Source organism: Bos indicus x Bos taurus, chromosome 8 (genome assembly GCF_003369695.1).
Source record: "Bos indicus x Bos taurus breed Angus x Brahman F1 hybrid chromosome 8, Bos_hybrid_MaternalHap_v2.0, whole genome shotgun sequence".
NCBI lineage: Eukaryota > Metazoa > Chordata > Mammalia > Artiodactyla > Bovidae > Bos > Bos indicus x Bos taurus.
The window spans coordinates 21,128,970-21,273,148 of NC_040083.1; positions in this window are offsets into that span (position 1 = coordinate 21,128,970).

The window sequence follows — 144,179 nt, forward strand, 5'->3', positions numbered from 1 at the left end:
GTTGAGCTATTTCAAATCCTGAAAGATGATACTGTGAAAGTGCTTCACTCAATATGCCAACAAATTTGGAAAACTCAGCAGTGGCCACAGGACAGGAAAAAGTCAGTTTTCATTCCAATCCCAAAGAAAGGCAATGCCAAAGAATGCTCAAACTACTGCACAATTGCACTCATCTCATACGCCAGTAAAGTAATGCTCAAAATTCTCCAAGCTAGGCTTCAGCAATACGTGAACCGTGAACTTCCATATGTTCAAGCTGACTTTAGAAAAGGGAGAGGAACCAGACATCACATTGCCAACATCCACTGGATCATCGAAAAAGCAAGAGAGTTCCAGAAAAATGTCTATTTCTGCTTTATTGACTATGTCAAAGCTTTTGACTGTGTAGATCACAATAAATTGTGGAAAATTCTGAAAGAGATGGGAATACCAGACCACCTGACCTGCCTCTTGAGAAATTTGTATGCAGGTCAGGAAGCAACAGTTAGAACTGGACATGGAACAACAGACTGGTTCCAAATAGGAAAAGGAGTCTGTCAAGGCTGTATGTTGTCACCTTGCTTATTTAATTTATATGCAGAGTACATCATGAGACACACTGGGCTGGAAGAAGCACAAGCTGGAATCAAGATTGCTGGGAGAAATCTCAGTAACCCCAGATGTGCAGATGACACCACCCTTATGGCAGAAAGTGAAGAGGAACTCAAAAGTCTCTTGATGAAAGTGAAAGAGGAGAGTGAAAACGTTGGCTTAAAACTCAACATTCCAAAACTGAAGATCATGGATCTGGTCTCATCATGTGAAATAGATGGGGAAACAGTGGAAACAGTGTCAGACTTTATTTTTCTGGGCTCCAAAATCACTGCAGATGGTGATTGCAGCCATGAAAATAAAAGACGCTTACTCCTTGGAAGGAAAGTTATGACCAACCTAGATAGCGTATTGAAAAGCAGAGACATCACTTTGCCAACAAAGGTCCGTCTAGACAAGGCTATGGTTTTTCCAGTGGTCATGTATGGATGTGAGAGTTGAACTGTGAAGAAAGCTGGGCACCGAAGAAGTGATGCTTTTGAACTGTAGTGTTGGAGAAGACTCTTGAGAGTCCCTGGGACTGCAAGAAGATCCAGTCAGTCCATTCTAAAGGAGATCAGTCCTGGATGGTCATTGGAAGGACTGACGCTGAAGCTGAAACTCCAGTACTTTGGCCACCTCATGTGAAGAGTTGACTCATTGGAAGACTCTGATGCTGGGAGGGATTGAGGGCAGGAGGAGAAAGGGATGACAGAGGATGAGATGGCTGGAAGGCATCGTCAATTTGATGGACATGAGTTTGAGTGAACTCCGGGAGTTGGTGATGGACAGGGAGGCCTGGGCTTTTGCAATTCATGGGGTCGGAAAGAGTCGGACAGGACTGAGCAGCTGAACTGAACTGAACTGAACTGAACTGAAGGGCAGTAGAGTATAGAGACTATGAGTGCAAATTTAGGGCCAGATTTTTCTGGTTCCATTTCTAACAATTCTGCTAATTACTAGCTGTGTGACCTTGAGACAATTATTTAATCTGTTTGTCTCATGCTTCTTGTCTTAAAAGAACTATGTTAATTGTATCTACTTTAGGATTGTGATGATTATATTGTAATTTATAAAAACCAGCACCTAATAATAACTATATATCTGTCACTTTTCATTCCTCTTCAAATGGCCTGGTAGATTTTACATACAAATTGCTGGTAGATTTTATTTATTTACAAATAGCATCTATGAAAAAAGCAAAATCTTTAGACAATGATAAAGGAAAGAAGGAAAAATCTGAAGTGGAGCCTGACTCCCTAGGCTCAAGAGTTAATTCCATTCAGCTTTGTACTGTGCCAATCTCCTCTGCAATACTGTTTAATTTGCCAGATCACAAAAAATATTAATTACTGTTTTTAAAAATATAGATCCATTTAGGGATTGCTTTTTTCTTAGGAAAAAAGAAGTGAAAATTTTACATAAAAGTTGTATTTCAATTTTAAATACAGTATTACTATGCACACATGTACATCAGAGTTCAGTGAGGTGTTATTTTGCAACTAAACTGGAATTTGACATTGGTGCTAATCTTTGTCCAAAAATGTTACAGGAACCTGGATGAGTATAGATAAGCAGCAAGTATAGTAATATTTGTTTACACCAGAAATCTATTTTTTTTTGCAGAAAATAACTTGAGATTTTGAAAATATCTCTCAAGTTACACTTATTTCAGAATTCCTTTTAAAATTCAATGTTAGAAGTAGATGACCTAGAACCATAACAAATTAGTTTTTCAACCAAAGGAGCATGAGTAGAAATACAGGATCTTTAGAGAAAATAACATGGAATAATTGTAAGAAATAAGATAACCAGTCAAAGCAACTGACCATTTGCTGTTGTATCTGCTAATGCTTATGGTGGAAACTGACTTAAAAATATACAGAGATAGAATAACTAAGATGGTTAGAAGTAGATTTCTGGGACATGGAAAAGAAAACATAAGGAAATAAAAGAAAAAACGAATAACTAAGACACTCATAATAATCCATGATCACTGCTAATACTTTAATTAGTAGGGGAATAATTCAAGCTTATTAGATATCCCAAGGTGCTGCTGTTATTGATGTTTAGTTGCTCAGTTGTGTCCAACTCTTTGTAACTCAATGGCCTATAGCCTGCCAGGCTCCTTTGTCCATGGAATTTCCCAGAAAGCATATTGGAGTGGGTTTCCATTTCCTTTTTGTCTGAGCCACCAGGGCCATTTCCTTCTTCATGAGATCTTCCTGATCCAGGGATCAAACTCAAGTCTCCTGTATCTCCTGCATTGCCGGTGGGTTTTTACCACTGAGCCACCAGGGAAGCCAGCAGTGGTAAGGGATCTGCCTACCAATGCAGAGAGGCAAAAGACTCCTGTTCAGTCCTCAGGTGCACACACACACACATACACACACACACACACTAAAAGGTGTGCAAGCAAAATAAAACATTAAGCTTGTTCATCACTACCTTGCCAGTTAAGGCTCATAAAATGGTGAGATATTGAATAATTGCAAGAAGATCTTGAATTATCCTTAGGAATCATTAACTTTTTCCTGTTTCCCTTTCTCTTTCTTTCCTTTCCTTCCTTCTCTCCCTTCCTTTCTGCCTTTCTTATCTTCTCCCTTCTTCCCTTCCTCCTTCCATCCCTTCCTCCTTCCTTCCTTACTCCTTTCCTTCATCCCTTACCCTCCCCTTTGCTTTTCCCAAAGAGTAAAGGGAAACATCTTGAGATAATAGGACGTTACTGACTTCACTTTTTTCACTTTCATGCATTGGAGAAGGAAATGGCAACCCACTCCAGTGTTCTTGCCTAGAGAATCCCATTGATGGAGGAGCCTGGTAGGCTGCAGTCCATGGGGTCTCGAGGAGTCGGACACAACTGAGCGACTTCACTTTCACTTTTCACTTTCATGCACTGGAGAAGGAAATGGCAACCCACTCCAGTGTTCTTGCCTGGAGAATCCCAGGGACGAGGGAGCCTGGTGGGCTGCTGTCTCTGGGGTCGCACAGAGTTGGACACGTTAGCAGCAGCAGCAGCAGCAAATACACTATAGATTTCCAGAACCTACAATCATTGAAAGTTTCACAAGTTTTTGTAGATACTGTCTGCTAAAGACATTTTATCCATGTAAAAGTTGTTAGGAATCTGATGAGACTAGAAAGTTTTTATTTGGAATCATACAGAAAGAAGTGGTCTTTTTTAAACACTGAAAAATAAATATGAAAAAGTGGGAGGAAATCTCAAGGGGGTTTTCTGATTTATAAAGAGGGATGTTGAACTTCAAATGCTTAAAATAATATACAATTCTGCAAGTGTCTCTTAAGTCATTTAAAATTTTTGTTTTAGATATTTTGTACTGTAATTCTCTTCAATCTCAGGCCTTCATAAGGCTGCTTATTCATTTCATTCACATTTAAATCAAATATCATTTCTTCCTATAATCTTTTCTGGCCTTACGACCTCAGGGTGTATAACCCATCTATTTCAAACTCAAAAATAGAGAAATTCTGATTTGCCCTTGATTTTTCTTGTTACTATAACCTCTCAAATAATAGAACTACAAATTTTAAATCAAATTAAAATTAGATTGAACAGGATAATCTGTGTGTTATCTTTCCATATGTTTAAAAAGTGGGCCAATTTTATTTTTTAACTGGTATAAATATTTCAGAAAGAAAAAGGTAAGAGAAAATGAAATAATACTATTAATTTCACATATCCCTAGCTTAAAAATGAGAAATATTCCAATGGGTTTAACCCCATAGTATACTGAAAAGCTGCCCCTTCCTAATTTCACATCAATTGAATATAAAAATGAAAGCAGAAACAATGACACTTTTTAAACTTGGGAAGATAACACAATGTCACTTAATTTGGGGTTGGTAGCTGAAATTATTTGTTTTACATTGCATAATAAATGAGAAAAATCACAATAATCCTTATACACGTATGTTTTATAAACATATATATATATATATATATATATATATTCTATTCATCTTACACAAGCAATTCTGTTTTAGTTGTAAAAAGTCTGTTATATGATTTGAAGATATCGGAGATAATGGTCAGCTTGGAATATAAATTTTGTTATGCTTCTATGCCAAGAGAAAAGAAATGAGGTTTTTAGTTGAGGTTACAATATACTGAAGTCATTTTTTAGTTAAGTGCCAGGAAGCAGTAGAGTTTCCTCTTACGTTTTGAATGTTTTCTTTAACAGGCTGTCCATAATATTAAATCCTGGGTTTGAGGGACCACAATGTTAAGTGCCTAGAATATGCTCAATGATGGAATGAGTTTCCTGCGTGGAATAAATAATGTTTGATTAAATCCATTTTTTTGCTTACAGAATAAAATATTGTGTCTGACAAAATTAAATTTCCTCCATAGCCCATGCATTAGCATAATGTGGATTTTCCAAGCTGCCTTTATACATGATATAATGTAAGCTGTAATGAATGAAAGTAAGTTCAGCTTATTTCAATAGCAATTCTCCAGTGCTTTCCAGAAGTTTTGATGGCAGATCAATTCTATGCAGCTGAAAAAAAAATGTTGATGATGACCAAGTTGACTGTTATGATATATTCTATAAGATGAAAAAGTGGCCACAGAAAACTGAAAGATATTCAGAAGATTTTTACTTTACTCCAATTTATCATATCTGTAAGGACACTAAGATATTACGTTAGGTTATTTCCTCTAAGATAGGACCCATGGAGAAAGATGTTATTAATGCAAATCAATCAAGGTCTACATTTTTAGTAAAAAAAAAAAAAAAAGGACAGGTGGATGGATCTCTAGGTAATGTGGGAAATAATCTCATCACAAATTTAGTTTCATAGTAAATTGTAAAGTCAGTGTCACAGAAAACAAAGTGAAATGTCTATGTTTTCACCATATTTTAATCACACTCACTAGTGTATCTATTTCTTGAGAATTTATATTTTAAAATTAGGTTTATTGAAGTTTAATACATAGGGAGTAAAATTCATTGTTGTGTGTTAATTTTGACAAACGATCACAGTAGTGTTATGACTACAGCATTAAAGATGAAGAACATTCTTATCATTCCCAAAATATCGCTTTGAAGTCAATGCCTTCCAGAATGCCACAGAAACATAATTACAGAGTGTTCAGCTTTCTGAGTTTAGCTTCTTACACTTATTACAATGCAGTTGATAGACATCATGTAGTTGCCTGTATCAGTAGTTCATAGCCTTTGGTGCTGAGGTGAGTTGTAGTCCATTGTATGGATACACCACAATTTGTTAATCCACTCACCAGTCAGTAGACAACCATAGTGCTTCAAATTGGGGACAATTATGAAGCTGCTTTGCATGGAGGACTTTTTTTTGACACAATTTTATTTCTCTTGCATAAATACCTAGATATTGAGCTTTGGGGTTGCATAGTGAAAGTGAAAGTCACTCAGTTGTGTTCAACTCTTTGTGACCTCATGGACTATAGCCTGCCAGGCTCCTCTGTCCATGGAATTCTCCAGGCAAGACTACTGGGGTGGGTTGCCGTTCCCTTCTCCAGGAGATCTTCCAGACCCAGGGATCAAACGTGAGTTTCCCACATTGAGGCAAACTGCTTATCATCTGAGCCACCAGGGTTGTATAGTAAGCATATCTTTTACTTTTTAAAATCCATCAAACTATTTTCCAAATTGGCTATATATACCATTTTGTACTCCCACTAACAATGCATATGAATTCCAGTTGCTCTATTTTCTCATCACTGATATTTGCAGATTTTATTATTATTATATTAGCCATTCAATAATATCTCATTGTGATTTTAGTTTTCACTTTCCTAATGACAAGTATCTTTTTATATGTTTAGTTATTTTTGTTTATGTTTATTTGAAGCATCTGTTAACATTTTCAAATCTGTTTCTGTTTTGTCGTATGTCTTCTTGTTGAGATGTAGCAATTCTTTATGGAGAGGAAACAGCAATTCACTTCAGTTTTCTTGCCTAGAGAATCATGTGGACAGAGGAGCCTGGTGGGCTGTTGTCCATAGGGTCTCACAGAGTCGGACATGACTGAAGCGACTTAGCATGCATGCATTGGAGAAGGAAATGGCAACCCACTCCAGTATTCTTGCCTGAAGAATCCCAGGGACAGTGGAGCCTAGTGGGCTGCCGTTTCTGGGGTCACACAGAGTTGGACACGACTGCAGTGACTTAGCAGCAGCAGCAATTCTTTATGCATTGTTGGATATCAATTACATGTTTTGCAAACATTTTTTTTTCCTGGTCTGGGATTTGTCTCTTCATTTTTTAGCAGTTATCTTTCAAAGATCATAACTATTTATTTTGATGAAGTCCAATTTATCACTCTTTTTTCATAATGTTTCCTGCTTTTTTTCTTACACCTAAGCAATTTTTGTCTAAATGCAGGTGACAAAGATTTTCTATGCTTTCTTCTAGAACTTTTACAGCCAGTTTTACACTTAGGTCTATAATTCATCTAATTTTTTGCATATGGTACAAGGTATAGATTATGATTCATATGGCCGTAAGTGTTCCAAGATTCTGCCCAGGGATTGTCAATGCCTCAACAAATGAAGAAATCAAAGTATTTTTAAAAGGTGCAAAAATGTTACATGATGTATAAAATTCTCATCAAATGGCTACAAAATGACAAAATTCAGATAGTTGTATAAATGATGCATGAGGAATTAGACATATTCTGTTAACTTAATACTTTATGTTTCTTTTTTTGTTAATTTTATTTTGATTCCTAGTTATATTCACTTGGCAGAAATACTTCAGGTCAAAATTTCAGAACTGAATGTCAAGGAACTGAGTTCACAATTTGCACTGTTATTGACACAAACTGCCAGAGTGGCGATAGAAACTTCAAATCATGGTTCTGCCTGTTGGATTTTCAGTCAAGACATCTCTGAAACACCAAGTGGGCCTAGTATGAAATTTACCTCACTGGATTGTTTGGCTGCTTCAATGAGAGCATGTAAATGAAAGTGCTTGTAAGTTCTTTTAAGGACAATATACATGATACTTATTTTATATAATTTCTTATGTTGTTTTCCTAATTTCAAAGGTAATTCATGTTAATTTTAGAATTAAAAAAAGAAGTACCTTAATGTTTCTTACCCAGAGGTAATTTGTGTTTACTTTTTATGTATATGCTTGCAGTATTTTCCTAAGTATTTACATGAATATTCATTTGTTTATGTATGTTCTACAAGTATTTACCAGTGTCTGCATCTGGACCATACATAGGGATGTGTTTAGTGCTAGAAATTCAGAAATAAGTAAAACCCAGGCCAAGACTTCAAGTCTCACAATGTAGTTTGGGATACAATGAGTGCAGCGATAAAAATAAGACAGCTATTATGGTAGCTGCAGGTGTGAATCTCCATTCATTTGTTCTAAATATCAGACTTCCTAGTTCGAATAGAAAATTACACATATGCATTTGTGTCTATTCTTATAATATGCATGTGTCATTATTACCTATAGCAGAATACTTATTCCTTTAACTATCATATGTTTTTGAATTTTGAGAACGCAAAATTCCAGCTATTTCATTCCATTTGCTTGTAGTTAGACAGAGCCATTCAGGGACAAGGACTCAAGATGGCAAGATTTCACTGGAAAGCCAGTGAAAGAAGGCTTAATAAAAGGTCTTAAATCCAGATTGTATTTAGTAGAAATCATATTATTCTCAATATGGCTTTAACATTAAAGAAAGGAGAAGGTTGTGGTTTTTTATTACCATAATGGTCATGACATTGAAAAAATTAGGAAGAAGTATGAAAGTATAATCTTAACCCTAAAACTATTTCACTTTACCTTTCACCCACTCTTCACACAAACATAATTACCCAAATTGTTCTAAATGTATGAAAAAGTATGAGAGAAAAATACCATTCAGAAATTAATAAATTTAAAATTGAGGTATAGCATAATTTGAGCAAATGTTATTTATGGGGAAAACAATTATGGGAATTCAGAGATATCCAGGGAACAAAAGGAGAAAAAAAGAAGCCTTGGTCAGCCCAGTCCTTAGAGGACGTTTAGTGCAATAAACATATATTTAGTACCTACTCTGAATCTGTCATTTCTTTTTTTTAGATATGAGAGACATAAACATATGTATATAAATCTAGAAACCATAAGGAGATGTCAAAGGAACAGAGAAAATGAGAAGACAGGTATATATATTTGTGAAAAAGTAAAAGGGATAGATGAGATTAAGGATCATAGATCAAGGGAATGGAAAGGGAAATTTATAATTAGTATATAATAATTCAGACAAGGACTAGATAATTTTGCAAAGTTTTATACAGCTTGTTAAGAATAATAGCTATACTGCTTCTAAAATGACACGTCAACTATAAAGACTTTGTGAAAGTGAAAGTCACTCAGTTGTGTCTGAATCTTTGTGATCCCATGGACTATACAGTCCATAGAGTTCTCTAGGCCAGAATACTGGAGTGGTTAGCCTTTCCCTTCTCCAGAGGATCTTCCCAACCCAGGGATCAAACCCAGGTCTCCCACATTGCAGGCGGATTCTTTACCAGCTGAGCCACAAGGGAAGCCGTAAAGGCTTTAAGTAATACTAAAATAAATTTCCAAAATCCCACAACCAATCAAATGTAATATTTAATAATAATCTTCCCAGAAAATTGAGTATTTGTGTGGAAAAATAGTTACAGTTTTAGAAAATAAAATTACACTATTACTGACATTTTTCAAATAAAAATAGATTTCTTTTTTTAGTATTTCAACAAGGAAAAGGAAAAAGTTTACTGGAAAAAAATACTGTACTGTGGATTTATTTTCATGAATATAAATACTAAGTACTACCAAATTAGAGAAATTTAAAAGAAAATAGTTTCTTCTCTAAAATGAAGAAAATAATATTTTAAAAATTAATAAATTTCCTCTAAAATTTAAGTATATCTTTCCATACTAGATAGTTTCTATTTTCTGTTCTACATGATTAGGGCATTAGTACACTTAGTTTCTAAATTCCACTTTTTCTAGAATTTCAACATTTATGTTACTGATTTTATAATGCCTGAAATCCCAACATTTGTATTCATGTCTTTTGCCATAATTTGTCTAGTTTTTTTCCTTGTTTTATATTTGAAGAAACCAATACTCACCACAACATTGCTTGTTCATTCTTGAGTTTTTCATTTTTATTAATTATTAACTTGGTTTTTAAGAGTCAGACATGACTGAGAGACTTCACTTTCATGTGTACTTTATATGGTGAATCATTACATGTTTAAGAACATTATCTACCATCTTTGAATATCTTCAATAGGTATAAAATCACAGGATCACTAGCTACATCAAAACACTGCATATTATTTTCTACTAACATTTACTAATGAATGCTATTGCAAAGAAATTTAGAACAATTTTTCTTCTTTTTTATAATTAACATTTTTTAAAATCTGCTTTTTCCCCATTAATGAAGTTTATTTATTATATTAAGATACGCTTTATCATAAGCTTTAGTGTTTATTTTCCTTTCTTTATGCCTAGAAGACTTTCTTTCTAAGTGTTAATTTACCATTATTTTTTTAAATTCTGTTTCATATTTTCTATTCAGGCACAATTATGTAAATATTGGATTTCCTATTTTTTGTTTCCCGTATTTATCATCTCCTCTATAATATATTACTTTAATTTACTTTTCTATTTGTTTTGCATAATTTTCTTCAACATATTCATCTTTATCTTGGTTTGCATGTGTGTGTATATGTGTCTGTGCTTGTTTATGTGTGGTATTTGGGAAAAATAGTAATGGGTAGAGTGTATTTGAAATACTTGGCTATAAAAGAGGATATTTTAAATTCTTACCCTAAGGATACATCTTTCCTCAGTTGGGATATATTACCAAAAAAAAAATCGACAAATTTTTTATATTACGACCTTGTCAATGCTTCACATTATCTGTCTTTCACCCTCTTCACCTCTACATTTCTTCTGGCTGAGAGGCTGGGACAGAAACAATAGAAATGACTTAGTGGCATGACTATTTCCTTACCTTCTTCTTTGCCATTCTGCTGTTAATCTGCCTCTAAAGTCAATCTTTACCTCTCTCAAGGTAAACCTTATCACCTCAACTCACCTCCATTTTTTCCCTCAGTTCAAAGCAATCTGACTTCTCACCCTTCCATTGAAAGCTTTTTCACTGAATTATAATTCTAATTCAAAATCTAGTGGGCAGTTTTTAATCTGACACTTATTTGACCTGGTATACCTCTAAATAAAATAAAAACAGAAGGAAAAAAAAAACTCTATCCTATATTTATGATCTTTTTTTGGAGTGGGAGAGGGCAAGGAATAATGATTTTATTCAGAAAACTAGCGAACTGAAAGATGGTGGGCTCAAGCTCCAAAGGATCATCGTGCCTGACTTAGAATTCAGACTCCTTTTCTACTAAAAGTGTAAAGTCAAACACTTCCTGGTCCCCATCAGCCTTTGGAGGGAAATGTGTCAATTTCTTCCTCCCTGCAGTCATTCAGAGGTAGACCAAGTCAGTATGTCACTTTTGTTAGCTCATAGGAATTTTAGCTTAAAATTTTAACTTAAAATTCTGGAAAGAAAAGTTCCCAGAGATGGGCCATTATGTATAATTTAAGTTTACAGGCAGCATCCCTTTAGTGATTAATTTGTAATAGAATACAAAAGCTTCTTCCCTACTGCAGTTCCCCACTTTCAATGTCCATTCCACATTCTTGTGGAAAAAGGAATGAAGACCATTCTGCTGAATCAGTTCAGTTCAGTTCAGTCGCTCAGTCATGTCCGACTCTTTGCGACCCCATGAACCACAGCACAAAAGGCCTCCCTGTTCATCACCAACTCCCAGAGTTTACCCAAACTCATGTCCATTGAGTCAGTGATGCCATCCAACTATCTCATCCTCTGTCATCCCCTTCTCCTCCCACCCTCAATCTTTCCCAGCATCAGGGTCTTTTCAAATGAGTCAGCTCTTCACATGAGGTGGCCAAAGTATTGGAGTTTCAGCTTCAACATCAGTCCTTCCAATGAACACCCAGGACTGATCTCCTTTCGGATGGACTGGTTGGATCTCCTTGCAGTCCAAGGGACTCTCAAGAGTCTGCTGAATAGAGGTGATGAATATTTCTTAGGCACTTTAGTCAGTCTTTTTATGTACAACTATTTGAACCTAATGAAATATCTTAGCACTCTGTTGTTTAATTTATAATTGACCTTGGGGTTTTGGTTCCAGTTATCAATAGGTATACTGAATTCTTGTGTTATATATTTGGACAAAATTAAACAAATTGGTTGCCCTTTCTCCAGCTACAATGGAATCATCTACTTCAGTTGGACTTCCCTGGTGGCTCAGACGGTAAAGCGCCTGCCTACAGCGCGGGAGACCTGGGTTCAATCCCTGGGTCGGGAAGATGCCCTGGAGAAAGAAATGATAGCCCACTCCAGTACTCTTGCCTGGAAAATCCCATAGACGGAGGAGCCTGGTAGGCTACAGTCACAACTGAGCGACTTCACTTTCTCCAGCTACAATGGAATCATCTACTTCAGTTGGATAGCAGACCTGTTGGCAAACTCATGAATGGTATAGTGCCCAAAGTTTTAATATAATTGGCAACTGCTAGGTCTTTTAGCATTTATAGATTTTCCTACCTGGGCAGATACCTGGAATGGCCTACAATACAGTAATTTAAAGCTACTTAATTTAAACCTGCTTCTGGAAGCCACTGATCCATGGCAGGGCAAGTGGCAAAGCCTTGGGATATTTAATTTATCCCAAATTAAATATCTCAACATATTTCAACTGGCGTTCCTTTTTAATGTATGGTTCGTTTTCTTGGTTTTTCCTGTTGGTTATGGCCTCCAGGACAAAAGTTGCTTTAATGCCTTAATTCAAAATCTGGGGATAATTTCTCTAAAGAAGGCTTTAACCACTTCAGAGATATTCTGTGTTTGGGATATGCTTCCACCCATCCTAAAAAAGTGTCCACACAAACGAGAGCATGTTATCTGATTTTTTTTGTAGTTCGAGGCATTTGAGTAAAGTATGTATCAGTCCGCAGTGGGCAGATTCCTCCGTGTTGAGTCCCCATCTGGGGAGGTCTGAGAGCAGTCTGAGTTGCTTTTTAAGACCTTGGGGGAAAGACCTCTGTCTCCTTTTCTGGGATTTTCAGGAGCTCTATCAGTAGGACTGAAGCACTCTGGTGGGCTGTTAAACTATTCTGGTGAAAAACTTCAGGGTAAAATCTATCAGAAAATTAATCTGCTCATTCCCTACTGTCAATTTTACCTGGGGCTTCTGTGGGGAATTAGGTGGCACAATCCAAGGACGCTTCTGGGCCTCTTCCTTTAGAGTGTTCCTTTCTGTCTACCACAGGAGAGGCTCTCAGCTTTTATTGTTTTTCTGATTTAGCGTAGGGCAATTGCTTTCCACTGTTCTCCTCCTTACAGTAGCACATTGTTCCTTCCCCAGCAGGGGCTTTTCTCTTCTGGAAATCAAATGCCCCTCCAACAAAAAGTGGAGTTTTGTTTTGCATCTGCATTCTTCTATTGTTTTACTTTGCTGAATACTTTAAAGGCAACATCTACCAACTGAGGAGGGTCCATTCCAAATGTAGGAGGCTTTCCAGGTAGTACTAGTGGTAAATAACCCACCTGCCAATGCAGTAAACAGAGAAACATGGGTTCCATCCCTGGATTGGGAAGATCCCCTGGAGGAGGGCATGACAGCCCACTCCAGTGTTCTTGCTGGAGGATCCCGTGGGCAGAGAAACCTAGTGGCTACTGTCCAGTTCTGCAAAGAGTAGGACATGACTGAATGACTTTTTACACATTCACACATTCCAAATATACCACCTAATTTTTGCAACTTTCTCTTGATATCTGAGGCACTTTGCCCTAAAACATAAAGTTTACCATTCTAATATTTTCACGGGTCTTGGGATCTACATTCGTGTGACACAGGTAGGTCTGAAATTCTTTCCAAAAATTCAGAAAGGTCTTTGTTTTGCTGAGTTTCTTGAATATTTTTCAAACTCCTTTGCTTTGGTTTCCCTTTTCAAAGCCTGCCAAGAGGCTCTACTGTAGTAAGTAGTGCTCTAATAAAGGCCTTCTTCTCTTACTGGGGTACCAGTTCATCTGGGGGTACTGCCAAGTAGGCTTCAGGTGTAGAGGATCCTCCACATAGGAGGGTTGTAATTTTATAAGAGTTGTCATCTTGCCAGTTAAACAAGTCTGAAAAACTTGTTTCTGTTTGTCTGCATTTAGGGCCCCTACAAGATAATAGCATAAGGGAACTTGCCCTGCTCTGGCAGTGGCTCCTAGCCCAAATTGGGCACCCTGTCAGGTCTCAGATGGTGATGCCAGGCCAAGTACCTGTGTCCCAGAATTAACACAGGATTTTCTAATTGATCCCTATAAGGAAGGAAGTCATGATCCTCAGTGGCAGGAATCAGGGCTGGATAGGAATGGGAGGTAGTGGAAGGGGTGGGATATATTGACATAATCATTGAAATGGCTGGGACAGCTGGCTCAGCCAGAGGTGTTAAGGTTTGAAGCAACATATCCTCACTCTCATTCCCTTACTTTCCTTTTCTTATTTTCCCTGATAATAGTACAAATGCTTGCACATGAAGGATTTCATCGTTCTTCCCTGCTTTTTCACAAAAATAGCTATAGAGTCATTCAAAAATCACTGTGAAACCATAGATAGGAATTGACAATCTAACCGTAAAAAGGATGCCTTTTTGCTTTGGCATCAACCAACTGGGATTAAAATGTTATTGAAGAAAAACTTGATGACTGTTGTGACAAACAACTGAAGATAATTACTAGAATAATGACTGATATCATTTGCCTGAAACTCAGGAGACCCAGGTTCAATCCCTGGGTTGGGAAGATCCCCTGGAGAAGAGAACAGATACCCACTCCAGTATTCTTGCCTGGAGAATTCCATGGACAGAGGAGCCTGGTGAGCTATAGTCCATGGGGTCACAAAGAGCTGAACAGCACTGAGCGACAATCACCACAACACCAGAATTTTAGGAGTTCAATGTAATTTCTAGAATGTGTATATTAATAATGTTTACCCATGTGATACAATCTAAGAAGTCTTGTCATCACTTATTTGACAATGCCTCCCATGCAATTCAACACACCAAATAAGCCCAATTAGCTTAATATTCCTCTCACTGAGATGGAAAGAAAACAAATAATTTGAGATGTTCTAGGGACCTCTGAAAAACCCTAAAGTTAGCCAGAGGTCAAATGAACTCCACTTACCACTTGATCTTTTGGAAGTTTGCCAAAAATATTTAAAAAATTTGCCACTGTCTTTTATTGTCATATTTGCCATTATGATCTTTTATTGTCACTGTGACATCACAATGGCAAATACAGATCACTTAAAGAAACAATTACCAAAAGCAGTTCAATATTTTAAGAAAACTTTGTACTCTTAGAGTACTGAATTCAAGTTTTGCACCACTTTACCTTTAAGATTTATTAAGTTCGACCTTATCTTAGAACTTAGTTCTAAGATGAAAACCTGGAGAAACTATTCTAGATAGACATTCCCAAAACGTTATTCCCAAAATGTTTACCCCCAAAACTCTTTACTTCATTTACCTCTATTTTATATACTTAAAAGTTTTTGTCACATTGTTATTTTTCTTGCAGACAAACTTTGAAACAGGAATAAAAGATATTATTTGATTTCTAGTAAACCTACTTACAATAAAAGTATTATACTTGATGCTGATGCCTCTAAAGATATATCTGTGTCAAAATAAGCTTAAGCTAACTTCAGCATCAGATATTAATTCAATACTGAGTATTTCCTAAATCATGTGAATCTGAAACTCATTCTCTCGTTTCTTTTGTATTTGAGTCTGCTGCTGCTGCTGCTAAGTCACTTCAGTTGTGTCCGACTCTGTGCGACCCCATAGACGGCAGCCCACCGGGCTCCCCCGACCCTGGGATTCTCCAGGCAAGAACACCGGACTGGGTTGCCATTTCCTTCTCCAATGCATGAAAGTGAAAAGTGAAAGCGAAGCCGCTCAGTCTATAAGAATTTAATTTCCCTTTAAGCCAATTAAATAGAGCTATTTCACAAATTAATTGTGTCAGTGCCACACATGTATAACACATGCACAAACACACAAACACAAGGACCTTAGAGTTCCCATTCCAAAATTTTAGCCATAAATCAGCTATTACAATGTAAAACCCATCAATTATAGAAGAGATTGGATTCAAATTTGGCTTCTGGCACATGAGACAAATCAAAGTCACCTGTCTACAAAGCTAAGCCCTTTTTACTAATATTTATGGAAATGACACTTCTATTTGTAGCTTCTGGTGATTTTAGGAACCAAGAGAGCTATTCTTCCTTGAAATGTCCCACTCTTGGACAAAAATAGATTTTTTTTTTTCCCTGTTCATTTCCCCCATTTGATAGCAGTAAGCATTTTAAATATTACAGAATTGATTTGGCTGTAAATGGAGAAATTGATTTTGGCCACACAAAATGAAACAAAAATCTAAATAACAAACAGGAAATCCTAAATAAGACTGTCAAATTCAGTCTTGGGGTTTTATATATACCAATGATACAGGAGACCATAAACACTTAACACAGCAGGAGTTGAAGTACATGGTGCACAGGGTCCCAAGGTAACCCTTCCTAAACTCCCTAACATGTACTGTTGGCCTCACACTGTTACAGTATCATTTTCCTCTCACACATGGGTTCATAGCTGTAATCAGATCCTTTATCCAAAACGTGCCTCAGAGGACTTTCTTTAGGGATAGTTGAAACATTCCTCCCTTTTCAAGATACCCAAAATACAAACAAATGCTAGCATCCAAAAAAACCAACAAACGTGTTTAAAAATCAGGTAGAAGTCCAACAACTCTTTCCTCTCTCCAACAGGGTATTCCACAAAACAAATTGGCTTATTCCAGAGAGAAAAAAAAAAAAAAACGAAATGGAAAGGAAGTAAACTTCCTGGCTGACCACACCAGAGAGACTTACCCTACCATGTAGAGTGTTGAGGGCTCCCAGTTGTCAAATTCCTTGCTCCAACTGCCAAGTGTTGGGCAGCTGATGGTGCTTTGGGAAATTTTGGAGGGCAGATCCTCAGGACAAATGGCTACCCTAATATTCCCCAATCAGGGCCAGCTGGATCCCAAGGATCCCAAACAGCAAGGATCCTGGCTGGAGTCACCAAAATTTGCTACCTAGACTAAACCAATACTGCTCGCCCCATGACAGGCCAATAATCGAGAAGTAAGCTGTTAGGGCAAGGAAAACAATTTTATTCAGAAAGCCAACAAACCAATAAGATGGAGGGCTAATGCTCCAAAGAATCACCTTATATTTATTATCTTAATAGCACAAATATCCTCTAATCACTTAAAACTTTAACCTAAAATTTATTTTTGATTCCTAGCTTTCCATTAGTTCTTCACAATCCAAACCTGTTTTCCCAACTCTGACAATTCTAAATATTTCCTGCTACTTCTTGTCCAATAGGCAGACTATCTTTAAAGCAATGGTTAAAAGCAAATGTATATACACGTCAAGCATGCATGCCTATATGTGTGAGTATCCGTGCACATACATACACACAGAGTAAAGTTCACGGTTGACCAATGTGCCCAAAACTTCACAACTAGAAAACCTAGAAAGTTAAAATTCAGCATAAAACTAAGTATTGTATTTTATAACTGAGAACAGGTGGCTTTGTTTTTATGTGTATGGAGAAGGCTGGTGCATCATAATCTTCCCAGATTACACCTGGGAAGGTGTAAATGTAACCTGCTTCTCTCAACCTTCTTGAAGGATGTCTTAGATCCTCTACATTTTTCACTTGGAAAGTTCCAGCAGAATTTAATCTATTTCAGTCATTGCCCAGATGACTTCCAGAGTCCATGATTACAGCACTATGATCCTGTTGTGCTGATGTTTAAAATATTTCAATTCCATCCATTTCTTGATAAAATAAAAGAAAAATGTGTAACACATTATTTACATCTTTCTTAAATTGACCTACGTATATACTTTTCCCACCTTATTTGCATGCATACCATGCTACTGCTAATTAAATTATTTCCAATTCTCCAAAAAGAGCCTGGCTTGCTCTCACCATCCTTTTGACTCTATAGATGGCAGCCCACCAAGCTCCTCTGTCCATGGGGATTCTCCAGGCAAGAGTACTGGAGTGGATTGCCATGCCCTCCTCAAGGGGATCGACTTAACCCAGGGATCAAAGCCAGGTCTTGCATTGTGAGTGGATTCTTTACCATCTGAGCCACCAGGGAAGCCCAAGAATACTGGAGTGGTTAGCCTATCTCTTCTCCACGGGAATTTCCTGATCCAGGAATTGAACTGGGGCCTCCTGCATTGCTGGCAGATTCTTTACCAGTGGAGCTACCAAGGAAGCCCCTCAGACTGACCTGGGACCCTTCTGACAGGCAGTATTCTTGGGAGTTCTCCATTGGTTTGGCTGAGACTTTGCCAGATCTGAATTGCAGTGCGAGGCTCTTCTTTGCTCAACTTTTGTTTTTTTTCTCTTTCCTTCCACAGGTGTCTAATCTTCATAATCTGAGGAGTTTTCCTGCTCAATCCTGTTTTACCACACTTTATTTTTCACAGGGATTATCTTTGCCCCATCTTTTCTCCCTCAGCCCCCGAAATCTCACATGCACTTAACTTTGTCTCAGTGTTTGTTTCCTGAAAGATCCAGACTGACATGGTTTCCTACCTGAAATATCCCATTCTATTTTCTACTCTAGCTAATCAAGAACAATCTTAATTTCTGAAGGCTGTGGGATGCTGGGCCTGCTTTGTGTGTGAAATGTACAGTTGGATAGGACCCTGTACTCTGAAGTGCCATGACTGGCTTAATACTTTTTTATTGTGATCTTGAAATTCTGAATATTTCTGAACATGGGATTCCAAATTTCCATTTTGTTTTGGTACCCCAAATGTATGTAGCCAGTCCTGCATCACTTTCTGCATTAAAAACTTATTTTTTAAATAAGATTAAAACCTAGTATATACTATTTTCTCATGAATACCTCAGTTCTTTTGAGTCATTTGCTTCACACTGGTTTCTGATGTTGATGCCTCTTTTGTATTAAAGTTATATCATTCTTTCCTTTTATACTTTACTTTGGTTGGGAAAATGTGTGTTTGTCTTTTTCTCTAACTAGAATGCAACTTCTGAGGTCACATTTGAGTTCACTTGATATTTTGCATAGAATTGTCAAGTAAACATACAGAAATGTCTGTAAATATTTTCTAAATAAATGACACAAAATCCCCTTTATGTGAAAGGAGTGAACATAGATTTAAACAGTGACAAGCTTAGTGTGTGTAATCACACTATAGCCCACCAGGCTCCTCTGTTCATGGGATTATCCCAGGAAGAACACCCAGGTGAATTGCCATTTCCTACTCCAGAGGATCTTCCTGACCCAGGGACTGAACCCTCATCTCTGGCATCTCCTACTTAGGCAGGCAGATTCTTTACCACTGAGCCACCTGGAAAACACAAGCTTAGATGTGCTAACAAAATAAAACTTGATGCTCTATAACGCATCTGGGCTTCCCTGGTGACTCAGATGGTAAAGAATCTGCCTGAAATGCAGGAGACCCAGGTTCAGTCCCTGCTTCAGGAAGATCCCCTGGAGAAGGGAATGGCTATCCACTCCAATATTCTTGCCTGGAGATTTCCACGGACAGAGGGGCCTGGCGGACTACGGTCCATGAGGTCACAAAGAGTCGGACACGATTGAGGGAGTAACACACACACATAACTCATTTATTCTTCTCAGCATGGAGTAGTATGAAAACCTAATGAAAACTTGTACAACTAACTAAAACTGTTTCCTTTCATTTAAACACTCATTTCAGTTTAAAATAACTAATTTGAGATAAATTCTCAATCACTGAAAGTTCTGTTTAATCTTTAATGTCTCTGTCTCTCTGGGAGAATTCATTTTGTCCTTCTGGAAGTAAGATAACAGCCCTGATAAACCTAAATAACAACAACAATACAAATTTCTATGGATCAGGTACATCATTTTAGAGTTATAATCTCATTTATTCTTCATAAAATTTCTATGAAGGTGTTACTATTGCTAAGTCTCTCAAGGGAATGAATTACAATTCAGAGTTTAAACAATTAGCAAAAAGAATTAGGAAACTGCAAACCAGGTCTGATCACCCCAAGTCTGCAGTCTAAACTCACATAGTTTTATCGCAGAGATAAATATTTACCTGACACTTGTCTAGCAAAAGGTACCAGTTTCTCCACAGATGTGTTTCTTTTCAAACACAAGTGGGAAAAATATTTTGAATTGCCCATTGGAGTCCACATGTGTGAGAACATGAGACAAATCTCAAATAGGAAATTTAAAAGAAAAGCATTAATTAATTGGGCAAGAGATATTTTGTACTCTCAGACCAACACAAGCACTACATTTTCCCCTTATACTTCAGATTACCTGAGAGACTTATCTACTGAAGACAGCTCTAATCTAAACAAATGGCCATAGCCTTGAGAGCTTCCAAAGTTGATATGCAAAGATGGCTGGGATTCAAGGCAATGCAAAATGTGCTACAGGAAGCTTTCAAAGCACAAATTAACCCATTTATTATGTCTGTGGTAAAGTAGCATGTTTTGCCTTGTATAACATTTCTCATGTTTCCATAAACCATAGTTTAATATCCTTTTGGAAGATTAAAACTAGAAGTCATTCCTAGTGCTAACAAATACTTTGATTGAGAGGTATAACTGTTCTATTGGGCCTCACAACTTGGCAGCTGGTTTCTTCAATTACACTTTTTAAGTAGAACAAAACTCTGAAAGCAAGCAAACCCTTGACCCTGAGTCCTGCAGTGGGATTGGACATGCTGTGCTATCTCCCCAAGGCACATTTCCTTAAGCAAAAGTGTGTCTTTGTAGATGGTTACGTCTGGTTACTTACAACATCATGAACAATTACATTCTCTTTTCTGGTTCCTATAGGCCAGCTATCTAAAATTAAGTTAAAATATACACATTTTTGTAAAGAAAACAGACTTGATTTAAATAGATCACGACAAGTAATCATTCTTTCTGAAAAACATGCTGCAGTCGGCATAGTTTCAGTGAAACCTCAGCAAGGGTGTTTCAAGTGTCATGATTTTAGTTTTACTGAATTTGAATTGAATTTATATATATATATATATATATATATATAAATGAATATATATATATATGAATATATATAATATATATATATATATGAATATATAATAGGGGCAAATAGCATCTTACCTCTTCTTGGATTATATATCTTCTCTTCTATTTCAAGCAGGTGTTGGCTGTTTTTGTCTCTGCCCTCCCACCCTCTCCAAGCTAGAATCAAAGATAATTTCTATGTGCAGGCTTAACTCTATCTCATATGTGGAAAATGGACCTGACTATTGTGCAGGTCAAAATCTGTCAAGTATTGGCAATGTCACATGGTACAACCTACTGGTATTCAAGACATTCCTAAACAATGCAGGCTGCAGCCAAGTATACTCTTGAATTGGTCGACATGTCAAAGATGCAAATCTGATGTTTCTGGGATGAACTATGTACAGATGTATATCCAACAAGTCAGTTTTAGACACCTGGGTGTCATGTTCTTGAGGAATTTTGAATTTCAGTTTTTCCCAAATTCTTTATATATGCCTTTTAGTTCCTTTCTTGGTTATAGCTCTTAAATTTTAAATTATACTTAATACCAGATCTCATGCATTTGCTAGTGATCCAGAGGTGTCCTAGAACATTTTTTTTTTTTAACCAAAATTTCCCTGGTGACTCAGACAGTAAAGAATCTGCCTGCAATGCGGGAGACCTGGGTTCTATCTGGGGGTTGAGAAGATCCTCTGGAGAAGGGAATGGCAACCCAGTCCAGTATTCTGGCCTGGAGAATTCCATAGACAGAGACTGGCAGGTTACAGTCCATGGTGTTGCAAAGAGTCGGACAACTGAGAGACTAACACACAATGAATACGAGTATTTTTATAAAGTGGGTGGCCATTTTTATGGCAATCCCTGAAACTACAAATTGGATCCAAAATGTAGCTTGGTATTTTTCACTGATTTATAAAGTTCTAATAAAAACTTTAAAAAAATAAAAACTTAAAAATATTTTTAAAAGTTCAATTAAGAAGCAACATTTAGGTTGAAACACTCACTGTATCAATACCTTTGAAAGAATCAATTGATTCTATTTTTCTATAATGTCACACATTTTTTTTTCATATGCAGTCATCATCCTCATATATTATTGGAAGTATGAGTCCCTGAGCAAGAAATCCACTCTTTAAACTTTCATCAAGTTATCAAAACTTCTTAACAATGAGAAATAAAGGGAAAATGAGTCTTACATACACTTGTCCCTATTCTTACAACTTCCACAGTCAGACAGTTTTAAAGACTAAAAGAATTATAATCTTCTGAAAAAAAATCAAAAGAAAAGTAACTTTTTTGCCCCAGCTTCAACTGTTTTGTTCATTTACTTATTTTCTCTTTTTTATTCTTTCATGCATGGTGCATGCTTGGTGGTATCTGACTCTTTGCGACTCCATGGACTGTAGCCTGTCAGGTCCCTCTGTTCATGGAATTTTCCAGGCAAGAATACTGGAGTGGGTTGCCATTTCCTACTACAGGGGATCTTGCTGACCTAGGGACTGAACCTGCTTCTCTTGCATCTCCTGCATTAGCAGGCAGATTCTTAACTGCTGCGCCGTCTGGGAAACACCTATTTTTCTTTACATTTCATCTAATTTTTTTTTTTTCCTTTTCATTCTTACTCTATTCTCTCTACCTCTTCTTCCTGCTGGATGTGCTTCCTTTTAAGTGTCAAACAAAATGACGTAAATGCTGTGAAGTGCTGAGAAACTAAGTCCAAAGAATTTCTGGGTTAGAAGCATACTGACAATTTATAAAATGTTTTAACAAATACATTTTTCTCTTTGAATTTCATTTTGTTTTATTGTTGCTTATGATGTAAAATGAGCAATATCCAACTCCACTAAAAATTGTTTTAGGAAAAAATAGTCAATCCAACTTTAATGGACAAAATTTTGAAAAAATAGTCAATCCAACTTTAATGGGCAAAATTTTGTTTCAGTTTCTTCTTGAAAGCTTTTCCCAAAGTTAGGTTCAACACCATGCTCTTTTCCTAAGTCTGCCCTAGAACTGTGATAGGTTGTAAAAAGAGCATAAATCTTCTCCCTTCCTAGTTAATTAACTTTAGCAAATGATCTTGTCTAGATAAATGGTATAGACCCAGCAACATTCTTATGAGCATCAAGTGATATAACACAAATACAGTTCCACAAATCTAGATGCTAAATACATGTTCATTTCCCTCCCCCTTATTTAGTCATCATGTTTGTTTATTACTGATAAGATGACAACAATTAAGGAGGGAAAGAAGGCTTTTTTTTTTAATTTACTTACTTATTATCTGAGTTATATAACTGATTTCATGGTTGCAGATACAAAATCCATTATTTGGGTATTGCTTCAAAATTCACAAAATCATTTTACATATCATCTTTCTCATTTTATTTAAATAGAATTATGAGGTTAATTAGGTAAATTGTATTATGTATAAATGAAAAAAGTGGGTCAGAGTGGTTACATTGGCATAGTTAGTAGTTCACAAACTGAATCCAAAAGCTAGAATTTTTAAAATTATTTTTTATTGGACTATAGTTGCCTTACAATTTTGTGTTAGTTTCTGCTGTATAGCAAATGAATCAACTATGTGTGTGTGTGTGTGTATATATATATATATATATATATAGAGAGAGAGAGAGAGAGAGAGAGAGAGATCTCCCCTCTTTTTTGGATTTCCTTCCCATTTAGGTCACCACAGAGCACTGGGTAGAGTTCCTTGTCCTATTCAGTAGGTTCTTATTAGTTATCCATTTTATACATAGTAGTGCATATATGTCACTCCCGATCTCCCAAGTCATCTGACCCCCTCTTTTCCCCTGGTATCCATATATCCATTCTCTACATTTGTCTCTATTTCTGAAAAAGCTAGGTCTCAACATCTATTCAAACCCTATTTCTAATATAAAGTGTATTATTAAAGTTAAAAGCAATGTTTATCATAATATTTGGTAGATAGCACTGTTTCATGGTTGCTCACATAACATAGTAATTAAGTGCATGGATGCTGGATCCACATTTTGAGTGTGCAAGTCACACCTCTGCCAATTAACTCATTTTTTTTTTTTTGCTCCTGGTTTTCTCATTTGCAAAGTGGGTATAGTAATACTTCTTGATTGGGTTGTTATGACGGTTAAGTGACTTAATGTATGTAAATTGATTAGCATAGGACTTGGCACATAATAATTGCTTTATGTGTTTGCTGTTATCATCATTGCATAAGCTAGAAAGAATTATAAGAGCACATCTGATGAAGAATAATAGAAATCCATCAGATATGAGATATAAACAGATATTTCATTCTTATTTATATCTCTCAATGAAAGAGGCATATTAACTAAATTTTACAGTTGAGTAAATTTATGGTCATAAAAGAGGTGACACAATGGTAAAGAATCTGCTGCCACTGCAGGAGATGTAGGAGATGCTGGTTCAATCCCTGGGTTGGGAAGATCCCCTGGAATAGGAAAGAGCAACCCACTCTTTGATACTTGCCTTGGAGCATCCCATAGACAGAGGAGCCTGATGGGGTATAGTCCATAGGGTCACAAAGAGTTAGACATGACTGAGCAGCTGAGCAGGCATGCAAAAATGTTCAGAAAAGTAAAATGATCATTCAAATTCATGCAACCAATATTACATGTAAGACACATGTAAAAAAGGGGTTTGAATCCAAATCTCTGTTTAAAGCCCATGTGCCTTCCACTATAACACACAATGTCTCTTAATCTAGTATTTTACTTTTCACATGAGTACAGGAGGGTCAAGAGAGAAAAAATATCTATGAGTCCTAGGAATGATGTCTAGTTAATAACTAGCCTAAGCTAGGACCCAGAACTCCTAAATCAGAGTTCAGTGCCTACATGAAACCAGGCTATGAGCTAAATAGCTGTTTTGTTTTGTTTTAATTGTCCATGATCTCATGTTACTGTCACTGTTTTATATGTTAAAAACTTATTGTAGAGAATAAGGAAAGAGAAGCATTTTTTAAAATTAATGAGACACTTGTTCTCTTTATCTACAAATCCTAATAAAACGACAGGCAGACTGATACATAATTCATAGAAGCTAACAAATTACAGTGCATTTGCAAAAATGACCTGTTCTTTCCTACTTATTTTCTGTGTGGTACATTAATGTCAAAAATAACATACTGATAAATATAGACAGCATAGAACAACAGACAATATTGGAATAAAGTATTGATATAACCCATGCCAGAAATGGTAGCAGAGCAATTAGAGGGCTCACACAGTTTGAAAATGAAGTCAAAAAGTCAACCAAGCTTTTATTTTAGCAAATATTATTTTATGCTTTATATTCTTTTTACACAAGGATTCAATTTATTACCAGAAAGAATAATCAAATATTAAAATTATTTTCTTAAATCCTAGCAAATGGACATTGTTCAGGCTTTCAAGAATCACATGAAGACATTAAATAGATACACTTATACCACTATGCTATGCCTCTGTAAGAAATGCAAATTATTGTAACCCCAAGTATAACATTCTAAATGGCAGCTTTCCAGATCTGCCCCTGGAAAAGACTGTGTTAGGTGAGAGGGAAAGGATTGTAGGTAAGAAGAAAAGCTTTCTTTTATGAAGGTTAAAGGGTATAGTTTGACCTTCATCATTGCTTTTCAGTTCTGGGATGAGAACCCACTAATGACGTGGTTAACTAGACAGATTATGGATATCTCAGACAAAATTAGACTCTGAGACATTGAGGGAAAAAACCAAAACAGAAACAAAAAGAATCACATAATAAAAATTAAATAAGATAGTTGGGGTCCTTGGAAGCATATATTAATAAACCTTGTAGTAAAGAGAAAACGGGGAAATTTTTATATTTTTCACATAATAATATCCTGTATAACATGTGGTTGTAGAAATGCCAATGGATATTGTAACTGTAAGCTAGGATTCTTCCCTGTGTGTGGTACTAGCATGTATGGATATTCATTTCAGGTTATTCCTCTCCCTAAGTGGTCCTTATCTGACAAGTGTGCTTCCTATTTAACATACTATTCCCCATGCAAATAAAAACTAAGAGCCTCTTGGCATTACAAAGACAGAATGGCCATAGATTAAATCACAATTCAAATATTAAAAAGAGCAGATATCATATATGCATGCATTAAATGCATTAAAAATTTTAGACATATTTTAAAGAATGTTTTAAAAATAACAAAGATATAGATTTCTAAATTCCAGGGTTTGTCCATATCCATGTTCATAAACACACATTGTCTGTGAGTATGTGAATATCCTTTTGGTAAAATCACACAAATAGAATCAGTTGATCAATCAATCAACATTAATTAGTGTTTTTGATAATCAAGAGAAAGTGCTACATGGTGTGAGTAAATAATGACAGAAATTTTCTTCCCTCCTCTTGAGGACATCTACCAGTCCTTTGGAAAGATAGAGCATATGCATTAAAAGTGGGGTCTAGTGAAATCAGGATCAGCAACCAAAAATCCTACTGCTAGGTCCTCTATGGTAAAGAGAATACTGCTTTGGAAGTTAGTGTTAGCCAGGCTACAGTCCATGAGGTCACAAAGAGTCGGACATGACTGAGAGACTGAGCAACACTAGAATGTTCAGCTTGGCAGAGCAATTAGAGGGCTCACACAGTTTGAAAATGTTGGGGACATTTCTTTGGGTGAGACAGTGTATTTAATTTCATATTTTGCTATAAAAATTATCACATATTTAGCAGCTTAAAAACAATATAAGTTAATTTTCTTACAGTTTTAAAGATTCTAGAAGACCCAGGGATGGAGCCTGGGTCTCCCACATTGTAGGCAGATGTCTGCTTTACCATCTGAGCCACCAGGGAAGTCATTTTAAAGATCAGATGTTCAAAATGGGTTGTACAGGCTAAAAATTGGTATTTGCACACCTAGTTCCTTCTCAAGGCTTTAGGGGAAAATCCATTCCATCTCTTTTTCCAGTTTCTAAAAGTTGCCTGCCTTCCTTACGCCACAGCCACTTCCTCCAACTCTAAGACACCTCCACTACAGCCTCTGCTTTGTCATCACAGCTCCTCTCTGATTTTGATCCTTTTGCCTCCATGGTGTAAGAACCTTTATGATTATATTGTTTTCACCTGAGAAATGTGGGATACTCTTTCCATCCCAAGATCCTTAAACTTAATCCTATCTGCAAAGTTCCTTTTGCCATGTAAGGTAATATATTTACAGGTTCCAGGGATTCTAATGTAGACACATTTAGGGAACCATTTTTCTGTCTACCACAGATGAAGATGCATCCCAAGTGGTATAAAATTAAGTGCCCAAGTCCTATACTATGATACTACTCAAAAACTCTAGAAGTCATGCTTTCTGAAGGAGTGTCATTTTAGGAAGTTGTGTAAATCCAGCTCCTGTTTTTAAAGAAATGAGTATAGTGTGGGTTTCTAAAACTTTTGACAATGATCCATTGTTAAAAATAAATTCTTTACAATACAGTTCATGTGTATGTGGGTGTGATGTGACAGTTTCATGAAACAATTCACAGTCGAATAAGAATCTAATATTTTCTATACTTATCTCTTTTATTTATAACAATGTGTTGATCATCAGCCTTTATTGTGCTTTTATCAATAAAAGATATAGGTAATTAAAAGTATAAAGTATCTACTGATTTTACAGGTAAAACAAGTACATGTATCAGAGTATAATAAAAGATTCAAATACATTATTTAAGGGGAACCTTAAAATGTTAGTGTACACTGGCACTCAGCAATGGGTAGAGTAGTCCAAGCAAAGGAGGCAAAACCTAAAACTATTACCCAAGGTGGAATAGTCAGGAAACTTCAGTCCTAAGAGTTCAAGATGGAGCTGAAAAATAGAGTATAGTTGGAAGCTATTAAAGAGAAGAGGCAAACAAAGAAGTCAGAAAGATGCACTAATAATCATGGTCTGTTTGAAGGCTTTCTTTTATTCAGGATGTACCAGCTGTGAGGTCCAGTTAGATAACATTGGGAATCATTAATGAATGAAAAGACAATGAATTTGCTCTCATGAAGGTCATAACCCAGTAATTGACTTATCCTTTAAACAATGATAAGAAATTTAAACTTTATCATATAGGTAAAGGTTATGTCACTAGAAATTATTATACAGAAAAAAAATAACACACAATGAGTTTTGTGTTTTAAAGAAACCTATAATTCAATATGGATTTAGTGTATACAGGTGAAAACTTTTGTTTAGCAAGAAATAGAACTAAGGCTATATGATGAGGGGTGGCAGAGGATGAGGTGGTTAGATAGCATCACCAACTCAATGGACATGAATCTGAGGAACCTCCAGGAGACAGGGGAGGACAGAGGAGCCTGGTGGCATGCTATAGACCATGGGGTCACAAACAGTTGGACGTGACTTAGTGACTGAACAACAACAACTGTATTAGAGGGGATAGACTTTTAAAATATTAATAAGATACAAGTCATATGATTTGGAGGTTAGATATGAAAGTTATGAGAAAGGGGAAATGGATGTTTATTTCTATATACTTAATTTTAGTAACTGGGTGTAAGGAATCACCAATGAAGAAGGAGGCACATATTAAAAGCAATTTTAGGATAATGGATACTAAGTCACTAATTAAAAAAATCAAATGATTACATACAGAAAATGGAAGAATATATAGATCTGGGCTACAGGAAAGAATTGGGACACTGATTATGCATTGTTAATCTGTCAGTGACATTTTAACCAATGAAATTAGGATAATTCACCCAGGAAACTATGCAGAAAAAGGAGAGAAGAAAGGAGATTCATAGATAGCAGCATTTAAAGGATGATCAGAATGGGATATTACACAGAATCTTGTAATGGGAGTAGAGTTTTAGTAAATAACATAGTTGTGTGATTAAAAAAAAAAAAGTTTTGAGATTATATGGAGTGGTTGAAAGTGGATCCAATAGGTCCTAGAAGATAAGAAGTGAAGAATGTCAACTCACCTTGGTTATCAGGATATCTCTGGTAGCATTAGTTGAAGTGAAGGCTCAGAATGATGAAGGCAGTGGACAGATTTTAGTGGACTGAGGAACAACAGAGTAAAGGGTGTGAAGATGGTCACTGCGACCTACAGTTTCCATAAGCCTGTTCATGAAGGAAAGAAAAGAGGGCATTGCTCCAAGAAAGCACAGTATAGAAGGTTTTGGGTTTTAAAAGGAGAGCACTTAGAAACATTTTTTATTTTAGGAAGAAAAAATGTGAGAGTCAGATTAGAAGTTGTTAATGAAGTGGATAAATGGTACAATGAGAGCAAGAAGGAAAGAATGTATATGGTGGGTAAAATGGCCCCTTGCCCTTCCTATTATAGTGTATTCTATTTGTATAGTAAAAACAAAATATCTTAAATGACCTAACATTTTAAAAACCTGAGTCCAATTGATTGCTCATAGTAGAACTGGAGAGCTTTCCACATTAATTTTTGATTCTCTTCTCCTCACTTGTAAAAACACCAAGGGCAATTAACATAAACAGGCCTGTGATACTCCTGACTTTGCAAGGTAATTAACACAGCAGGAAATGCATTCTGGGGCAGACAGTTCCTAGAAGAGTGGGTGGAATCCTAATGGGAGACTGAGGAAGAGTAAGCAAGTTAATAATTTCAGTCTGTATATAGCTCTCACATCATTAAACTCTCAAAGTTATTTTTAAAAGGCCAACAACCTGAAGAGAAATTTTTACCTTTCCTTCAGTTTCTTCAGGGGCCTGGGCTTTCATTATTACTGTTGTTTTTGTCTGATAGTGGTGTTTATACAGATTTTCTAAAATAGTCTAAAAGCCAACCTAATTGCTAGCTTTGCATAACTTACCTAGTTACTATTTAAGCAATAATGACCTTCAGACTGGATATTTTCTTGGCGTTAATGACCAATGGAAAGCTTTAGTGGTCTCAGGTAAAGCTAGGGGCCATTAATACAGACGGTCATTAATAGTGTGAAAATGGCTAACTGAAAGGTCATTAGTGTGATTATAAATCATAACTAAAGAAAAAGGCAAAGAATTCAAAAGTTACAAGTTGAACATCAAGTTGCCATGGATACTGTATTTTCCTAGATACAGAAACCCAGAATACTAACCAAAGGAAGACAATTCTCAATTCTCATTTTCCATTTAGGGCTATACTTGCTGTTTGAATACACATGTTGGTCCATAGAAACTGAAATAACTAACATTCCTGCTGCATGAAGGTAAGAATCATTGCACTGAAAGGGACATAGGGAGGTTATTCATTCCAATTTCTACTATTATAATTATGACAAGCTGAACTACCTTAACATCATCTTACTTTACAGGTATCCAAAGAAGGAAAGTATAGACATCTTAAGTAGGGGTGGATCCAGTTTTTGTGGAGCCTAAGGCTCGTAGAATTTGAAGACTACTTTTAAAACAGAAGAAATCTAAATTACTAATATAAAATATCCATTTTGCCATGTTTCTGACACAAGAAAAAAATGTGACAGAGGCAAGCATTCTACTGATTGCACTTAAAAGGTCTTACTCTTGCAAAATTTTTAAAATCATATGACCGTATAGTATGTTGCAATGTAGAAGATGAAGGGCTTCTTCAGTATAAAATGATTTCCTGTCAAGAAGCCAGAAGTTTAGACAAAGAAAAAGCCAATAGATCATCCAATGTGACACGTGCGCTGTAGATGAGCAAACTCAAAAATGTTCGAGTGAGGCAACTTAAGCTAACCAAGTTCTCTAACTCATACTTTTCTGCCTCCAAGCACTCTAGGTCTAACTGGCTTTTACAGGAGGGAGACTAGCTAGAACCCAAGAGATATTCTTTGGGAATTTCTGATGAACTAGTGAGGCAAATTAAAGTTAGTGTATTTGCATGAAGCTTCTTGAGGCAATAAAACATTCTGGAAAAAGAGAGCTAATTGTTAATTTAAAAAACAGATTGTGTGATGGAACCACTACCTGTTAAACTAAATTTCTTCTGCCTTTCTTTTATCGCAAATGAGTTGTGGCTAGAACTCTCCCAAGTAGACCTGTAGGTCTTAGTCCCTCTTGCAGCCAGATTTTGCTCTGATTGCTGAGGGTCAATGGCAAAGAGAAAATGTGGAGCTTCTCTTTTAATTTCAATGCATTGTGACATATCAATGTAACTACTTGGTGTCAAGACGAGAATCTGCATACTTCTTATCAGTTCAGTTCAGTTCAGTTCAGTCTCTCAGTCATGTCCGACTCTTTGCGACCCCATGAATTGCAGCACGCCAGGCCTCCCTGTCCATCACCAACTCCCGGAGTTCACTCAGACTCACATCCATTGAGTCGGTGATGCCATCCAGCCATCTCATCCTCTGTCGTCCCCTTCTCCTCCTGCCCCCCATTCCTCCCAGCATCAGAGTCTTTTCCAATGAGTCAACTCTTCACATGAGGTGGCCAAAGTACTAGAGTTTCAGCTTTAGAGACTATATATTTCTTATTTAAAACTGTTAATAAATAGATGTTTCCCTTGGCCGTTTCAAAACATACTAGTAAATGATTGAAATCTTTGAGTATGTGAATAATGTCTTGTGCATTCCAGTCGTGTCTGACTGTTGCAACCTTGTGGACTGTAGCCCACCAGGCTGCTCTGTCCATGGGATTTTCCAGGCAAGATTACTGGAGTGCGTTGCCATTTCCTCCTCCAGAGTATCTTCCTAACCCAGGGATCAAACCCACGTCTCCTGTGAATCCTAATTGGTAGGTGAATTCTTTACCACTGAGCCACCTGGGAAGCCCAATAAAAATGTCTCAGAGAAGATCAATTGTGAAGGCATGAGTGTTCAATAAAAACCAGCCTGTGACACTGCAAATAGGTGTTAAACCTTATTAATTTTTAAAATACCTTGGTTTCAATTTTTAGATTAATGCTTTGGCCCTGCTATAATTTATTAATAAAAGGAGTAAATGAATTGGAAATATTTCCAAATAGCATTATCAAAATCATCTCTCTTTCCAGTCAGGTATAAAAGATAAATACATTTTTATAATCATTCATTTCACTATGAACCCCAGAATTATTTTATCATGTAAACTGATATTGGTATATATATATATATATATATATATATATATATTTATATATATATATTATAGACAGAGAGAGAGAGAGAGACAGAGAGAGACTGATTTTCACTTCTTGATCAAAATTCAATTTGTTTGAACAGCATTTCTTGTTTAAATAAATTTTGATAGTGACCTTGATAGAAGAAGGTCAATGCATAATATACTTCTAACCATAGCAATATTTAGACTTCTATCTGTCAGCTACACATCATCAGACTAGCATGGATGCCCATGAGATTGGCAGTTTTGCAGGGCTTTTATAAAGGGAAAAGGGTTATATAGACTTTTAAAAAATTGTGGGAGAAAATGAGAATTAAAAAGGTAAGGGCTGATTCTCAGATACTTGACTAGATTTCTTAATGACTAAAGAAACTACTGTGATTTCCAAAAGAAGAATTTCCACAAATGTCAAATTTCTACTTCCTCTCTTCTACAGTCTAGTTCTTGTAGTTTTAAAACTGGATCATTTCTAAATGTGACTTTTTCTGCAATCAGACTTTTAGAGAAATTTTACTTTGTACCTACTCAGTTTTACATTCCAATCTAATTTACTATCTATTCCACTAACTCTTTTCTAGATAGAAGGTAACAACCACTGAACTTGGATCAAAAAGAATATTTTTCACCCAGAAATTCATCAGACTTAAAAGTCAAGTCTTGTACAAAATAGTTCCTTGGAACATGATGTTCTTTACTTATTTGGGATTAGTGTAAAAAGTAGAACTGGCTCCTGGTTTATATGAGGTAGTGATTTTGACACTGTTGCTAAAATTGCAATGATATTTTCCTAAAGTTCTAACTCCAAGGACACTAACCTGAGACTGCTGGGTTCTGTCTGAAAAAGTGCAATATAGGACATCAATAGAAGTAAGCATACAGGGGCCAGTTAATGCAGAAAGCAACACAGTGGTCTTGACACTCTAAGGATCTATATTGAGAACCAGCTGAGCTCATTGCTTCAAGGAGGTTAAAGTCAGTCCCTGTCTGTTTTCTACACATTGAAAACCATGCCACCTTTCAGCATAATTAACAACTTACTTCTCCAAGGGACTATTCACTAAAATAGAATTTTCTCTGCATTAAAAAAATTCATATATATCCAAATACCCACACAATTCTGATCGTTTTGGTTGCTGACTATATTATAAGATCTCTGAATTTTATTTCAAGCTTGACTTGGCTTTTTAAACTTCTATACAGCATTCAAAACAATTAAAATACTTGGCATGTTTCTGGTATTGCATCTGGTGATCTGAATACTCTTAGACACTTGAACACTGTCTTTTAGAACCCTAAAACATCATGGTAGTACAAATTACTTTTTGGTTTGTGGGATCATTTACTAGAACTTGTTAAGAAATATGTGTATGATATTTGTATGACACTAAGAGAAAACAGATACTGAAAATAATATTATATATATATATATATATATATATATATATATATATATATATATATAAAAATATATATATCCAAACCAGTAGATCACAAGACTGGAAAAATATAGATGTTTAATTCTGGAATACAATGCTCAACCAGGCCAGCTTTATGTAGCAATGATTGTTAAAATTTTATTTTTTCTAAATATAATCTCTATATTAGTCTTTTGGGCAAAGTTACCATATACCTGTGGACATTAGAATCAATGCTTAATTTCTTTTGGGTAGATTGTCTTTAATGACAATATTTTATTGATAATATTTCATATTTGCCTCATATCCTTATGAAAAATTTTATCATTATTTTCACTAACCCTTTCTTTAAAGCCCTCCCCTACTGTCCACCTACCATTTTATTTCTCATGTTCATTACAATTTGTCCTTATGCTCAAACAGTAAAATGCATAGTATGCTCTTAATAAATAACAGCCATAAACAGGGCTTCTAGTGATTTTAGAAACATGACATCTCATTCTTCTCCTAAGTAGTTCTGGATAGCATTTCTCAAGGTTAACATTACAGATCTTCTTTGACTTAGGATTTTGTCTTAGGGTTTTGACTTCTTTGACTTGGGGTTTTGTCTCAATAAACTCATCATAAGTTGAAAATATTGTAAGTCAAAAACGTATTTAAAACACATAACCTACCGAAAGTCATGTGTTAGATGACTTTGTGCAAGTGTAGGTTAATGAAAACGTTCTGAGCATGGTAAACTATCTTACCCTAAAATCCTCAGAACGTTTACAATAGTCTACACTTGTGCAAAGTCATCTAACACAAAGCCTATTTTGTAATAACAAAGTGTTGGACATCTCATGTAATTTGTGAATACTGCACAAAATAGTAAAACAGAATAACTCTATGAGTACAGAATGGTTTTAAGTGTATCCAGTCATTTAAAATGATTGTGTACCCTCCTGATCTCATGGCTGACTGGGAGCTGTGGCTTGCTGCCCTGCTCAGTCATGAGACACTAGCACCACATATTGCTAGCCTGGGAAAAATCAAAATTCAAAATCCGAAGTACAATTTCTACTGAATGCATATCACTTTTGCACCTTCATAAAGTTGAAAAATTGTAAGTCGAACCATAATAAATTGGGGATCGTCTGTATCGACATTCTAAGCTACTAATACTTTGCTATAGGGGGCTATTCTGTACATTGTAGGAATTCCTTGGTCTCAACTCCCTAGATTTCAGTAGCATTCCTCCTCCCATTGTGATAGTCAGAAATGTTTGCAGATATTGGTAAATGTTCCCTGGTCGTAAAATTGCACTCAGCTGAAAACCTCTGGCTTAGCAAATGATATTCTTTGTGTTAGGAATGATGTTTCCTTGACCTTTTTCGGGTGCACGTTACTGTCCATGCATTGTGGAATCATCCTGAAGTGTCATCTCCTTCTGGATGCCTTAGTTGAATTACCTCAGAGAAGGTAAAGTCTTCTTTTTTTTTCTGTTCTCATTAGAATGGCTTCCTATTTCTTCATATTTCAAAATTCTTAACACAATACACTTATACTTACAAATTCATTTGTATTAGTGTCTTCCTCCCTCATTTCTTATGCAATTAAAAAAATTATGGGTAAGTATGTCACGTTTTACATAATACATTCCCACATTCTGCCATAATTTCTGGTATTTATTAGGCATTCACTAAATGTTTATGGAGAAATGACAAGGTAATTTAATAAATCAGCATGGGAAGTTTATAATCAGACAACTCATGAGTATATTTTGAACTTTGTGTAAAATAGTGGGCAGAAATGAAATATTTCTTAATGCTTTTTTCCCAAAAGACATACCCCCTTCTATCTAAGGGGGTATTTGAGGTAATAAAGTAAATTTATTAGGTAGAGTTGGATGTACAGGTAGAAAAAAATCCTTAAAGATTTTGTAAATGAAAATGGATCCTATACACAAAACCTTTTAAGTATTATTTGATGGGATTATTACTTACACAAAGACATTGGTAGGCCACGTGAGTCTATAGTTAGTTTCATTATTTTCCAAGGATGAGGTGCTAATTAGTATTTGTTAGTGATAATGAAATGCAGATTCTTGAACAGAAATATTTTCTTGCTATTTTCACATAGACATTGATCAATTGCTTTGGAGAAAATTTTTCTCTTCCATATGAAAACCACAATCATTTTGTAGCTAATATGATCTGATATATCATGGAAATCTAAATATTGTGCTCCCCCGAAGTCCACATCCTAATGCCTGAAATCTATGAATATTTTACCTTATATGGCAAAAAGGACTTTGTGGTTGTGATTAAAGGTCTTGAGATGAGACAATTATCCTGGATTATCAAGGTCAGTTCAGTTCAGTCTCTCAATCGTGTCCGACTCTTTGAGACCGCATGAATCGCATCACTCTAGGCCCTCCTGCATCACCAACTCCCAGAGTTCACCCAAACTCATGTGCATCAAGTTGGTGATGCCATCCAGCCATCTCATCCTCTGCCGTCCCCTTCTCCTCCTGCCTCCAATACCTCCCAGCATCAGGGTCTTTTCCAATGAGTCAACACTTTGCATGAGGTGGCCAAAGTATTGGAGTTTCAGCCTCAGCATCAGTCCTTCCAATGAACACCCAGGACTGGTCTCCTTTAGGATGGACTGGTTGGATCTCCTTGCAGTCCAAGGGACTCTCAAGAGTCCTCTCCAACACCACAGTTCAAAAGCATTGATGCTTCGGCACTCAGCTTTCTTCACAGTCCAACTTTCACATCCATACGTGACCACAGGAAAAACCATAGCCTTGACTAGACAGACCTTTGTTGGAAAGGTAATAGCTCTGCTTCTTAATATGCTGTTTAGGTTGGTCATAACTTTCCTTCCAAGGAGTAAGCGTCTTTTAATTTCACGGCTGCAATCACCATGCGTCGTGATTTTGGAGCCCCCAAAAATAAAGTCTGACACTGTTTCTGCTGTTTCCCCATCTATTTCCCATGAAGTGATGGGACCAGATGCCATGATCTTCGTTTTCTGAATGTTGAGCTTTAAGCCAACTGTTTCACTCTCCTCTTTCACTTTCATCAAGAGGCTTTTGAGTTCCTCTTCACTTTCTGCCATAAGGGTGGTGTCATCTGCATATCTGAGGTTATTGATATTTCTCCTAGCAATCTTGATTCCAGCCTGTGCTTCTTCCAGCCCAGCGTTTCTCATGATGTACTCTGCATATAAGTTAAATAAGCAGGGTGACAAAATACAGCCTTGATGTACTCCTTTTCCTTTTGGAACCAGTCTGTTGTTCCATGTCCAGTTCTAACTGTTGCTTCCTGATCTGCATATAGGTTTCTCAAGGGGCAGCTCAGGTGGTCTGGTATTCCCATCTCTTTCAAAATTTTCCACAGTTTACTGTGATCCACAGAGTCATAGGCTTTGGCATAGTCAATAAAGCAGAAACAGATGTTTTTCTGGAACTCTCTTGCTTTTTTGATGATCCAGTGGATGTTGGCAATGTGATCTCTGGTTCCTCTGCCTTTTCTAAAACCAGCTGGAACATCTGGAAGTTCACGGTTCACGTATTGCTGAAGCCTGGCTTGGAGTTCATGGTTCACGTATTGCTAAAGCCAAGCATTACTTTACTAGCGTGTGAGATGAGTGCAATTGTGCAGTAGTTTGAGCATTCTTTGGCATTGCCTTTCTTTGGGATTGGAATGAAAACTGACCTTTGCCAGTCCTGTGGCCACTGCTAAGTTTTCCAAATATGCTGACATATTGAGTGCAGCACTTTCATAGCATCATCTTTCAGGATTTGAAATATTCAGGTAGGGCCAATGTAATCCTAAAGAGCCTTATAAGACGTAGGCAGGAGATCAGAGGGACAGAAGGTAACATGACACAGAAGCAGAGAGAGATTTGAAGATTTTATGCTGCTAATGTTGAAGATGGAGGAAGGGGCCATGACCCAAGCATCCTCATGACCTCTAGAAAAGGCAAGGAACATAGGCAAGCTGACACCTTGATTTTAATCCAATGAAACTGATTTAAGACTTCTGACCTCAGAGATTATAGGATAACAAATCTTCACTGTTTGAAGTCACTTAGCTTGAGGTAATTTGAGAAATACTGACAACAGAGAACTAATTAATACAATCATGATGAAAATTTTAACATACTTTTGTTAAGAATTTTATCCTGAATATGTTACTTATATGTTTGTATATCATTCTTCCATTTTCTAGCAGTAAACTTTATTCAGTGTTACAAACAATTTTATGAATATGTTAAAAGTATTCATTCATCCATTCCACAGGTAAAGTTTATCTGGCTTCTTTTTAGGGTACAGTTTTTCCAGCAATAGTTCTGTGAATATTCTTATATGTTGATCTAGATACACATGAGCAAGGGTATCCATCTGTGCCAGAACTAAACTGTCACAATCTTCCTGAAGTTTGAAAGATATTTATGCATATATACATGGAAAGAGAGAGACAGAGTATGAGGAACTGGCTCTTAAAATTAGAGATGCTGAGGAACCCTATATTCTGCCATCTACAAACTGGAGACTTCAGGAAAGCCAGTAGTGTAATTTAGTCCAGGGAACCTAAGACCAGAGAACCAAGTAACTCAATGTCTATATTGATATAAGTCAAGTCCAAGAACAGGAGAAGATGAGATGAACTGTCCTAACTCAAACAGTAAAGCAAGCGAAAAAGAGAAGAATATCTCCACCTTCTTTTCTATTCAGACTCCAAAGGGGTTGATGATGTTTACCCACATTGGTGAGGGCAATCTATTTTGATGAGTCCATTAAGTGGAATGCTCATCTCATCTGAAAACATTCTTACAGATATACCCAGAAATAAGGCTTAACTTGGGCACTCCATGGCCAGGCAAGCTGACACGTAAGATTAACTATCACGTGGTGCATTAATGCATCTATATGGAAATGAACTGAAATATACCTTTATGATATTAAGTATCCTCCTTACTGGACCTAATAAGCTTTCATAATTTTCCATAAAGAACTTACATATCTTTTGTTAGATTTATTCTTAGGGTTTTTAATTTTTTTTATATAAACAGTATATAAATATTTCTAACTTTGCTCCTAGCATATAAACTATAATTGAGTTTGAAACCAGCAAACTAGATAAACTTTCTTATAAATTTTAATAATTTATTGGCAGCTTATTTAGGAGTTTCTATATATATAATAATTCAATTTGTTGATGTTCCTCTTATTTCTCATTTGTGCCTTAATAAGCTGGCTAAAAATGAACATGGTGAAAACAAAAAACCTTATCTTGTTCCTGAGGGAAAGCTTTGAACACTTCAGTATACATATGATGGTACTGAAATAGCTTTTGTTTTATTGTGGAATAATTGGAAAGTAGAACAAACACGATTTTATGACAGATCTGCTATAGCAGTGGATTAAAAACTATAACAAGACATGATTCTTTAGCTTGGTGGAATGTAGTTACTAGCCCAGGAAGATTAGAGGAAGGTATAAAGTCAAGAACTCCGTTTAGGTCATGTTTGCTTTGAGACGTATATTAGATAGGCAAGTGGACATGCAGAGTAATCAGTTGAATATATAAGCCTTTGTTAGAGAGGAAAGGAACACAAAAGAGAGAGAAAAAGGTGAATCATCAACTTTCAAAGGCTATTAAAGCCATAAGATAGCTAAAAATTCCAAGACATAAATAGTAGATCAATAAAAGTTTGAAAGAAGCTTGGCATGATGCTTTCCACCATTAAGTCTGAGGTGAGGAAGAGAAGCAAAAAGTCTGTACACAGTGGTTAGAGAGATAGCAGGAAAACCAAAAGAATGAACAAAGTATATTTGAAACCAAGAGTAGAAAGTATTACAATAAGAAGGAAATTGGCTTAATTGCCAATCCTTACTATTCAAATAATGTTTCAGTAAACGTCCTTACATTTATATCATAGCTCATCCATAACAGCTTTTTTTGGTAGACAAAAATCCTTAAATAGAAATTAGAGGAAAGAGCTACAAAACATTCGTAGTTATTATGCAATTGCTGTCAAAAAAAGGCATCGTGCAAATAAATATTTTTGTCCTCAGTATAAGAAAATACACACAGGGAAATTACACACCTTGCCTCAGATGTGTTTCAGTAAAAGAGAAACTTTGGGTGGTAAACAAAGTAGAGACTGAAGTGATTTGCCAATTTACAATCCCTGCCTAGGTTAGATATCTGTGCTTTCAAATGAGCCAGAGAAATGCACCATTAAACAGTCAACTCCAAAATTCAACTTATGACCAGGTACACAGTTGGCTTTCAGTGAAACAGACTTTTTACAATAAGCAAGAGAATTATTTTGGAAGCAAGCTGGGATAGGGTTATTATGATTATCTAAGAGATCCGACATGTTGCCTCAGATAAATCACATCCACTTCCAAAACTGTATGTTTCTAATCTTCAAACGTCTAATTATCACTTTTACTATCTTTATTTTATCCACACATGTCCCATATTTCTCGTAGTGTAATACGCTTAAAGTCAATTCACTTTCTATTTTGCTTATATCTGTGTTGGAAGGAAAGTGTATATTACTTTTGTGAATGGAGAAAAAGTATCACTTGGCATTAAATGTAACTGCAAGAATAAATATAATCAATACAAACAATGTTGTTAAGTTTCAGGTTGATGTTATTGTTGGACAAAGATTTTGAACCTATAAAAAGGAAATTACCAAAGATTAGAGAAGAGTTAAAGGTTTATTTATTTCTATATGATATACTTTTAAAATTGTAAAGGTATAAATTGAAAAGTTAAAGTCTGAAATGTAACTTGCCACAAATTGCACAATTTATTCAAGGCAGTATCAGATCAGATCAGATCAGTCACTCAGTCGTGTCTGACTCTTTGCGACCCCATGAACTGCAGCACGCCAGGCCTCCCTGTCCATCACCAACTCCCGGAGTTCACTCAAACTCACGTCCATCGAGTCAGTGATGCCATCCAGCCATCTCATCCTCTGTCGTCCCCTTCTCCTCCTGCCCCCAATCCCTCCCAGCATCAGAGTCTTTTCCAATGAGTCAACTCTTCGCATGAGGTGGCCAAAGTACTGGAGTTTCGGTTTTAGCATCATTCCTTCCAAAGAAATCCCAGGGCTGATCTCCTTCAGAATGGACTGACTGGATCTCCTTGCAGTCCAAGGGACTCTCAAGAGTCTTCTCCAACACCACAGCTCAAAAGCATCAATTCTTCGGTGCTCAGCCTTCTTCACAGTCCAACTCTCACATCCATACATGACCACAGGAAAAACCATAGCCTTGACTAGATGAACCTTTGTTGGCAAAGTAATGTCTCTGCTTTTGAATATGCTATCTAGGTTGGTCATAACTTTCCTTCCAAGGAGTAAGCGTCTTTTAATTTCATGCCTGCCGTCACCATCTGTAGTGATTTTGGAGCCCCCCAAAATAAAGTCTGACACTGTTTCCACTGTTTCCCCATCTATTTCCCATGAAGTGATGGGACCGGATGCCATGATCTTCATTTTCTGAATGTTGAGCTTTAAGCCATTTTTTTCACTCTCTACTTTCACTTTCATCAAGAGGCTTTTGAGTTCGTCTTCACTTTCTGCCATAAGGGTGGTGTAATCTGCATATCTGAGGTTATTGATATTTCTCCCGGCAATCTTGATTCCAGCTTGTGTTTCTTCCAGTCCAGCGTTTCTCATGATGTACTCTGCATATGTTAAATAAATAGGGTGACAATATACAGCCTTGACGTACTCCTTTTCCTACTTGGAACCAGTCTGTTCCATGTCCAGTTCTAACTGTTGCTTCCTTACCTTGCATACAACATACTAGTCCATTAACAAAAGGAAAGCTAAGTCTTAATTCTTATTTTTCCATTAGAATTGTAATTACTGCTAGATATGAATGTTAGTCCAGAGAACTTGAAGGAAACTTATTAGTGTTTATCTCATGAAACTTTAATAACAAAGTTTTGGTCTATAATTAGCCCTAGGAGTCAGATAATTTTAACTCTTTTCCTATTTTTCTAGGAAGCATTATACTTAAACCACATTATTGTCAAAGGCCTCCAGAGAAGGACTTTTAAAATTCATTTTATACAAGTAATTTCAGAATAATTTTATAGCTGAAAAGGGAATCCAGAAAGCATCCCGTGCTTCACTTCTCACGTGAAGACACCAAATCAGTGGATATGCTGGTGGATGTGTGAGAGTCGAAGAGGGACACGCAGTGTACTCAGACTACAAGTCTGTTCAGAGCCAGCATCTCGTGGACATAGAACTGTACCCTATAACATTCCTTTTGTCTGTTTTTTTTCATTTATCTCAAAATCTTAAAAATATCTATTTTGATTTAATTGCTTTAAAGGGAATAGGCGGAAGATTATGTCCATCACTGTCATGTTTGACTCTTCTGTGACCCCATGAGCAGTAGCCTGCTAGGCTCCTCTGTCCGTGGGGTTTCCCAGGCAAGAATACTGGAGTGGGTTGCCATTTCCTCCTTCAGGGTATCTTCCTGACCAGGGATTGAACCTGCATCTCCTGTATTGAGAGGTAGATTCTTTACCACTGTGCCACATAGGAAGCCCACAGGCAATTATATCCTTGTTATTAATTATGGAGATATTTGCCCTAGTAAGGAAATTTAAAAGATAAGGAGTTATAGTCATGTCAGAACACAGAGAGCAGATGGAGTGACATGGAGCCTAGGAAGAGCTTCATGAAGATGCAAATACTTTCCATTATGAGTTTACACACCTAGATGTTCCTTGTCACACTCAAATACACTGGCTAATTGCTTCATAAACAGATTTTGTGTGTGTGTTTGTATGTGTTAACAGCACAGACAAGCTATGAAGGAAAAGACAATATTCTTAATAACATGAACTATTCATTGTTTAAATAGCAAATATGAATAGAATAGCAAATATGAATAGAATAGCAAATATGAATAGCTTATGTTCTACATATTCTTTTAAGTGTTGGGCAGACTGCATAGTGTGTTAGTTGCTCAGTCGTGTCCAACTTTTTGCGACCCCATGGACTGTAGCCCACAAGCCTCCTCTGTCCATGGGCTTCTCCGGGCAAGAATACCGGACTGGGTAGCTGTTCCTCCTCCAGGTGATGTTCCCTACCCAGGGATCAAACCTGGGTCTCTCACACTGCAGACAGATTCTTCACCATCTGAGCCACCATTGATCACATCAGAAAGATCAACAGTAAATCAAGGTTGTCTATTCATTTCACTTTTGGTGAGTTAAGAAGGAATTGTGTAAACCATTATAATCATTTATAAAGTCAAATGAACTAGTACAGGCTTGATTTGCCAATAATGCTTAGAGCACAAGGACTGAACAGACATAGTAAAGTATAAAAGAACTTTGTTCAAAGCCTCATAACACTCATATACTACATATTACATTTTTGTTTGTATTTTTACCTTAACCTTGTGCCCAATTGAGAAACAGCTTTTTCTAGGATGGAGTTGCACTAGCCATTATGACTTCTGTGTCTAGCTAGTCCCATAAACTTTTCAAATTTCACACCTAGTAAAATGCAGCTAAAACCAAGTCAACAAAACAATCGCCATGAGAATTGTTTGTTTTGTAACTCTAAGTATAAAAATGTCTCTTTTGGAGCCTGACCTATTTTTGCAAGGGTAAGAATACATAGTCTTCACATTCAATACTGCAAACAAATCTCCACATTCCCTGCTGGAGAGAATCAGCATTTTAACATTAATGAAGTTTTGTGCTGAGATGCAATCTCCATCTGATAAGTGCTCTGTCTGATACTACTTGTCTTTTATTTACAGTTGCACTATCTAATCAAAGTAGTTTTGCTTCAGAACACAAATGTAATAAAAAGAAAACAATCCTAAAATTTTTCTTATATCTTTATTGTTCTTCAGTTTTCAATTAAGTTTATTTGTAGATAGTTCTTATTTTTAATTCATTCCTGAGGAAAACAGCATAGAACCTCTCACTGAAGTTATAAGTAGTATAGAAAACCAACTTACTAAAAACATTATGATTGACACCTCCAAATGGTCAACACTGAAATAAGATTGATTATATTCTTTGTAGCCAAAGATGGAGAAGCTCTATATAGTCAGCAAAAACAAGACCAGGAGCTGACTGTGGCTCAGATCATGAACTCCTTATTGCCAAATTCAGACTTAAATTGAAGAAAGTAGGGAAAACCACTAGACCACTCAGGTATGACCTAAATCAAATCCCTTATGATTATACAGTGGAAATGAGAAATAGATTTAAGGGACTAGATCTGATAGATAGAGTGCCTGATGAACTATGGACAGAGGTTTGTGGCATTGTACAGGAGAAAGGGATCAAGACCATCCCCATGGAAAAGAAATGCAAGAAAGCAAAATGGCTGTCTGGGGAGGGCTTACAAATAGCTGTGAAAAGAAGAGAAGTGAAAAGCAAAGGAGAAAAGGAAAGATATAAGCATCTGAATGCAGAGTTCCAAAGAATAGCAAGAAGAGGTAAGAAAGCCTTCCTCAGGGATCAATGCAAAGAAATGGAGGAAAACAACAAAATGGGAAAGACTAGAGATCTCTTCAAGAAAATTAGAGATATCATGAGAACATTTCATGCAAAGATGGGCTTGATAAAGGACAGAAATGGTATGGACCTAACAGAAGCAGAAGATATTAAGAAGAGGTGGCAAGAATACACAGAAGAACTGTACAAAAAAGATCTTCATGACCAAGATAATCACAATGGTGTGATCACTCACCTAGAGCCAGACATCCTGGAATGGGAAGTCAAGTGGACCTTAGAAAGCATCACTATGAACAAAGCTAGTGGAGATGAAGGAATTCCAGTTGAGCTCTTTCAAATCCTGAAAGATGAGGCTGTGAAAGTGCTGCACTCAATATGCCAGCAAATTTGGAAAACTCAGCAGTGGCCACGGGACTGGAAAAGGTCAGTTTTCATTCCAATCCCAAAGAAAAGCAATGCCAAAGAATGTTCAATCTACCACACAATTGCACTCATCTCACACGCTAGTAAAGTAATGCTCAAAATTCTCCAAGCCAGGCTTCAGCAATATGTGAATTGTCAACTTCCTGATGTTCCAGCTGGTTTTAAAAAAGGCAGAGGAACCAGAGATCAATTGCCAACATCGGCTGGATCATCGAAAAAGCAAGAGAGTTCCAGAAAAACATCTATTTCTGCTTTATTGACTATGCCAAAGCCTTTGATTGTGTGAATCACAATAAACTGTGGAAAATTCTGAAAGAGATGGGAATACCAGACCACCTGACCTGCCTCTTGAGAAATTTGTATGCAGGTCAGGAAGCAACAGTTAGAACTGGACATGGAGCAACAGACTGGTTCCAAATAGGAAAAGGAGTCTGTCAAGGCTGTATATTGTCACCCTGCTTATTTAACTTCTCTGCAGAGTACATCATGAGAAACGCTGGACTGGAAGAAGCACAAGCTGGAATCAAGATTGCCGGGAGAAATCTCAATAACCTCAGATATGCAGATGACACCACCCTTATGGCAGAAAGTGAAGACGAACTAAAAAGCCTCTTGATGAAAGTGAAAGAGGAGAGTGAAACAGTTGGCTTAAAGCTCAACATTCAGAAAACGAAGATTGTGGCATCTGGTCCCATCACTTCATGGGAAATATATGGGGAAACAGTGGAAACAGTGTCAGACTTTATTTTTGGGGGCTCCAAAATCACGACGCATGGTGATTGCAGCCGTGAAATTAAAAGACGCTTACTCCTTGGAAGGAAAGTTATGACCAACCTAGATAGCATATTGAAAAGCAGAGCTATTACCTTTCCAACAAAGGTCTGTCTAGTCAAGGCTATGGTTTTTCCAGTGGTCATGTATGGATGTGAGAGTTGGACTGTGAAGAAAGCTGAGCGTCAAAGAATTGATGCTTTTGAACTGTGGTGTTGGAGAAGACTCTTGAGAGTCCCTTGGACTGCAAGGAGATCCAACCAGTCCATTCTGAAGGAGATCAGCCCTGGGATTTCTTTGGAAGGAATGATGCTAAAGCTGAAACTCCAGTACTTTGGCCACCTCATGTGAATAGTTGACTCATTGGAAAAGACTTTGATGCTGGGAGGGATTGGGGGCGGGAGAAGGGGACGACAGAGGATGAGATGGCTGGATGGCATCACCAACTCGATGGACATGAGTTTGAGTGAACTCTGGGAATTGGTGATGGACAGGGAGGCCTGGAGTGCTGCAATTCATGGGGTTGCAAAGAGTCAGACACGACTGAGCGACTGAACTGAACTGAACTGATATTCCCTCTGTGCCTACTTTCTGGAGATATCATAAAATGAATTTTGTCAACAGCTTTTTTTGTATATATGGAGATGATCATACAGTTTTTATCCTTCAATTTGTTAATGTGGTGTATCGCACATAGTGATTTTCAGATACTGCAAACTATTTGCATCCCTGCATTAAATCCCACTTGAATATGGTGTATGATCCTTTTAATGTATTGTTCGATGCAGATTGGTAGTATTTTGTTGAGGATTTTTGCATCAGTGTTCATTAGTGATATTGGCCCATAGAAAGGGAGAAAATATTTGCAAATGATGAGACCAACAAGTGGTTAGTCTCCAAAATTTACAAACACCTAAGACAGCTCAATTAAAAAATACCTAATCAACTAATGGACAGAAAACTAAAGTGACAATTCTCAAAAGAAAACATACAAATGGCCAAGAGACATGTGAAAAGATGCTCAGTATCACAAATTAGTAGAGAAATTCAAATCAAAGCTACAATGACGTATCACCTCACACTGGTCAGAATGGCCATTTCAAAAAATTGACAAACAATAAATGCTAGAGAGGGTGTGGAGAAAAAGGAACCCTCCTACACTGCTGATAGTGTAAACTGGTACAGCCACTATGGAGAATAGTATGGAGCTTTGTTAAAAAGGAAAAACAGAGCTACCATATGATCTAGAAATCCTACTCTTTGGTATATATATGGAGAAAAACATGATTATAATTTGAAAGGATACTTGCACCCCACCCAGTGTTCATTGCAGCACAGTTTACAACAGCCGGGACATGGAAACATCCTAAATGTCCATCAAAAGAGGAATGGATAAAGAAGAAGTAATAAATACATACAATGGAATATTGCTCAGCCATTAAAAAGAATGAAATAATGTCATTTGCAGCCACAGGAATGGACCTGGAGATTATCATACTAAGTGAAGTAAGTCAAAGAAAGAAAAATATCATATGATGTCACTTAAATGTAGAATCTAAAAAAATGATACAAATGAACTTATTTACAAAACAGAAACAGACTTACTTCACTTAGTATGATAATCTCCAGGTCCATTCCTATGGCTGCAAATGACATTATTTCATTCTTTTTAATGGCTGAGCAATATTCCATTGTATATATGTGTTACTACTTCTTTATCCATTCCTCTTTTGATGGAACTCAGACTTAGAATGAAATTATAGTTATAGTTACCAGGGTAGAAGTGTTGGATGTGGGAAAGATTCATAGTTTGGGATTGACATCTATACACTGCTATATTTAAAATAAAATTCTTTTCCATGAAAAAAAAATGAGTTACTGAATAAAAAAATAAGATCTGTTATTTCTTCTCCAACTCTGGTAAACCTCCTTTCACCTAATTGCTCAATATATAATCACATTAATTATCCATTGTTATCATTGTTTTTTTCGTCATTAACTCATGCCCAACTCTTTTGTAACTCCATGGCCCTCCAGACTACTCTGTCCCTGGAATTTCCCCGGCAAGAATACTGCAGTGTGTTGCCATTCACTTCTCTAAGCCATCTTCCTAACCCTGGGATCTAACCTGAGTCTCCTTCATTGGCAGGTGGATTCTTTACCATTGAGTCACCAGGAAAGCCCATTATTTATTCTTGAAAGTGAAAGTGTTAGTTCCTCAGTCATGTCTGATTCTTTGGGACCCCATGCACTGTATCCCACCAGACTCCTCATCCATGGAATTCTCCAGGCAAGAATATTGGGGTGGGTTGCCATTCCCTTCTCCAGGGGATTTTTTGGACCCAGGAGTCAAACCCAGATTTCCCACATTGTGGGCAGATTCTTACTGTCTGAGCCACCAAGGAAGCACCCACTGCCTTATACTCACTTTTAAATTAAGGTACATTTGTTTAGGTCTCCCATTCAAGAAAAAGGATATATGTTAAAAAAAAAAAAGACTAAAACATTTTTCTGGGTTATTAAAGAAAGTTTCATAAAAATTACTCCAAAGATGAATAAAATATTTGTGAGAGTGATCAGATTTGAGGAATAGAAGTAAACCATACTAACCCCAAATTCCTAATAGTGACTGATATGAGTGAAGAAAAAAGGAGGAGAGAAGGCCTGAAAGAAACACATTTGTGGAATAAATTTGCATTCACTCTATTCAGTTTTCTGGGGCCAAAAGCTTACATAATTATGAGACCATCTTTTAGAGAAAGAATATTAGCTTACAATATAAAATTATATATAAACCAAATATTCATTAGAATGAGAAAATAAATTATACCACTTTCAAATAACATTAATGTTGGAAAATTTAGAAAATAACAGCATTTTTCAATACTTTTTATTCATAAGATATAATTTATATAAATTAAGATATGCAAATAGAATTTGGTGAGCTTTGACAAATGTTTATACTTAAGTAATCATCCATCCAGTCAAGATATAGAACATTTCTATTAGCTCTGAGTTTCCTTATGCCCCTTTCTAGTCCATTCCCATTCACAATGTAATCGCTGTTCTAATTTCTGTGATGATAAATTATTTTTCCTGATTTTGAACTTCATGAAAGAAGTCATTCAGTATAAACTTTTAATGTAAATGCATAATCTATTTTTCTCAAGATTCATCCAATATTTTTGCATGTGTCAATACATTTTTAAAACTGTGTTGTATTCCATTGTAATAACATGCCATAGATTCATTACCTATTTTGCCATTAATAAGAAACATTTACATTCTTTTCATTTGAAAGTGTTATGAATTAGATATTATAAACATTTCTACACTTAAATACAATCCTTTGTGTAACACAAGTTTTCATTTAACATGAGTGAAAACTAATGGCCTTTAATAAAATTGAAAATAATGAGTCACAAAGCCAGTTTATGTTTAATTATACAAAAATCTGTCAAACTGGTTTTCAAAGTAGTCAAATTATTTTACATTCTCAACAGAAATCCAGGAATTCCAGTTTTTCTAAATCTTTCTTCTTATAAATATGAAGTACTACTTAATTTTGTTTCTAATTTACATTTCCATGATATTTATTGATGCAGACAATTTGTGGATAAAAAGATCATGCTCAGCATTGGTAGTATCATGGAAATGTAGAACATTTTAATTTTGGTAAAATCTAGTTGATAATTTTCTTTCGTTAGTGCTTTTTTGCACTGTTAAAGAAATCTTTCCCTACACCAAGATTGGTTATTCATTCTCCAATTGATGGGATATTTAGGTTTTTCTACATTTGGGATATTATAAATAGAATTGCTGTGAACATTATGCATGGTTGTAAAGACTTTCATACATTTGTATATTTATATACAAGTCTTTGAAAGGATATAATTATTCATTTATCCTGAGCAAATTCCTAGGAAGCAAACTACGCTGTACCAACTACTTTATTCTGAGGAATATTTATTGATGTCCTTTTTAAAACTGGGTTATTTATCATTAATTTCTATATATTCTTAATGTAACATGGAATAAATTCCTTTTTGAGACATATGTATTGAGAATATGTTCCCTAAGTCTGTGTCTTGCTTTTTCATTTTCTGATCAGTTTTTTTTTTGATGAGAAAAGCATTTACTTGTGTGAAAATCAATTTATCTATTTTATCTTTTCTATTTGGCAACTTTTTGTCATATAAAAGAAACTTTCCCTATAACAAGATTAAGAAAATATTTTTCAATGTTTTCTCAAGAAGGCATGAACATTTAGACTTTACGCTTATGACTATGATCCATAGCAGATATTTTGTATGTTACAAAGTAGGGGTCTAGATAATTTTTTCCCCTTATGAATATACAGTGGTTCAAGCAGAATTTGTTGAAAATTTTCCATTCCAAATGGAATATCTTAGAGCATTTGACAAAAATCAATCTTCTATATAGGTGAAAGTGTAGTTAAAGTGTTAGTCACTCAGTGGTGTTGGACTCTTTGCGACCCCATGGACAGTAGCCTGCCAGGCTCATTTGTCTATGGGATTTCACAGGCAAGAATACTGGAGGGGGTTGCCATGTCCTCCTCCAGGGGATCTTTCTGACCTAGAGTAAGATAGATCTTATGGATCTATTAACCTATTAGACAATATCACATTGACTTAGGTACAGCAGGAAGTAAGTTTCTTTTCTAACAAACAACTTTAAATTTACTCAACAAAATATGCAATATTAGAAAAGATTTTTTAGGAAACTCATGGCAAAAATCTATATGGCAAAAACACTACCTTTATTACAGAAAATAGAGCCAAGAAACTGATTAAAATATATGAATATGTACAATGTGTTTATGATCAATCTTTCTCAGATAATTAACATAAAATTTTTGACCATTTTCTTTAACTTATACAGATACAGAATTATGTTATTTTATTTTTTATTTTCTTAAAATAAATGGAATCATTCTCTATTGAGAAATTGCCAAACTGTGATTCAGAGTATCTATACCATTTTTCGGAGAAGGCAATGGCACCCCACTCCAGTACTCTTGCCTGGAAAATCCCATGGACGGAGGAGCCTGGTAGGCTGCAGTCCATGGGGTCGCTAAGAGTCAGACATGACTGAGCGACTTGACTTTCACTTTTCACTTTCCTGCATTGGAGAAGGAAATGGCAACCCACTCCAGTTCTTGCCTGGAGAATCCCAGGGATGGGGGAGCCTGGTGGGCTGCAGTCTATGCGGTCGCACAGAGTCGCACACAACTGAAGTGACTTAGCAGCAGCAGCAGTATACCATTTTTATATCCACAGCAATATGAGTGGCCCAGTTTTTCAATAACTGTACCAGCATTTGCTATTGTCACCATTTCCTTTTAGCCATTATAAGTATATAATGATATATAACTGTGGCCTTAACTGTAATGTATATGTCCTTTTTAGTGAAATGGTGTTTGTATCTTTTGCTTATTCTCTAATTGGTTTGTTTTAATAATGAGTTTTTAGAACTCTGTCTTCTAATACTTGTGCTTTGTCAAATATGTGGTTTGCAAATATTTCATCTTGCTTTGTAGCTTGCTTTTTTTTTTCCCTTTAAAGAGTTTTTTTTAGAGCAAAATTTAGTTTTGATGAGGTCAAATTTATAATTTCTCCCTTTTACAAATAGTACTTTGGTGTCAAGTTTAAGAATTTTGTCTAATCCTAGATTATGAATATTTTCTCTATCTTTTCTAAAAGAATTATACTTTTACACTTTTTTATTTTATATTTTAGTTCATCATCAATTTTGGTCAAAGTCTAAGGTTTATATTGAGGTTTATTAAAATTATTTTGAATATGAATTTCCTATTGCTCTATTTGTTAAAATGGCTATCCTTCCCCCAATGATTTGCTTTTTCTCTATTGTTAAGATCTGTTGGGAATATTTGAGTGGGCTCTCTGCTGGGTCCCACTAACACCTATAAATGGGGAAATATAGTGTATTAGTGACTAGTCATGTCTCACACTAACAAATTAAGTCTCATTTCTAACTTGTGGAGGTAGACATTTAGCTCATCGTGTACCCTAGTGACACACTACCCTGATCAGTTCAGTTCAGTTGCTCAGTCATGTCCAACTCTTTGCGACCCCATAGACTGCAGCATGCCAGGCCTCCCTGTCCATCGCCAACCCCCAGAGTTTACTCAAACTCATGTCCATTGAGTTGGTGATGCCATCCAACCATCTCATCCTCTGTCATCCCCTTCTCCTTCTGCCTTCAATCTTTGCCAGCATCAGGTCTTTTCAAATGAGTCAGCTCTTCGCTTCAGGTGGCCAAAGTAATGGAGTTTCAGCTTCAGCATCAGTCCTTCTGTGAATATTCAGGACTGATTTCCTTTAGGATGAACTGGTTAGATCTCCTTGCAGTCCAAGGGACTCTCAAGAGTCTTCTCCAACACCACAGTTCAAAAGCATCAATTCTTTGGCACTCAACTTTTCTTTATAGTCCAACTCTCACATCCATACATGACTACTGGAAAAACAATAGCTTTGACCAGACGGACTTTTGTCAGCAAAGTGATGTCTCCGCTTTTTAATATGCTGTCTAGGTTGGTCATAACTTTTCTTCCAAGGAGTAGGAATCTTATAATTTCATGGCTGCAGTCACGATCTGCACTGATTTTTTATCACTACCCTGGTAGGGGGAGCAAAACACTATTTCTTCTGCTACAGAGGGTACAAAAGTTCAACTTCCTGCATGTTCTGTCAAAACCAACCAACAGGGAAAACCAGAATGATACTCTTGCTTTCCTGGAGGGATGAAATATCTGCTTCTGATGCCCCCACTGAAGTCATAAGTGGAGGCAGTTTTTTGTCTATATTTAGGTAAGATAGCATAAGGACCTAACCAAAGCAGAAGAGGTTAAGAAGAAGTGGCAAGAATACACAGAAGAATTGTACAAAAAAGGTCTTAATGACCCAGATAACCACAATGGTGTGGTCACTCACCTAGACCAAGACATCCAGGAGTGTGAAGTCAAGTTGGCCTCAGGAAGCATTACTATGAACAAAGCTAGTGGAGATGATGGGATTCCAGCTTAGCTATTTAAAATGTTAAAAGATGATGCTGTTAAAGTGCTGTACTCAATACATCAGCAAATTTGGAAAATTCAGCAATGGCCACAGGACTGGAAAAGATCCATTTTAATTCCAATCCCAAAGAAGGGCAATGCCAAAGATTATTCAAATTACTGCAAAATTGTGCTCATCTCACATTCTAGTAAGGTTATGCTCAAAGTCCTTCAAGCTAGGCTTTAATAGTACCTGAACTGAGAAATTCCAGATGTACAAGATGGGTTTAGAAAAGGCAGAGGAACCAGAGATCAAATGGCTAACATCAGTTGGTCCACAGAAAAAGCAAGAGAATTCCAGAAAAAAACATCTACTTCTGCTTCACTGACTATGCTAAAGCCTTTGACTCTGATCATCACAACAAACTATGGAAAATTCTTGAAGAGATGGGATTACCAGACCACCTTTGCTCTCCTGAGAAACCTGTATGTAGGTCAGGAAGCAACAGTTAGAACCAGATATGGAACAACAGACTAGTTCAAAATTGGGAAAGGAGTACATCAAGGCTATATATTGTCACCCTGTTTAACTTATGTGCAGAGTACATCATGCAAAATGAAAAATGCTGGTCTGGATGAATCACAAGCTAGAATCAACCTCAGACATGCAGATGACATGACTCTCATGGCAGCAGAAGAACTAAAGAGCCACTTGATGAAGGTGAAAGATAAGTGAAAAAGTTGGCTTAAAACTCAACATTCAAAAAACAAAGATCATGGCATCTGGTCCCATCACTTCATGGAAAATAGGGAAAAAGTGGAAGCTGTGGCAGGTTTTATTTTCTTGAGCTCCATAATCATGATGGACAGTGACTGCAGTCATGAAATTAAAAAATGCTTGCTCCTTGGAAGGAAGGGTATGACAACCTAAACAGTATATTAAAAAGCAGAGACGTCACTTTGCCCCTAAAGGTCCTTAGAGTCAAAGTTATGGTTTTTCCAGTGGTCCTGTATGGATGTGAGAGTTGGACCATAAAGAAGGCTGAGTGCCAAGTAATTGATTCTTCTGAATTGTGGTGCTGGAGAAGACTCTTGAGAGTCCCTTGGGTAGCAAGATCAAACCAGTCAGTTCCAAAGGAAATCAACCCTGAATATTCATTGGAAGGACTGATGCTGAAGCTGAAGCTCCCATACTTTGGCCACCTGACATGAAGAGCTGACTCATTAGAAACTGATGCTGGGAAAGATGGAAGGTAAAAGGAGAAGGGGTGAGAGAGTCAATTCCTAGGCGGGTTGATAAGAAGTCCAGGGTACCGGAGGAGGAGAAAGGGGTCTGTGGCTCTCAAAGCAGAGATAGTGGTCTGAAATTCTGAAGGAGAAGGAAAGAACAAACATCTTTTTTCTTTTTCTCTACATTCCTTAGTCTTCAGATCAGATCAGATCAGATCAATCGCTCAGTCGTGTCTGACTCTTTGCCACCCCATGAATCGCAGCAGGCCAGGCTTCCCTGTCCATCACCAACTCCTGGAGTTCACTCAGACTCATGTCTCTTTAAGCCAGGAACTGATGATTACACAACAAACAATTCAGTTTAAACTCTGACTAAGGATTATATAACAACAGTGTATGCTGATTGAGGACAATTTCTCCTTTCTAAAACCTTTTGGCTAACCCTATTATCTTAAAATTAAATTATGGGAGTGAGTCTAGTAAGATCTTTACAAACTTGAGACATTCTTTTGATTTATAACTAATTTAAGAAGTATGTAACCTCCTTGCATAGACTAGCGAGGGGGGCATTCTCTGCCCCCTTGTGATATCTATGTCAGAAGCTTTCTCTGTCCCTTTTTATACTTTAAAAAAACTCTGCTATACAAAAGCTCTTGAGTGATCAAGCCTGGTCCCTGGTCCCGAATTAAATCTTCTCCAGATATCATGAATTGGACACCATTCACCATAAGCTATCAGGGGGCAGCATAGAATTACATGGTTAGACAGCATCACCAACTCAATGGACATGAATTTGAGCAAACTCTGAGAGACAGTGTAGGACAGGGAAGCTTCGCGTGCTGCAGTCCATGAGGTAACAAAGAGTTGGACAGAACTCAGAGACTGAACAACAACAAAGACAGGGTAGTTTTTGCCCAAATGCTTAGGCAAAAGTACTGGAGTGGGCTGCCACTGCCCTCTCCATTCTGTTAGAGTACCCTTTGCCTATTCCATTGATTAGAAAGAAAAGGCTTTTCTTAGAGCTTTTCCTCTCCGTGCCTGTTGGTGGTTATGCTGGAGTCTTCTGGGATAGAAGGAAGGCAAAAAGGTAACCCAGGGAACTCACTGCCTAGAAGCCGGTCAACTCCTGAAATCCCTAGGAAGTCTGCCTTCTTTTTTACTGTTAAGAGTCTTACTTTGCTTATTTGTGCTGTTATGTCCAGGATTTTTAGGCATATGAGGGAGGACATGGGAAGAATGGTGCTACTCCATCATAGAACTAAAGTCCTCCAAATATTTGTTTGAATATTAGAAAACATTTATATTCTCAATATGAAAGTGAAAATGTTAGTGCTCAGTCGTGTCCAACTCTTTATTACCTCATGAACTGTAAATGCTTGGCTCCTCTGTCCATGGAATTCTCCAAGTGATAATACTGGACTGAGTAGCCATTTCCTTATCCAGGGACTCTTCCCAACCCAGGGATCCAACCCAGGTCTCCTGCACTGCAGGCAGATCCTTTGCCATTGGAGCCACCAGGGAAGACCATATTGTCAACATATAATATGGCAATGTGTATTCAATATTTGGGCTTCCCTGCTAACTCAGATGGTAAAGAATCCACCTGCAATGCAAGAGACCCCAGTTCAATTATTGTGTTAGGAAGATCCCCTGGAGAAGGGATAGGCTACCCACTCCACTATTCTAGGGCTTCCTGGGTGGCTCAGATGGTAAAGAACTCACTTGCAATGCAGGAGACCTGGCTTTGATCACTGGGTTGGGAAAATCCCCTGGAGGACGGCATGGCAACCCACTACAGTATTCTTGTCTGGAGAAACCCCATGGACAGAAGAGCCAGACAGGTTACAGTCCATTGAGTCACAAAGATTCTGAAGTGACTAAGCACAGTATATTCAATATTTGTTAAGTGTAAAAAGTTTATAATTGTATTTATCTTTACAGAAAAACATATATATTTGAAAGGGACATTGACTCAATCTTTTTTGTTAAATTATTAAGTTCAGAAAGCTTCATAATTTTATCATTTCTATATTAAATGCTTTTCACATGTGATAAAGTTTATATTTTATTATAGAACTCCAAATATTGAGTCTATGAAGGCATTGATTCTACATGCACTTCTCATATATATATATATATACATATATATATATATATATATATATATATCTCCTCTAAAACATGCAAATATTTCTGGCAATCTTAAATTTATATTACCTGAATGTTTCATAGCATATGGTAAACCCACATATCTATAAGTCATAGTAGATTCCATCTGAACAAATATTTTAAATTATCCTCTGTTCCTTTGTTATTGTTGAAATGCTTTGGGAAACAACCTTATGCATACAAATAGGAGAATTAGATTCAATTTTTCCATGTTAGTGTTTTAAAAATGTAGATTTCATTTTAAACTTTACATTTATAACATATTAATGTTTTGAAAATTGTGTAATCTTTTTAATGAACTTTAACTGTGATATTTTTCATCCTGTAGGATTGAGGATATGCATCTGTTATATAATTGTTTTTTTCACTAGCTGTGGTTCTATTTATAGTACATTGCAAAAAAAATGGCAATTCTTAAAATAATCTTTAACATTTGCAATCTCAATGATACATTTGCAGCGATGCTATTATATAAAACTATAAAAATACCTAGTTAAGTAAATTGTAAATGATTATAAAACCTCTATGGACCTCTTATGATTTAAATAATCTCCTAGGTCACATTCTGGATCCTAGACTGGCTTCTTATTCATCCCTTATTTTCTAATTGCAGATTACAGATCTTTAAATGTATTTACCTTCTATAGAACTAGCTTGCTCATCCTTGAGGCTACTGAAAATAAGGTTTTTTCCATATAAAAAATATCATCACTAACCACCAATGGAAAACAGGGAATAACAAAAAGCTCAATATGAGACAAGTTTCCAGAATCTACAGTCACCTCTACTTCCTCTGCTGCTCTTACTGTTTCTTCCTTGTTTTCCTCTTTGAAAAGGCACAAGAATTGTTTGTTTTCTTCATTCTATTAGTGTGGGAAAAATCAACCTCTCCGCTTCCTCTCCAGAGTCCCTCAATGCTTAAATTTTCCTTTCCTCTAACACAATCCAAAGTTACTGAAGAAATCTACTATTATGATTATTTGTTTAGACCGTACTAGAATTACAAAAGTGTTTTCAGCAATCTCAGCATACTCTTTATTTATTAAGAAAATACATCATCCTATACAATGAGTTTTTAAAAATCCTATTAATATGTGTAATATCTGGAAAACAGAGGTGGTGGCATTGGTGGTTAGAGAATTATTGTAATGCATCATCCACTCTACCTCATAATAACAATTCTACCCCAAATTTCCCAAATGGAATACCACACAAGGAATCTTAAATTGTAAAACTAAGAGAAAAACTAGAAGATGCTGATGAAAGAAATCAAAGATGATGCAGATGGAGACATATATCATGTTATTGGATTGGAAGAGTCAACAGTCAAAATTATAGTATCCAAAGTAATCTATAGATTCAATGCAATGTCTATCAAATTATCAATAGCACTTTTTTCACAGAATTAGAAAAAAATATCTTACAATTTCCATAGAAACACAAAAGACCCCAAAGAGCCAGGGAAACCTGAGAAAGAAAAACAAATCTGGAGGAATTAGGCTCCTTGACTTCAGATTATACTACAAATCTACAGTAATCAAAACCATATAATACTGGCACAAAACAGAAACAAACAGCAATGGAGCTGGATAGAAAGTCTAGAAATAAACCCACATACATATGGTTAGCTAATGTGTGACAATGGTGGCAAAAATGTACAATGGGAAAAGACAGTCTCTTCAGTAACTGGTGCTGGGGAAACTGGACAGTTACAAAATAATGAAATTAGAACCTCCTCTAACACCATACACAAAAGTAAACTCAAAATATATTAAAGATCCAAATGTAAGACCAGATACTATCAAACCATTAAGAGGGATACACAGAACACTCTCTGACATAAATCGCAGCAAGATCTTTTTGATCTAACTTCAAGAGTAACGAAAATAAAAACACAAATAAACAAATACTACCTAATTAAACTTGGAAGCTCTTGTACATCAAGGGAAACCATCAGTAAAACGAAAAGAAAACCCACAGAATGGGAGAAAATATTTGCAAACAAAGCAACCAATAAGGGATTAGTCTTCAAAATATATAAACATCTCATGCAGCTCAATATCAAAAAGTAAACAAACCAATCAAAAAATGAGTGAAAAAAAAAAGTGAAGTCGCTCCGTCGTGTCCGACTCTTTGCGACCCCATGGACTGTAGCCTACCATGCTCCTCCGTCTGTGGGATTCTCCAGGCAAGAATACTGGAGTGGGTTGCCATTTCCTTCTCCAGGATATTTTCCCAACCCAGGGATCAAACCTGGGTCTCCCGCATTGCAGGCAGATGCTTTACCATCTGAGCCACCAGGGAAGCTCCAGTGGAAGATCTAAACAGACATTTCTCTAAAGAAGACACACAGATGGCCAAGAAGTACATGAAAAGATGTTCAACATCAGTAATTATTGGAGAACTGCAAATCAAAACTATAATGACGTATTACCTCACACCAGTCAGAATATTATCAAAAAAATCTACAAACAATAAATGCTAGAGAGGGTGTGGAGAAAAGGGAACCTTCCAACACTATTGATGGGAGTGTAGAGTGGTACAGTGATTATGGAGAACAACATGGAGATTCCTTAAAAAATTAAAACCAGAACTACCATACGACCCAGCAATCTCCCTCTTGGGCATATATCCAGAGAAAACCATAATTTGTCAGGATACTTGCACCCCAATATTCATTGCAGTACTCTTTACAGTAGCCAGGACTTGGAAGTAATCTAAATGTCCATTGACGATGTTAGGTAGGTAGAATAGGGAAAAGGGGTCCAAAATGGCGGTGGCTAAAAGATAAGGAAGGTCAAAGGAAGGTCTGAGGACCAGAGTGAAGACTTCAGGCAGAACAAACAGCACTCCTGGCTAAGCCCAATTTGCATAGGGCAGGCCCAGGTGGAGGAAAAAACATATAAAAGGAGGAGCCAAAGCACTTTCTCATGGACTCTCTCTCTCTCCCACATGCGTGCACTTTCTCTCTCTCTCTCTCTCTCTCTCTCTCTCTCTCTCTCTCTCTCTCCCCTGCTATCTTCTAAATAAAATAGAGCTGTAACATTGATTTGCCTAAGAGCTATAACACGGTTTGTCCAAAACCTGAGAGCTGTGATGCGCCGAAGGCTTTAATGTCCATCGCTCCAAATCTTTGTTGTGATAAGACAAAGAACCGTGGAACATACACTCGCATGACAATGAGGAATGGCTAAAGAAGTAGTAGTACATATATACAATGGACTATTAATCAGCCATAAAAAGAACAAAATAATGCCATTTGGAGTAACACTGATGGCTTTAAAGATTGTTATACTGTGTGAAGTATCATATAGAGAAAGACAAATACCACATTTTATCACTTATAAGTGGAATTTAAAGGAATGGTACAAATGAACCTATTTACAAAACAGAAGTTGAGTCACAGACATAGAAACAAACTTATCCCCTGGGGGCAGGGGAGGGATAAATTGGAAAGTCAGGATTGACAGATACACACTACTATATAAATGGCACCCCATTCCAGTACTCTTGCCTGGAAAATCCCATGGACAGAGGAGCCTGGGAGGCTGCAGTCCGTGGGGTCACAAAGAGTTGGACACGATTGAGCGACTTCACTTTCACTTTTCATATATATAATAGATAATAAGAACCTACTGAATAGCACAGGGAACTCTATTCAGTGCTCTCTAATGACTTTGTATAAACCATTTTTACTTCAAGAAAAAAAATTAATAGTTAACAGAATTACATTTACTATACAGTTGAATATATTTTAAAACACTTCATCTACTAATGTGTATATCTCTTTTCCGAGCTTTGAAGATATAATAAACTATGTTCTCACACTGTTCAGTATTTCTAAGACTTATAAAAACAAAGTACCTGAATAAAGTTCCATTTAGACAGCTCTTTCCAAAAGAAAACATTAAAAAATATAACATCATATCAATATAAAAATCATTTGATGCATAAAAATCTTTGCTAAAAATGCAACACCCATTCATGATAAAAACTCTCAGTCAACTAGAAATAGAGAGAAATTATTTCAACTTAGCAAAGATCACATGCAAAAAGACTAGAGATAACATCCAACTTAATGATGAAAGACTGGGTACTCTTCTAAAAGACTGAGAAAAGGCAAGAATGTTCACTCTAGCCACTGTTATTTCACATATTACTGGAAGTTTCAGTCACTGAAACAAATCAAGAATAACAAATAAAAGGCACAAAGATTGGAATGGAGGAAATAAATCTGTCTGTATTTGCATGTGACATATTTGTCTACATAGAAAGTCTCAAGGAATATTAAAAGACTACTCCCTAGAAATAATAAATGAATTCATATAGATTGTAGGATACACAGTCACACAATATACTGTATATATACTAACAATTGGCACATGGGAACACTTATAAAAGCATATCACTAAAATAACCTCAAAAATGATGTATATAGGTATATAAGATATATTTAAAATATACACACTTAACACAATTTTTACAGAGTTTGTATAGTAAAAATTATAAAATTCTGATGAAAGAAATCAAGGAAAGCCTAAATAAATGACTAGGCATAATGTGGTCATCGATGGGAAATAAAATAAAGATTCCAATTTTCCTCAAATTAATCAGTATGTTTAAAGTAATGTCTATATAAACCTGAGCAATGCTTTTTGCAGACATATAAAAGGTGATCAAAATTTTATATATAAAGATCCAGGACCCTGAATAGCTAAAACACATTTGAAAAAATAAAATAAGAGGAATCATTCCACCTAACATTAAAGCCTATTAGATAGCTACACAAATAAAGACAGTATGATATTTGGAGAGAAATACACACAAAGATCAAGGAAATAGAATAAAGAAATCAGAAATAAATCCACTCAAACATTTCCAACTTATTTTTGACAACTGAGCAAAAGCAATTCAATGCAAAGAGGAGACACATTTTAACAAATGAAGCAATTAGAAATCCAGAGTCAGAAAAAGAAAATGTGAACCTCAATCTAAACCTCAGATCTTCACTCAAAATTGATCCAGATATAGCGTAAAACTATAAAACTTTCAGAAAATCTTTGGAAGCAAGGCAGGTCTAGACAAAGTTATTAAGCTTGACACCAAAAGCAAGATCCATAAAAGGAGACAAAATGATGCCTGACCTGATTGAAAAGTTTTTTAGACTTGCTTCATAACCCCTTGTGAAGAGAATGAAAAGATAAGATACAGACTCGGGGGAAATGTTTGTGAACCACATATCTGACAAAGGACCAATATCTAGAATAAATAAAGGATTCTCAAAACTCTAAAGTAAATACAAACAATCCCATTAGAACACAGACAAAGACATGTCACACATTGGTGGTGGAATTATAAAATGGGGAAGCTACTCTGGGAAAACTGAATGTTTGTATATGATCCAGCAATGGCATACTCAGGAATTTATCCCAAAGGAATCAAAAGTTACGTTCATGTAAATACCTCTACACAAATGTTTATATAAGCTTTATTTGTAATAGAGAAATACTGGAGACAACTCAGATATCATTCAGTGGATGAATGGTTAAACAAACTGTGGTATATTCATACCATGGGATACTACTCAGAAACAAAACAAAACTGTTTATATACTCAGCAATTTGCATGAGTCTCAAGGGAATTATACTGAGTGACATAAACTCAGTATCAGCAGGTGACATCTGTATGATTCTTTATAGATCATTCTTGAAATCACAAAATTATTCAAATTGAGACAAATTAGTGGTTGCCATGGAGGCAAAAAAAAATAGGAGGTTGCCTGTTAAAGTATAGCATGAGTTAAGTTCAGTCACTCAGTCATGTCTGACTCTTTGTGATTCCATGGGCTGCAGCACGCCAGGATTCCCTGACTATGATAAGGGATTATATATATATAAACATATGTATATATAATTATTACAATTGTTTTGTATCTTAACTGTTAATTGAACAGAACTAAGGCACAGATACACATACAAGTGCATGAAAAATGGTGAAATCTAAACAGTATGGGTTCAGTTCAGTTCAGTTCAATTGCTCAGTCATGTCTGACTCTTTGTGACCCCATGAATCACAGCATGCCAGGACTTCCTGTCCATCATCAACTCCCGGAGTTTACCCAAACTCATATCTATCGAGTCAGTGATGTCATCCAGCCATCTCATCCTCTGTCGTCCCCTACTCCTCCTGCCCCCAATCCCTCCCAGAATCAGGGTCTTTTCCAATGAGTCAACTCTTCACATGAGGTGACCTAAGTATTGGAGTTTCAGCTTTAGCATCAGTCCTTCCAGAGAACACCCAGGACTGATCCCTTTAGGATGGACTGGTTGGATCTCCTTGCAGTCCAAGGGACTCTCAAGAGTCTTCTCCAACACCACAGTTCAAAAGCATCAATTCTTCAGTTCTCAGCTTTCTTCACAGTCCATCTCTCACATCCATACTAGACCACTGGAAAAACCATAGCCTTGACTAGACAGACCTTCGTTGGCAAAGTAATCTCTCTGCTTTGAATACGCTATCTAGGTTGGTCGTAACTTTCCTTCCAAGGGAGGAGCCAAGATGGCGGAGGAGTAGGACGGGGAGAACACTTTCTCCCCCACAAATTCATCAAAAGAGCATTTAAACTTCGAGTAAATTCCACAAAACAACTTCTGAATGCCGGCAGAGGACATCAGGCACCCAGAAAAGCAATCCAACTCTTCGAAAGGAGGTAGGAAAAAATATAAAAGACAAAAAAAGAGACAAAAGAGGGAGGGACGGAGTTCCGTCCCGGGAAGGGAGTCTTAAAAAGAGAGAAGTTTCCAAACACCAGGAAACCTTCTCACTGCCGAATCTGTGCCGAGCTTTGGAAGCACAGAGGGCAACATAACAGGAAGAAAAAATAAATAAACAATTAAAACTCGAAGATTGCGAGTCCTACGGTAACTCCCCCAGCGGAGAAGCAGCGCAGATGCCTGCACGCACCATTAGCAAGCGGGGGCTGGGCAGGGAGGCGCAGCGCGGGCTGCATCGCTTAGAGTAAGAATCTGGCCTGAATACCCTGAGCACTATCTGAGCAAAATAATTTGGGCTAGCAAACCAGACTGTGGGATATCTACCACGCGAAAAGCCAGCCCCAACCTAAGACACCGCCAGGCCCGCACACGGAACAAAGAATTGAATAGAGATAGCCGGCTGCAGACCTTCCCCCTCCGGTGACAGGCAGCCAGAGCCGGAAGGGGGCAATCGCAGCCCCAGAGAGACATTATCTATAAAACTGTAAGCAGGCTTCTTTGCTAACTAAAACTTTTTGGGGGTCTGGACGGTTAACATCTGCCTGAGAAGGTGCGCCGGTTTTACACCCAGATAACCGAGTGGCGGGGAGGCGATAAGTCGCAGCATTGGCGCTCGCCAAACACCTTATCACTTGAGCTGCTCGGACCTGGGAAGAGCACAAAACTCAGGCCCAACTGAGTCTGCGCCTCTGAGGACTACCCGAGTGCCTGAACCTGAGCGGCTTGGACCTGGGAGGTACATGCAACCCAGGGCCAGCCTCGGATTGTTCCCGGTGGAACAACCTAGAGCCCGAGCAGTGTGGGCAGGGAGGCTACACGCGCCGTGAGCAGGGGCAGACCCAGTGTGGCTGAGGCACTGCGAGCGCACGCCAGTGTTATTTGTTTGCAGCATCCCTCCCTCCCTCCCCACAGTGCGACTGAACAAAGAGAAGAAATACAGCTCCACCCATCAGAACACCGACACAAGCTTCCCTAACCAGGAAACCTTGACAAGCCACCTGTAAAAACCCACACACAGCGAGGAAAAGCCACAATAAAGAGAACTCCACAAACTGCCAGAATACAGAAAGGACACCCCAAACTCAGCAATTTAAACAAGATGAAGAGACAGAGGAATACCCAGCAGATAAAGGAACAGGATAAATGTCCACCAAACCAAACAAAAGAGGAAGAGATAGGGAATCTACCTGATAAAGAATTCCAAATAATGATAGTGAAATTGATCCAAAATCTTGAAATTAAAATGGAATCACAGATAAATAGCCGGGAGACAAGGATTGAGAAGATGCAAGAAAGGTTTAACAAGGACCTAGAAGAAATAAAGAAGAGTCAATATATAATGAATAATGCAATAAATGAAATTAAAAACACTCTGGAGGCAACAAATAGTAGAATAACAGAGGCAGAAGATAGGATTAGTGAATTAGAAGATAGAATGGTAGAAATAAATGAATCAGAGAGAATAAAAGAAAAACGAATTAAAAGAAATGAGGACAATCTCAGAGACCTCCAGGACAATATTAAACGCTACAACATTCGAATCATAGGGGTTCCAGAAGAAGAAGAAGACAAAAAGAAAGACCATGAGAAAATACTTGAGGAGATAATAGTTGAAAACTTCCCTAAACTGGGGAAGGAAATAATCACCCAAGTCCAAGAAACCCAGAGAATCCCAAACAGGATAAACCCAAGGCGAAACACCCCAAGACACATATTAATCAAATTAACAAAGATCAAACACAAAGAACAAATATTAAAAGCAGCAAGGGAAAAACAACAAATAACACACAAGGGAATTCCATAAGGATAACAGCTGATCTTTCAATAGAAACTCTTCAAGCCAGGAGGGAATGGCAAGACATACTTAAAATGATGAAAGAAAATAACCTACAGCCCAGATTATTGTACCCAGCAAGGATTTCATTCAAGTATGAAGGAGAAATCAAAAGCTTCTCAGACAAGCAAAAGCTGAGAGAATTCTGCACCACCAAACCAGCTCTCCAACAAATACTAAAGGATATTCTCTAGACAGGAAACACAAAAATGGTGTATAAATTCGAACCCCACACAATAAAGTAAATGGCAACGGGATCATACTTATCAGTAATTACCTTAAATGTAAATGGGTTGAATGCCCCAACCAAAAGACAAAGACTGGCTGAATGGATACAAAAACAAGACCCCTACATATGTTGTCTACAGGAGACCCACCTCAAAACAGGGGACACATACAGACTGAAAGTGAAGGGCTGGAAAAAGATTTTCCATGCAAATAGGGACCAAAAGAAAGCAGGAGTAGCAATACTCATATCAGATAAAATAGACTTTAAAACAAAGGCTGTGAAAAGAGACAAAGAAGGTCACTACATAATGATCAAAGGATCAATCCAAGAAGAAGATATAACAATTATAAATATATATGCACCCAACACGGGAGCACCGCAGTATGTAAGACAAATGCTAACAAGTATGAAAGGAGAAATTAACAATAACACAATAATAGTGGGAGACTTTAATACCCCACTCACACCTATGGATAGATCAACTAAACAGAAAATTAACAAGGAAACACAAACTTTAAACGATACAATAGACCAGTTAGACCTAATTGATATCTATAGGACATTTCATCCCAAAACAATGAATTTCACCTTTTTCTCAAGCGCACATGGAACCTTCTCTAGGATAGATCACATCCTGGGCCATAAAGCTAGCCTTGGTAAATTCAAAAAAATAGAAATCATTCCAAGCATCTTTTCTGACCACAACGCAGTAAGATTAGATCTCAATTACAGGAGAAAAACTATTAAAAATTTCAACATATGGAGGATGAACAACACCCTGCTGAATAACCAACAAATCACAGAAGAAATCAAAAAAGAAATCAAAATTTGCTTAGAAATGAATGAAAATGAAAACACAACAACCCAAAACCTGTGGGACACAGTAAAAGCAGTCCTAAGGGGAAAGTTCATAGCAATACAGGCACACCTCAAGAAACAAGAAAAAAGTCAAATAAATAACCTAACTCTACACCTAAAGCAACTAGAAAAGGAAGAAATGAAGAACCCCAGGGTTAGTAGAAGGAAAGAAATCTTAAAAATTAGAGCAGAAATAAATGCAAAAGAAACAAAAGAGACCATAGCAAAAATCAACAAAGCCAAAAGCTGGTTCTTTGAAAGGATAAATAAAATTGATAAACCATTAGCCAGACTCATCAAGAAACAAAGGGAGAAAAATCAAATCAATAAAATTAGAAACGAAAATGGAGAGATCACAACAGACAACACAGAAATACAAAGGATCATAAGAGACTATTATCAACAATTATATGCCAATAAAATGGACAACGAGGAAGAAATGGACAAATTCTTAGTAAAGTACAACTTTCCAAAACTCGACCAGGAAGAAATAGAAAACCTTAACAGACCCATCACAAGCATGGAAATTGAAACTGTAATCAAAAATCTTCCAGCAAACAAAAGCCCAGGTCCAGACGGCTTCACAGCTGAATTCTACCAAAAGTTTAGAGAAGAGCTAACACCTATCCTGCTCAAACTCTTCCAGAAAATTGCAGAGGAAGGTAAACTTCCAAACTCATTCTATGAGGCCACCATCACCCTAATACCAAAACCTGACAAAGATCCCACAAAAAAAGAAAACTACAGGCCAATATCACTGATGAACATAGATGCAAAAATCCTAAACAAAATTCTAGCAATCAGAATCCAACAACACATTAAAAAGATCATACACCATGACCAAGTGGGCTTTATCCCAGGGATGCAAGGATTCTTCAATATCCGCAAATCAATCAATGTAATACACCACATTAACAAATTGAAAAATAAAAACCATATGATTATCTCAATAGATGCAGAGAAAGCCTTTGACAAAATCCTTCCAAGGAGTAAGTGTCTTAATTTCATGGCTGCAGTCACCATCTGCAGTGATTTGGGAGCCCCAAAAAATAAAGTCTGACACTGTTCCACTGTTTCCCCATCTATTTCCCAGGAAGTGATGGGACCAGATGCCATGATCTTCCTTTTCTGAATGTTGAGCTTTAAGCCAACTTTTTCACTTTCCTCTTTCATCAAGAGGCTTTTGAGTTCCTCTTCACTTTCTGCCATAAGGGTGGTGTCATCTGCATATCTGAGGTTATTGAGATTTCTCCCGGCAGTCTTGATTCCAGCTTGTGCTTCTTCCAGCCCAGCGTTTCTCATGATGTACTCTGCATATAAGTTAAATAAGCAGGGTGACAATATACAGCCTTGACGTACTCCTTTTCCTATATGGAATCAGTCTGTTGTTCCATGTCCAGTTCTAACTGCTGCTTCCTGACCTGCATATAGGTTTCTCAAGAGGCAGGTGGGGTGATCTGGTATTCCCATCTCCTTCAGAATTTTCCATAGTTTATTGTGATCCACACAGTCAAAGGCTTTGGCATAATCAATAAAGCAGAAATAGATGTTTTTCTGGAACTCTCTTGCTTTTTTGATGATCCAGCGGATTTTGGCAATTTGATCTCTGGTTCCTCTGCCTTTTCTAAAATAAGCTTGAACATCTGGAAGTTCACAGTTCACTTATTGCTGAAGCCTGGGTAGCTTCAGCATGGGTAGAGTGTATCAATGTCAGCTTCCTTATTGTGACATTGCCCTCTACTTATGCAAGATGTTACCTTAAAGAGAAATTGAGTATAAGGTGTACAGAATCTCTCCATTTCATTTCAAATAACTGCATGTGAATCTCCATTACCACAAGTTTTTTAAAAAGTAAGTAATCAATTAATGTATAAGATCAGGTGCCATTTTGGATGGGTGCAGGTGTTAGTTTAAAAAGTTATTGTAGGTCTTCAAAGAACCATTCAACTTCAGTCTCTTCAGGATTACTGGTTGGGGCATTGACTTGAATTACTGTAATATTGAATGGTTTGCCTTGGAAACAAACAGATCATTCTGTCATTTTTGAGACTGTACCTAAGAACTGCATTTCAGACTGTTTTATTGACTATGAGGGCTACTCCATTTCTTCCAAGGGATTCTTGCCCACAGTAGTAGACACAGTGGTCATCTGAGTTAAGCTCGCCCTTTCCAGTCCATTTTAGTTCGCTGATTCCTAAAATGTCGATGTTCACCCTTGCCATCTCTTGTTTGACCACTTTCAATTTGCCTTGATTCATGGACCTAACATTCCAGGTCCTATGCAATATTGTTCTTTACAGCATCAGACTTTACTTCCATCACCCATCACATCTACAACTGTGATGTAACAGTTGTTTTTGGCATTGTTGTGGCATTTGACATTTGTGCTGTTGTTTTTGCTTTGGCTCTCTCTTTATTCTTTCTGGAGTATTTTCCCCACTCTTCTTCAGTAGCTTATTGGGCATCTATTGAAAAGCAGAGACATTACTTTGCCAACAAAGGTCCATCTAGTCAAGGTTATGGTTTTCCTAGTGGTCATGTATGGATATGAGAGTTGGACTGTGAAGAAAGCTGAGCACCAGAGAATTGATGCTTTTGAACCGTGGTGTTGGAGAAGACTCTTGAGAGTCCCTTGGACTGCAAGGAGATCCAACCAGTCATTCTGAAGGAGATCAGTCCTGGGTATTCTTTGGAAGGAATGATGCTAAAGCTGAAACTCCAGTACTTTGGCTACCTCATGCGAAGAATTGACTCATTGGAAAAGACTCTGATGCTGGGAGGGATTGGGGGCAGGAGGAGAAGGGGATGAGATGGCTGGATGGCATCACTGACTCGATGGACGTGAGTTTGAGTGAACTCTGGGAGTTTGTGATGGACAGGGAGGCCTGGCGTGCTGCGATTCATGGGGTTGCAGAGTCGGACATGACTGAGCAACTGAACTGAACTGAACTGACCTGGGGAGTTCGTCTTTCAGTGTCCTATTTTTTTTTTTTTTTTTTTTGCCTTTTCATATTGTTCATGGGGTTCTCAAGCTAAGAATACTAAGAGGTTTGCCATTTCCTTCTCCAGTGGACCACATTTTGTCAGAACTCTCCACCATGACCCATCCATCTTGGATGGCCCTACATGGCAAGATTCATAGTTTCATTGAGTTAGACAAGGCTGTGGTCCATGTGATCAGTTTGATCAGTTTTCTGTGATTGTGGTTTTCATTCTGTCTGCCCTCTGAGTGAAAAGGATAAGAAGCTTATGGAGTCTTCCTGATGGGAGAGATTGACTCTGGGGGAAACTGGGTCTTGTTCTGATAAGAAAAGTGGGTAAAAAGTGGATAATGAGTGGGTTAAAAACAAACAACCTTAATGGTTGGATTCACTTTATATTTATGATCAAAAACTGACATGGGCATGCACTGCTGCCTATTTCCATTGTTTATTCACTCCTGATCTTCTAGTTAAAATTTTTGTATCTTTGCTTCTCTTCTCAAAAGTCTAGAGCCTCTTCTCTGCTCCTAATTAGATAATCTTTTTTTATTTTGCACAGAAAATGAAAGCAAAAGAAGGGAAATTCCACATATTCTCAAAACTGTTGACATGCCTTCATTTGTTTCTATTTATTCTTGTGATGGGATATATGATCATGTTTCTGAGTCCAAAATTCCATCTGAGCATAGTCTGCATTCTCTCTTGAGCATTTAGTCAAAATTTCACATCTACTGTGTAATACAAAAGTATCACCCTATTTTCCATAAACAAAACACCCTCTTGACTTGTATATTCTTCTATGATTACTGACCTATTTCTTTACTGTCATTTGGAGAAACAGTTCTCAAAAACTCATTTCATCTTCTCCAGTTGTTTTCATTTAGACTTATCTAAATAGATATTCTTACCCATCACACATACAAAACTGCTCTTATTAATATTATCAATGTCCTCCAAATTTTCCAATGTAAGTGAAAGTGTTAGTCACTCAGTGTCCAACTCCTTATTTTGAACTATCAGCAGCATTTGGAACTATTTAATATTAACACCATTAATTTAAAAAATATGTATTCATATAGAAAATAATCTCTATTGGTTTTCTTTCTATAGCATAAACCACTTCTTACATTTGCTGCTTATTCTTCCTCTATCCTTAATAGAAAATGTTGGAGTTTCCCAGGGCTCAGTGCTGGGATCTCTTATACTTCTCTATATTCACTTCTAAGTGACCTGTTCTTGGCCTTTATATGAGTTCCACATGCCATGCGTATGACTCCAATTTATATCTTCAGTCTTGATTTTTCCCTTAATTTCAGACATAAATAAGATTTCCTCCCCTACATCTTCATTTGGATATTTATTAAATGTCTCAAACTTAACAAATACACTAGTGAATTCTTGATTTCCTCCCAAAATTCTGTTTCTTTTTATGCTTCCTATATAAGTATTTGACATCTCAATTCATTCTTTTTCAGACCAAAATTTTGGAGGCATCACTAATTCCTTTCTTTCTCTTACACTCCACATAAAATCCATAATCAAATTCTACACTTTCTACCATTAAAATGTATCAAGAATCTGAACTCAATTTACCAATTCTTTTTCTAAAATTCTCTTCCAGGCTACCATCATCTTTTATCTGCTTATGAGTAATGTCCAAACTTATTTCCCTGTTCTTTTCTAGCATAACTATTCTCCACAAAACAGATAGAATGATACTTTTAAAGTGTCCATCAAATTATCTATATTTTCAGGATAAGAGTGGACCAAAATCCACGCAGACCTTCATCCTAGTTTCATATTATATTATTGAGGTTTTAAGGTTATCTCATCCACCAGCATTACTTAGCCTAAGTAGAATAAATGGCAAGTTTCTCTATATTTAATTAAATAGGTAGACACAAATTTAACTAAGACTATAGATACACAAGGGCTTCCCTGGTGGTGGTAGTAGTAAAGAACACATTGGCATAATGCAGGAGACATAATAGACATGGGTTCAACCCATGGGTCAGAAAGATCCCCTGGAGGAGGGCACAGCAACCTACTCCAGTATTCTTGCCTGGAGAATCCCATGGACAGAGGAGCTGGCCTGGCTTCAGTCCATAGGGTCGCAAAGAGTTAGACACGACTGAAGCGAGTTAGCACACATGTATGCATATGTTGCTGCTATTGCTGCTGCTAAGTCACTTCAGTCGTGTCCGACTCTGTGCAACCCCATAGATGGCAGCCCACCAGGCTCCGCCATCCCTGGAATTCTCCAGGCAAGAGTACTGGAGTGGTGTGCCATTGCAAAAAAGGAGTCCAGAATGGTGGTGGCTAAAAGACAAGGAAGGGAAAAGTCTGTGAAAATAGAACAAAGGAAGGTCTGAGAACTGGAGTGAGGACCTCAGGTAGAACAAACAGCACTCCTGGCTAGCCCAATTTACATAGGGCAGGTCCAGGGGAGGAAAAAGTAAATAAAAAGAGGAGCCAAAGGGCCAGGGGTCTCTCTCTCTCTCTCCCGTGTTCTCATTCTCTCTCTTTCTCTCTCTCTCCTCTTCGCGTCTTTTGGGTTGGCATGCCTTCACACCTCCACCTCAAGAATGTATTTTCCTTTATTTTCTAAATAAGACTGATCTGTCTGAGAACTATAACACAGACTATTTGAGAGCTGTGACACGCCGAGGGCTTTAATGTCTGTCACTTCAAATTTTGTTGTAACGAGACAGAACCGAGGAAATTAACCCACTCCCCCTAACATCTATGGTACCGTGACTCCAATTTAACCTGGCTGAAACAACCTCAGCGTGGCTCCCCACAAGGAGGAGGCCAAACACAGCAGGAGCCCAACTCGAAGAAAGATCCCGTGGTGGAAGTGGAATGCAAAGAAAACCAAGAGCAGGGGAAGTGACAAGAAGCCCAGCATGGTGGAAACCGGGACAGTGAAAAATGAACTCAGCAGAAAGCTCACGCAGCTCAGTCTCAGATTCTAGAAGACCTCAGGTTAAGGTAGGAGGTCCTTGCTCCTATGGCTGGAAGGACATATGCCTAACAAAACTTAATTCTTTTACAATCTCTTGCTTCTTATTTCCTCAAACCCCCCGCCCCCTCCCCCCCCCCAAACAGACAAGTGGCAATGGGTGCAACTGAGGGACTCTGGAGAGGCTACTCCTCGGTATGTCCCACAGGGACTATCTACTGAGCCCCAGTAGCTGTTACCCAAGCTGGTGGGGGTTCTTCTGTCCTTAATTTTCTTTGTGCCAAGGATCAGGCCAATGAACACTATGAGCACAGATCAGGTATTTAGCAGATTTTTCTGGCAGGCTATGAAGGGGATTCCTTGGCACTTTTTTCCCACTGCTTTTTCCTCCCATCATTCAGCTCTTCTCTCCCAGGACTGAAGCCTGACTAAAACGCATGATGCCTGGCTTCAGGACCTAATGAAGCTCAGGCTCTGAAGTCTCATTGCAAAAACTCAGTGAGTGATAAAGCAATAGGTAAGAGGTGGATTTGTTGGGATTCGGAGAGAAGGGCACTCTGCAGGGTGTAGGCTATTGCAGAGGGCAAGGGTTTAGGCCACGGAATTCAGTCTGGCTAGCTTTTGCTAGCTGGGTGAATTCATATGCTAATGAGTGGGAGGGCAGACACACTGAAACCATAATCACTGAAAACTAGTCAATCTAATCACACTAGGACCACAGCCTTGTCTAACTCAATGAAACTAAGCCATGCCCTGTGGGGCCACCCAAGACGGGCAGGTCATGGTGGAGAGTGCTGACAGAATTTGGTCCACTGGAGAAGGGAATGGCAAACCACTTCAGTATTCTTGCCTTGAGAACCTCATGAACAGTATGAAAAGGCAAAATGATAGGATACTGAAAGAGGAACTCCCCAGTACAGTAGGTGCCAAATATGCTACTGGAGATCAGTGCAAAAATAACTCCAGAAAGAATGAAGGGATGGAGCCAAAGAAAAAATAATACCCAGTTGTGGATGTGACTAGTGATAGAAGCAAGGTCCGATGCTGTAATGAGAAATATTGCATAGGAACCTGGAATGTCAGGTCCATGAATCAAGGCAAATTGGAAGTGGTTAAACAGGAGATGGCAAGAGTGAACGTCGACATTCTAGGAATCAGCGAACTAAAATGGGCTGGAATGGGTGAATTTAACTCAGATGACCATTATATCTACTACTGCAGGCAGGAATCCCTTAGAAGAAATGGAGTAGCAATCATAGTCACAAAAGAGTCCAAAATGCAGTACTTGGATGCAATCTCAAAAATGACAGAATGATCTCTCTTCGTTTCCAAGGCAAACCATTCAATATCACAGTAATCCAAGTCTGTGCCCCAACCAGTAATGCTGAAGAAGCTGAAATTGAACGGTTCTATGAAGACCTACAAGACCTTTTAGAACTAACACCCAAAAAAGATGTCCTTTTCATTATAGGGGACTTGAATGCAAAAGTAGGAAGTCAAGAAACACCTGGAGTAACAGGTAAATTTGGCCTTGGAATACGGAATGAAGCAGGGAAAAGACTGACAGAGTTTTGCCAAGAAAATGCACTGGTCATAGCAAACACCCTCTTCCAACAACACAAGAGAAGACTCTACACAAGGACATCACCAGATGGTCAACACCGAAATCAGACTGATTATATTCTTTGCAGCCAAAGATGGAGAAGCTCTATACAGTCAGCAAAAACAAGACCAGGAGCTGACTGTGGCTCAGATCATGAACTCCTTATTGCCAAATTCAGACTTAAATTGAAGAAAGTAGGGAAAACCACTAGACCATTCAGGTATGACCTAAATCAAATTCCTTATGATTATACAGTGGAAGTGAGAAATAGATTTAAGGGCCTAGATCTGATAGATAGAGTGCCTGATGAACTATGGAATGAGGTTTGTGACATTGTACAGGAGACAGGGATCAAGACCATTCCCATGGAAAAGAAATGCAAAAAAGCAAAATGGCTGTCTGAGGAGGCTTTACAAATAGCTGTGAAAAGAAGAGAAGTGAAAAGCAAAGGAGAAAAGGAAAGATATAAGCATCTGAATGCAGAGTTCCAAAGAATAGCAAGAAGAGATAAGAAAGCCTTCCTCAGCGATCAATGCAAAGAAATAGAGGAAAACAACAGAATGGGAAAGACTAGAGATCTCTTCAAGAAAATTAGAGATACCAAGGGAACATTTCATGCAAAGATAGGCTTGATAAAGGACAGAAATGGTATGGACTTAACAGAAGCAGAAGATATTAAGAAGAGCTGGCAGGAATACACAGAGCTGTACAAAAAAGATCTTCATGACCAAGATAATCACAATGGTGTGATCACTCACCTAGAGTCAGACATCCTGGAATGGGAAGTCAGGTGGGCCATAGAAAGCTACACTATGAACAAAGCCAGTAGAGGTGATGGAATTCCAGTTGAGCTATTTCAAATCCTGAAAGATGATGCTGTGAAAGTGCTGCACTCAATATGCCAGCAAATTTGGAAAACTCAGCAGTGGTCACAGGACTGGAAAAGGTCAGTTTTCATTCCAATCCCAAAGATAGGCAATGCCAAACATGTTCAAACTACTGCACAATTGCACTCATCTCACATGCTAGTAAAGTAATGCTCAAAATTCTCCAAGCCAGGCTTCAGCAATATGTGAACCATGAACTTCCTGATGTTCAAGCTGGTTTTAGAAAAGGCAGAGGAACCAGAGACCAAATTGCCAACATCTGCTGGATCATCAAAAAAGCAAGAGAGTTCCAGAAAAACATCTATTTCTGCTTTATTGACCATGCCAAAGCCTGTGACAGTGTGGATCACAATAAACTGTGGAATATTCTGAAAGAGATGGGAGACCACCTGACCTGCCTCTTGAGAAACCTATATGCAGGACAGGAAGCAACAGTTAGAACTGGACATGGATCAACAGACTGGTTCGAAATAGTAAAAGGAGTACGTCAAGGCTGTATCTTGTTACCCTGCTTATTTAACTTATATGCAGAGTACATCATGAGAAACGCTGGGCTGGAAGAAGCACAAGCTGGAATCAAGATTGCTGGGAGAAATATCAGTAACCTCAGATATGCAGATGACACCACCCTTATGGCAGAAAGTGAAGACGAACTCAAAAGCCTCTTGATGATAGTGAAAGAGGAGAGTAAAAAAGTTGGCTTAAAGCTCAACATTCAGAAAAGGAAGATCATGGCATCTGGTCCCATCACTTCATGGGAAATATATGGGGAAACAGTGGAAACAGTGTCAGACTTCATTTTTGGGGGCTCCAAAATCACAGCGGATGGTGATTGCAGCCATGAAATTAAAGGATGCTTACTCCTTGGAAGGAAAGTTATGACCAACCTAGATAGCATATTGAAATGCTGAGATATTACTTTGCCAACAAAGGTCCTTCTAGTCAAGGCTATGGTTTTTCCAGTGGTCATGTATGGATGTGAGAGTTGGACTATGAAGAAAGCTAAGCACCAAAGAATTGATGCTTTTGAACCATGGTGTTGGAGAAGACCCTTGAGAGTCCCTTGGACTGAAAGGAGATACAACCAATTCATCCTAAAGGAGATCAGTCCTGGGTGTTCATTGGAAGGACCAATGCTGAAGCTGAAACTCCAATACTTTGGCCACCTCATGGGAAGAGTTGACACATTGGAAAAGACTCTGATGCTGGGAGGGATTGGGGGCAGGAGGAGAAGGGGATGACAGAGGATGAGATGGCTGGATGTTATCACTGACTCGATGGACATGAGTTTTGGTAAGCTCCTGGAGTTGGTGATGGACAGGGAGGCCTGGTGTGCTGTGATTCATGGGGTCGCAACGAGTCGGACATGACTGAGCGACTGAACTGAACTTAACTGAACTGATGCTCATTAAACTGGGGACCCCCCTTGTGATGGGAAGCCTTTCAGCCCCTAGAGCCCTACAGCTTCTGGTTACTACTGAAGAACCCATTACATCCTCTCCAATAGAGAGGGGCCAAAAACTATGTACAAAGTTAACCCCTAGGTGTGGGACCAAGGAACTCCTGGACGAGACCACCAAGCTGAACTGGTCATCATTGTCCTCTGAGATCCCAGTTTCCTAACCAGAAACAATATCCCCTCAGAAGAGAGGCTCTAGAAAGACTACAGCCTTTAACACACAAAATCCTTGCTTGTGGGCTATTGGTCCCCACCAATTCACCATGTAACACTCCAATCCTCTTAGTAAAGAAAAAGGGCGGAACCTGGCAAATGGTTCAAGATCTGTGGATCATAAATGAAGCTATAATCCCCTCCCATCCCACAGTACCCAGTCCCTATGTAATCTTAGGAGAAATCCCACCCAGTGCCAAGTGGTTTACAGTCTTGGATCTCAAAGATGCATTTTTTTGCATGCCACTGGCTAAAAATCCCAATATCTTTTTGCCTTTGAGTGCGAGGCCCCAGGAGAAAAACACCAACAGATGACTTGGACAGTATTACCTCAGGGGTTCAGAGATGGCCTCCAACTGTTTGGACACGCCCTTAGCCAGGATCTCCTAGATTTGGTTCAGTTCAGTTCAGTTCAGTTCAGTCGCTCAGTCGTGTCTGACTCTTTGTGACCCCATGAATTGCAGCACTCCAGGCCTCCCTGTCCATCACCAACTCCCGGAGTTCACTCAGACTCACGTCCATCAAGTCAGTGATGCCATCCAGCCATCTCATCCTCCGTCGTCCCCTTCTCCTCCTGCCCCCAATCCCTTCTAGAATCAGTCTTTTCCAATGAGTCAACTCTTCACATGAGGTGGCCAAAGTACTGGAGTTTCAGCTTTAGCATCATTCCTTCCAAAGAAATCCCAGGGCTGATCTCCTTCAGAATGGACTGGTTGGATCTCCTTGCAGTCCAAGGGACTCTCAAGAGTTTTCTCCAACACCAGAGTTCAAAAACATCAATTCTTTGGTGCTCAGCTTTCTTCATAGTCCAACTCTCACATCCATACATGACCACTGGAAAAACCATAGCCTTTACTAGACAGACCTTTGTTGGCAAACTGATGTCTCTGCTTTTCAATATGCTATCTAGGTTGGTCATAACTTTTCTTCCAAGGAGTAAGCATCTTTTTAGAAAATACTAAAACATTTTAAAGTTAAGAAATATATTTCTAGTACATCCTTGGTCAAAGCGGAAATTATAAAAATAATTAGGAAATATTTTGAGTTAAGTTATAATGAAAATATATATGAAAACTGGGTAGGAGTGACATCACTGAAAATGAAGGAGTAGATAACCCCAAGGCTAAGAGCTTAACAAAAGACTAATAATACGGGAAAAACTATCAGAATCAACCTTTTTTGGAATTCTGGAATTAGGCAAAAATTTACAACAATCATGAGAAAGCTGAAGGAAGAATGAAGCTGCTTTATTGTGGTATGAGACCATAGAGGCATTTTAAATTCCCTTCCCACCCTCTCCCACTTGTGAGATTAGTGGCAGCCAGTAGATAGCAGTCCACACATACTGGGGCAGATTGCTAGTGCCAGAGGAGCAATATGGGAATCTACTCTCAAGGAACTGAGGTTGTGTGTTTTGAGCTATCTGGTGATACCCCTCCATGGATTGGCAAAATGGCTTGTCTTTGTTTAATCTGACTTGAAGTGTTCCTAGGACTGAGGTGGCTTCCCTGGTGGTTTTTGCCAGAAGCATGTGAAGGCAAAAACTCTGGCTACAGCAGCCCAGGGGAAGAAATACCAGGACAAGAAATAGATTTCCAGACAAAAGCCTGAAAAGGAAGACGTTGGGAAAAGAGATTCGTGAAAGAATAAGGACTTTTGAAAGCTCACTCATATACTAGGGAATGGAGAAGGAGAAGTTCATGTGCCTAAACAAGGCTGAATGTATGTTCAGAAAAAGTTTTTACCACTGACTGGCCTTAGGTTCCACACAAATAGGAATTAAGTCTAAGACAGAGTTTTGAAAAGTCTGGCTTTAGTGTTGAAGAAAAGAATCAAGATTGAGCCAATCTGTAGAGACTGGGAAAGTTTTTCTTTCTCTCTCTCTGTTTTTTTGTTTTTTCTTCTTGGCTCCATGTCTTTAAGGAAATTGAAGAAAATAAACTGATCGCTACGCTAATAGCACACAGATATCAGTGGCCACATAAGACTGCAGGGTTTGCAATTCATTGTTTAGAAAAAACACGAAACAACAAAATCAACACTTCCCACATACCATGTACAAAAGCATTCCCAGTTGTATTATAAACCTAAATGTGAAAGGCAAAATTGAAAAATATTTAGAAGTTAATGCAGAAAACTTTTTTGTTACCTTGGAGTAACAAAGGATTTTTATTAGATAAGATACAAATACTAACAGAAAACACCAATAAAGTAAATCATCTAAAATTAAGAACTCTTGCTCACCAAAACACACTATAAAAGAATGAAATTGAAAGCCACAGAATGAGAGAAGATATGTGTAACACATATAACTAAAATGTACTTATATCCAGACTAAAATTTTTAAAAATAATCAACAACAAACTCCTATAAATGAATAAAACCAATAGAAAAAAATGGGTAACAGGCTGACCCAGCTCTTTTTGAAAGAGGACTCTAAATGAACAATAAATATAAGAAGAGGTAGTCAACAGAATTAATAATAGAAATTGTAACCATGATATAGTGTATCTGCAAACCCACCACTTTAGCATTGTTTACCAACTTGTGTCAAAGATACAGATCATACTAACAGTGTGGCTTTAGTTACAAATCTGAAAACAGCTTGCCACTATGCACTGAGATTATGTGAGCATATCATATGACCCAAGCATTTCTATGTGCTCCAGGGTCCTTGTACACAATTTTCACAGCATAAGTAGTGATAGCTTAATGTTGGGAATAACCCACATGTTCATCAAGAGTCCAAGAGCTAAATAAACAGTTACTTTCAACCCAGAACTACTTTTCAACAGTGAAAATGAGCTATATCCAAAAATAGTAGCTAAAACTTACCAATATAAAATTGAATAACAAATCAGGACCTAAAATGACTATACTAATGATCTTAGTTTTATAAAGGTCAAAAAGAGACAAACCTAAATTAAATTACATAAGATTGCATACAAATGTTAAAACTATACAGAGGAGTAAAGAAATGACTATAAATAATGACAAACAGCATGTGGTGGTTATTAGGATGCTCACTATCATACTCTAAGTATATGTTTTTACATATATATATATATATATATGTAGTATATTTATAGTCATTATCAAAATCCTAGAATGGTTCTTTATGTTAAGAATGCAACATTCTGCTCTTACAGGTATACTGTGCAGACATTAACATGCAAGTGAATGGGACATTATGTGGCACATACCTTGTGCAGCTGCTCTGGCACTGCTTGACCAGGTAGGTATATATGGAACACCTGGAAACTAAGAGGAGTATGAGCCTTTGAGAAAAAGTTGTGTTTCCTAAGCATGCCCAAGTGCAAAAGTTTATTATTATCTTGGAAGTAAACCATACCCCAGGCTTCCATGGCCTGGTAATATACCAAACATAGTAACATTAGTCAAATAAGCACAAGACTTGCTGTTTTATATTCAGTATTTATCCAATCCATCTCTCTATCCATAATTGCTGGAAAAAAGTAATTTTTGGAAACTACTCAAGATATTATTTTTAATTTTATTAACACCTTGTATTGTGTATAGAAAATAACATGTCAGGAAAGAAAATTAGGAAAATAGAAAAAAGCACAAAGAAACCTAAATTACAAGGTGATCCCAGCATCTAGATCATTAGTCAAGTAGTATGTAATACACAAACCACACATATATAGTTATATATTATAACTGTTCTTGTTACTATTATTTTAAAAGTCTTTGTATATTAAAAAGATCAACTCCTTGGAACTGATGAGCCTTTCAATTGCATAAGGTTTTTCAATGCAATTTTTCAATTTAATATTTTAATCTAACTGACGGGAGAGTGTGTAATTTCCTTAGTTCTGTCTCATCACAACAAAAATTTGAAGTGATGGACCAGTGTTACAGCTCTGTGTTACAGCTCAGTTTTATTTAGAAAGTAAAGGAAAACACATCCTCAAGGCATGAGGGCATGCGGACCCAAAAGACATGAAAAGAGAGAGATCCCTGGCCATTTGGCTCTTCTTTTTATGTTTTTACTCCTCCCCTGGGGCCTGCCCAATGTAAATAGGCTAGCCAGGGGTGCTGTTTGTTTTAATTGAGGTCCTCACTCAGATCCTTGGATCTTCCTTTGTTCTATTTTCGTGGGCTTTTCCCTTCCTTGTCTTTTAGCCACCAGCATTCTGGACTCCTTTTTCCTATTCTAACTACCTAACATAACCACTTCTACTGGAATTTTTAATTATAGTCTTTATTTTTGGTTTCATGTTTTGAGAGTCTTTACTATCTCTAATTTACAAAGCTATCCATAGTTTCATCTGGGATGTTTATAGGTTACATTGTTATGTTTATACCAAATATACCTAGAATTTATTTTTATTTATTTTTTAATACAAGTATTAGATTTTATTTTTAACTAAAAATAGTAACCAATGATCCTAACATCATTATTTGAGTAACCTGTCCATTTCCTATTCATTTCAAATTCTATCTTTATTACAATATAAATGCTGATATTTGCCTTTGCTTTGTGTGAGACTTGCACATTTTTTTATTAATAAAACTCTATTGTTGCATGAATACAATACAGCTTTAATTATTAGAAGGCAATAGTACTTTTAAAAATGTGATATGTCATTTTATTACAACTTTCAGTTCTTTCTTGACTATTCTCATTTAATTTGTTTAATAGATGTATTTTACAATCATATTATCAAGTTCCCCCAAACTTCCTTTGTGATTACCTTTGCAGTTACGTTTACATTTATGACTGTTTTAAAAGAGGATCACTTTCTTTTTCACTTTTGTAATTTTTCCTTGATTATGGTATATCTCTCATTTTATTCAAAAACTTTATTAAATATCTTGGCTTATACTCTTTTTTAGTATTAGCCATAAATATTTCTTGATGAGCTTATTGGTATTATTTTACAACTTTTCTTGTTTTTAGATATTGTTATCTCTTACCCTTTTAATTTTTCCACTTTATATTCTAGCAAATTATTGCTTTGAAATTATTTCTTAGGAACACTACTTTTAGAATGTTTACTATAACATTCAAATTATTTAGATTTTATTTAGTTAGACTATATCTGGATAAACATATCTTTCCATTAAATTTACAGTTTCTAGGTAGATATCTTCAAGAAAAAAAATTCAGCACCCTCCTCAATTTAAACTATTTTCTATTCTATGTATATATCACATATATTACCCAATATTTTTTATTATATTTGCAGTATTCCTTTTCTGTTATCAGAAATCTGTATTGTGGCCTTTATTGCCTCTTCTCCACATTTATCATTTTCTGAGTTTTGTCTTCATCTCTTAATTTTTCCCAAAGAATTTTTATGGAAAAAAAAAACCATCAACAATTACATAATCCACTTATTTACCTTGTTATCTCTCTTAATTCATGATAGTCTGACTTCCCCCTGCTGCATTCTACCAAGATTGTTCTCTTAAAATTGTCAGTGAGCTTCTTGCAACTCAATTTTATAGCAAGTTTTTTGCATATCTTACTGTTCCTCTCAGCACCATTTGAATTTTAACATTCTCATCCTTCTTGAGCACCAATATTATTATTTTTATGACTCTACATTCCTAATTTTCTTCCTTTCTGAGAACTCCAAATGAGTCTACTTTAGCTTTTTTATTTATAACTTAAATGTTAGTTTGAGTTTTCTCCAGAAAACAGACATTGGGCTTGCATGCAGATAGTTCAATTTGGGACAGAATCTTGGGGAACAGGAATAAGAAGCTGGGATGAGCTAAACAGGGAGGGGACAAAAGCCAATATGATGATACAGTATTTACCTGTTCAGATGTTTGAGCACATTAGCAGGATTCATAACATCTTTTGAGGTACTCAAGCAAAAGATATCTCAAAATTGTTACAGTAAGATGATAGAAGGGACAGTCTATCCATGAGTCAAGGGACAGTCTCTTCTTAGTCAAGGACTGCCCCATGAAGTACAACTTGGTTGAACTTTCAGTTCGTTCCTCTAACAGCTGAGCATTCCCACAGGCAGTCCATTCTCCCTACTCAGAGAAGTCTTAGGACAGAAAGGAAGAGAGGAGTATGTGTAGCTGAGCTGAGCTGAGATGCTGTCAGGTGATACTTTCCAGAGCTAGTTGTGGCAGCAGTAGAAAGAGCTTATATAAAAGGTGAATGGAACACATTTGAAATGGGGACTAAGACATACACAATATTCTAGTGCCTCTTCTATTCCTGTTCCACAAAATCTCCTTTAAAAACTCTGTTAGCCCTTTACTGTTAATACTTCTTTCTCTATCTGCCTTTTCATAACTGCAGAACTTATACCACTTCTTATTATACAACTGTTCATGGATATTTTACAGACACATGAACTAATATTCAAAATTGAACTCACCATCAATTAGTTGAGTACTAAGTGCCAGAGTTAATAAAACAGACACAGTCTTTGCTTGTGAAAATGCATATTTTACTAAAGATATTCAACTAAAACAATAATTAAAGTATGGGAATGCAAATTGTTAGGAAGGATAACCAGGAGAAAGGGTTAAATGGGATAAACTAGAAAATTTTAAAAAGCAGAGACATCACTTTGCCAACAAAATTACGTATAGTCAAAGCTATGGTTTTCCCAGTAGTCATGTATAGACGTTGAACCATAAAGAAGACTGAGTGTCAAAGAATTGATGTTTTCAAACTGTGGTGCTAGAGATGACTTTTGAGAGTCCCTTGGACTGCAAGGAGATCAAGCCAGTCAATCCTAAAGGAAATAAATCCTGAATATTTATCAGAAGAACTATGCTAAAGCTGAAGCTCCAATACTTTGGCCATTAATGCGAAGAGCCAACTCATTGGAAAAGACCCTGATGCTGCAAAAGATTGAAGACATGAGGAGAAAGGGATGACAGAGGACAAGATGGTTGGATGGTATCCCCAATTCAATGCACATGAGTTTAAGCAAACTCTGGGAGATGGTGAAGGACAGGGAAGCCTGGCCTGCTACAGTCCATGGGATCACAAAGAGTTGGAAATGATTTAGTAGCTGAACAACAACAACAAAAATATTTTATACAGAAAAAAATTGAATATGTGAAGAGCCAATGTCAACAAAACTATTGCAATTGTTTCATAGGTGAATAGTGGCATGGGCAAGTGGGTGTGGGTAAAAGAGAATAGACCTGATCATTATTAGGAGATCATTTAATAAGATGAATAAAGTGCAAAAAGAAAGCTTCTAAATGATCTTAATGTATTAATTAAGGATATTATCATATGCAAATAATATTTCTAACTTGCACTTTTTCCCCATTATCTTCAGAGTGAAGTATAGACATATAAAATCTGTGAAGTCCTAGATGATTTGGTCATTGCTTATTCCTTTTTAACTTTTGTCTGTCCTGGTATCATCTATACATCCATTTAGATAGAGCTATCTTCATACCCCTGAATGAAAAATACTTCATTTAATCTTCAGGGATTTTTGTACATTTTTTATTCTGTCTTTATAATAACTTCATTGATCCAACTCTCTGCCCTTAATACATCACTTGATCTTATATAATTGCCCTTTAGATCTCAAAAAAATTATGTCATCACTTCCTAAATATGGGTTAGAGACCCATTCTCTTTTTCTCATCACATCCAGTGTCTTTTCCATCTCAATACTCATCAAATTCCATTGTTTCTTATCTGGCTATTCTCCATTTTGTATATATACTATGTGATCAGAGAGCATAACATTTGCATTAATTTTTGGCAAAATCTAGAACAGTGCATGATAGTAGGTTTAAAATAGTTGTTATGTGTTCTTGAAGAACAAGCTTGTCAGTGTCATTCTTCACACTACTCGTTAATTTTCTGTAATACTGATTTAGCAACTCAGGCTTTAGAATGCACCTGGAAATTGTTAGGGCATGCTTATTTTATTATGTTCTTCCTTTTTATCATTAATGCCATTAGGGTATTTTTGGCCTCTCAGCAAAGCTCTGTTTTCATATCAATATTTCTTATATTTTATTTTTGGTTCTCAATATAAAAATCTTACATTATTTTTTTAATGTAGTCAAAAACTCACTATAATTCATGTAAAAAAAATGACAAACTCAGACAATATATTTAAAACTCAATCAAGTTTTCTGAAAATCAATGAGAAAATAGCTAAGAAACCAGTTAAAAATAGGCAGAGAATATGAAAGTTTGATATAGAGAAAAGTATAGGTAATTTTCAAATGTATGATAAAATACCTTATATGATTCATAATGGGAAGGCAAATTAAGATTATAAACAGTAACACTTTTCATTTATCAGATTTTCAAAAATATTTGTTATTTGTGGGGAAAAAAATGTATTTGTTAAGGTTTATTTTGTGAAGTGAAGAGTGAGTCAGTTGTGTCTGACTATTTGCGACCCCATGGACTGTAGCCCACAGGCTTCTCTGTCCATGAGGTTCTCCAGGCAATACAGGAATGAGTTGCCATGCCCTCCTCCAGGGGAACTTCCTGATCCAGTAATCAAATCCACGTCTCTTATGTCTCCTGCATTGGCAGGTGGGTTCTTTACCACTAGCAGCACCTGGGAAGCCTATGTGTATGTGTGTGTGTGTGTGTGTGTGTGTGTACATATATATATATATATATATATATATATATATATATATATATATATATATATATATTTCTAAACCCATTTATCTGCTAATGGATACATCTTGGTTTCTTCCATATCTTGGTAATTGTAAATTATGATTCAATGAATATTGGGATGTATGTATCTTTTTGAAGTAGTGGTTTTGGCTTGTGTGTGTGTGTGTGTGTGTGTGTGTGTGATATATACCCAGGAGTGGAACTGTAATTCTATTTTTATTTTTTTTAATTTTATTTTATTTTTAAACTTTACAATATTGTATTGGTTTTGCCAAATATCAAAATGAATCCGCCACAGGTATACATGTGTTCCCCATCCTGAACTCTCCTCCCTCCTCCCTCCCCATACCATCCCTCTGGGTTGTCCCAGGGCACCAGCCCCAAGCATCCAGTATCGTGCATCGAACCTGGACTGGTGATTCATTTCATATATGATATTATATGTATTTCAATGCCATTCTCCCATATCATCCCACCCTCTCCCTCTCCCACAGAGTCCAAAAGACTGTTCTATACATCAGTGTCTCTTTTGCTGTCTTGTACACAGGGTTATTGTTACCATCTTTCTAAATTCCATATATATGCGTTAGTATACTGTATTGGTGTTTTTCCTTCTGGCTTACTTCACTCTGTATAACAGGCTCCAGTTTCATCCACCTCATTAGTACTGGTTCAAATGTATTCTTTTTAATGGCTGAGTAATACTCCATTGTGTATATGTACCACTGCTTTCTTATCCATTCATCTGCTGATGGGCATCTAGGTTGCTTCCATGTCCTGGCTATTATAAACAGTGCTGCGATGAACATTGGGGTACATGTGTCTCTTTAAATTCTGGTTTCCTCATAGTGTATGCCCAGCAGTGGGATTGCTGGATCATAAGGCAGTTCTATTTCCAGTTTTTTAAGGAATCTCCACACTGTTCTCCATAGTGGCTGTATTAGTTTGCATTCCCACCAACAGTGTAAGAGGGTTCCCTTTTCTCCACACCCTCTCCAGCATTTATTGCTTATAGACTTTTTGATCACAGCCATTCTGACTGGTGTGAAATGGTACCTCATAGTGGTTTTGATTTGCATTTCTCTGATAATGAGTGATGTTGAGCATCTTTTCATGTGTTTGTTAGCCATCTGTATGTCTTCTTTGGAGAAATGTCTATTTAGTTCTTTGGCCCATTTTTTGATTGGGTCATTTATTTTTCTGGAATTGGGCTGTAGGAGTTGCTTGTATATTTTTGAGATTAGTTGTTTGTCAGTTGCTTCATTTGCTATTATTTTCTGCCATTCTGAAGGCTGTCTTTTCATCTTGCTTATAGTTTCCTTTGTTGTGCAGAAGCTTTTAATTTTAATTAGGTCCCATTTGTTTATTTTTGCTTTTATTTCCAATATTCTGGGAGGTGGGTCATAGAGGATCCTGCTGTGATGTATGTCGGAGAGTGTTTTGCCTAGGTTCTCCTCTAGGAGTTTTATAGTTTCTGGTCTTACGTTTAGATCTTTAATCCATTTTGAGTTTATTTTTGTGTATGGTGTTAGAAAGTGCTCTAGTTTCATTCTTTTACAAGTGGTTGACCAGTTTTCCCAGCACCACTTGTTAAAGAGATTGTCTTTAATCCATTGTATATTCTTGCCTCCTTTGTCAAAGATAAGGTGTCCATATGTGCATGGATTTATCTCTGGGCTTTCTATTTTGTTTCATTGATCTATATTTCTGTCTTTGTGCCAGTACCATACTGTCTTGATGACTGTGGCTTTGTAGTAGAGCCTGAAGTCAGGTAGGTTGATTCCTCCAGTTCCATTCTTCTTTCTCAAGATAGCTTTGGATATTCAAGGTTTTTTGTATTTCCATACAAATTGTGAAATTATTTGTTCTAGCTCTGTGAAGAATACCACTGGCAGCTTGATAGGGATTGCATTGAATCTATAAATTGCTTTGGGTAATATACTCATTTTCACTATATTGATTCTTCCAATCCATGAACATGGTATATTTCTCCATCTATTAGTGTCCTCTTTGATTTCATTCACCAGTGTTTTATAGTTTTCTATATATAGGTCTTTAGTTTCTTTAGGTAGATATATTCCTAAGTATTTTATTCTTTCTGTTGCAATGGTGAATGGAATTGTTTCCTTAATTTCTCTTTCTGTTTCCTCACTATTAGTGTATAGGAATTCAAGGGATTTCTGTGTGTTGATTTTATATCCTGCAACCTTACTATAATCATTGATTAGTTCTAGTAATTTTCTGGTGGAGTCTTTAGAGTTTTCTATGTAGAGGATCATGACACCTGCAAACAGTGAGTGTTTTACTTCTTCTTTTCCAATTTGGATTCTTTTATTTCTTTTTCTGCTCTGATTGCTGTGGCCAAAACTTCCAAAACTATGTTGAATAGTAGTGGTGAGAGTGGGCACCCTTGTCTTGTTCCTGACTTTAGAGGAAATGCTTTCAATTTTTCACCATTGAGGATAATGTTTGCTGTGGGTTTGTCATATATAGCTTTTATTATGTTGAGGTATGTTCCTTATACTCCTGCTTTCTGAAAAGTTTTTTTATCATAAATAGATGTTGAATTTTGTCAAAGGCTTTCTCTGCATCTATTGAGATAATCATATGGTTTTTAGTTTTCAATTTGTTAATGTGATGTATTACATTGATTGATTTGCGGATATTGAAGAATCCTTGCATCCCTGGGATAAAGCCCACTTGGTCATGGTGTATGATCTTTTTAGTGTATTGTTGGATTCTGATTGCTAGAATTTTGGTAAGGATTTTTGCATCTATGTTCATCAGTGATATTGGCCTGTAGTTTTCTTTTTTTGTGGGACCTTTGTCAGGTTTTGGTATTAGGGTGATGGTGACCTCATAGAATGAGTTTGGAAGTTTACCTTCCTCTGCAATTTTCTGGAAGAGTTTGAGCAGGATAGGTGTTAGCTCTTCTCTAAATTTTTGGTAGAATTCAGCTGTGAAGCCGTCTGGACCTGGGCTTTTGTTTGCTGGAAGATTTTTGATTACAGTTTCAATTTCCATGCTTATGATGGGTCTGTTAAGATTTTCTATCTCTTCCTGGTCAGACAACACAGAAATACAAAGGATCATAAGAGACTACTATCAACAATTATTTGCCAATAAAATGGACAACTTGGAAGAAATGGACAAATTCTTAGAAATGTAATTCTATTTTTAATTTTTGAGAATGGCCATTCTATTTTCCACAGTGACTACAACAATTTACATTCCCACCAACAGTGTACCATGGTTCCCTTTCTTTATATCCTTGAAATTATTTCTTATTTGTGTTCTTTTTGATGACAGCCATTCTGACAGGTGTGAGATAATATCTCATTGTGGCTTTGATATGCATTTCCCTGATGATTAGTGATATTGAGCATCTTTTCATATTACTGTTGTTTACATTTTCTCTTTGGAAAAATATCTATCCAGATTTTCTCCTCATTTTTTAATTGGTTTCTTGTTTTCTTGATGTTGAGTTGTATGGGCTGTTTATATATGTTGGATATAAATCCCTTATCAGTCATATCATTTGGAAATATTTTCTCCCATTCAGTAGGTTATCTTCTCATTTTGCTGATGGTTTCCTTTGCTGTGCAAAAGGTGTTTAATTTGAATTAGGTTTTGTTTATTTTTGCTTTTATTTCCTTCACTTCAGGGACAGATTCAAAAAATATATTTTTATGACTTATGTAAAATAGCATTCTTCCTATGTTTTCCGCTATGACTTTTATGGTATGCCAGTTTACATTTACCTCTTTAAACTACTTCAAGTTTTTTCTTCCTTTTTTTTTACATGGTGTCAAAGAATGTTCTAATTTTTCCTGCTTCCTTACCCTGCTCTAATTTCCTTGATGAGAGGAATATATCTTAGCTATAATTTTATCTTCTTTATTGAGGCAGATTAAATGTTTGTTGAATAAATAAATTATTTGAAATGAAAAACAGGTATTATAGCCATTTTACTATTTTTGTCATTTTATAGATTTATTAATATATAAGTGAAATATATTAAACTTCATATATTTAATGCATTTGATGAGTTTTGTCATACCTATAAACTCTTGAAACACAACACAATCAAGACAATCTACTTTTTCACCCTAAAATTTTCCTCACACCTGTAATTCTTTCCCACTCTATCCTCTCATCATCCCCAGGAAACTACTGGTCTGCATTCTGTTTCTAGATTAGTTTCCAGTTTCTAGAATTTTATCTAAGTGGAATCATATGTATATGTACTCTTTGTTGTTTGGCTTCTTTCTCTCATATTTTTAAGTTAGCTCCATTATGCTGCATACATCAATAACTAGATTCTTTTGTTTCTTTGTATTTTATTGTATTGACACTTACTCCTTGGAAGGAGAGTTATGACCAACCTAGATAGCATATTCAAAAGCAGAGACATTACTTTGCCAACAAAGGTTCGTCTAGTCAAGGCTATGGTTTTTCCTGTGGTCATGTATGGATGTGAGAGTTGGACTGTGAAGAAGGCTGAGCACTGAAGAATTGATGCTTTTGAACTGTGATGTTGGAGAAGACTCTTAAGAGTCCCTTGGACTGCAAGGAGATCCAACCAGTCCATTCTGAAGGAGATCAGCCCTGGGATTTCTTTGGAAGGAATGATGTTAAAGCTGAAACTCCAGTACTTTGGCCACCTCATTGGAAGAGTTGACTCATTGGAAAAGACTCTGATGCTGGGAAGGATTGGGGGCAAGAGGAGAAGGGGACGTCCGAGGATGAGATGGCTGGATGGCATCACTGACTCAATGGACGTGAGTCTGAGTGAACTCCGGGAGTTGGTGATGGACAGGGAGGCCTGGCGTGCTGCAATTCATGGGGTCGCAAAGAGTCGGACTCGACTAAGTGACTGATCTGATCTGATTGATAAACAACATTTGTTTATCCATTCACCTATTGAAGGACATTTGAGTTGTTTCTAGTTTTTATACAGTATTTGACAAATGAATAAATGTATGTCAAACACAATAGGCAATTTGCATAAAGTCAAAGGGTTAGAAAATAATAGGGTAAGGACTCAAGCCCAAGTCTTGTAACGTTAGAAATTCTAGCATGCATTAAAATGTATCATCACAGGAAATTTCAAGTACAATTTTAACGCTACTTTGACTTTCATTCATGTTTAGACTATTGTTCCTTTTTAAAAATAATTCATTGTGTTAAGCATTCCTTCTGTTAAAAACAACAGCATGTAAATTTTAAACAGCACATAAATTCAGTATGTATCATTGGAGACATAAGTAGAGTCAATCTTTATAAAATAGGAATCTTTTTAGGGAAATACCAGTTACCTTTAGTGTAACATACTATGCCGAAATTCATGTATCTCATATCATACATATTGATTTTCTAAAACCCAACATTTTATTTGTTCCTGAGCGCACTGACTGGCTGGACAGTGCTCAGCAAGGATGGCTTAATTCTATATGTTGTGTCAACTGAGCTCATTCACTCATGTGGCTATAATTTGAGCTGAAGGATTCAAGATGGCCTCATTCATGTGTCTAAAACCCCTTAATTGGCCTGATTCCCATGCTATATAACCTTATGTTCTTTCATTCTGCAGGGCCTCATTTTTAGAGTGCCTTTCAATCTCCAACCTTTTACTATATGGATTCCAGCAGTCTCCAATCATATAATAGAGGTTTCATGTATCTTAAAGGCCCAAGCCCAGAACCAGAAAATTTTAGTCCAACTGCATGTATTGTTCAAAGTAAGTTATAAATCCATACACAGATTCAAAAGAAGGGGTGCAGATTCAACCTCCTGATGGAAGAAATGTCATCTATTACTTTGATGGTAATCTTTGCACATAATCTATGATAGGAGCATTGAAAGAGTTCTACTAGCAAGGAAATTGATGCATGGATTATGTTATACTAACAAACATAGATGAATAAGTATATCTAAATCAGAACTGCTCCTTTTAAGGTATTCAATTCAAATGCCTTACTTTACATTTTAGTATCATGTCAATTTTCAAAATTTTGAGAATTAAAAAGTGTTGTTTCCTTATCAGGACTCTTCACTGTGTGATTAAACCAAAGCAAGCAACTGAAGAATAAGACCCTCCAAAATAAATAATATGAAGAAGAATATACTTTAGAGAAAGACACAAGAGAAATGTAACAGTATCTTTCCTTTTTAAAATTAATTAATTATTTTTGCTAGATGGAGTAAAGGTCAGATTGGGACATTTTTATTGAAATCCTCTAGCAACAGGTATAGTCTTACCTGACTTAATCTTGTCCAATGAGGAAAAAAATAACTGTACCTTTCCTCTTACACTGTTGCTTGTCCAAGAATGTAGTTTCTGCTTTTATCTGTGGTTCAAACACAAATCAAAGAGTTAGCACATACATGAAGACAATCCAAAAAAAAAAAAAGAGTCGAAAGAGATGGAAGTAAAGAACATAACCAGATACAGTCAGAAATGTATAGGAAAACTAGAACATGCTGTCAGAGGGCAGTGACTTTTCATATCAGATATGAAAAAATACAAATACTGCCATTTTCTTCTGAACATGAAGGAGAACTTTTCACATATTTGGAACAGATAGCATAAAGTATTTCAGTTTCTATAGTTTCTCTGCTGAACTAACATTCACTGCTATTTTCTTTTTTCCCTGGAGACCTGATGTTTAAATGTTCTAGCAAGGAATAGCACTGATTCATGATCATCCCTTATGGCAATCATTCTTTGCCATCCTATACAATGGAAAAATGTTGGCAAAGGCAATCTCTAAAGAAGAGCCCTAGGACCTATGGACTTGAGAAAATTTATTCAAGTAAATACCTAAAATGTGGAATTGAAGAAATATATTTTAAACTAAATTTAATTCAAGACATCTAAAATTTGAACTGTTGAAAATTTACTATAATGTTTTCTTGTTGGAAACTTATTATGTATGATTTTTTATTTGTTTTTTTTTTAACTTCAAGAAGGATTCTATGATTCTGAAAGAAGTAAAGACTCTCAGTTCTAAGGGTAATGATTTTAAGTATCCTCTTCAAAGGTCTTCCCTGGTTGGCTCAGATGGTAAAGAATGTGCCTGAAATGAGAGAGAAGTGGGTTCAATCCCTGGGTCAGTAAGATCCCCTAGAGAAGCTAACAGATACTCATTCCAGTATTCTTGCTGGAGAATTCCATGGACAGAGGAGCCTCATGGGCTGCAATTGATGGGGTCATAAAGAGTTGGACACAGCTGAGAGACTGATACTTACTTACTATCCTCTTCAAAATATAGAAAGAGCCCTAAACTGACACTCCTACTAGTTTAGGTCAAAATAGTGCCTTAAAAAGGAGATTCATAAAATTCATCTATTCTTACAGTGAGCTTTTGAAACAAAATCAAATTTAAAACTCTTGGAAATATGCCCATCCATACAAAAAAGCAGAAATATTGGCATATAGAACATACAAATTTTCAAGATGGCACAATGCCTAGAGAAAAACATTAGAAAATCTGGGCTCATCCCCAACTTCGTTGATGTCTTTCTGCATAACCTTGAAGTTTCTCATTTAACTCTTTCAAATCCTTGTTTTTCCCAACTCTATAATGTGATACTTAAATAAATTCATTTTATTCATACATAACTGAACATACACAGAAAGTCTTGTAAGGGTGCAAAAAAACCTGGCAATACTTGCTTCTTCTGGGGAGGCCTCATTGGTTGCTGAGTAACAGGGATGTAAAGGAAACATTTCTCACTAGACATATTTTTTGCACCTTTTGCATTTGTACCATGTGCATGTATTATTGAGAAAGGGAGAGTAGGGAGAAAGAAGGAGAGGGGATGAGAGGGAAGAGAAGGGAAGACAGAACAGGGAGAGGGTGAAGAAGAGGAGAGGAGAGGGTGAAAGAGGAAGGGAAAGAAGTTCAGTTCAGTTGCTCAGTCGTGTCCCACTCTTTGCAACCCCATGAATCGCAGCACGCCAGGCCTCCCTGTCCATCACCTACTCCCAGAGTTTACGCAAACTCATGTCCATCGAGTCGGTGGTGCCATCCAGCCATCTCATACTCTGTCATCCCCTTCTCCTCCTGCCCCCAATCCCTCCCAGCATCAGGGTCTTTTCCAATGAGTCAACTCTTCACATGAGGTGGCCAAAGTATTGGAGTTTCAGCTTCAGCATCAGTCCTTCCAATGAACATCCAGGACTGTTCTCCTCTAGGATGGACTAGTTGGACCTCCTTGCAGTCCAACAGACTCTCAAGAGTCTTCTCCAACCCACAGTTCAAAAGCATCAATTCTTCAGCGCTCAGCTTTCTTTATAGTCCAACTCTCACATCCATACATGACCACTGGAAAAACCATAGCCTTGACTAGACGGATCTTTGTTGGCAAAGTAATGTCTCTGCTTTGAATACACTATCTAGGTTGGTCGTAACTTTCCTTCCAAGGAGTAAGCGTCTTTTAATTTCATGGCTGCAGTCACCATCTGCAGTGATTTTGGAGCCCCCAAAAATAAAGTCTGACACTGTTTCCACTGTTTCCCCATCTATTTCCCAGGAAGTGATGGGACCAGATGCCATGATCTTAGTTTTCTGAATGTTGAGCTTTAAGCCAACATTTTCACTCTCCTCTTTCACTTTCATCAAGAGGCTTTTAGTTCCTCTTCACTTTCTGCCATAGGGTGGTGTCATCTGCATATCTGAGGTTATTGAGATTTCTCCTGGCAATCTTGATTCCAGCTTGTCCTTCTTCTAGCCCAGTGTTTCTCATGATGTACTCTTCATATAAGTTAAATAAGAAGGGTGACAATATACAGCCTTGACATACTCCTTTTCCTATTTAGAACCAGTCTGTTGTTCCATGTCCAGTTCTAACTATTGCTTCCTGACCTGCATATAGGTTTCTCAAGAGGCAGGTCGGGTGGTCTGGTACTCCCATCTCTTTCAGAATTTTCCACAGTTTATTGTGGTCCACACAGTCACAGGCTTTGGCATAGTCAATAAAGCAGAAATAGATGTTTTTCTGGAACTCTCTTGCTTTTTCAATGATCCAGCGGATTTTGGCAATTTGATCTCTGGTTCCTCTGCCTTTTCTAAAACCAGTTTGAACATCTGGAAGTTCACGGTTCACGTATTGCTGAAGCCTGGCTTGGAGAATTTTGAGCATTACTTTACTAGCGTGTGAGATGAGTGCAATTGTGCGGTAGTTCGAGCATTCTTTGGCATTACCTTTCTTTGGGACTGGAATGAAAACTGACCTTTTCCAGTCCTGTGGCCACTGCTGAGTTTTCCAAATTAGCTGTCATTTTGAGTGCAGCCTCATCTTTCACAGCCTCATCTTTCAGGATTTGAAAGAGCTCAACTGGAATTCCATAACTTCCACTAGCTTTGTTCATAGTGATGCTTTCTAAGCGCCACTTGACTTCACATTCCAGGATGTCTGGCTCTAGGTGAGTGATCACACAGTCATGATTATCTGGGTCATGAAGTTCTTTTTTGTACAGTTCTCCTGTGTATTCTTGACACCTCTTCTTAATATCTTCTGCTTCTATTAGGTCCATACCATTTCTGTCCTTTATCGAGCCCATCTTTGCAAGAAATGTTCCCTTGGTATCTCCAATTTTCTTGAAGAGATCTCTAGTCTTTTCCATTCTGTTGTTTTCCTCTGTTTCTTTGCATTGATCGCTGAGGAAGTCTTATATCTCCTTGCTATTCTTTGGAACTCTGCATTCAGATGTTTATATCTTTGCTTTTCTCCTTTGCTTTTCACTTCTCGTCTTTTCACAGCTATTTGTACGGCCTCCTCAGACAGCCATTTTGCTTTTTTGCATTTCTTTTCTAGCCTTTAAACTAAAGAGGAAGGGAGAGGGTGAGGAGAGGAGGGGGTAAAGGAGGGAAGGAAGGAAGAAGAAAGGAAAGAAGGGAAGAATGAAGGAAAGAAGGAAGGAAATTTTGTATCCATTTACATTCATAGATAATCCCAAGGCCTTGGCTAACTGATATTCATTTCACTCATAAAATATTCATCTTATTTTGAAAAATATGATGTCTATTGTATGCTTTCTCCTTAATATCGTTAGGTATGACTTTTTCATCTTACATTTTAAGTACTGCCTTGCTTGTTTTATAATGTGCTTTTTTCCAGTCCTTATCATCCACCCTTAACCCACGAAACTGGGTAAGCAGGTGCTCAGTAGTAGTCTATGAAGTGATCACTTTGAATGAGGAGGAATGATGCCAGATTATAACCTATTAGTACAGAAGCATCCCTTCTCTATTAATGCAATGTGTAGGGACACCTTGGAATCTTGCACAAGCTTGAGTAGGGAATTAGACCTGCATCACTTCTTAGCTCTTATCTTCCTGGTCATGTTATTCTACTTTCAAGAATAAACTGACTCGTATCCACACATTTGGGGGTAAATAGGAAGGATAGACAGACACACGGTATATTTCAAAGGAGAATTTAACAATATGGAAAACAGAAAGAGGTGAAGCAACATATGTTGCCTGTTTTATGTTTGGATGCCAAAGGGAAATAACAGTGGTACCTCTTGCAATGAGGAAAAGTGGGAAACATTTTGTCAAGGTGACTGACTCACCCTGTGGCCTTTCAATTCAACTAGGTTTGAGAGATGTAGAGTTTCTTGGAAGGAAAGATAGTCAGGAAAGAAATTTATTAGGGACAAGAATTTTAATGTGGACAAGCCACTACAGTTCAAAAACAAGCACCAAATTCAAAATGTTGCTGCACTGAGGTTCTCAAGTGTCTCTAAGATAAAAATTCAGCCATCCTCAAGCCTTTGAAGAGGAAGCAACAGGAGGTAAATCAAGAAACACATCAAAAGTGCCTGCCCTGAATTGCTGGGGAAAGGGGAACCTGCAAGTGGCTCTGTTAACAATGCTCTGGGCGCCAAGGCCACAGGCATGGACTGCTTTGAACAAAAGGGCTCTTCTCATTAACTTTCTGCTTCTCTTTTTGAAATCTCCCAGTGGGCAGCAGAGTTGTGTCAGTGAGCTTGTGCCCCTTATCCCTTAACTGAGAATCACTAGCTGTGCAGTGACTGAAACTTCATGTGTTGATGCCTTACTAGGAGGAAACATATTGTTGATACTTTTTCAGGAACTTCTTCAATAAATTTTCAAGATGTTTTAGACAATGCCTATATCCCATGTCCTGAGAAAGGCTCCAAACCCTTCCTTGAACTATCACTCATGATCGTCCCAATGGTTCCTGTATTCTTGTTATTTCTAGGCTCTGTCTGTGCAGTGCACATTTAGAAGTGCACTGAAAGGCGATATCCAGCAATGTGACCTTCTTCGAAGACCTGGACTACTAATCATTCAGTAAAACTTCATGAGAAATGATGAGTGTCCTTAAGGACCATAATAAATGTTGTGGTTTTGATTTGCAGCTTATTTGTTTATTATTATGTACTCATTATCCATTTACTAAAAACCCACTGTGTGACTCACACTATCCAAATCTGTTGATATATTAATAGAAGTGAATAAAATTAACATAGTCTGCCTCAAAGAATATGGCAAGGTTCTGATAAGTTAGTGACAGCATCCATACTGACAAGAAGGTTGCTTGTTTTTTAAATATTCCAAAGTGTTCAGCATCACTTACCTAATCTCTTTATCTCTAGTTTCTTCCTCTCTAAATTCATCTACCTCACCACTCCCCTCACATCAGATTTCTTAAACATTTGTAATCATGTTATGCCTCAAACTGGAAAAAAAAAAAATCAGTACATTCTCAATGGTTATAAGAAAAAATGCAAATGTAGTCTTGCCTACAGACTAATGGCATCATGGCTTGTAAATCCAAGCTTCTCGCTGTATGCTCTAAGGCAACAAAATATTTTGTTTTCTTCTCTTTTATCTTATTAGTACTTTTTATTACTGACCTTCCTGTGTGTACTTATGTGTTCTTGTGACACAACCCTGAGTCATCTGCCCAGGCTCAATTTAATCATGCTCTCCTCTTTACTGCTTTCCAAACACTTCTCCATTCCCCACCTGAGAGTATTTGCTCTCGTACCTGTATTCTCATTTATTTTAAAATACAAGCCTACATCAATGTTCTATAGTCATTTTTCCTGCCAGTCTTCACCACTGCCTACCTAGCATCTTGTGGTCACAGTTGTGATAGCTTACTCCTGTTTACAATATTAAGAAATATTAGATTAACTAAATTTACTTTTGTCATATTGACTATATGTTTTCAAAAGTCAGTCTGGAATATTATCAGTTATCTCACAAATCTGTAAGCTTTACTTATCAGTAAAAACTACAGATAGTAAAATAGAATAAACCAATATATTTAAGAAGCTATTGTACAAAAAGTATTTCTCAAAAAAGTCTATTTCTGAAATATTTTAAACACTTTTCCTCAATTTCAGAGCAGAAATATTTTGTTGCTCTCTGGATATTATTTCTTTTGGAAATAAACTTTAAAATATTCCTTTCTCAAATTTAGCAATTAAAATTCAACATAAAACTGGTCACGTTATTCCTGTAATTTGGAGCAGGAACATACATTCAATACTTCCTAGATCACTTCTTCCCTTGTTCTGCTGAATTTTTAGATTTCCCTGAGGTGTTTCCTAGGTTCTACTTCAGTTGAAAGCTAATTCTACAAGACTGTACTACAGTTTCAATTGAGGAACTATTAGAATAGGAATAGAGAAGCTTCCATGTTCTTAGGTGTGAAATTTCTCTATTCCACAGTTCTCAGAGTATATAAAGTATACATGGTTACTTTAAAAGACAAAATCTGATAAAAATGCAAAAATCCATACTTAATTGTCAGTCACCTACACTGATAGAGGGGAGTCAACAACTTTTAAAATATAATTGGTTTTGACACCCAACCTATATATTAAATAATATTCTAATTCTATATAAAACACAGTATATACTTGGATAGGCTGCCTTACTTTCCACAATAGTTTATAAATATTTGTTAAACTGACACAAAATGTGTATTATTTTGATATTAAAGCATTTCTTTAATGTTATCAACATTAAATTTAGTAATTTTTAAATTGGTCTGTAGCTAAACTTAGGAAAGTATTCACTGTCAATAAACTTAGTTGTTGATTATTTAGATTTAATAGTCACTTTTTAAAATTTAATAGACAATGGTAACTTTTCTATAATTTTTTATTATTACCTAGGTACAAAGGCATATTAAAAAGCAGAGACATTACTTTGCCAACAGAGGTCCATCTAGTCAAGGCTATGGTTTATCCAGTAGTCATGTGTGGATGTAACAGTAGAACTATAAAGAAGGCTGAGTACTGAAGAATTGATGCTTTTGAACTGTGGTGTTGGAGAAGACTCTTGAGAGTCCCTTGGACTGCAAGGAGATCCAACCAGTCCATCTTCCATCATTGGAAGGACTGATGTTGAAGCTGAAACTCCAATACTTTGGCCACCTCATGCAAAGAGTTGACTCATGGGAAAAGACCCTGATGCTGGGAAAGATTGAAGGTGGGCGGAGAAGGGGACGACAGAGGATGAGATGGTTGGATGGCTTCACTGACTCAATGGACATGAGTTTGAGTAAACTCTGGGAGTTGGCGATGGACAGGGAGGCCTGGCGTGCTGCGGTTCATGGGGGCGCAAAGAGTCGGACATGACTGAGTGACTGAACTGAACTGAGGAACAAAAGGAATGGCAACGTTTAATGAACCTCTACAATTTGAAGCTTGTAGTACATTGCCATGACTAAAAATGCCATAATGTATTTAAATATATCTTTGTGACAGGAATGCAGAGGATCTGTATTATAGGTCTCAGCACTTCCTTTTCATGTCTTCTTATTAGATTTTTTGCATTTTATTTCCATCTGTGCCATATCAGTTTTGAAGAATGTCAATGACATGATAAGTTGTTTTCCAGTCAATCATGTGGATTTCTGAGGGAGGTGTTAACAAAAATGCCAACCCACACGTTTTAAATGTATATATATTCTTTGTAGATTGAGTCACCTATTTGTCATGGTATTTTCATGGTAACCATGACTACACTGTGTGATTTTGACTGCCTTATATCTGTTCATCTTATCTTATTCTCTTCTTATTCACCTCAATGAGATGCATAAAGCCATTTTGATGTAACAGTGATATAACAAAATGCTATAGTCAAAGGTATTATAAAACTAAAGGGCCCTCTTCAATGTTCTGTATCCCAGGGATTGTATGAGGAATAATAAAAAGTTTTGAATTTCAAAAATGATATAAAGTATTACCATAAGAAAAAGAAAGCAATAAGACAGTACCTAAACCAAATGATGAATAAGTTGACACATTCAAGGTATGGACCAAAAATAAAAGCAATGGATAATAAAACAAAGCAAAATGAAACTAATATCATTTTCAACAGATGAGAGCCCTTCTAGAGCCTATCAACACAGGCAAAGGAAACAACTCTTTTTTTAAAAGCCTATAGTCAATGAAAAATAACCAAAAAAGCAATTTTCAAATAAAGCATTATACAACAGTCTCCATTTCACAGAAAGAATTCCTCAAGGAATGATAAAATTCTAAAGCCAGGTATCTTGAATATCTCACAGCTTAAACACTGAAAGTGAAGACAAAATAGCATCAGACTTAATAACTATTCATATAATGGCAAACCATTTCACATTCTAAACCATTTCGTACCTGCTTTTACAGCCCTGTAAATACCACAAAGAATTTAGTGTCTTAAAATATTATTCACTAATCCACTAAGTTCATATTCTGTATCTTTTAGTGTTTCTGTGACTGTGGGTACATGATGCTAACTATTTTGTCTCAGCTATATTTCTTTATGTGTTATACATATTTGTGATTATAAAATTAAAGTATGAATATTTTCAGGAGAGCACAAGTATCTTATATTTGATTCATATTACCTGCTTCAAACATTTAGAAAAGAAAAAGGTTGATTCAAAAAGAAAGAAACATATATTTAGACCTACACCAGAGATAGTAAGTAAAACTATAGGATATCAAATCACATTTTAATTTCCTACAAACAACAACTAATTTTTAGATATAAGTATGTCCTGAATATTACACGAGGTATCCCTATTTAGTAACCCTACTTAGGCCAGAAATGGAGCAAGAATAAAAAGCAAATAAATTTGGATGACGCCATGAGTTTGATGACCACTATTGTCTGAAAGTAGATGGTATTATATTTCCATTATCCAGGGCATTATCCAGTACCCACTGGATAAAGGTGAATAAATGTTTGAGGTAAAAGCAAGGTCAAATTCATTTATCATGAAGAGGTAAAACCAGAGTTCAAAAATAATAAGCCAAAATAATCCAAATCACAATTAGCTTCCAATTGCAATGTAAGTCAAGAAATCTAACACTGAGATGAAAAGACCACAGATAAATAGCTGATATATAAAATCCATCAGAAAAAAAAAAAGAAAACTTACTTTAACATCCCCAAATATTCTATTTTAGAATAACTGTTTTTAAAAATATACACATACACATGAACACATATGTGTGTATATGTTATTCACTCAATCATATCCACTCTTTTTGATCCCATGGACTATAGCCCGCCAGGCTCCTCTGTCAATGGGATTCTACAGGCAAGAATACTAGAGTGGATTGCCATTTCTTTCTTCAGGGGGTCTTCTCAACCCAGGAACTGAACCTTAATCTCCTGTAATGCTAGCAGATTCTTTACTATCTGAGCCACCAGGAAAGCTTATACACATATATAAATTTTATTTAAAAGGAATATGTATTTGTGCTCAGTCGCTAAGTCATGTCTGACTCCTTGGGAACCCATGGACAATAACATGCCAGGCCTCTCTGTCCATGAGATTTTCCAGGCAAGAATACTAGAGTGGGTTTCCATTTCTACCTCCAGGGGAGCTTCCAATATTAAGAACAAACATAAAATTAAAAAATAGATATTAAAAACAATCTATTATGAACATAATAAATTATTGAATTGTATACTTTCAGTTCAGTTCAGTCGCTCAGTCATGTCCGATTCTTTGTGACTCCATGAATTGCAGCATGCCAGGCCTCCCTGTCCATCACCAACTCCCAGAGTTCACTCAAACTCCTGTCCATCAAGTCAGTGATGCCATCCAGCCATCTCATCCTCTGTTGTCCCCTTCTCCTCCTGCCCTCAATCCCTCCCAGCATCAGGGTCTTTTCCAATGAGTCAACTCTTCAAATGAGCTGGCCAAAATACTGAGGTCTCAGCTTCAGCATCAGTCCTTCCAATGAACACCCAGGACTGATCTCCTTTAGGCTGGACTGGTAGGATCTCCTTGCAGTCCAAGGGACTCTCAAGTCTTCTCCAACACCACATTTCAAAAGCATCAATTCTTCGGTGCTCAGCTTTCTTCACAGTCCAACTCTCACATCCATACATGACCACTGGAAAAACCATAGCCTTAACTACACAGACCTTTGTTGGAAAGGCAATATCTGCTTTTCAATATGCTATCTAGATTGGTCATAACTTTCCTTCCAAGGAGTAAGCGTCTTTTAATTTCATGGCTGCAGTCACCATCTGCAGTGATTTTGGAGCCCCAAAAACAAAGTCTGACACTATTTCCACTGTTTCCCTATCTATTTCCCATGAAGTGATGAGACCAGATGCCATGATCTTCCTTTTCTGAATGTTGACCTTTAAGCCAACTTTTTCACTCTCCTCTTTCACTTTCATCAAGAGGCTTTTGAGTTCCTCTTCACTTTCTGCCATAAGGGTGGTGTCATCTGCATATCTGAGGGTATTGAGATTTCTCCTGGCAATCTTGAATCCAGCTTGTGCTTCTTCTAGCCCAGCATTTCTCATGATGTACTCTGCATATAAGTTAAATAAGCAGGGTGACAATATACAGCCTTGACGTACTCCTTTTCCTATTTGGAACCAGTTTGTTGTTCCATGTCCAGTTCTAACTGTTGCTTCCTGACCTGCATATAGGTTTTTCAAGAGGCAGGTCCAGTGGTCTGGTATTCCCATCTCTTTCAGAATTTTCCACAGTTTATTGTGATGAACACGGTCACAGGCTTTGGCATGGTCAATAAAGCAGAAATAGATGTTTTTCTGGAACTCTCTTGCTGTTTCCATGATCCAGAAATGTTGGCAAGTTCATCTCTGGTTCCTCTGCCTTTTCTAAAACCAGTTTGAACATCTGGATGTTCACATTTCATGTATTGCTGAAGCCTGGCTTGAAGAATTTTGAGCATTAGTTTACTATCCTGTGAGATGAGTGCAATTGTGCGGTAGTTAGAGCATTCATTGGCATTGCCTTTCTTTGGGATTGGAATAAAAACTGACCTTTTCCAGTCCTGTGATCCCTGCTGAGTTTTCCAAATTTGATGATATATTGAGTGCAGCACTTTCACAGCATCATCTTCAGGATTTGAAATAGCTCAACGGGAATTCCATCACCTCCACTAGCTTTGTTTGTAGTGATGTTTTCTAAGGCCCACTTGACCTCACATTCCAGGATGTCTGGCTCTAGGTGAGTGATCACACCATCATGATTATATGAGTCGTGAATATCTTTTTTGTACAGTTCTTTGTATTCTTGCCACCTTTTCTTAATATCTTCTGCTTCTGTTATGTCCATGAAGTTTCTGTCCTTTATCGAGCCCATCTTTGCATGAAATGTTCCCTTGGTATCTCTAATTTTCTTGAAGAGATCTCTAGTCTTTCCCATTCTGTTGTTTTCCTCTATTTCTTTGCATTGATTGCTGAGGAAGGCTTTCTTATATCTCCTCGCTATTCTTTGGAACTCTGCATTCAGATGCTTATATCTTTGCTTTTTGCCTTTGCTTTTCACTTCTCTTCTTTTCATAGCTATTTGTAAGGCCTACTCAGACAGCCATTTTGCTTTTTTGCATTTCTTTTTCTTGGGGATGGTTTTGACCCCTGTCTCCTGTACAATGCCACAAACCTCCGTCCATAGTTCATTAGGCACTCTGTCTATCAGATCTAGTCCCTTAAATCTATTTCTCACTTCCACTGTATAATCATAAGGGATTTGATTTAGGTCATACCTCAGTGGTCTAGTGCTTTTCCCCACTTTCTTCAATTTCAGTCTGAATTTGGCCATAAGGAGTTCATGATCTGAGCCACAGTCTGCTCCCAGTCTTGTTTTTGTTGACTGTATAAAACTTCTCCATCTTTGGCTGCAAAGAATATAATCAGTCTGATTTCAATGTTGACCTTCCATGTATAGAGTCTTCTCTTGTGTTGTTGGAAGAGGGTGTTTGCTATGATCAGTGCATTCTCTTGGCAAAACTCTGTTAGCCTTTGCCCTGCTTCATTCCATACTCCAAGGCCAAATTTGCCTGTTACTCCAGGTGTTTCTTGACTTCCTGCTTTTGCATTCCAGTCCCCTATAATGAAAAGGACATCTTTTTTGGGTGTTAGTTCTAAAAGGTCTTGTATGTCTTCATAGAACCGTTCAACTTCAGCTTCTTCAGCGTTACTGGTTGTATACTTTAAAATACTTTAAATGATTTGTATTGTATATGAATTAATAGTTCTATAAAGCCGTTAATAAAATAAACAATTAAGATCTTCCTAAATCTACTGAAAATCATATTATATACATATACATAGTGTGTATTGTGCTCATGCGTATATATATGTATATAGATATTTACACATGCATATGTGTATATACAGGGATTCCCAGGTTGCTCAGTGGTAAAGAAGCTGCATGTCAAAGCAGGAGACTGGGTTTGATCCCTGGGTCGGAAAGATACCCTGGAGAAGGAAATGGCCACCCACTACAGTATTCTTGCCTGAGAATTCCCATGGACAGAGGAGCCTGATGGGTGACAAAAGTTGGACATGACTTAGTGACTAAACAACAACAATATGTACACACACACACACACACACACACACACACACACACATAAATACACAGAGAGAGAGAGAGAGAGAGAGAGAGAAAGGAAAAGGTCATACTAGTGAACTAAAACATTCCCAATACGCATGGCAAAACATCAAAGACCGCTTAAAAGGAATTTAACTTGTCAGCTGACTTCTCAAAAGCACTGCTGGAAAAAGAAGACAAATATTTAGCATCTTCAGCATTCTGAGAAAAATAACTGTGAACCTTGGACTCTGTATATTGGACCAATCCAATACATATGTATCTATCTAGAGAAAGATGTGGCAGAGAATACTCAGATTTCACCAAACCCTTGTTCCTTCTCCTGAGTACACAATTAGACTATTTTCCCCTTTCTTTCTAGTAATAAGGTGAAACAATATCTGAGTTCTGGCTAGCAAAAGGTGGATAGGACTTATATATATCCTTCCTGTTGAAACATGTGGCTGAATAATCCTCCACTCTTCTTTTTATTCATGTCCTTTCATGAAATGAAGAACTGGACATCATAGCAAATGTTAAAGACACAAGATAAAAAATTCCCAATCACTAAAGGAAAGGCTGTGTGCTAAATGCCCAATTCTGATTACCATGAATGAGAAAAATCTTTTATGATATTAAGCCATTGGAATATAGCATTTTGCTCATCAGTTCAGTTCAGTTCAGTCGCTCAGTCGTGTCCAACTCTTTGCGACTCCATGAATCGCAGCACGCCAGGCCTCCCTGTCCATCACCAACTCCCGGAGTTCACTCAGACTTACATCCATTGAGTCAGTGATGCCATCCAGCCATCTCATCCTCTGTCGTCCCCTTCTCCTCCTGCCCCCAATCCCTCCCAGCATTAGAGTCTTTTCCAATGAGTCAACTCTTCTCATGAGGTGGCCAAACTACTGGAGTTTCAGCTTTAGCATCATTCCTTCCAAAGAAATCCCAGGGCTGATCTCCTTCAGAATGGACTAGTTGGATCTCCTTGCAGTCCAAGGGACTCTCAAGAGTCTTCTCCAACATCACAGTTCCAAAGCATCAATTCTTCGGCACTCAGCCTTCTTCACAGTCCAACTCTCACATCCATACATGACCACAGGAAAAACCATAGCCTTGACTAGACGAACCTTTGTTGGCAAAGGTTCTCTTTGTTGGCACAGGTCTCTGCTTTTGAATATGCTATCTAGGTTGGTCATAACTTTCCTTCCAAGGAGTAAGTGTCTTTTAATTTTATGGCTGCAGTCACCATCTGCAGTGATTTTGGAGCCCCCAAAAATAAAGTCTGACACTTGTTTCCACTGTTTCCCCATCTATTTCCCATAAAGTGATGGGACCGGATGCCATGATCTTTGTTTTCTGAGTGTTGAGCTTTAAGCCAACTTTTTCACTCTCCACTTTCACTTTCATCAAGAGGCTTTTTAGTTCCTCTTCACTTTCTGCCATAAGGGTGGTGTCATTTGCTCCTCATAGCAATAGATATAATTAAAACATTTTAGGGCAAACAGAAGCTGTGTTTATATTCAAAGACCCACTCTAGGAAATATCATATATATTAAAATATATTAGAATAAAAGCTTCTGAAAATCTTTGTATTACTGAAAATAAGGACAAAGACATGATTATATTTTGTTAAATACGCGTGTTAAATGTACTAAGAAAAATAATAGACATAACATCTAAAAACTCAATAGATATAAAAGGAAAAATGAGAGGAGAGTGACAAAGAAGAAAAATAGCAATTGAATAAAAAAGAAAGAAAAACAAAATTGACTCAAAAAAGTAATGAAAAGCACATACTAAAGTAGTAAAATATACCCACATGTGATTGTAAATACAAATTTAAGCCTAAAGGTTTTTAAGAAGGAATTTTTAAAAATTCACCTATATGTTTTTTATGGAATGCACATAAAACACAGACTACAAAAATAATAGATGCTTAAGTCTGTGGACAGATGTATATCAAGAAAATGCTGAAGAATATTTTTATGAGAAGTAAATTGATGGTATGGAAAAAAGCCAAACTAAAGATGAAAACGGGACAAACTTACAAGGTGGTGCTAGTGGTAAAGAACCTGCCTACCATTTCAGGAGACACTAGAGATGCAAGATTAATCCCTGGATCTGGAAGACTCCCTGGAGGAAGAAATGGCGAACTGCTCCATTTTCTGTTTTCAGGCAAATTTGCCTGGAAAATTCCATGAACAGAGAAGCCTGATGGGCTACGGTCTGGGGCCACAAGGACTCAGACATGACAGAATGACTGAGCAAAGATGAAAAGGTCACTTAATAATGAAACAATTTCAGTTCATTAGCCTGATTCCACTTAGTTCTGATTTATTCAGACCTAAATAAAGCAATTATTTAGTTTATCTTTTACAGAATGTGGTATCTTAGAATTAGAGAATGTACATATTTTCCAACACAATATTTAGAAAAAAAGCTATTTTTTTGAAAAATAATATTGAAAACTATTGCAATGTAAATATAATATTTGAAAAAAATGATGGGACCATAAAGCTCACTTAACAAAACTTCAAAGGAATTTTGAAATGACACTATTAATGAATAGAGCAATTAATTTAAATATATATTTAGAAATTTAAAAATATAGTCCTAACATCTCATGCCTCAAATAAACATTTGAAATTAGAAAACACATAGGCGTGAAAAGTTTGAAAAAAAAAAAAATAAAAGTTTGTAGGATACCACTGAAACACAAATACAAGGAAATTAAAGATTTTACAGAAAACAAGAAAGGCTCAAATCAACCAGATAAACACTGAATATAACAGGTTATAAAAGAATAAAAATTAAAATAATTTGAAAAAATAATTGATTAGATAAGAAAAAGACTTTCAATTACATATTAAATAATTCAATTACACAGAGAAAATCAACAGGAAGAAACCGAATCTGAAGAGGTCAGTTTAAACTACTGCTCACAAAAGTAGATAAGAAAATAGAGAAGACATAAATAAATTTATATCAGGAATGGACTTTATTGAAACACAGATGCTGTAGAGATTACAATAAATATATATTAAGAGTGGTGGAGTAGGAAATGGCAACCCATTCCAGTATTCTTGCCTGGAGAATCCTGTGGATGAAGGAGCCCTGGTGGACTGTAGTCCACAGGGTTGCAAAGAGTCAGACATGACTTAGCGCCCATGCATATTAAGAGTGGGTGTTATTGTCTAAAAAAATAATCTTTAAACCTGTCAGCAAACAGATTTAAAGTAAGAAAAAATTAATTGAATCAGAAAGTAAAACCTTACATCAATGAAACACTGGGATATAATGAGTTTATAAGAGAGTTTCACCAAATAGTCAAGGTTAATGAAATTTCAAAACTAAATATGCTCTTATAGAGAATATAAAGTTAGGGGTTATCTCCAAACGTTCTCCTTTTTATCAGTTGCAAAAACATTTATTGTCAAACTAAAAAATCAAAGAAGATAGGAAAATGATAGGATGTTCTCATAAGTGACTGAGGTACAAGAGATAAAGAAATCCTAAAGAAAATATTATGAAATTTACTATAATAATATTTATTTTAGCCATAACATTTTGATTTAATATTGTTGTTGTTGTCCAGTTGCTGAATCATGTCCAACTCTTTGCAATCCCATGGACTGCAGCACACCATGTCTTCCCTGTCTTTCACTATCTCCCAGAGTTTGCTCAAACTCATGTCCATTAAGTTGCTAATGCCATCCGGTCATCTTATTTGCTGCCTCTCCTTTCTCCCCCAACCCTCAATCTTTTTCAGCATCAGGTGGCCCAAGTACTGAAGCTTCAGCTTCAGCGTTAGTCCTTCCAATGAATATTCAGGGTTGTTTAGGATTGACTGGTTTGATCTCCCTACTGTCCAAGGAACTCTCAAGAGTCTTCTCCAGCACAATTCAAAAGCATCAATTCTTCAGTGTTCAGCTTTCTTTGTGGTTCAGCTCACACATCCATACATGACTACTGAAAAAAATCATAGCTCTGACTAGACGGATCTTTGTTGGCAAAGTAATGTCTCTGCTTTTTAATATGCTGTCTAGGTTGGTCATAGCTTTTCTTCCAAGGGCAAGTGTCTTAATTTCATCACTGCAGTCACCGTCTGCAGTGATTGTAAAGCCCAAGAAAGTAAAATCTGCCACTTTTTTCATTTTTCCCCATCTATTTGCCATGAAGTTATGGGACAGGATGCCACGATCTTAGTTTTTTGAATGTTGAGTTTTAAACCAGCTTTTTCACTTTCCTCTTTTATCCCCATCAAGAAGCTCTTTGGTTCCTCTTCACTTTCTGCCATTAGAGTGGTATCATCTGAATATCTGAGGTTATTAATATTTCTCCTAGCAATCTTGATTCCAGCTTGTGATTCATCCAGCCAGGCATTTTGCATGATGTACTCTGCGTAGAAGTTAAATAAACAGGGTGACAATACGCAGACTTCTTGTACTCTTTCCCAGTTCTGAACCCGTCAGTTGTTCCATGTAAGGTCTAACTATTGTTTCTTGTCCTGAATTCAGGTTTCTCAGGAGGGAGGTAAGGTGATCTGGTATTCCCATCTCTTTAAGGATTTTCCACAGTTTCTTGTGGTCCACAGTCAAAGGCTTTAGCAGAGTCAATGAAGCAGAATTAGATGTTTTTAAATGCCCTTGCTTCTTCTATTTTCCAACAGATGTTCCAGTTTGATCTCTGGTTCCTCTGCTTTTTCTAAACCCAGCTTGTACATTTGAAAGTTCTCGATTCACATACTGTTAAAGCCTAGGTTGAAGGATTTTGAGCATTACCTTAGTAGCATGCAAAATGAGTGCAATTATACAATAGTTTGACATTTGAACATTCTTTGACATTGCTTTTCTTTGGGATTGGAATGAAAACATCTTTTCTAGTCCTGTTGATTTAAACTTAAAATTCAATTTTTTAGGTAATTAATTATTATAATTCATTATTAACAGATTGAAAGAGAAAAACCATATACTCTGTTCACTAGATTCAGGAGGATATTTAATAAAACTCAAAATCACCCAATACTAATAATAATTATAAGAAAAAATTTAGTTAAATAATTACAGAAATAAAAGTACTTTAAACTGATACAGTGTGTCTACAAAAAATGCCTGCACAGTGGATACCAAGCAATGAGGCACTAAAATTATTTGTATTAAAAACAAGATTAAAAGGTCTGCCACCTCTTCTTATTCAGCATTCTACTGGAGTTGCTATTAGTTAAGAAAAATAAGAAATAAAAAAATATAAGAATGAGAAAGGTAAAAAAACTGATGCTTGAAAACAATATATATATATATATATATATGTATATGTATATATATGGTAGGTGGTGGTTTAGTCACTACATCGTGTCCAACTCTTTTGACCCCGTGGACACAGTGGGTCCTCTGTTCTGCCAGGACAGGTCCTCTGTCCTGCTAGGCTCCTCTGTCCATGGGATTCTCCAGGCATGAATAATGGAGCGGGTTGCCATTTCCTTCTCCATATGTGTGTATGTATATATACTAATATAAAATATTATATAGCACAGTTAATGTAAATGCAGGTTGACCTAAAAGAATATTTAACAAGGCTTCTGGATATAAACTTAATATAACAGGTCAGATGATGTTTTAAAATAGAACAATAATTAGTTTAAAATTTATTTCAGTTCAGTTAAGTTGCTCAGTCATGTACGACTCTTTGTGACCCCATGGACTGCAGCATGCCAGGCTTCCCTGCCCATCACCAACTCCTGGAGCTTGCTCAAACTCATGTCCATTGAGTCAGTGAGGCCATCCAACCCTTTCATCCTCTGTCATCCCCTTCTCCTCCCACCTTCAATTTTTTCCCAGCATCAGGGTCTTTTCCAATGAGTCAGTTTTTCGCATCAGGTGGCCAAAGTATTGGAGTTTCAGCTTCAGCATCAGTCCTTCCAAAGAATATTCAGGACTGATTTCCCTTAGGATTGACTTAGATCTCCTTGAAGTCCAAGGGACTCTCAGGAGTCTTCTCCAACACCACAGGTCAAAAGCATCAATTCTTCGGTGCTCAGCTTTGTTTATAGCCCAACTCTCACATCCATACGTGCTAATGCAAAAACCATAGCTTTAACTAGACGGACCTTTGTTGGCAGAGTAATGTCTTTGCTTTTTAATATACAGTCTAGGTTGGTCATAGCTTTTCTTCCAAGGGCAAACGTCTTAATTTCATCGCTGCAGTCACCGTCTGCACTGATTTTGGAGCCCAAAAAAATAAAGTCTGTCACTGTTTCCATTGTTTTCCCATCTATTTGCCATAAAGTGATGGGACAGGATACCATGATCTTTGTTTTTCGAATGTTGAGTTTTAAGCCAGTTTTTTCACTCTTTTCTTTCACTTTCATCAAGAGGCTCTTCAGTGCCTCTTCACTTTATGCCATAAGGGTAGTGTCATCTGTATATCTGAGGTTATTGATATTCTCCCTGCAAACTTGATTCCAGCTTGTACTTCATCCAGCCTGGCATTTTGCATGATGTACTTTGCATAGAAGTTAAATAAGCAGGGTGACAATATACAGCCCTGATGTACTCCTTTCCCTGTTTGGAACCTGTCTGTTGTTTCATGTCTGGTTCTAACCGTTGCTTCCTGTTGCTTCTTTATGGCTTCTTGTTGTTCTAACTGTTGCTTTTTCTTAAAATTTATTTAAATAAAAAAATATACATTTTATTATATATTATATATATCCAGACAAAACTGTAATTCAAGAAGATACATGCATCCATATATTCATAGCAGCATTAATCACAATAGCTAAGATATGGAAGCAACCTAAATGTCCATCAACAGATGAATTTATAAAGAAGATGCAGTATATATATGCAGTGAAATATTGTGCTAAGTCGCTTCAGTCATGTCTGATTCTGTGCAACAATATGGACTGTAGCCTGCCAGGCTCCTCTGTCCATGGGATTCTCCATGCAAGAATACTGGAGTGGGTTGCCATTTCATTCTCCAGGAGATCTTCCCGATCCGGGGATTGAAACTCTGTCTCTTATGTTTCCTGCATTGGCAGACAGGTGCTTTACCACTAGCACCATCTGGGAAGCTCTAGTGGGAATTGGCTGGGAATACTACTCAGCCAAAAAAGAACAAAATGATGGCATTTGCAGCAACCTCATGCAACTAGAGATCATCATACTAAGTAAATTTTAAGTCAGAAAAAGAAAGACAAATACCATATGATGTCATTCATATGTGGAATCTAAAATATGACACTCATGAACCCATCTATGAAACAGAATGAGACTCATAGACATAGAGAACAGGTGTGGTGTCAAGGGTAAGTGTGTTGGGGGAGGCTTGGAGTGGGTTGTTGAGATTAGCAGATGTAAGCTATTAAATATAGAATAGATAAGCAACACAGAGAACTATATGTAGTTCAGAGAACTATATTCATATATCTTATGATAAAGCATAATGACAAAAATTATTTAAAACGGTGTAAATATATGTATAATTGAATCACTTTGCTGTACAACAGAAATTAACACAGCTTCATAAACTATACTTCAATTAAAAATAATTTAAATGTTGGTGAGGAGATAGAGTGATGGAGCTCTCATATAATTCTGGTGGAAATTTAAAGTGGTACAATCAACTTGGAAAACAGTTTGTCAGTTTCTTTAAAAGTTAAACATACACATACACATACTATATCACTATATCATTCTGCTCCTATGTATTTACTCAAGAGAAATGAAAACAGATGTGCATTGCAAGCTTTATTTGTACTAGCTGAAAATTGGGAGCAACCTAAGTGTCCATCAATAGATGAATGGACAAGCAGATTGTGGTATATCCACACAATGAAATACTATTTAACAAAAAAAGGAATAAACTATTGATATACAAAACAACAAATAAAAGGAAGAGTACTATGAAAGGACAATTTGGTGATTATGCACAAAGAGGTTATGAAGTTCTGGCACAGACTCATCTCTGTGGAAGCAGAACATACTCTTAGGCACTAAGTCACAAGTTGGTTATGTGTTAAAAATACAAAGATGCACAGGTGTATAAGAAATATGTTAAACAAAGATTCAGAATAAATGAGTAGAAAATATTCTATATTTTCATCCAAAACTGTAAATTATACAGGAATATATTAACAAAAGATGTTCAAGCTCTTTATCAAGATAATTATAATGAGTGGTTGATGAAAACCTAAATTAATAAATATGAAAAATGTTGTTAGAAGAAAAGCCTCAATATTGTAAAGCTGTCACTTCTTTTCAAATTATTTAACAGTTTCAATGTGCTTCAAAGAAAAATCCCAATATGTTTTTTAATGGTACTTGATAAAGTTGATTCTGAAATTTTTATGAAAAAGTAACAGGCTCACAACAGCAACGACAAAAAACATTCTAAAGTAGGACGACTCCTACTGAAATTCACAGTAAATAACTGAGTATATTATTAGTGAAGATTCCACAGAGTCAACTGACGATATAGAATAAAGACACTATAGTCAAAATCATTAATTTAAGAAAAGTTTAATTTTGACAGAGCAGCTTTTGCAGAACAGTGGGGAAAATTATATACCATTTATTTACTAACTGATAGTTTAAAAAATGTGTACCCTTACCTCATAATATATTCAAAATATTTTCTATATAACAAATAAGTATGAATGGATGAAAGTATACAAATTAAGAAGACGCTGTGTGTATATTAACACACACCTACACAAACACAATGATTCATCATGTCATGATCTCATGAATAGCATGATAAAGAAGGATTTCTTAAATACCTGATACAAGAAAGGAAAACACAAAGTAAATAGTTAATGCCTTCTATTAATTTAGGTGTTCTTGAAAGTTTTTAAACTATAATTTTCTTGACAAAGAACTTGAAAAACTTTTACTGTTTTTATTTTAGTGTATTTAATGCTATTGGAAAATACAGGTTATATTTTCTTTCTGTAAGTGTATCTTCTACTGTTTGCAGTGATACAATGAAAACTAGGAAAAAGGAGTGTAACTTAAATACAAAAAAAATCAGAAGAAAGGAAATTATTTTAAAAGGAACAGAAATTCAACAAACAGAAAGAAAGCATAATATGGAGATTTTAGAAATCTGAAGTTTATTCTTTGAGATGAATACTCAAATTGATAGACCTCTAGTCAGACTACACAGGATAAAAGGACAGAAAATACAGATTGCCAATATCAAGAATGATAAAAAGCTTGTTATTGTTAATAAGTCTATTTTCCTTAATTGATATGTACCTTTAAATCCTTTCAAACCAAACCTAGCAGACTTAAAACAATTATATATCTATGTGCAAGCAAAAACATAATTTTAAAATATATAAGACAAATATTAGCAGAACTAAAAGGATAACTAAAGAAATTTATAATTGGAGTGTGAGTCTTTAACTTACATTCCAGGATGGTAGATAGAATAAATAGAAAAATAATCAAGACATAAAATACCAGTGATAAAATTAACCAATATTTAAAAACCTGTTAGTTCAAGAACAAAGACATTTTTTAAAAGTTTTGAAGATTTACTGTAGCATAAAAATATTCAGTACCTTGTACTAATATATCAGACTGAAATTTACAAATTTTATGAAAGATATTTAAAAGGTTTCAAATAAATTAAGAAGTAAATGGTCTTCCTGGATTGGAAGATTCAATATTGTAAAGATTTCAGTTATTCCAAAATTGGCATATAAATTCAATATGATGGCTTTGACTGCCATTTCAGAGATAACATCCATAATATTAAGGGCCAAATGGATATAAAATAAGAGGGAGAAGGATGTGCTGAGATGACTTTTAAATCAAGGTGACTAAAGGGATAGAATGATATTGCCTGATAATGCATGTCCTTCTTCAGATTTTAGGTAACAAAGTACTGGCAAATAGAATTATTTATATATTTTTATTGAGGTTTCCATACAAAAGTCAGAATTTTTCCAAGATATTTTGGAGTGAGACAAGGATTTTGATGTAAAATATCCAAAAATTGCTGTCCTGTTGGTAAGTTAGTAGAATCTGGTTACAAATCCAATCCATATTTATGGCAGGTTTTGCTTTATAAAGGCTTCCCTGATAGCTCAGTTGGTCAAGAATCTGCCTGCAATGCAGGAGACCCCAGTTCAATTCCTGGGTCAGAAAGATATCTGCTGGAGAAGGATAGGCTACCCACTCTAGTATTCTTGGGCTTCCCTTGTGGCTGGCTGGTAAAGAATCTGCCCGTAACGCAGGAGACCTAGGTTTGATCCCTGGGTAGGGAAGATCCCCTGCGAATGGAACGGCTACCCACTCCAGTATTCCGGCCTAGAGAATTTCTGGGTCACAAAGAGTCGGACACAAATGAGTTACTTTCACTTGCTTTATGAAGCATACCACCAATCCCTGTTGACTACTTCATTTTATTGCTATTAACACTTCATGAGGACTTTGCTAACAAAACATTGAATCTAACTGTATCAAGGAATTTGAAACTTTCAAGTAGTATTACATCTGTGAATAGGCAGTTGTTTTTTTTTTTAATTAATGAAGAAAACTATGGTTTTCTGTCCCAAAGGCAGACAACCAACAGGCATATGAAAAGATGCTTAACATCACTAATCATCAGGGAAATGCATATCAAAAACACAATGAGATACTACCTCACACCTGTCAGAATGGCTATCGTCACAAAAAACACAAATCACAAGTGTTGGCTGGTGGCAAGGATGTGGAACACAGGGACACCTCTATACTGCTGGTGAGAATGTAAATTAGTGCAGCCTCTGTGGAAAGTAGCATGGAAGTTTCTCAAAAAACTAAAATCTTATGACCCAGCAATTCCACTCCTGTGTATGCAAAAACAAAAACCACAGACCCAGACACTAATCTGAAAAGACACATGCACCCCAATGTTCAGAGAAACATTATTTAAAATTGCCAAGATATGGAAGCAAACTCTGTCCATAAACAGATGAATGTCTAAAGATGTAGTATGTGTGTTTACACACACACACACATACAGTGAAATAGATGAAAAAAAGAATGAAATTTCCCCATTTGCAACAAATGGATGGACTTGGAGGGTATTATTCTATGTGAAATAAGTCAGAAAGAGAAAGACAAACACTGTAGGATATCACTTATATGTGGAATCTAAAAAGTACAACAAACAAATGAGTAAAACAAAAGAGACAGATACAGAGAACAAACTAGTGGTGACTAGTGGGGAGAAGTATTTAGAGGTGGAGGGTTAAGAGGTACAAACCATAATAAACAAAAGAAGCTATAAAGATACATTACATAACACAGGGAAGAGAACCAATATTTTATAATAACTATAAATGGATTATAATCTTTAAAAATTGTGAATTATTATACTGTACACCTGTAATTTATATAATATTATAAATCAACTATACTTCAGTAAAAAAAAGGAAAACATTGGTTGCTAGAATCCAAACAACACTGGCTATATTACCAAGTTATGAGAGGACACTGAGAAAGTTGTTATAAATTGGAGTTAGGCTGACAGATTTTTGGAATGTATTTATGTATATATGATATCCATCTAGCACTGTTGTTTCTGACCTCTAAGTGTTAAGTATGCCTGAGCAACTATAGCTTTATTGTTCACAAATCCTTTCTACCATCATTCATGGGGATATATCTATATATTTATATGATATCTATATTCATATCTAATGCTTTCCTGTTTACTTAAGAATTAAAATGCTTTGTAATCACATATTACTAAATTTATAGTACTTTCTGTCATTATACATTTTCTTTGTGGATGATATCACAAGGGTTAATCCACAATAATTTTTTATACCATTATGTAAGAATTTTCATGATTGAAAGTGCTGGGAATAAAAATCCAGAATATAATTAGAATGATAATTGATCATATTAATGAGAAAATTATTTTTCAGTGGATGATAATTATAAATTTTATATTAACATGTAATCATAATGATTAATGTACAATCTCTTAGATTTTATAGCTTACAAAATTCTTCCCCATATACTCTCTCACTGGCTTTCCAGCCTACCCAGTAAGTTTTATTATAATTTTATAAATGTTGTTATATACAAATGCAGAAAAAAGGTTACGAAAGATTAAGCAATTTGAAAAATATCGCATAGTTTTTTAAAGTCTGATTTAAAGTCAGGTTCAAAACTAGATAGTCACCCTGTGAGTTCTTTACTTTTTGTTATGTGTTTCTACGACATAATGAAGGTATTGAACAGGTCTTTAAATTTTATCTCTTGGAAAATTAGCATTCTGTTATGTCATGATATTTGGATCCTTTATATTTAATTTTAACCCCAAAATGGAGATGCAGAGGGTAAATAGATTGGTTGGCCATGGTGACAGATTCTGATCACTTTGTAATTCTAACAATCACCAGTAGCTCTGGTTCTCTCTTGGTCTTCTCTCTACACTAAAATATCTGGGGCTCTTGCAATGCTGTAAAACTTGAATGTAGAGAGAAAGTGGATTTGTGTGTGTGTTATTCACTATGCTTTGTATAAAAATATTCTTAATGAAAGAGAATCAGTGTTTTTCACATCAATACAACAAAACAAAGCATTTATGCAAATATCTCCATGTTTCCATTATTAGACTATTTTTCATTGATTCATGCAACAACAGTATCAACTTGATATCATGACTCATAAAGAGCAGATTTCAAGCTTTCTTTGGGCAATAGAATTCAGTGACTTGCTTCTTTATTACAAGATACTCCTAAACCTTCTCAATATCCTGCATCTGCTTCCATTCATAAAAATAAAGGTAAATTAGACCAAAGTTAGAGAAGATACAGAATATATTCTCTTGCCTCATTCAGTATGACATGCCAACAGATAAATGTATGCAATATTAGTTCTACGGTTGGCATAAGCATCAGTTCAGTTATTTTATGGTGAAATTCTCCTGTAACTCTTAGATTCATTTTAATCCATTTTTTGAGGTGTAAGACACTGTGAGCCATAAAGGCTTCATAAGATACAGAAGACAGTAAGCAAGTGACTGGAATATGGTATAGTAAATCTTATAATAGAAAATAGTACAACACACAAAGTAGAGTGATCAAAATTATTTAAGGGATGGGAATCTGTGTTTCTCAAAAGAGGATATATATAGGCTGTGTCATGAAAGGCCAGAAAGAGGAAGCACTACACACTTGGAGGCACTGAGGTTAAAAACATAATCTAAATCAGCTGTATTCTGGGAACTGTGCATAATTCACTAAGCCTGGTATGTATGTGTAGCAATGACAAGAGGCAAGTCCAAGAGACCAGCAGAGGTCAGATCACAGTGTTGCATGGTGTGCTTAGGAACTTAGAGAGGGCAAAGCAGATTTTGAGGACAGTCATTTTAGATTCAGTGTGGAGAATGAAACAGAGATAAGGAGAAAATGGAAACAGAATCAATTTGACTATTTCAACGGCTCAAGTAAAAGGTGTTATAGACCTGAACTAAGGCGCTAGTCATGAGCATGGGAAGCCTGGAAGGAGATAGAGATACCAAGACTTCGAATCATGAAAAAATTCAAGTGTGCATGTAAATGTCTTATGTAGATTTGAGTTTAAAATTTTTTGAATTTTCTTGTTTTCTATTTTGTGGTTGCTGTTATTGTTTGGTAGTATATTGTAGACAAAATTCTAAAGAGGGTGAAGTTTGACCTCACATCTCTTCCCAATTTCCAATTATCTAATTTTATTTTGACTTGCTGCCTACTTAGTTCCCGTCAGTTTACCCTTATATACTTACAACTGCCCCCAAGTACCTGAACTGTAACCTAAGCTTGAAACAGTCTCCCCAGTAATTAACTTAATAATTAAAAAAATAACTCCTCTGTGATACATGGAAATGATTAATAAGCTAAAAAGGAGATTACCAGATAAATTTCACATTGGAATCACCTAGGTTACAATTATAGAAAGAATAAAAATCAGAGCTAGAAAAATGAGACATATAACCAAGAGCAGGATTCACTTTTAAAAATCTTCAAATATTAATTCCCCAGCAGGTCCTTGTGTTTTTAATATAATTATCACCACAAAAATAAATGCAGAATTACAAGCTAGTTTAATACCTTGGTTGACACTATATTTTTCCCCTTGGTCTATTTCACTTTTAGTCACTTTTAATTTGTTAAGGAAATATCTCATAAACTGAGGGAAAGAGTTATGAAGTTTAAAGTACCAGACATGGAAGCACTTTATTGTCAGACATTTTTTTCCTATGGGTGTGTACCTGGTGTGTTGGATTCTACTGCTTCATTTGTCTTTCATTACTGTTTCCACCTGTTTTTAGAATTATGATCAGCTGCTCTGTCTTTATCACAAAGACTTCTTTTCTACAGATTATCTGGAGTGTCCATTCTTAACCTCAGTTGACTCCCATCTAGAGCCCATTGTGTAAGAAGCTGGATACCAATAAGTGTGATATGAAATACAGAATCACAGTTTCCTTTGTTTCCAAAATAGATAATGTATAGGCTGAGGATAATTTCTCAGACAAAAGCCTAATCTGTTCCTTTATCACAACAATAAAATTCTGGTATTTTAAAACAATGTCAAAATGCTTTCAAGAATATAGGCATATGTTACTATTATCAGTGTTTGTTCCAGCCTCCACCAGCCTATAAAAGGATCAGTTTAGTCTTCACTTATTCACTATGCATATTGTCTCAATGTAAGTTGCTGCTGCTGCTGCTGCTGCTGCTAAGTCACTTCAGTCGTGTTCGACTCTATGCAACCCCATAGATGGCAGCCCACCAGGCTCCCCCATCCCTGGGATTCTCCAGGCAAGAACACTGGAGTTAGTCACTGGTTATTACACAAAACTAAATTTAGTCTGTGTAATCAGCTCAGTTTTCAGAGTAAATACTAACAAACTTAAAGCTTTTACCTTCCATGAGAGAGAAAGAAAAGATAATATTTATGAAGGGTCTACTATGTTCCCACTATAGTCATCAAAAAAACAGGGTAATACTATTATTCTCATTTTATAAAAGGGGAAATTGGAACCTACAGGGAAAAATTATTATTCCTTAAAGTTACACAAGTAATACAGCATCGAGACATGAAATTTCTCCAATGGCAAATCCATTTCCTTTTCATCAAACATCTATGTGGAACTCCGCTATATACACTAGCCCAGTGGCATGCCTCTTACTTGCTTTTTTTTTTTTTTCCAGTTTCTTCCATGTCCAGACTATTCTTGGGATAATCTGGCTCATGACATCTCCATTCTGATCTTCTCAACCTACCCCTTCAACCTCCCCACCCCACAATCTGATGATCTCCTGTCTAGGGATTGCAAACTTTGCTTCATACAGTTCTGGGCCAGTGAGGGGTGGGAGGATGGGCTGAAAGTTGGTACACAAAGGGAAGGAGAAAATGCTATCTTTGTATGCCATCACTACCTGTATTCCTCCAGTATTCCCTCTGAATCCCATCTTCTGTTCAGTGCCTTTTCTGCTGATAAAGCAGTGTTACCTTACAATTGGTACACCAGCTATTCACTTTCAACTATCTTGACAATTCCCAAGACAAAACAAGTATGAAGCCTTGACCACAAAAACATTTATATGGAAACCACCATCAGTGGATGAATGGATAAAGAAAATGTGGAGTATGGATAAAATGGAATTTTATTCAGTAATTTAAAAAATGAAATCTTAACATTTGTGACAAGAATGGATCTCAAGGATGACTTGCTAATTTGAGTAAGTCAGAGAGAGAGAGATACATATGATCTCACTTACATGTGGAATCTAAATAACAACAAAAATGAGCTCATAGATACAGAGTACAACTGGGTGGTGTTTGCCAGAGGTGGGGCTTGGTGGTGAGGAAAATGAATGAAGGGGATCAAGAGGTACACATTTCCAGTTTTAAAATAAATATGTCATTGGGATGTAATATACAGCATGGTGACCATAGTTAATACTATATTATGTATATGAAAGTTCCTGAGAGAGGAAATCTTAAAAGTTCCTAACACAAGAAAAAAAAATTGTACTATGTATGATGGATGTTAACTAGACTTATTGTTGTAGTCATTTCATAATACATTTAAATATCAAATCATTACGTTGTATACCTGAAACTAATATAACTTTAATGTCAAATATACCTCAATAAAAAAGCCTTTATGTAAAGTCACTAAAATAAATGGTATAGAATTGTCTGAATAACCATATTAGTAATTTTTTCCAGTTCAAGAAATATAACACATTTATTCTCTTTATACAAATGAATGTGATAATGTAGATAGCTACATAAATTAATTGTTAATTTGTCTATTTTCATGTATAAATACTTTTGTTGAAAACAATTGATATGATAGGAACAGGCCCACTCAAAACTAAACAAACTATTGATTATCTTTACCCCACTGAAAATATGCATGATCTTCAGGGATTTATACATTCTCTAGGGACTCAAAAAAATCGTAATAAAGGATAATTAAAGAATAAGAGGCAGAAAAGAATGACTTATCTGATTCTGAACTAAACTTATCAATTACTTGAAGTAGTTTATAATCATCTTATTAGGTTAACAGGTACTCATCTGGGAAACTTTATCTTTTATATTGCCTTTTCATTCCTCAGTTTATATATTTTAATTAATTAATTAAACAAAAATAAATGCCTGACATATAGCAAACATTTCTTTCCTATGTATCAAGAACTGTGGTAGTGGTTGGCAATAGAACAATGCATGAAACAAGCATGGTGTTCAACCTCACAGAGGCTAAAATCTGGCCAAAGAGAGAAATTAAATAAATGATGATATGAAAACTACATAATTATAGTTAATAGAAGTATCATGATGAAAACAATCATGGAAGCTATCACAGGGAAAACCAAATCTACATTAAGGTTGTTGAACTGGGCTGTTTTATGTGATGTGTAATGCTCCCAAGGCCCACTTGACTTCACACTCCAGGATGCTGACTCTAGGTGAGTGACCATAATACCATCCTGGTTATCTGGGTCATGAAAACCTTTATTGTACAGTTCTTCTGCATATTCTTGCCACTTTTCTTAATCTCTTCTGCTACTGTTAGGTCTTAATGTTTCTTTCCATTATTTCCCTATCCTTGCATGAAATGTTCTCTCAATATCTCAAATTTTCTTGAAGATATCTCTAATCTTTTCCCTTCTATTTTTCCCCTCTATTTCTTTGCATTGTTCATTTAAGAAGGCCTTCCTATCTCTCCTTGCTATTCTCTGGAACTCTGCATTCAGTTGAGTATATTTTTCCCTTTGTTCTTTGCTCTTCATTTCTCTTCTTTCCTCAGCTATCTGTAAAGCCTCCTCAGACAACAACTTGCCTTCTTGGCAAAAAAAAAAAAAAAAACATTTCTTTTTCTTTGGTCTTAATGACCCAGATAACCACAATGGTGTGGTCACTCAGCTAGAGCCAGACATCCTAGAGTGTGAAGTCAAGTGTGCCTTAGGAAGCATTACTATAAACAAAGCTAGAGGTGGTGATGGAAATTTTAGCTGAACTATTTAAAATCCTAAAAGACAATGCTGTTAAAGTGCTGCACTCAATGTGTTGGCAAATTTAGAAATCTTAGCAGTGGCCATATGACTGGAAAAGGTTAGTTTTCACTCCAAGACCAAAGAAGGGTAATGCCAAAGAGTGTTCAAACTATTGTACAATTGTGCTCATTTCACGTTAGTGGGATTATGCTCAAAATCCTTCAAGCTAGGGTTTAGAAATATGTGAACCAACAACTTCCAAATGTTCAAGCTGTGTTTCAAAGAGGAACCAGAGACCAAATTGCCAACATTCACTAGATCTTGGAGAAAGGAAGGGAGTTCCAGAAAAACATCTACTTGTGTTTCATTGAGTATCTAAATGCTTTGACTGTGTGGATCACAACAAACTGGAAAACTCTTAAAGAGATGGGAATACCGGACAACTTCACCTGCCTCCTGAGAACCTGTAGGTGGTTCAAAAAGCAACAGCTAGAACCAGACAAGGAACAACAAACTGGTTCTAAATTGGAAAAGGAATATGACTAGACTGTCTATTGTCACCCTGCTTATTTAACTTATATGCAGAGTACATCATGTGAAATGCCAGGCTAGATGACTCACAGGCTGGAATAAAGATAGTCTGGATAAATATCAACAACTTCAGATATGCCAGTGATACCACTTTAATGGTAGAAAGTGAAGAGGAACTAAAAAGCTTCTTGTTCAGAGTGAAAGAGGAGAGTGAAGAAGCTAGCTTAAAGTTCAACATTCATAAAACAAAGATCATGACATCTGGCCCCATCACTTCAGGGCAAATAGAAGGGGAAAAAGTGGAAGCAGTGACAAATTTTATTTTCTTGGGCTCTAAAATTACTGTGGATGGTAACTGCGGCCATGAAATTAAAAGACATTTAATTCTTGGAAGGAAAACTATGACAAACCTAAACAGAATATTAAAAAGCAGAGATATCATTTGCTGACAAAGGTCTGTATAGTCAAAACTATGTTTCTTTCAGGTAGTCATGTACAGATGTAAGAACTGGACCATAAGAAGGCTTGAATGCCAAAGAATTGAGCTTTTGATTTGTGGTGTTGGAGAAGAGTCTTGAGAGTCTCTTGAATTGCAAGGAGATCAAATCAGTCAATCCTAAAGGAAAGTAGTCCTGAATATTCATTGGAAGGACTGATATTGAGGTTCCAATACTTTGGCCACCTGATACAAAAACTCAACTCATTGGAAAGGACCCTGATGCTGGGAAAGATTGAAGGCAAAAGGAGAAGCGGGTGGCAGAGGATAAGATTGTTAGTGTCTCGGACTCAGTGGACATGAATTTGAGCAGACTCCAGGAGACAGTAAAGGACAAGGAAGCCTGGCATGTTGCAATTCATGGAGTCACAAAGAGTTGGATAGGACTTAGTGACTGAACAACAACAGCAGCACTGTGATGTATGCTAAAATTTCTCAGAGATGAAAAAACTTAGCCAAGCTTTTATTATAACAGAGAATCAAATAACTAGAATACTGAATAACTGGCATTAGACTAGAGTTATATATGTGATCAGGCAGATACTCATAAAAAGAATACCTCATTGAGAATGAGAGGAAAGTATCAATTATGAGCTTTCTGAATGAAGAATAGTATTTAGTCATAGAGGGAAAACTTACCAAGAGGCACAAAGATAAGGCAAGGCACAGTAAACAGTGAACTTTGGCACAAGCACTAGTTATGAACTGACAAGTAGCACAACTAGAGTAGTAAGTAGAGTCAACAAGAGGAAGAGTATTGATGTCCTTTGTGATTGTGCATGCCAGATGTTCTTGGTCTTGCTATATAATCAGAGTTGTACCCTGGGTGTTCTAATGCATAGGTCCCAGAGGGCAACTTAAAGATAGATTTTTCACAGTCACTCTGAATGTCCTAGGATATTTATTCTTATCAGACACTCATCTTGGTATAGCAGAGATTTCAGTGCAGGGAGATACAAAGCATTTGCCAGGCCTTTCCCATAAATGTAACAGCTACTTACTGCCACCGTGTGGAAGTCTTTAAGTTTATTTAACATGAATATCTAGTGTGTTCTAACATGTAAGAGGTAAGAATAAACTCAGTGAGTTTTTCAGTAAGGATCATGTGTGTCCTCCCTGGGCCTGGGATTTAAATCTATGACATGAGATCATGTATTAGGTTATTGTTAAGTCTGCATTAGAGTGTGTTGTAAGTGAATCTGTGCTTAAGGTTGAATTTGTCATGCTATGTATTGCTTTCTTATCATTTTATATTACTTAAATTCTTCTATGTACTCTAACTTTGCACGCTTAGAAACTCTCCATGCCAATATTCTACCTCTCTTGTTTCTCAAATAAGAACTGATTTATTGAAAAACCTTTATTTAGTACTATCTGCTCTAATATAATTTAATTCTGTTTTCTTTCCTGTAAAGACTAAACTGTTTAATTATAAATTCCATTTGTCACATCCCATGTCATTTATAATCCCTGTTGGGGGAGAAACAAAGCTAGTTGAATCTAAGTTGCTCTATGACTATAGGTTTATTAGTCTTGCATGTTACCATTCTTATGATTAAAAAGTACTTAGATAAAAATAAAACAATTCAAGGCCTATTACTGTAAATATATATGGTCTATTTATTCTAGGACCTGAATTTTACAACTGCAGTTAAATTAAGTCTACTTCTGTATCAATGCTTCCCAATCAATCGGGCTTCCCTAGTGGCTCAGATGGTAAAGCGTCTGTCTGCAATGCAGGAGACCTGGGTTCAATCCCTGGGTTGCGAAGATCCCCTGGAGAAGGAATTGGCAGCCCACTCCAGTATTCTTGCCTGGAAAATCCCATGGACCACGGAGACTGGTAGGTCCATGAAGTCGCAAAGAGTCGGACACGACTGAGTGATTTCACTTTCACTTTCTTTCTGTATCAGTGCAGCCATGGTTACACATTAGAATCTCTAGGAACATTCTGGTACATGCACTGGTTATTTTTAAACATTCCCTAGGTGATTCTAATATACAGTTAGAGCTTATAACCACTGTCCCATACAGTTCTCTAATTTAAGACATTTTAAAAAAATAACAAAAGATGTGAATGAGATAATTGGCCTCAAAATATTGAATGGCACAATATATGTCTCAATAGTTAATGAAAATCTACAAATATAAGATGCAATAAAATATGAATTTCCTACTTTTCTTTCCAAGAAATTGGAAAAACCTCTTAGATAGATGTAGCTAGGGGAAATGATTCATCTTCAATATATTTCAAATCTATCTTATGACTATATTATTCAGATTCTAAAGTATTCATTGAGTTTCAGGATACTCCAGTATCACAGAAGTTACAGTTGGATAACTAGTTCAGTACATCAAGGACTTCATTTCTACTTAAAAAATTTATCTTTCTGTACTAATTCCAAGTTTTCATTTTAACTAATAGAGGCTCATCTACCAGTGAGATTTGCTTTATCCAAAATGAATTCCAAAATGTCAGATCTTCCTTTTCTATAACTGAGTCATCTTTGAGTATACTTTACACAAGCATTTCACATTCAGTACTGTTGGCCATAAATGGAGTAAGAGTATACGATCTTATGATAATTCTCCCTTTTGAAAATCATAACAGCCAAATTTCAGGCTGAAACTTAAGTTCCTTCTCTATTCTATAAGATGAAGGGCTTCCCTGGTGGCTCAGCGGTAAAGAATCCGCCCTCAATCAGAAAACGCAAGACATGTGGGTTCGATCCCAGAGTTGGGAAGATGCCATGGAGGAAGGCATGGCAACCCACTCCAGTATTCTTGTCTGGAGAATCTCATGGACAGAGAAGCCTACCAGGCTTCAGTCCAGAGTTACAAAGAGTCTGACATGGCTGAAGCCACTGAGGCACATGCATATAGGCATCCCACAGGATAAAATATGCTTGCCATGATCCTGTCTGTGTAACATAATTTTGAGTCACCATGGTTTCAGAAGGGCTTCCCTGCTGGCTCAGATGGTAAAGCACCTTCCTGCAATTCAGGAGACCCAGGTTCGATCCCTGGGTCAGGAAGATCCTCTGGAGAAGGAAATGGCAACCCACTCCAGTACTTAGCCTGGAAAATTCCATGGATGGAGGAGCCTGGTAGGCTATAGTCCATGGTTACAAAGAGTGGGACAAGATTGAGCAACATCACTTTCTATGGTTTCAGACATACAAATTCTCACTATTTAACTACTTTATGGTAAATCTGATACATATGGGATAACCACTAGATTTTTTCCATTTCTAACTGAATATTAGTATCAAGTAATATGCCAATTGCCATTGTCGACAGAAATAGTATGGAACTTAATAGAAGCAGAAGATATTAAGAAAAGATGGCAAGAATACACAGAAGAATTCTATAAAAAAGAGCTTCACAACCCAGATAATCACGATGGTGTGATCACTCACCTAGAGCCAGACATCCTGGATTGTGAAGTCAAGTGGGCCTTACTTAGGAAGCATCACTATGAACAAAGCTAGTGGAGGTGATGGAATTCCAGTTGAGCTACTTCAAATCCTGAAAGATGATGCTGTGAAAGTGCTGCACTCAATATGCCAGCAAATTTGGAAAACTCAGCAGTGGCCACAGGACTGGAAATGGTCAGTTGTCATTCCAATCCAAAGACAGGCAATGCCAAAGAATGCTCAAACTACCTCACAATTGCACTCGTCTCACACGCTAGTAAAGTAATGCTCAAAATTCTCCAAGCCAGGCTTCAGCAATACGTGAACCGTGAACTTCCAGATGTTCAAGCTGGTTTTAGAAAAGTCAGAGGAACCAGAGATCAAATTGCCAACATCCGGTGGATCATGGAAAAAGCAAGAGAGTTCCAGAAAAACATCTATTTCTGCTTTATGGACTATGTCAAAGCCTTTGATTGCATGGATCACAATCAACTGTGGACAATTCTGAAAGAGATGGGAATACCATAACACTTGATCTGCCTCTTGAGAAATTTGTATGCAGGTCAGGAAGCAACAGTTAGAACTGGACATGGAACAACAGACTGGTTCCAAATAGGAAAAGGAGTTCATCAAGGCTGTATATTGTCACCCTGTTTATTTAACTTATATGCAGAGTACATCATGAGAAACGCTGGACTGGAAGAAACACAAGCTGGAATCAAGATTGCCGGGAGAAATCTCAATAACCTCAGATATGCAGATGACACCACCCTTATGGCAGAAAGTGAAGAGGAACTAAAAAGCCTCTTGATGAAAGTGAAAGTGGAGAGTAAAAAAGTTGGCTTAAAGCTCAACATTCAGAAAACGAAGATCATGGCATCCAGTCCCACCACTTCATGAGAAATAGACGGGGAAACAGTAGAAACAGTGTCAGACTTTATTTTGGGGGGCTCCAAAATCACTACAGATGGTGACTGTAGCCATGAAATTAAAAGACACTTACTCCTTGGAAGGAAAGTTATGACCAAGCTAGACAGCATATTGAAAAGCAGAGACATTACTTTGCCAACAAAGGTCCGGCTAGTCAAGGCTATGGTTTTTCCAGTGGTCATGTATGGACGTGAGAGTTGGACTGTGAAGAAAGCTGAGCACCGAAGAATGGATGCTTTTGAACTGTGGTGTTGGAGAAGACTCTTGAGAGTCCCTTGGACTGCAAGGAGATCCAACCAGTCCATTCTGAAGGAGATCAGCCCTGGGATTTCTTTGGAAGGAATGATGTTGAAGCTGAAACTCCAGTACTTTGGCCACCTCATGCAAAGAGTTGACTCATTGGAAAAGACTCTGATGTTGGGAGGGATTGGGGGCAGGAGGAGAAGGGCATGACAGAGGATGAGATGGCTGGATGGCATCACTGACTCGATGGACGTGAGTCTGAGTGAACTCCGGGAGTTGGTGATGGACAGGGAGGCCTGGCGTGGTTCGATTCATGGGGTCACAAAGAATCGGACATGACTAAGCGACTGATCTGATCTGATCTGATCTGATACTTCTTGCAGTCCCTCAGCTCTTCCTCCCATCTATTTATGTTGTTCCAGCTTGATATTGATATTTTCAAAAAGTTCTGGTTAACTGCTACTGCTGCTAAGTCACTTCAGTCGTGTCCGACTCTGTGTGACCCCATAGATGGCAGCCCACCAGGCTCCCCCATTCCTGGGATTCTCCAGGCAAGAACACTGGAGTGGGTTGCCATTTCTTTCTCCAATGCATGAAAGTGAAAAGTGAAAGTGAAGTTGCTTAGTCGTGTCCGACCCTCAGCTATTCCATGGACTACAGCCTACCAGGCTCCTCTGCCCATGGGATTTTCCAGGCAGGAGTACTGGAGTGGGGTGCCATTGCCTTCTCCTAGTTCACATTAAAAAAAAAAATAGAAGATTATTAATCATTCCTCCTTCCAGTGGCTCTTATAGAACAATCTAACTTTGATTATCAAAAGAATGAATCTCAGAGAGTAGAGTGTATTTAAGAAAGAGAGTTTGGGAATCAAACTAGTACAGCCACTATGGAGAACAGTGTGGAGATTCCTTAAAAAACTGGAAATAGAATTGCCTTATGATCCAGCAATCCCACTGCTGGGCATACACTCTGAGGAAACCAGAATTGAAAGAGACACATGTACCCTACTGTTCATCGCAGCACTGTTTATAATAGCCAGGGCATGGAAGCAACCTAGATGTCCATCAGCAGATGAATGGATAAGAAAGCAGTGGTACATATACACAATGGAGTATTACTCAGCCATTAAAAAGAATACATTTGAATCAGTTCTAATGAGGTGGATGAAACTGGAGCCTATTATACAGAGTGAAGTAAGCCAGAAAGAAAAACACCAATACAGTATACTAACACATATATATGGAATTTAGAAAGATGGTAACAATAACCCTATATAGGAGACAGTAAAAGAGACACTGATGTATAGGACAGTCTTTTGGACTCTGTGGGAGAGGGAGATGGTGGGATGAATGGGAGAATGGCATTGAAATACGTATAATATCATATATGAAATGAGTCACCAGTCCAGGTTCGATGCACAATACTGGATGCTTGGGGCTGGTGCACTGGGACGACCCAGAGGGATGGTATGGGGAGGGAGGAGGGAGGAGGGTTCAGGATGGGGAACACATGTATACCTGTGGCAGATTCATTTCGATATATGGCAAAACCAATACAATATTGTAAAGTTAAATAAAATTAAATTAAAAAAAAAAAAAGAATGAGAGTTTGGATAGAGTGAGGAGAGTAAATATTCTGTAATAGATTTCATTCTCCAAGCTTCCCTAGTAGCTCAGTTGGTAAAGAATCCACCTGCAATGCAGGAGACCCCAGTTCAATTCCTGGGTTGGGAAGATCCTTTGGAGAAGCGATAGGCTTGCCACTCAAGTACTCTTGGGCTTCTCTGGTTGCTTAGTTGGTAAAGAATCTGCCTGCAATGTGGGAGAACTGGATTTGATCTCTGGGTCAGGAAGATCCCCTGGAGAAGGGAATGGCTACCAATTTCAGTATTCTGACCTGGAAAATTCCATGGACTGTATAGCCCATGGGGTCACAAAGAGTTGGACACGACTGAATGACTTTCACTTCACTTCACCCCAAACTTCTCACTTCACTTATAAGTCTTGCCCTGCTCTAAATCAGAGCTGAGTTCTCAAACACCTATAGATCAACTAAATATGATACATTCTGAAAATCTGTAGCATACAGCCCTGTTCCTATGGACATATGTGTAAAGATTACTCAAAAGTCTTGTGGCTGAGTTGTAGCTCAGATTTGTAGGGTGCATGTAAGCACATAGGTATGTCATCTAGAGTAGGAAAAGATTCTTAAGAGATTACACTTAAGTGGATTTTTAAAAACAAATAGAGACTTCTTCAGAGAGGAGAAGGAATATATAAGTGGATAAATTAATGCAAAAAAAAAGCAGAATGGGGAAGTATGAAAGGATATGCTACCTTTCAGGAGATACAAGCACTTTAGCTTTACTGAAACAGAAATTATAAGATAGGAAGTTGCTAAAGATGAGGCTACCTACCAAGGAGCTTTTTTTTAAAAAGTCACTGCCATATTAAAGAAATTTTAATTTAATTTCAAAATCTTGAAACTTAATCTCTTACAGATTATTTTCAAATTGTCCCTGTAGTAACCTATTCAAAGAATTCAGCAAGATAGTGAATTGTCTCCTGGCTCCACTTCTTTGTCAACTAGAGCAGCTCAATTTCTATTTCCTGATATTTATTTACATTGACACCTAATATTTTACTTAATCAAAGCCTTTTGAAGCTAAAACCAAAAATTCAAACCTATGCTATAAACAATAAGAAGCAGGTTTATTTTTAAACCAAAGGATTATCATGATCAGATTTGAGTTTTAAGTAGAACTCATGTATTACCAATTTAAGGTTAAGACAAATGTCTGGGAGATCAGTTAACAGATGAAGCACAGAATATTAACTGACTTACATAAATTGCGGAAATTACAACAAAAAAGGTTAAAATTAATTTGTTGATTAATTACTTGATTATGTCCCTAAATATCTCCTTTCCTTTTTTTGATAAATGATATGCCCCTAATGGGCTTCCCTGGTGGCTCAGAGGTTAAAGCATCTGCCTCTAATGTGGGAGACCTGGGTTCAATCCTTGGGTCAGGAAGATCCCCTGGAGAAGGAAATGGCAACCCACTCCAATATTCTTGCCTGGAGAATCCCATGGATAGAGGAGCCTGGTGGGCTACAGTCCACGGGGTCTCAAAGAGTTGGACACAACTGAGTGACTTAACTAACTTTCATGCCCCTAATGATACCATAATTACAGCAAGATAATTAATACACATTTAAAAACAAATATTTCTGTTTTACTAGTACTCAAATTATTAAACATCCCTAACCAGTGACCCTCCTAAGTACTTGTCTTTGATTCCTGTCTTTTCTTTCACAGAGTTATTCAGATACCATTTGGTTCTGTTCTAAAGGGCTTGAGTTGTGGTTGCCTAAGGCAATGGGAGCAACTTGGCATGTATCTCCTGTACTTACCTAGGCTGACCCTGGTTCTTCACCTGGATCAGAAGTTCCAAACAGCAACTGAGAATAGCCCAAGTGCACAAGAGGTTTTTAATCTCCTCTTTGTGTCAGGTTTGTTAATGTCCCATTAACCAACTCAAGTCACATAATAAAGCCCAGATTCAAAAGACAGAGGAAAAGATTCCATAACTTCACTGGATGGGGAAAAAAAAAAAAAAATCACATTGCAAATGGGGATGCACTAAAAAATGAGAGGAACTTGTGGCCTTTTTTTTTTTTTTTTTTGCATTCTGCCACAGAGTATGTTTTGTACAAATGTTTCATTTGAAATCACTTCTTTATGAACTTTCCTATGATTGTTTCTTAGACATTACTTCAAACTTACCTTAATATCCCTTGATATGTATGTTGTTGTTATTCAGTTGCTATGTCATGGCCAAACCTTTGTGACCCCCATGGACTGCAACACACCAGGCTTCCCTGTCCTTCACTATTTTCTGGAGTTCGATCAAACTCCTGTCCATTGAGTTGGTGATGCCATCCAAAATCTCATTCTCTGTCACCCCTTTATCCTCCTGCCCTCAATCTTTCCTGGCATCATTGATTTGCATTGATCACTTAGGATCACTTAGGAAGGCTTTCTTATCTCTCCTTGCTATTCTTTGGAACTCTGCATTCAGATGGGTATTAATATCCTTTTCTCCTTCACCTTTTGCATCTCTTCATTTCTCAGCTATTTGTAAAGTCTTCTCAGACAACCATTTGGCCTTTTTGCATTTCTTTTTGTTTGCGATGGTTTTGATCACTGCCTCTTGTACAATGTTATGAACCTCTATGCATAGTTCTTCAGGCACTCTGTCTATCAGATCTAATCCCTTGAATCTATTTATCACTTTCCCTATACAATTGTAAGGGATTTGATTTAGGTCATACCTAAATGGTCTAGTGGTTTTTCCCTACTTTCTGAAATTTAAGTCTGAATTTTGCAGTAAGGAGTTCATGATCTGAGCCACAATCAGCTCCCAGTCTTGTATTTGCTGACTGTAGAGAGCTTCTCCATCTTTGGCTGCAAAGAATATAATCAATCTGATATCAGTATTGACCGTCTGGTGATATCCATGTGTAGAGTCATCTCTTGTGTTGGAGGGGGTGTTTGCTATGACCAATTTGTTCTCTTGGCAAAGCTCTGTTAACCTTTGTCCTACTTCATTTTGTACTCCAAGGCCAAACTTGTCTGTTACTCCAGGTATCTCTTGATTTCCTATTTTTGCATTCCAGTCCCCTATGACGAAAAGGACATTTTTTTTTTTTTTTTTTTGGTGTTAAGTTCTAGAAGGTCTTGTAGGTCTTCACAGACCTTCAACTTCAGTTTCTTTGGCATTAGTGGTTGGGACATGCACTTGGATTACTGTGATATTGAATGGTTTGCCTTGGAAAAGTACAGAGATCATTCCGTTGTTTTTGAGATTTCACCCAAGTACAGCATTTTGGACTCTTTTATTGACTGTAAGGGCTACTTTATTTCTTATAAGGGATTCTTGCCCACAGTAGTAGATATAATGATCATATGAATTAAAATCACCTATTCCAGTCCATTTTAGTTCAATGGTTCCTAAAATGTCGATGTTCACTCTTGCCATCTCCTGTTTGACCACTTCCAATTTACCTTGATTCATGGACCTAACATTCCAGGTTCCTATGCAGTATTGTTCTTTACAGCCTGGGACTTTACTTTCACCACCAGACACATCCACAACTGGTTGCTGTTTTTTCTTTGGCTCCATCTCTTCGTTTTGTCTGGAGTTATTTCTCCACTCTTCTCCAATAACATATTGGGCACCTACCAACCTGGGCAGTTCATCTTTCAGTGTCATATCTTTTTGCCTTTTCATACTGTTCATGGGGTTCTCAAGGCAAGAACACTGAAGTGATTTGGCATTCCTTTCTCCAGTGGACCATGTTTTGTCAGAAGTTTCCACCAGGACCTGTCCATCTTGGGTGGCCCTACATGGCATGGCTCATGGTTTCATTGAAGTAATACAATCTCTTCCATTAGGGTTGGATTTATGCCTTGATTCTTAAATGAAGAAAACAATTGCAGAAAAACTAAACAAATTACAGATACTGTGATTAAGGAAATATGAGAGAGAATTACAACTTTACTTTTGTAAATCACATGTTTTACTGCAACATAAAGTAGTGTAAGTTGGTGATATAGAAAGTTGTAACTAGAAGTGGATTCTGCCATTTAAAAAATCCTACAATACATGAGACCAAGTGCAGGTCATGAAAAAGTTCTTGTTGAAGGTTCAAAAGGTGGTAAACAATGTTATCCAGTAACAGAATATTTGGTAGAATTTCCACCTATACTAATTTAGAAGGTAGATAATAATTTGATGAATAAAGGGCTTTAGGGGTTGCTATCAACTCATTTGATAGGGTATTTCAAGAAATAGATATACTCAGAAAATTACTGATAGGTAAGCAAACATGATGAAAGGGGAAAGAGAATGAATCTTACAATTTCTAGAACTTCAGCTTGGTTTATTATTATAGAACATAGATCAATAGAGCAGAATAAACAGCACCCAAGTAGACCCATATAGAGATTACCAACTGATTTTAGAAAAAGATACAGAGGCAACTAAATTGAGGAAGATTACCTTTTCAACAAATGGTGCTTGGAAAATTGAATATCCATAGGCGAAAAGAGGAAGAAAGGAGGAAGAAGCAGAAAGAGAGAGAGGAGGGAGAAAGAAAGGAAGAAAGAGAGGGAGGAAAGTAAAAGAAAAGGAAAGGAAAATGAATTTTGGCCTAATCATCATCATGCACACAAAAAATAACTCAGAATGAATCACAGGTTAAGCATAAAATATGAACTATAAAATATTTAGAAAAAATAGAAAACTTTCAGATCTGTGATTAGCCAAAGATCTCTCAACTTGATACCAAAGCATTATCCACAAAAGGAAAAATTAATAAATCATATCTCATCAAATTTTAAAACTTTTGCTCTGACAAGTACCTTGTTAAGAGGATAAATAGCATGTTACAGACTGAAAAAAGATATCTATAAACCATGTATCAAAAAAAATAGCTGAGAGTATATAAAGAACTCTCAAAACTCAACAGTAAAAAAAAAAAAAAAACACTCCAAATAAAAAATGGGCAAAAGTCATACACAGATATTTTGTTGAAAATAAAGGGATGGTAAGGAGATCAGCCCTGCTATTTCTTTGGAAGGAATGATGCTAAAGCTGAAACTCCAGTACTTTGGCCACCTCATATGAAGAGTTGACTCATTGGAAAAGACTCTGATGCTGGGAGGGATTAGGGGCAGGAGGAGAAGGGGACAACAGAGGATGAGATGGCTGGATGGCATCACTGACTCGATGGATGTGAGTCTGAGTGAACTCTTGGAGTTGGTGATGGACAGGGAGGCCTGGCGTGCTTCGATTCATGGGGTCACAAAGAGTTGGACATTACTGACCAACTGAACTGAACTGAAGTAAACACTTAAAGAGATATTCAACATTACCATTAGTCAAACGCATATTAAAAACCACAATGGGACAGCTCTACACACATCATGTTATACGGTATCAGAGTACCTTACATTCATTATTATAGAGTTGAAATTCATTCATTCACTAATAAATTATTTTTGAGTGCTACTTAGCATATACCAGACATTTTTCTAGGTAGTAGATGGTATACAGAATAATGAAATAAATCACTGCCTTTATTGAGCTTATCTTCTGTTTTTGGAGAGAGAAAAATAATAATCAGATAATATACTGCTAGTTATTAAGAAGAGAAACAAACAGGGGAATTGGATAGTTACTCAAGGCAAATGGAATAGAAATTATTGTAGATAGGTATATGACAGAAGGCCTATTTATGCAGGTAATATTATTCAGAGACCTAAATAAAGTTGTGTTAGTTTTCTATTATTGCTGTAACAAATTACTAAAATTTAATGTCTTAGAACAATAGATAATTATCATCTTATAGGTCTGGAGTTCAGGTGTTTGACATGGGTCTTATTGGGCTAAAATCATGGTGTCAGCAAAGCTGAATTACTCTGAAGGTCCTAGGCTAGACTTTATTTCCTTGCCCTTTCCAAAATACTGAAAACCACTCATATTTTTGATACATGGTTCCCTTCCTCCATCCTCAAAGCAACTGAGTCAAAATGTATCACATCACATTTCTCTGATCTTCTTCCATCATCACAGCTTTCTCTGATAAACTCTCCATCTCAACATGTTTAATCTTAATTACATCTTCAAAGTCTCTTTTGCTGTGTATGGTAACATATGCACATGGTCCTGGGATTAAGTCATGGACTTATTTTGGGGGTGGTGTGCATTATTTTGCTCACTATGGAAGTGAAGAAGTGTTATATGCAATGATCTAAGAAAGCTCATGCAAGGAAGAGAAATCATGCAAGTGCAAAGAGATGGAAGAGGAAATGAAATTAATGTGTTTTAGTCTGCAAGTCCAGTAAGTCTAGAGTAGAGGGACTGAGAGAACACGTGATGTAAGTGAATTGAGCAGGATCCAGGTAAGGTACAACCCTGAAGCCATGGTAATAGTGCATTTAATTTTGATTATTATACAAAGGTGCAAGGCAGTTTTGGTAAAGATGGTGACATAGTTTATTCACTTTATTTCCTGTGTAGTCACTACTAGAATGTGAGAAATTTGAGGGTAGGAACCATAATTGTCTCATTCACCAATGTACCTCTAATACCTGGCTTAGTTCCTGACTCAGAATAACCTCACAATAAGCACTATTCTGTCAATTTGTGAATGAATAGCATGTTGCCCACAGTAAACAATCAATAAAATTTCTTGTGCCTTATTTCCAACTATCTTCATATCTTTCAATCCTCTCTTATCTCCCTCCCTCTCTTCCTTCTTTCCTTCATTTCTTCCACTCTATTAGAAATATGGGTGCTTATGAATACTTAAAATCAAATGCCTAGTGAAGTCGAGAATGCCAGTTATGTCTGTGGGATAGAGGTATACTTAACTGAAAATAAGAAAAGAGTCACCTTATTGCCAAGAAATCAGCTTCAAGATGATATCTTTGTTAGACTAAAGGTTATGATTTGGCCAGAGGAAGTACCGCATAAACCATATATAGAAAATTATTTGCTATTCTTTTGAACTATACCATACCGTTTGTAATTTGACTGATTGATTCCTCAGAACTTTCAATTTTTAAATCAGATGGGGTTACTCATCTCACATGCTAATAAAGTAAATGCTTAAAATTCTCCAAGCCAGGCTTCAGCAATACGTGAACCATGAACTTCCAGATGTTCAAGCTGGTTTTAGAAAAGGCAGAGGAACCAGAGATCAAATTGCCAACATCTGCTGGATCATGGAAAAAACAAGAGAGTTCCAGAAAAACGTCTATTTCTGCTTTATGGACTATGCCAAAGCCTTTGACTGTGTGGATCACAATCAGCTATGGAAAATTCTGAAAGAGATGGGAATACCAGACCACCTGATGTGCCTCTTGAGAAATTTGTATGCAGGTCAGGAAGCAACAGTTAGAACTGGACATGGAACAACAGACTGGTTCCAAATAGGAAAAGGAGTACATCAAGGCTGTATATTGTCACCCTGCTTATTTAACTTCTTTTTTTTTTTTCTCTCTCTCTTTATTATTATTATTAATTTTATTATTATTATTTTTACTTTACAATTTTGTATTGGTTTTGCCATACATCAACATGCATCCACCACGGGTGTACACGTGTTCCCATCCTGAACCCCCCTCTTACCTCCCTCCCCATACCATCCCTCTGGGTCATCCCAGTGCACCAGCCCCAAGCTTCCTGTATCCTGCATCGAACCTGGACTGGCGATTCATTTCTTATATGGCATTATACATGTTTTAATGCCATTCTCCCAAATCATCCCTCCGCTCCCTCTCCCTCAGAGTCCAAAAGACTGTTCTATACATCTATGTCTCTTTTGCTGTCTCACATACAGGGTTGTCGTTACCATCTTTCTAACATAATAAAAACTATATATGACAAACCCACAGCAAACAGTATCCTCAACAGTGAAAAATTGAAAGCATTTCCCCTAAAGTCAGGAACAAACAAGGGTGCCCACTCTCACCACTACTATTCAACATAGTTTTGGAAGTTTTAGCCACAGCAATCAGAGCACAAAAAGAAATAAAAGGAATCCAGATTGGGAAAGAAGAAGTAAAACTCTCACTGTTTGCAGATGACATGATACTCTACATAGAAAACCCTAAAGACTCCCCCAGAAAATTACTAGAGCTAATCAATGAATATAGTAAAGTTGCAGGATATAAAATCAACACACAGAAATCCCTTGCATTCCTATACACTAATAATGAGAAAATAGAGAAATTAAGGAAACAATTCCATTCACCATTGCAACGAAAAGAATAAAATACTTAGGAATATATCTACCTAAAGAAACTAAAGATATATATATAGAAAACTATAAAACACTGATGAAAGAAGTCAAAGAGGACATTAATAGATGGAGAAATAGAAATATACCATGTTCATCGATTGGAAGAATCAATATAGTGAAAATGAGTATACTACCCAAAGCAATCTATAGATTCAATGCAATCCCTATCAAGCTACCAATAGTATTTTTCACAGAGCTAGAACGAATAATTTCACAATTTGTATGGAAATACACAAAACTTCGAATAGCCAAAGCCATCTTGAGAAAGAATGGAACTGGAGGAATCAACCTGCCTGACTTCAGGCTCTACTACAAAGCCACAGTCATCAAGACAGTATGATACTGGCACAAAGACAGAAATATAGCTCAATGGAACAAAATAGAAAGCCCAGAGATAAACCCACGCACCTATGGACACCTTATCTTTGACAGAGGAGGCAAGAATACACAGTGGAGAAAAGACAATCTCTTTAATAAGCAGTGCTGGGAAAACTGGTCAACCACTTGTAAAAGAATGAAACTAGAACACTTGCTAACACCATACACAAAAATAAACTCAAAATGGATTAAAGATCTAAACATAAGACCAGAAACTATAAAACTCTTAGAGGAGAACATAGGCAAAACACTCTGCTTATTTAACTTCTATGCAGAGTACATCATGAGAAATGCTGGGCTAGAAGAAGCACAAGCTGGAATCAAGATTGCTGGGAGAAATATCAATAACCTCAGATATGCAGATGGCACCACCCTTATGGCAGAAAGTGAAGAGGAACTCAAAAGCCTCTTGATGAAAATGAGAGGAGAGTGAAAAGTTGGCTTAAAGCTCAACATTCAGAAAACGAAGATCATGGCATCTGGTCCCATCACTTCATGGGAAATAGATGGAGAAACAGTGGAAACAGTGTCAGACTTTATTTTTGGGGGCTCCAAAATCACTGCAGATGGTGATTGCAGTCATGAAATTAAAAGAATAACTATTATATGTCAATTAGGCTCTATCTTCACATGCATGCTGTCTCTTCAGTCATTTGACTCTGTGATCCTGTGAACCATAGCCTACCAGACTCCTCTCTCCATCCGATTCTCCAGGCAAAAATACTGGAGTGGGTTGCTATGCCCTTCTCCAGGGGATCTTCCTAACCCAGTGATTGAACCCAGGTCTCCTGTGTCTCCTGCGTTGCAGATGGATTCTTTACCCACTGAGCCACCTGAGAAGCCCCTATCAGGACATATATCATCTAATTTTCACATCAACCTATTAACTAAGAAGTTAAATCCCTATGTTTCCATTGTAGAAAATCAGATATAAAAAGTTTAACAAAATAAGGTGTAAATTATGTATTTAATAAGCTACTATTTAAGAAAGGGAAGGATGTAAATATATGTCTATATAAGAAGGGAGCATTCCATTTTTTTTTTTTAAGAGTGAAGAATCAAAGCCAAACCAGAAATGGTTTTCTTCTAGAGAGAAAATAGTTATCTATTACAGGAGAATTGGGTGGCTGGGCTTAAAAAGAAGTTAGATTTCTCTGAGTCTGATTGATTTGTAGATTCAACTCTGGAACCATATAAATATTTGTCATATTTTAAAACAAAACTAAGTATATACAAGCAATCCATACAATGAAAGCATGATTAATTAAATAAGACTACATGGCTATATCTCACTTATTGGCATCACCACACAGAGAAGTTATTTCAAATGATTTCAAGATAAGACAGTTTGAGTGTACATCTTGAGAATAAAATTATATAAAAATCTTAAGCAGTTTTCAGTAATTTATGTGGGGGTGGTAGTATTGTTATTCTGAGACTACTGTATGTGGAAGAAGGAATAAAACGAATGAATGATTATGTTAGTTTGCTTGTTTCTTAGTTTCTCAACCTGGAAGAAAGGATATTCGGGGTTGATGAGATTAACTGAAAATCTCTAGTCCTGGATTTAAAATTTAATTATCAATATGGGCTCAGGTTTAAAAAAGAAACAAAGGAAAAGTTGCATATTAGCTCTGTGCAGAGAATATCAGTGAGACCAAGTCACTTTTGGCTTCTAGTAAGTCCATGTACTAATGCAAGCTACTATTCTCTGTTTTGAGTGTATTTACTAAAATATATTACTGAGAAGAGCTAAGACTCAAGCATAACCGGCTTCTAGAAAAACACTGTTTATGTTTAAACTCCTTGAGCAAGAGTCCTCTAACACACAGTGAATTAATAACACCAGATAGAAACAACAATGGAAATGAAAAGAATGTATTCTCTATTTCCTCTTTCAGTCAGCTGGAGCGTCAGTGAGATTTATCAGGAAATATCATTATAGCCAATAGCTTCCATATTTATCTACATCTAGTATTTTGCAAATGCTATCAACAAAATGCATGTGTGTGTGTGTGTGTGTGTGTGTGTTAAGTCACTCAGTCATGCCCAACTCTTTGTGACCCTATGGTCTGTAGCTCATCAGGGTCCTCTATTCATGGAACTCTCCAGGCAAGAATATTGGAGTGGATTGACATTCCCTTTTCCAGGGGATCTTCCAAACCCAGGGATCAAACCCAGGTCTCCCACATTTGTCACTGTCTGAGCCACCAGGGAAGTGCCATCATCAAAATAACCAACATATTAAATATTTTCACCTTCACCTTTAATTCTTCCTCCCATTGTCTAATGAACATGGCCATGCAAAGTTTGATTCCAAATTGATATCTGCCTGTAATAAAAGGGACTCTGTGGGAGAGGGAGAGGGTGGGAAGATTTGGGAGAATGACATTGGAACATGTAAAATATCATGTAAGAAACGAGTTGCCAGTCCAGGTTCGATACACGATACTGGATGCTTGGGGCTGGTGCACTGGGACGACCCAGAGGGATGGTATGGGGAGGGAGGAGGGAGGAGGGTTCAGGATGGGGAACACATGTATACCTGTGGCAGATTCATTTTGATATTTGGCAAAACTAATACAATTATGTAAAGTTTAAAAATAAAATAAAATTAAAAAAAAAAAAAGCAAAGTTAGGTAATAGCTTGCCTGTCAAGGCAGTCCCAACTGGTTTAGCTCCATCCATGCCAGAACAGACAATGAGCATCTAATGATCGTAATGTCCTAGTATCATGTTTCCTGTTCCTATTATTATTTCCTGGCCTCATTCTTATCTCTGAAATCCTAATCTGAACTTTGCCCATATCCATTGAATTCAGTATGATGTGTAATGCCCCTGATAACGTGAATCTCAGTGAGTTTTTCTGAACTTTTTCTGAATTTTTTTTGAACGGCCAGTTTTTACTATTTCTTGTAGATATGTGTTTATTTATATCTGCAGTCATTTTGGTTTTTCATTCAAATTTATTTATTATCAAATGAATTTTATTATTCAAATTTACTTAATGTCTATATTCCTTAAGACAATTCTTTTTTTTTTTTTTCTTAAGACAATTCTTAAGTATCTACATTAGAACTTTTGATGGATGCATAGGTGTGTTGTTGTCAATGTATGCATGTATGTATATAGATGTGAATGTGGGCACTGTGTGTAAGACTGTGTAGGGAGATGTTAGACAGAGTGGTAAATCCAAACTAGAAACAGGTTGACATGGATTCTAGCCCTGAAGCTATTTATAGCATTACAGTGAATTTATGAGCAAGTCACTGGTTTCTCATTTTTCTCACTTTTTAAATGCTTACTATATACTAGGAACTAGGTGAGATGATTAACAGAATGGCTAACATTATAGCATTTGGCTTTAAAAAACTCACTGTTGACAGAGTCTAGTAGGGAAATATGCATGTTAATCCACCAGAATGGTGAAAACTGTCTATTCAGTTCTCATTGTGTGACATGCACTATGCCCTGTATTTATAATCTAAGTAGTATAACAATGCAGTGAAATTGGTGCTATTACTACTCACATATTGTGGATAAAGACTGAAACTTAGAATGTTTAATGACCTTCTCAAAGTCACATAAATATTGTGTTGCCATTCAAGCTTAGTACTCCTTGTTACAAAATCTCCACTCTTAGACTCCCTCATTTTTCCCTCCTACATAAGTACAATATAGTAGTAATAATAGAAGTAGGGAAAGAGCTCTAGAGCAATACAGAAGCTGAAGAAAATAGTTCTTTCAGAGAAAGCTGAGGTGACATTTGACCTTTGCATGAAGATGGAGATTGTCAAATGAGAAAGGAAAGGCCTGGGTACAGGAAAAAAAGAAAGAAAGAACAGTTCAGAGAAAGATATGATTAGTGTGGCTGAGCTTTACAACAATCAGGCTTGGCTAAGAGACACGAAGAAATGATATTGTATATCAGGCAAGAAGCATCAGAATGGGGGAAGGTTATAAAGAGTCCTGTATTACAGTGCTTCTCAAATTTTAATGTGTGTGAGTTACCTGAGGTTCCAATGAAAATCATAATTTAAAAAGTTAAGAAGGGACTGATATTCTGCTTTTCTAACAAACTCATAGGTAATAATGGTGATTTTTAACAAAGATTATATATCATACAAAGAAATATGAATATTTTCCAGGATAGTTTATGAAGATGTTATTGAATTTGTATGGGGCAAGGAGAAAAATAGTCAGATTTGTGTTTAAAAATTTTTTCTGTATGACTCTGGAGGATGACTTCCTAACTTCCATACAGAAATGTGTAAAACCAAATAATAGATTTTGAACGTATTATATTTGGCTAATATATTGATATATTATTATTAGCTATCTTCCTGCATAGTGAATCTTTCAACATATTTTGAAAAATAAATGATATAGGCACTTAATGATTCTAACTGAAATTTCATAATTTTCAAGTTGATTCACACCCTTGTATGATTTTTTGTTGTTGTTGCCAATAAGCATGATTGGATAATTTTTTTGCATTGATAAAGGCCTCTTATTTGTTATCCAAATGGGACACATTTAGGCTTATGAAGGAAAAGAAGACTGTTGTGTGTGCCAAATGGCTTAGACACAGAAAGCAGAGACTTAACCACTCAGCAGGGTCTCCATATAACAACTGTGCCTGCTGGATGTGTGTGTGTCCTGCACTTTAAAGGAGCCAAATTTGAACAAGGGCCCTTGAGATTCATAATCAGTAACTCCTTCAGTCTTTACAAAGATATGCACCATTTGGTTCAAAAGCATAGCAGTTGTGCAGTTGTAACAGAACAGGATTTTTCTTTTCCCCAAAAGATGGTGAATCAAAGACGTGTGCATTAATTATTATTGGCAAATGTATAAGGCCTCTATTAAGATCTAAACGGAACATCTGATATACATTACTGCTGTCATTTACACAAATCAATCACTTGAAGTACATGTGAAAATATTTGCTCCAAATCATAGGTTTTTAACATGGAGGGTTGCATACAAAAAATTACTCTTTACACTTCTGGTTTCTCTGAGGAAATCTGGTTTCTCTGAGGATAAGAGTAACACTTTGATTTCTCCTGTGATACAAATTTTTAATTCCAGTGCTTAATGGATATTTCCTTTTCAGTGTCTCTTTAACACATTCAAGTTCTCATGTTTTCATGACTTGAATTTAACTTGTTAAACTTCTCATTACAAAAAACCAAACGTGTTCCCCTTTTTTTCATATTCTTCCTTGTAACATAAAATGCATCCAGCTACCCAAAACCAGAAAACTCAAATTATTCCTGACTGGCAAATTATGGATCTTATCTAAACTGACATATAAATTTGAAAACAGAATTAATGTATATACCTCCACACAGTTTCCAGGTGGAACTTTGGATAACATGGGAGACTGATCACAATTGCAGGGCAATTAATTAAAAAAAAAAAAAGAAGCAATATTTGAAATATTACCCACAGAGTTGAGTTGGGCATTGTGGCCTGAAGCTAAACATATCAGGTGCCTGCAGAAATATCAACATTATCCCCTGAACTTAAATAGGATAGATTCTAATATTATTCGGAATGTGTAGGATATGATTCAAAATTACTTAGCTTATGTAATATCATGAAAATCTTAACCTAAAGATAACCAATAGATGCCACAGACAATATTATATGTATATTGAAATTATCTAACAAAGACTTTAAAGCAGCTAATGTTAAAATGCCGAGTGAGCCGCCATGAACATTCTTGAAACAGATTCAAAATAAAATATATAACTACAAAAATACAGAAGATATAAAGAAGAACCAAAAGGAAAGTTACTAACTGAAAAATAGAAAAACCAAAATTAAAAAAAAAAAAAACTCATTAGAAGGATTCAATAGCAAAATGAGGCTGATAGCCTGTGAATCTGAAGATAGATTAATAAAAATGATCCAATCTGAACAAGAGAGAAAAATAATGATCTTCAAAAATAAACAGAATTTCAAGGAACTATTGAGGAATGATATAAATAATAAAACCAAATTTTGTGTCATCAGGGAGCTAGAAGAACAGAAAAAACGCGTATGACGCTAAAAATCTTTTGAAGAATAATAGCTTAAAACTTCCCAAATGTGGCAAAAGCCTATACATTGATTCAGCTGAGAGAACAGCTGAATGTTCTCTCAGCTGAACATTCCTGTTCTAAACAGGATAAATCCAAAGAAATTGATGCCTGGACACATCCTTATCAAAATATTGAAGATATGAAATGAATAAAAAATCTTCAAAGCCTCCAGAAAAATGATAGTATCAACAGGGGAACAATGATTTAGAAAATAGCAGATTTCTCAGGGAGACTAAAAGGAGTAGTATGAAGTTTTTAAAGTATTAGAAAAAGACTAGTATGCCTTAATTTTATATCCAGTGAAATATCCTTCAGGAATGAAGGTGAAATAATATCCTCAGATGAAGAAAAATTAAGAAAATGTGTCATTATTACAGCTGTTCAAAAACAACACCTATAGTTAAACCTTTAGACAGATACCAAAAACACACATGGAAAATCAGGAATAAAGAGCAACATAATAAAAAAAAATAAATAACTGGATACATTTAATAAACTATTTTCCCTTTGAGTTCTTTAAATTCATTTGATAATTGAAAGCAAAATGTATAGCATTATCTGCCGGGGGATTCCACATATGTAAGTATAACATATAAGACAAGTACACCATTAGGTGGAAGAGGACAAGGGGATTTATTTGGTGCTAAGCATCTATACACCAATGGAAGTGGTATAATATGGATTCTAATTAGATTGTAATAACTTAGCATGCATTTTAAATTCCTGGAGAAATGATAAAAAGGGAGACAAAAAGAATGAGGGACATGAGGCAGAAGGCATTATTTCTATCCGTAAGACTTTAAGTAAAATAAATGGCAAAATATTAACATGTATTGTATACTTTGGAAATGGGTACATGGGTGTTTCTCACCCCCTGTAGTTTTTTTATGCTTAAAATATCTTATAACACATATAAATTTAAAAATAAAACATAAAGGAGTTATTATATTCCAATGTGAAATCAAGATGAAATTGTCACTGAACTTAAAATATTAAAAAATCTAGTTCTAGAAATAGCATATGAGCTGTTGGCTAGCAATTGTAAAATTTAGCCTAATAAATGTTCATTTATTCTGAAATAAAAAGCATTAACATTTTTCTGACTATAAATATAATACATATCTATTGTAAGATAAGTGAATAAACCAGAAAAATATAAAAAAGAAAGAAATCAACTATCAACTCTAGTCTTACCATCTAAAAAAGTGTAACTCTCATTTTACACTTTAGCAAATTTTCTTCCAGCGTTTTCTCAGTATTTGTTTATACAATTGATATCACTGTAATAAATATTTTTGTATTTGTGGTTTTAGCTCAACTTTTAAGTCAATCCTTATCCTTTCCTCCATGATTTAAGTTATTTGTAATCAAGAAATAAAAATGGATCAGATATTATTAAAAATAGGAATCATGGATTAATTTTGGTGACATTTTAATTTCCCAATGTATAATTTGTATAAAGAACATTCTTTCAAAGTCACAGAATCTTTAATAACATATGAATCATTTGAAATCTTACTTAGACAATGTTTCATACCCTGTGCTGTTGGCTGTCATATTAACCCATGACTTCTTCACATCAAAGTTTGGGGCATTTAAATGACAGCCCATTAACTTTCAACAGTGTTTTGTGTACTTTCTGCCTTGGAGATACTTTTTTAAATGTGAAGTTTGAATATTTACTAGAAACCTACTTTTTGCCAAACAAAAAGTTTGACCTTTAAAATTCAGCAAAGTAAATCACCCAGAGTATTACAGGAAGCATTTTTCTATTAACAAAAGTATATAAGAAGCTGTATAGCTCCTCCAAGTTCTTTCCTTCAGGCCTATATACCATTAGATGGTTGCAATATTTAAAAATAAGGTTGTCATTGCCACTCAAAACAAAAAATGAAGAAGGGGTAAATACATCAGATAGAGTTTAAATGGGCCTTATATCATGAATGAGACATGCTTCTTTTTAGAAATACATCACAAATAAACAATTCTTAAAGAAGTTAAAGAAGCAGGAACTGCAGTA